Source organism: Pseudopipra pipra, chromosome 2, assembly GCF_036250125.1.
Source record: "Pseudopipra pipra isolate bDixPip1 chromosome 2, bDixPip1.hap1, whole genome shotgun sequence".
Lineage (NCBI taxonomy): Eukaryota > Metazoa > Chordata > Aves > Passeriformes > Pipridae > Pseudopipra > Pseudopipra pipra.
In genome coordinates, this window is record NC_087550.1 from 56,265,368 (window position 1) to 56,409,546 (window position 144,179).

The 144,179-nt window shown below is 37.1% G+C and overlaps 3 long non-coding RNA genes across 13 annotated transcripts; 2 read left to right on the plus strand and 1 right to left on the minus strand.

Annotated features, from left to right (window-relative positions):
- Window positions 1-863: 863 nt before the first annotated feature.
- On the minus strand, window positions 864-41,614 carry LOC135409694 (uncharacterized). Of its 3 annotated transcripts, XR_010428315.1 has the most exons (7): window positions 29,009-29,336; window positions 28,778-28,862; window positions 23,790-23,840; window positions 19,031-19,204; window positions 5,262-5,349; window positions 3,494-3,621; window positions 864-1,618 (listed from the first exon to the last, which is right to left on the minus strand). It is a non-coding gene; the product is annotated as an uncharacterized LOC135409694 (long non-coding RNA). The 3 variants fall into 3 exon arrangements; XR_010428316.1 differs by lacking the exon at window positions 5,262-5,349 and having other exon boundaries at window positions 29,009-29,201; XR_010428317.1 differs by lacking the exons at window positions 864-1,618; window positions 3,494-3,621; window positions 5,262-5,349; window positions 29,009-29,336 and adding an exon at window positions 41,497-41,614 and having other exon boundaries at window positions 19,081-19,204.
- LOC135409696 (uncharacterized) lies at window positions 24,056-59,036 on the plus strand. Of its 4 annotated transcripts, XR_010428326.1 has the most exons (6): window positions 26,813-27,128; window positions 32,622-32,697; window positions 42,539-42,694; window positions 52,562-52,677; window positions 56,163-56,225; window positions 57,287-59,036. It is a non-coding gene; the product is annotated as an uncharacterized LOC135409696 (long non-coding RNA). The 4 variants fall into 4 exon arrangements; XR_010428327.1 differs by lacking the exons at window positions 26,813-27,128; window positions 52,562-52,677; window positions 56,163-56,225; window positions 57,287-59,036 and adding exons at window positions 24,056-24,454; window positions 43,017-44,741; XR_010428325.1 differs by lacking the exons at window positions 56,163-56,225; window positions 57,287-59,036 and having other exon boundaries at window positions 52,562-53,959.
- A 4-nt stretch (window positions 59,037-59,040) lies between these two features.
- On the plus strand, window positions 59,041-81,331 carry LOC135409695 (uncharacterized). 6 transcript variants are annotated; one of them, XR_010428322.1, is made up of 6 exons: window positions 59,041-65,030; window positions 66,587-66,784; window positions 69,244-69,393; window positions 69,978-70,273; window positions 72,695-77,881; window positions 78,725-81,331. It is a non-coding gene; the product is annotated as an uncharacterized LOC135409695 (long non-coding RNA). The 6 variants fall into 6 exon arrangements; XR_010428320.1 differs by having other exon boundaries at window positions 59,041-64,155; window positions 64,768-65,030; window positions 69,978-77,881; XR_010428319.1 differs by having other exon boundaries at window positions 59,041-63,909; window positions 64,768-65,030; window positions 69,978-77,881.
- Window positions 81,332-144,179: the final 62,848 nt, after the last annotated feature.

Genomic DNA, 144,179 nt, shown 5'->3' on the forward strand with positions numbered 1-144,179 from the left:
ATCACCATGACAGTCTTTTTGTATGGTGTCTTACCTCCAGTGAATATTGGATGGATTAATTTTAAATGGGTACAATTTCTGCAGAGAGATATTAGTATATGATGTTATTGGCTTAAAAATACTTTTTACTGACTTCCCACTGGGAATTTCTCCCTTTTTTTTTTCATTAATGAGGTGCTTCCCTATAATTTTATTTTATTTGAGAGCTGTTCTGTAGAACTGTAGAAAACTGAATCTTATAAGACTGCAGCCTTCATAGATCTTTGCTTTCAGGCTTCAAAACTAATATTCAGCATTTTAAGAGGTAAGTAGCACTGACTGGCATACACATGGATGCCGTTGCTTCTGATGGGAGAATATCATTGCCAGTTGTATGAGGTTGATTTGCAAAAGCTGTCATTAGTAACAGCATCTTATTTTTCTGTCCAAAATTAGCTGACAAACATCCTGCTTATGGAATTTAAGACATGAATAGTGCTGGCTTCTGAGGGAAGGAGCTGGCATTTGCTATACACACATAGACACTTTCCTACTTGTCTCTGCCAGTACACCATAATCTTGATTAGTGATACAGCCTGATATTCCAATCCTTCATGTCTCCTGAGCCCAGATTTCCAGCCATGCAAAACTGTGCCATATTTGGAGGTTCAGTGGTGTGTGACAAACAACTCATTTGAGACTAAAAGCAGTATTTGAATTTGGATCTTCTGAGGTAAAAGGCTAGTTCCCTTAGAATTTATGTTATCTAGCTCATTCATGACAAAGATTTTCTGCACCAGAAACACCTTGACAGGTGTTAGTACAAGACACCATAGTCACAATTAACAGAACAGCTTTATTAAATTTGACATTGATATGTATATTAATAATCCTTGGACTGGCATAAGAAAATCAGTCAGCTATATTTAATGGCTTACTTATATACATGCATATTTGTGTTTGGTGTCTCGCACCTACAGTCAATTTTCCTTGTCTAATGCCTTCTGTCACATTGGTATTGTAAAGCAGATGTTTATTATAAATTATACTTCTTTAATATATGAGTAGATAAAGATGCAAAGTGAGTTTATGACTTTCCAAGATTGTGTCTAACAAATTAAACTACATATTAGCATCAATGTTACAGATTCATTTACACATAAGATTACCTGAAGTGCAATATTGCATGACTGAATACTAAAACTCTTAGAGAAAAAAAAAGTATTTAGAAACAGTTGAAGTACTGAAATATATCAAGTCTAAAGGAGACGAAAGACTCTACAAACTTCCCTGTCATATTCAGTTCTTCTTCCCACTAATACTCTTGCTATCAACCTCTGCTGCTGTTACAAAACTTTACAAACTTAAAAAATAGTGCTCAAAAACTGTGATCTTTTAAGCAGTAATCTTTTACAAAATACTACATACTTCTTGTTATTTGCAAAATAAGAAAAAGTGTAACATGAATAAATCTGAAAAAGACAAGTTTTCATATGTGCCTTTTTCCGTAATTGCATGAAAAAAGTAGTCTTCGCTACTGACAGAGTGAAAATTTTCTGCATTATTTCTTTTCTTAATATTCTTTTTTTCTTTATTCGGCATTATTTTGCACTCTCCATTGTTTGATTTCCTTTCTATTCTGAAAAAAAGAAAATGTTTCAAATTGTTGAGTTTGTATGATATGGTAATTTGAAAATTAAAAAATCCCCTATAGTAATTGTAATTCATTGTCATGATATGATTTAATCTATAAATCTGTTAATTGCACTTTAACCCCCTTGCTGAATTGATGGCTTTGAGTCCAGCTATAGCAGTATTGTAATTAAGTTTAACCCCTTTTCTTTCCTCCAGAATTAATGCTTGCAAGTAACTTAATATGTGTGAAAACAAATAGAATTATTTAGAAGGTGTTAGAAGGAAATGGAACCAAAACAGGAAAAAGAATATTCACAGTAATTTCAGAAATAAAGAATAATATGAAGATGTTTTTAGAAAATGGTTTCACTTTTTTTCATTAGGAAAAGAGTAACATTCCTTGAGTTCATATATTTTGAAACCTATGAGGACACTAACAGATGTATCACAGATGGGGTGTTGAGCTGGGTGACCTTTCAGTCTCAAATTAAGGGGAAAAGACTACGTGCTTCTTCTGACCCATTTAATGAAGATGAACTTAAATATTTGAGTTCTTTTTGAGTCGCTGCTTGACTTTATAACTTTTTTAACTTTAAATTTGTTATTTCTTGGCTTTTAAATTCTAGGCTACATTACATATTGGGGATTCTGGTATTACTGCATATCCTTAGTCTTTCTAGCTCTTTTTCTTCCTTGGTCTTGTTTTCTTTTCGGCTGGGATTTATATAACAAAATACGTAAGATATAAGATATCTACAGTGAAGGTGTACAATGTAGATGTCCATGTCTGAACTCCTATGACTCACCCTAGAGAAAGTAGGACACTACTGGAGCACAGTTTATCTCATCCTAATGTAAACATTTAAAACTGGTCAGAAAAACACTTAAAAAATGCCTATTCCTCTCTATTGACTGTAAAAAGTGAAAAGGATGAATAATAAAAAGGTATATGCCTAATAGCAGAAGTCTAAAAGTAGTATAGGCATCTAAAAGGAAGTGACATGAAACCCATTTTGTTATCTACTGTCTTATGTAGTATTATTTCCACGAATGGTGCTGATGCAAGCTCAATGTCTACCATAGGGAAGGCTGCTCTTGCCAAGTATCACTTGGCTTTCTAGGAGTTGGATTTTTTAAAGGAGCTGCTGCATTTCCTTTTTGTGTAGGTGCAGGGAGGGATATCAGTATTGTCTAGTGATGAAGGAAGAGAACAAATACAGCTCAGTACATAACTTTTACTCAGGTTTTGAGAGAACAAATGCATTTGAACTGACCAAATTTTGGTGAGAATTTTTTCTTTTTTGCTTTGGCTCTCCACTTGGAAAGAAATAACCATTTTTGTACTAAAACTCAAGTGAGATGGGAACAATTAGGGACAGTAAAGTTGAGCTAGGATTTGTTTTTATTTTTAAGTCTGTTGTCCTTGTTCTCCTTGCAATCCTTTTTTTTTTTTATCAGAGAAGAAGGGTTATAAGTCAACATTTTAAACAGATTTTCTTACCTTCTTAAGCCAATGCTACAGCGAGAAGGTTGGAGGTCTAAGCAATGTTATTTCTGACAGTACCTTTCCATATCTTCATATGCCAGGTTTCTTTTCCAGTCCTAGCAAAAGTGACCTTCTGATCTATTATTTAAGATGCTGTTTCTAAACAGCCCTCTTCTTGTAGCTTAGCTTGGGGCTGTGTTATTTTCATCAGGATTCTTAATGCACAGCAATTGTTCATGATATGTTCAATGTTGGTTATGCCTTCTATTTCCATTAGGGAATGTAAACAGCGTTGTTTCATTTGGGCATAAAGGTGGGAACCTGTGAAATGCCCCAGTGGAACCAGAGAACTGAAACAATAGCAGTCACCAGCAGGACATTTGAAATACTTACCACTGTGGAAGGATTTTCTTGGGTTTTATGTTCCTAGGGATCTGAAACCTTGTGACAGAGAAGCAAAAGCTCAGAGAAAAGAGGAAAGAAACATGCCAGCAAGTAAAGAACACACATGTTTTCAGTATCTGGTAACACAAAGTAGAGAAAAAGCTGGAACAGTTATTTTTGAAGCTAAATGTTACCTACCAAGAGCTTGAAGCAGTTAGCAAGGAAACTGCCTTGTCTGATTCTTGTTGAGCTCAAGGAAACTATGCTGTATGCATTTCATTGTTGTCATAGGCTTACTTGTTCTAAAAATCCAAGTAGAAATTTTCCTTTCCCCTGTCCCGCTGTAAGAGAAGGATGTTGAACGAGGAGGGGAAAGGGGTGATTGACTGTACAAAAGAACTAGCTGGCAGACCTACATTCCCAGCTAATAGCCTTTCTAAAAAACTGCAGGGAGGCGGAGGAGTTTTTTCTCCTCTTCTCCTTGCAAATGGGGGCCACTTCACTTTTTGCCTTAACAGGGGCAAGATGTGTGTTGAAAAAAGCTCTGAGGCCATTTTTGCTCTCAACCTCGTCATCTGTCTGTTCTCCGGCCACGGCTTGCCTGTGGTCTGCTCTGCCAACAGCCGGACCTGCTTGGTTTTCATCGGAGAGTTTGTGCTCGTCAAGGAAAGGGGGGAGTCCTGACTGTAGCCAGCCACAGACAGCGTGAGTTTCGTGGGAAAGAAACCGCCTTTCTTTCCCCTTCTCCCCTTCCCCTCCTCAGTGGGGGGGAGATCTCCATTTTGGCTTCTCCCGCAATCTGGGGGCCCCACATGGCGACTGCCAGAGCCCAACAGCGCCCCCTGCTGACCAACACCGAGCACTGCAGGCTCTGCTCCTCCAGTGATCCAACAGCGCTCCTGCCAACCGCGATTAGAATTGCACTAGAGGACAGAGAAGTATCAAACTGTTTCCTTTTTGAAGGGGACTTTTGGGTACAGGACTATTGGTTAGTTGGTTTTGTGTTCTTTTGCTGGTTTTTTTTTTTTTTTTTTTTTTTTTTTTGTGTTTTTTTTCCAATATACATATATCCTTTAATAAGGGGTTGTTATTTTCTTTTTTTTCCATATTTCCTTGATTGGAGTCTCTTAATTTCGGATTTACAATTGCTGAGAGAGAGGAGTTTGGTCTACCTCACCCTCCTTAGCAAAACATTTTCAGTCTTATTAAACTGAGACAGTTGTAGATAGAGAAAATTGAATCAAACATATCTGAGCAATCAATATGTTCCTATAACTGATCTTCCCTTCCCCAAAACCAGTGTAAAATTATATTAATTGTTCAAGTCAAATAATCTAATAGTACACGGGGGAGTAGAATAGTTGGCATTGCCCTAAGTGAACAGATTAAAACAGTAGTTAACAGCAAATACTGAGTTTTTGCCTCTTTATTCTCTCATTTTACCTCTTGAGAGGCCTGTGGGCTCTGCTGTCATTCCAATGTCTAACCACTCTCTAGCTGCGCTGGTGGCAATACATTATGTGTCGGTCAAAGGGACCCTCCACATATATTTTGGTGCACTAAACATGAGGGATTACATTTCATCATATTTTTTTTCCCTAGCTTTTGTTGACTTTGTTGGATTACCCCGTATTTCTTATCAGCACAAAACTTTGGGATTCTTCTTCATGGTATACCCTGCTGAGGGCAATAGATGCAAACATTTTGAATGTCAAACTCTTCATTATTGAAACACTTGAAAAGCCTCACTAGTAAGAAAGAAAACAGAAACACCTACATCCATTTTACTTATCTGTGTCATCAGTGACAGTGAAGAAAGACAAATATGTTTCCCCTCTATTACTGGCATCATTCAAGTCATAAAGCTTGAAGGAAAGCAAATACAAATAAATATGTGAAACTTATTGAAATATTTAACTATGGCTTTAACCTAAGATGCCAGCTGAATATGAGCCAGCAGTACTCCCAGGAGGCCAAGAATGCCAAAGGCATCCTGGCTTGTATCAGAAATAGTGTGGCCAACAGGACAGCAATTGTCTCTCTGTACTTGGCACTGGTGAGACCACATCTTGAATACTGATGCCTAAAAGACCAAGAAAAAAAACCTCCAGGCCCAATTAGGTAGGAGATAAGATAAGAAAGCAGAAAGCTTTAATGAGCCACCAGGCTCCAGGAATATAATTGTTTCGTGCGTGCTTTCGACTCAGGTGTTACAATTTTATAATGATGTTCATCCAATCTCCATTCGTCCACCCCCCGGTTCTGCCCCGTTCTGCCCCTCGGCACACCCCTTTGGGAATTGAGATGGGGGGAGTTTGGGACCTCTCTTTCATCATCTTCCTCTTCATCAGCACTGTGCAGCCCTTGGAGGCCTTCCAAAGTTCTGGGCCTGAAGGTCTTTGTGCCCATGTTTACATTCTTTGGGGCAGGTGTTAAGGTGCTTTCTGCAAATCTACATTGAAAAGAAGACTAAACAACTAACGGAATTACTGGAATTTTGAGGGAGTGATAGGGAATGGGGAACAGTGTTGGGTAAATGTGTAAACTACTGTGCTAAAGGTTGAGGGATATAATACAGCTACTTTAAAATCTATAAAAATTAAAAAATCAAAAACTCTAAGGCAAAAATGCTATGTCCAGTTTTGAGCCCTTTATTACAAGAAAGACATTGAGGTGCTGGAGTGAGTCCAGAGAAGGGCAATGGATCTAGTGAAGAGTCTAGAGAGTAAGTCCTATGATGAACAGCTGAGGGAGTTGGGGCTGTTTAGCCTGGAGAAAAGGAGACTGAGGGGACACTATCACTCTCTACAACTACCTGAAAGGAGGTGGTAGCCAGACTCTTCTCACAGGTAATAAGTGATAGGATAAGAGGAAATGGCCTCAAGTTAATGCAGGCGAGATTTAGATTGGACATTAGGAAACATTTCTTCACTGAAAGGGATATCAACTGGAACAGGCTGCCCAGGGAATTGCTGCATCATGATCCCTGGAGGTATTTAAAAGATGTGTACATGTGTCACTTAGGGACATGGTTTAGTGGTGGACTTGGCAGCATTAAGTTTATAGTTGAACTTGGTGATCTTCCAACCTAAACAATTATATGATTCTATGTATTGCAATATGATTCAATATTAAACAATGACAGGAAATACTTTGAAACATTCTATTTTTTATGACATCCAGTGTTCCTTGAAGTCTGAAGTAGAATATCTGTGTTATTCCATAGGAGCTAAGATAAATAACCTTTAAAGAATAATAATCTTTAAAAAATATTTCAAAAAGAAAAGTAAGGATTTAATTACTTCCTTTTTTGATCTAAATCCAGAAAATAATTTGACTAAAACTGAGTCACTGAGGAGTACATGTGTGAAAACCCTCATAGATCATCTTCTGTGTAGCATGTGCACAAAACCTGCTTCTATGTTATTAAATTCTTTAATTACTTTGGTTTTTTAGTTTTGGGGGTTTTTTAAATTTTTTATTTATTTATTAGCAGAGCACTGTCTACGAACTATTGGGCAAACTGTTGTCTGCAACATGAAAAAATACAGCTGGTTAATATATCAACTGCACAAATATATGTATTACGAGAAGAAAGAAAGTACTATGAGTGCAGAATTGTTACCACACTTCCCACAGTCTCATTCTCACTTGTTTCTCTGGTATACATGTGTGGTTGGCTGGCAAGTCGTTTGATTACGTTGTGGGAAGTGTCTAAGTTCAAAGTTAGACTTGCCTATCTGTTTTCCCTTTGGAGATTTTTTTCTTCCTTATCAGTCTTTTTCTTGTCTCTACTTTTTATTTTTTTGAAAAAAAAAGTTATAGCTCGCTTTTTCAAACAAATTTTTCATTTCACATTCTGCTTTACATTTCCCCCCAGAGGATTAGAAGATGGCTGAAATAGCTTGAAAATAAAGCCAAATATTAAGCTGAATTTTTGTTGTAGGTTTCTCAACTGAATAAAAACCCCCACCATCCACAGTTCACACAATTCTACTTGAAAGGCTTTTGTAGTGAGTGTAGAGATGCATATGAATAAGCATATAGCACATAACTCATGCAGTAAACATTTAACTTCCTAGATGAAATGCCTATAGCATTTGAGCTAATGTGGCTCATCAAGGTCTTCTGAGATCTTGTGTCATGCTTTTCATTTGCTCCAACTGGGCTCATGAGTTACTTTCCAGTTATTCTGTCATTTCCATCACTTTTTTCTGCATAGCTGCTAGCCAGTGAAACCACTTGTCCCATGGGGATACACATTTATTCTTTTCTTGAAATGTGTCCCATTTTATGTTTCAGCTCTTGAAATCAGCTCTTGAAATTCAGTTTATTTTTACATAAATGTTTTAGGTTGCATTTTTTTTTACTTATTTTGTTGCCTCTTGAGTTCTACACACTAATAGCAAATCAGTTTCTTTTATTTACATGTTTATTCAGGGTTTTCTATTGCAATAGAGGAGTTAGAGGATGCTTAATTTTTTTTACACTGCATAGTTTAAGTACAAACTCTTCAAAGAGAATGTTTCTACTACAGTAGCAAAGCCTGGATTTGTGAGACATGTTTGGAAAAGTGATTCTTGTACCAGCGTGTATTATAGGTAACTGCAGTCTGATGTCTCAGCTGAGCTAATGGGAGCAGGAATAGTTGGTCTATAGCTGAAGAAGGTACAAGACAAAACAGCTTGGAAAATGCAGCATTTTGTTATTGTGAGTCTCACTGTACTGACAGCCAGGGAGATGTGTATTCTGTCTGTCTGTAAAGCCAAACAAGTAAGATGAAAATGCATAATTTTTGTACAGGAATATCACAACAACAACAACAACAACACAACAACAACAACAACAACAACAACAATAATGCAATTAAACTCTTTGCTGGGTAAAATACAGTAAATAAATCACAAATTTAAACTGACTACATTTATTTATGGTATTTTAGCTTTCATAATCTCATCTACTTTTAGTATCATAAAACCTCAATTCTTTTCATAGGATGTTTTAATAGAATTTATTATTGATAATACTTTTAGATAGGAAATGCAACTCCCTTCTAGCTATCAAAACTACCCTCATGAAATCAAGCAACAAATAGGAATAAACCTTTGACTAAAAGTATAACAAAAAAAAAATCTGTTTATTTAATATTTTTATTTTTACTTTTAATATTCTCTGCCTTTCTAACTTGATTTTAATCTACTTTCCAGGAGTGATCTCAGCAACATCACTGTGGTAGAACTTATGCAGATGACTAGGACAGAACTCTGATAACTGGTCCCTCTTCATGCTTAATGACTGGTACTCAGTCTTGATCCTTCTTCCACTGTGACAGCAGAGTCCACTGATTTCAGGAGGTAGTTAGGCTGAGCTGCTAGTGAGCTGTCATATCAGCCACTGATTTATTGTTAATGCTGTACTTTTTCTTTTCTCAGGTACAGCTTAGATTGGATCATCCTAATACGTCCTAGTCTGGATGTGCTAGCTAAAGCCCATTGCAGCACTCACAGAAGCCTTCTGGATGGGAAGGGACCTACAGGTATGTTTGCACTGTGGCTGGTTTGAATGTTTAATTTGTATAGTTGCTTGGATGGCTCATAGTGTGTCTGAGAATCCTTAACTATTTATCCTTACAGCATCTCTGAGAGCTAGGGAATTGCTTTTCTCACTGTTTTACAGCTAGGGAGCTGAAATGCAACCTCACTGGCTTGCCCAAGGTCACATAAGAAATCTGCAGTGCAGAAGAAAGCTGGCTAGAGCCCTAACCACCGTGTGATCCTCCTTCTACCAGATATGAAGCAAGAGTAAGCTAAAACCTGAACGTCAGAGGGAGTTTTTCAGGATGCTTTGACATCATGTTGTATTTCTAACTGTTCTATTAGTTAAAGTTTTTCCTTTACATTTAACCTAGATGTTCTCTGCTGCAGTATAAGCCCATTAGCTCTTGTTCTGTCCTCACTGACTAATGAGAATAATTTGTCCCTATCCTCTTTATAGCAACTCGATGTATTTGTAGCCATGTCATGCCTCACTTCAGTGTTCTTTTCTTTAGTCTGAACATGCCCAGTTCACTTAACCTTTTCCATAGATCTTATTTTCCAAACCTTTTATCCTTTATGTTGTTCTCCTCTGAACTCTTTCCAATTTGTCTGCCTTTTTGAAAAAGTTGTGCCCAAAACTGAATTCAGTAACCTGACTAAATCAGAGGCCTAATCACTGTCAAGAAAACTGCAATCCCCAGCAATCCCAGGAACAATAAATCAGGTAAGGAAGGCAAGAGACTGGCATGGCTTGATAGGGAACTGCAAGTCAAATTAAAGGCAAAGAAGCAAATGCACAGACAGTGAAAACAAGGACAGGTAACCTGGAAAGAGTATAGAGATGAAGTTTAGTTGTGTAGGAATAGGGTGAGGAAGGCCCAGGTGAAGCTGCAAGTGAACCCGGCAAGGGACACAAAGAATAAAAAGAAGGGTTTTTACAGGAATATCAGCCAGAAAAGGAAGGTCAAAGAATGGGTACTCCCCTGATAAACATTGCTGGTGAACTGGTAACAGTAGATGAGAAGACTGAGGTACTCAAAAACTTTTTTTGCCTCAATCTTCAATGGCAGTGTCTCTTCCCACACCTTTCCAGTGGATGGACAGCAGGATGGGGACTGGGAGAGCAAAGTCCTTCCCACTTCAAGTAAAGATCTTGTTCACGACCACCTGAAGAACCTGAACGTACATAAGTCTACATGACCTAATGAAATACATTCAAGAGTCCTGAGGGAATTTGCTGACGTAGTTGCCAAGCCACTCTCTATGACATATGAAAAGTCATGGCAGTCAGGTGAAGCCCCAGGTTGTGGGGGGCGTGTTGTAGGGATGCTAGACGAGGCACCCTGGGAAATGAAGTCTCGAATGTACTCCCACACACATAAGCACTGGGTTACCACATGGTGATTGGTTAAGAGGATCACGTGCTATTTTAAAATGCATATAAAAGGTGTTGTTTGCTTCCAATAAATGGATTTGGTGGTTGAACCCTCAACTAGCCGGGTCTACATGGGTTTATTTATTTATTATATTAATGAAGCCATACCAGGTGACTGGAAAAACAGAAACGTTGTCCCATGTTTAAAAAAAAATAGAAATAAGGACCCCAGGAACTAGTAACCTGTCAGCCTCACCTCTGTGCCTATGAAGATCGTGGAACAGATCCTCCTAGAAGATATGCTAAAGCACATCACACAGGGAGGTGATTCGAGACCTTCACAAAGGGCAGGTCCTGTGGCCTTCCACAATGGAGTGAGTACATCAGTGGACAAGGGAAGGGCTACTGACTTCATTTATTCTGGACTTCTGTAAAGCCTTTGACATGGTCCCTCAGAACATACTTCTCTAAACTGCAGAGAGAGGTGCACTCGATGGGTGTATCGTATGATGGATAAGAAAGTGGTTATCCAGAGTGGTTAACCAGAGTCCGTCATAGACTAGGGTCACATCCAGAGGATAGCAGTCAATGACTCAGAATCCCAATGGACATCAGTGAGAAGTGGTGTCCCTCAGGGATCCATACGGGGAACAGGGTTATGTAATGTCTTCATGAATGTCATAGACAAAGAGCCTGAGTGCAGATTTGCAGATGACATCAAGCTGAGTGATGGGGTTGACACACCTGAAGGATGGGATGCCATCCAGAGGGACCTGGACAAGCTCCAGAAGTGGTCCTTTGGGAATCTCATGAGGTTCAAAAAGGCCAAATGCAAGGTGCTGCACCTGGGTTGGGGTAACCCCCAGCACCAATACAGGCTGGGGGATGAACAGATTGAGAGCAGCTCTGATGAGAAGGACTTGAGGGTGCTAGTAGATGAGAGGCTGGACATAACCCATCAATGTGCACTTGCAGCCGGAAAAACCAATCATCTCCTGAGCTGCATCCAAAGGAGTGTGACCAACAGGTTGAGAGAGGTGATTCTGCCCCTCTACCCCACTGTCATGAGACCCCACCTGGAGTACCGCATCCAGCTCTGGGGTCCCCAGCACAGCAAAGACCTTGACCTGTTGTAGTGAGTCCTGAGTGGGGCCACCAAGGGCCACCAAGCTGGGATTGTTCAGTGTGGAAAAGAGAAGGCTTTGCGGTGACCTAATTGTAGACTTCCAGCACATGAAGGGAGCCTACAAGAGAGATGGAGAGGGACTTCTTACAAGAATGTGTAGTGACAGGAAAAGGGAGAATGTCTTCAAACTGAGAGTAGGTTTTGATTAGATATTAGGAATAAATTCTTTATTGTGAGGGTGGTGAGACACTGGAACAGGTTGTCCAGAGAAGTTGTGGATGCCCCATCCCTAGGAGTGTTCAAGGCCAGGTTGGATGGGGCCATGAGCAACGTGGTCTAGTGGAAGGTGTCCCTGCACTTGGCTGGGGAACTGGAATTAGATGATCTTTGAGGTCCCTTCCAAACCAAGCCATTCTATATTTCTGTAATTCTATGAAAAATAATTACCTTGCTTGTTTTATATGTATGTTTATTATCACAATTCAATACAATATTTGTCTTTGTGACAGTGTGCTGTTGTGAAATTGCATTTAGTTTTTCATTTACAACAAAGTCAATATTTTTCATATAATATTATTCTTGCTAACATGCTATTATTTTCTGTACTGACTGACACTGTAAGTACATTTCCCTTATTCTTCCTATTACTGTTAGTGTTTGCTGTCTCTGACTAATCTGAACTGGAGTAAGTCTTGTCAACTACTGGTGGGTAGGATTCATTGAGATTCGGATGGACTAGAGAGCAAATGTGAGAGGATGGAAGAGAGAAGTTTGGTGGAATTCGTCAAACTACTACTGTTTCAGTAGCATATTACTCAATTGAGATCTCTGCTTTCAAATCCATTGTTATGTTCTCATTTCAAATGTCCTTGCTATAGAGATAACAATTCCTTGGCTTTTTTTTTTTAACATAACCAATTACTCTGAGAAGCTTTGACAAAAATGTTTCTGGGGAATGTTCCCTCTTTTTTTTTTTTTTTTTCCCTGCATGACCAGTAGCAGAACCTTCTGCCAAGACAGTTAGGAATAATGCCAAAGGAACATCAAAATACTGTTGTTTCAGACTGGGGAATTTTTGGTGGAAATCTATAATGAGTCACTGATGGGTTCATTTGTTTATGCCATTCTACAGTGGACTTGTCTTTATTGAATCACATTTTATTTCAACAAAAGTAATCTTTAAAATATGTCAGGGTCATGTACTGTAAATGTTTTTTTTCATACAAAATCTATAAAATATTTCAGAAGATACTCTTTGCCTGTTTTTAATTGCTGTGTTAGTTCAAGTTGTGTTACATGTCTCTATGCTTTTAACCTTTGATTAGTCATTACACAGCTGCCAGTTCTCTGTTTTCTAAACATTTGTGTACTTCTATGGTGTGCCAGTCCTTATCACTCCAACCTTGAAAGTTGCTACATGAATTAATGGTTCCCCCTGGTGACAGTTCATATACAGTGATTTACATTTTTCAGCTTGTAGTCAGATTTTCATTTATTTATTCAAAATATGGAAGATTAGTATTTCAGTTATTAACCTAAATATGAAAGGACAACCTGCCCAATGCTGAATGTAAAAATCTTGAGTCCTGTATCAGCTATTATGAAAAAAATTACTTACTAGATATTAGAAAACTGAGCTCCAAGAGAGCTGCTGAGTCAATGTAAACCAAACCTCTTTGAGTGACTGTTTTTGCTTCCATTGCTCACAAAAGCCCACAGTCTTAGACAGTTTCTAGTCACACTGCAGTTCAGCACAAGGCCCGGTAAGTCAGAGTAGAGGGAGAAATAAGAACTATGAACCAAAACAATCCATATTGCACTTCAGCTGAATTAGCATTCTTTTGTTTGAGGCTGCTGGTTGATGTGAATCTAGGTCAGTACTCATCAAAAGAGAGTAGGTAACTTTATTAATTATATTCTGGTTACTGCATACTGACCTTTAACACTGTAGAAAAAATAGAGAAGCAATGTTTCCTTTGTCTTCAGTTAAAGTTTGCATTGCTATCTCACTCTCTCCAGTAATTACCTTGTGTTTTAGTATTTTGCAAACTGAGCAGTCATTGTGGTTTATTTGTAAAGTTGCATCTGGTGTTAAGGAATAACAGCTAGAGAATTTGCAGAGATCAAGATGATAAGGACACATAAGGCTGATTTAGATAGCATTTTAAGTAATTTATGATGTAAGAAAAGGAAGACCCATAATAGGGCATTGGCTCGGGGCCCCTCACTGGCATTTCACCAGCTTTGCTCTTAGTCCAGTTTATTCCTTTTTATCTTTGTCATTGGCTTAAGGAAAAGTGTGGTAACTTTCAGTTGTCTGGACTAACCAAGGCTGTGGAAAGTAATGTATCACTGTTTAAAGTCTAGCCAAACAACAGTGTATAGTGTCAGAGTCTCTGGATGCTGCAACACAGCCAGTCCAGGGTTTTAACAGGAGGAAACTCAAGGCAAGACACTGTGCCTGTTTCTTCTGTGTGTAATTTACTGTGCAACTTAAACTCTGGACCTGTTTAATGGTCCTAACAGCAGAGTTTCTAGGCCAACAACTAAATCAGCTGCAGTGCTCTGCATTTGCAGACGGCCTTATGATTTACAAAATTTAATAAGCTGCCCCCTTACAATATTTTTTTCAAAGACATAGCTTTTATAACAGTTGCCAAGAAGGCTGTCAAAGGTACAAATACCATTGGTATAATGAAACCTTTATTTTTATTTATTTTTTTTGTGAAAAGCCATATAAACATTTCCAAGTATTATTAATTCATTAACAATGAAAAAATTCTAGAGAGCTCTGCTGGCTGGCCATGGTAATACATTAGTGATTTTTCCAGCGCTGCTTTGTGGCAGTGATATTTCTTGGGTAGCAGTGCGGTAAGCTGCTGGCAGCTGGAGGGCAAGCACAGGGAGGAAGGATTTACACTGTCTCATTTGTAGCCTACTTCTTTTTAAAAGAGTATTGCATGAAGAATAGTTCCCTGTTTCACCCAGATGTGCCTTTCAATGCTAAGTTCCCATTACATTTTTAAGCAAATTATCTTTTTATCCTAGTATTGTGATTTCTATTCAAATCAGCATATGTCCTTTAATTTAAAAGATGGATATAGATCAAACACCCAAGGTGACTTTTAAAGTTGACAGATTTTCTTTATATAGGCTAGTTACCTATCCTTATCTATTGAATATTGCTGTTACAAGGAAGGAAAATAAATGTAAACTGTAATTTCTCACTGGATTTTTGACTTTGGGAAGATAATCACAGAAAATTCCTTAATAACTGCAACATTTTATGCCATCAGATGTAAACTTTACCTGTCATATTTACAGACTCAGTGTCCAACTTCAGAGATCTTTGCCTACTCATTCCTCTTCCATTTATGCTTCTTCCTCTCATTTCTTACCTAACATTTAGGGCATAATTTCCCAAAATTTTCTAGTCAGTACTTTCATTCAGGAACAGACAGTCTGTTAAACAGTATAACTTCTCAGCGTGATACTTACTGAACTCCATATCAAATATTTGCTGCAAGATATATGGAGTAAAAATACTTTGATGCAATTATTCTGCCCTGTTTGGTTGTAATGGAATTAGATTATTTAAGGAGCCTTTGGACAGAATTACTTTCCAGACTGTTTAAATTCAAGAAGTAATTCTCTTCAAATAAGGATGTGACTATTGGCAACGTAATGAAGCAATTTGTTCTTTGAAATTTACATTTAAAAAAAAAAAAGGAAAAAGGAAAATATTTTCCACTGGAAATTATTTGTATTTTGACAAACTCCACATATTCTGTAGTCCTACTTTTCCTGAGCTTACTACTGTTTTTTTTGTTTGTGTTACTCAGTGTAGTTATTGTCCAAGCCTGTGTTGCCTGTATACTACGTATCAGAGAAATGTGAAAAAACTGACGTCTCTGTGATTTTCTCCTAAAATGTAGAAAAATCTGATTGTCCACTTAAACTTGAGAAATTAAACAAAAATACTGTTTGCTTCTCCAACAACTCCAAGACATGAAACTCCCTATGGATGTAACCCAGAGGCACTTGTCTTTTATTGCAGGGTGCTCTTCCTGTTGAGGCTACTTGTATTTTTGTGTCTGCCATTGTTTAAAACTTAATCACTCTTCCTCTTTAAGAAAGTTTTCCTAGTGCAAAAATAATCAGTCATTACATGCCTTTAGATCAGTTTGTTTCCTGTGTTATGTTTCACGTATTCCTTTGTTCCATCCCTTCTCTTCCCCACACCCGCCTCCTTCAGCTTTCCCCATTACATGAATCACTTTCATGTAAATTATTACTACTGTTTTTCACTCAGCCTAACCCTGAGAGAATATTACCCCTATTAGAAATGTACACATTTTACACCGCTATTTGGGAAGAATGGATTAAATGTGGTGATAAATATGAGAAAATAGATATGTTTTTACCACAACCTGCCTGCAGAATCCTCTTTCCATTGCAGATGTATGGCAAAACAAGTTGGAATCAATGGCTTTTTTTCCCACTCTAGTTATGCATTTCAAATGATAAGTAGTATTATTATGATTGTAATTTTTATTGTCATTGTTATTAATATTATTAGGACAAACAACTTTTAATATTTTTTGATGTAATCTGAGCAACAAAGCAAGAGTGTTTTGTTTCTATCACAAAAGAACTCCCTTTTTTGTTGCACTGTTTTACTGTTTAGCATTATAAATCTACAATATACAGCTTTTAAGGTCAAGCAGAAAGGAAGATTTTCTTTTCCAAACATCTGTCAGCAACCACATGGAAGAGAAAACAGTACTAGCATAATTTATCATGCTTTCACTTGGTGAAAAATGTTCCTTGGATGCTAAGTCATGACATGTACTTTAAGTAACGCTTTTCTTGAGTGCTTTATCTTACACTTTGCTTCTCTTACACTAATATTTTTCAGTTTCCTTATTGTTTGAGGCTATGAATATGTCAGACAAGGATCATAAGCATTATTTATTCTTCTGGCATCCAGGCCTCGTGATAAGAGTGAGCAGTTGCTACCCCAATGCAGATGGCAAGAGAACCAGTTCCAGGTTTTGGTGTACCTGGATGTCATTGCTTACTGTGCTGGAACACAACTAACCAGCTATGAAGCAGGAGGTTTGGCAGGCAGAGCGTAGGGTTGACATGTGTCCTTTCCCAGCAGGGGCTGCTGTAGAGCAGCAATAATCACACATCCCCAGGGGATTGGAAAATTGTTTTCAATTCCCTCCTCCTGTCCCCCCCATTTGCATTTAAAGTAAACATATGATGAAGCTGTTGGTTCCTTTGAGTCAGAAAAAGAAAAAAGTCACTGAAGAATATTAAATCTGGGCTGATCCAGTATAAATGCTCTTGGATCCTTCAGTAAAATATGCCTAAGCTGTATTGGAATCATCTCCTTGAGCAGGAAAGACATGCAAATATAAGATATAAAATCATAAAATACTCTTCATTGCAAAACAACCTGTCTGAAAGGAAGCAAAAGTGCTGCAAAGAAAGAAGGCTTTAAGCTTAGTATGAAGACTCTGACACTAACCATAACCTGCATAGTGTACAGGGTTCAAAGCCCTAACCGTGACACCTGGCCAACACAGAGAGGAATCCAGAGATCCAGGGGAAACTGAAAGTGTTATGAAGCTGAATAAAGGTCTGTAAAAGCACAACGTCTATAAGGAGAGACCTCTTTTCAGGCCAGTTTATGGAGCAAAAAAACATGTAGGTCCACTTCCAGGCACAAAGTCCATTTACAGGGTTAGACATCTGCTTTTTCTAACTTTACTGGAAGATATATGTGACTTCTCCCAACTAGCATTGATTAAGAACCCTTTCTTCTCTGATAAGGATTTCATGATTAGGTTACAATATCTGCATTACCCTCTGTAAATTGCATTTGTAAAAGTAAACAACTCCAAAGGGGAATTTACCTTATCCTAAAGGAGGCATTTAGGGCAGATGGGAGGAATTACTTCTGGAGGCCTTTTTTCACCTTTAGCTTTAAAGAAGGAAGGCTAAAGACTTAAATGTTTACATTCTGTATGTTACAATGACATGAATCCCTATCCTCCTGTCTCTTACATGCTGAAACCACCACATCTGCAACATTCTTGCTTATAATGTTATTGTAAATAAGGCATCTGAAAGGATTTTATGGGATCTACAAAAGCCGCTTCTGCTGTCCACTTACACAGCAGGTTTCACATGTAGTAGTTTGGTTACATTGCCAATATTTTGTTTATTGAAAAAAAAAAGATTATATTGCTTCATATTACTACTTGTCTTCTGAAAGAAAATAGTGGATTGTGGTGCCAAAGGGACCCGCCTACTGATATAGAAAGTTGTGAGATATCACCACCATACAAATGGTAGTACAAATGGTACAAGCACAAACTCAAATTAATAAATAAAAAATGGCTCGTGAGGTAAAGAAGGCTTGTATTTTTCTGCTGAGACGTGTTGGTATACTATCTCTGTAAGAAATAGGACTTTCCTTGAACTGATCATAACAAATACATTTATCCTTGAATAAAAAAAAAAGAAGTGGCAAGAAAACTACATTTTCAGAGCTGAGTGAGAACTCTGTACAGAGTGATAAGGTTTGAGCCTCCACTTCTCCAGGCTAAACAAGCCTAGCTCCCTCAGCCAGTCCTTATAGGACTTACCCTCTAGACCCTTTACCAGCTTTGTTGCCCTTCTCTGGACATGCTCCAGCACCTCAATGTCCTTCCTCAATTGAAGTGCCCAAAACTGAACACAGTACTCAAGGTGCAGGCTCACCAGTGCCGAATACAGTGGAACACTTTCATAGTACTGCTTACCATACTATTTGTGATACAGTCCAGGATGCCATTGGCCTTCTTGGCCACCTGGGTACACTGCTGGCTTATGTTCAGCCAGCTGTTGATCAGCACCCCAAGGTCCATTTCTGCTTTATATCCATTCTGTGTATTCTGTGATTTTTTTTTTTCAAGTCCCAGTTCCTTTCTAAAGCACAGCAAAAAGTAACTAGTTGAACATCAGCATTTTTCATAATAACATATTTTAGACTTGTCAATTGTTTATGTTGAGTTCTGTACTCTAATTTAGTTTCCTAGCCATCTACACAAGATTGGAAGCAATGAAAAGCACAAGTTGTATTACTTTTTTTTTTATTATGGTATGTAAGAAGAGCATTTTAAAGAGAGTTCATCTTTTATTTATTTCACCCAAAAAATAGCCAGATTTCTGAAGTATTCAGCAGAATATGCTGAGCTTTGGGGAAAAAGTATGTACATCATGCAGCTCTGGACAAGAAGTTATAATGAGAGTCACCCACTCACTTCAAAATACGGCTTGTAATATCTTACAGTAGACTGAACGAAGTCTGAACTGGTCAGAATAAGTCTGAACGAAGTCTGAACTGGTTAGATCAATGTTTGTTTTGATATGTTAGTTTTGCCACTGAATTCATCTGGTTGAGGATTGTACTTTGATAGGTACTGTTTTGTTATTCTTGAATGAAAAACTTTTACCTTTAATGCTTGATGACACAGAAATATTCAGTCGATTGAATATAGAGATCTTTCTTTCAGTACGCTGCTTACAGATCTTTAGTAGAGGTGGTGGATAAACGTCCCACAGTCTTTCATGCATTAGGCACACATGCTCTTAACTTGTTCTGATGTCATCTTCCTTATAGGAGGATCCTGAAAAAACATTGATGCAAAAGATATATTAAAAAAATCAATGACAAAATGTCACTGAGAATCGAACTCATGTAAAGATCCTTAGAGTGGCAGAATATAAAGTGAAAGAGATCCTGTCACTGTGCTTTTATCTCTTTGATCCCGTGTTCCAGACTAGTATAGGCCTGCAGCAGTGCTTAAACTATAACACTGTTACAAGAGAGCTATTTACTTCAGCACTATAGAGAACCTAATACCATTTACTGAAGTTAGGTTTTGCTGATTTTGAACATTGACAAGATTTCTGTAAAGGTGGATCTAGGAAAGGTTTAATTTGTACTTCTCAGGAACTTCCCCTAATTCTCAAAATGCCAACAACAACAAAAATCCAAACAAACACCTCCACCTCAAATTAAAATAAAAACTTCACCCACAATTGTGTGAAGAGTATAAATAGGAGTTCATAACAGACATGACAGAAAAAGGAAAACATATTCACATTGTCTAATTTATTTTTATAACATGACTGGAAATAGGACAGATGAATAATGCTAGTTCACCTTCTGAGGTATGGCGATATTATTAATATCACACTGCCTGAAAAGGTGTATTTTTAAAGAAAATATAATTTTTTAAAAATTTATGGATTTCATTTTTTGCAAAACTCATTAAAAAGAAAAGAGATTGATTACTAAATGGATAGACTGGTCATTCCAAAGAGCTACTTTGGTGTCTGTTCCATAGTTATAAATAATGTCTACAGTCTGGTTTCTAGGTCAGCTTCAAGTCAGTGGTAATACTTGAGTGTTAACATGATTCCATATCTTAAATTCAGGAGACACAAGCTGTCAACTTTTCAGTTGCAGGTTACATCCCTTAAGTGAAATTAACTCAAAGTAAACATCCTTGTGAAGTGGTCTTGCCAAGGCATAATGAAGCATCAGAATAACACGTGCTGAAGCCAAGTTTTGCCTCATACAAAGGAGGCAATTGGACTGGATTTCCAAGCCATGTGGGGAACACAGACAAATTTCAGACTCCTTTTCCTAACCTTGCCCTAGTTTGAATCAAAATTTCCAACTATGCATTTGTGAGCTGAAAGAAGAAAAGAAACATGAGGTATTTCCTGTCACATTTTTCTGTGAATTGTCTGTAATCAGCTTCCAATTTTATGCACCTCAAGTAACACTGCATAAGCAGCAGCAAGAAAAAGTCTCTTCCCATTCAGAGGTATAGCTTTCCAAATTGTAGTTATACCTCTGCTTGGAGTGCAATGGAGGGGGAAGTTGGTGACCTGTTTTTTTATGTGTAAGAATTACCACATACAAACTAGATGACAAATAGTGTGGTAGCTATGAGACATGAATGATTGACTAAAAAAATGTCTGACTAATTTTCTGTACCATTCCTATTTATTTTCAATTCTTCATATCCGTAGATTATAAAATGCGGTTGATAAGGATAAAGGATAGAATAGCAGCAGCTTTACTGAAGCAATGAAAACTTTGGAATTTTTGTCTTATATCTTAAGTATTTCCTTTTTTGATTAAATGTAGCATGGAAAAACACATATTCCAAGGATAGTGCACTTTTTAAAGTATATATTTCTCTATATAGCAGAAAAAGCAAAAGTAGCATGAGCTGTAGTCTACATAGACACATAGGCACAGAGATGTGTGCATATTCCACTCTGTAGTTTATATGAGTGTACTGTAGGAAGCACAACTGAAAATCACCAGTCACTTAAAATGTCATAGTCTAGAGTACGCCTGAGTTGTGCTGTCAGTATGGGAAATGAATTCAAATAATAGGTGCCATTACTGTAGCATGAAACTATTAGTTAAAGTTCACAGTGCTTGACTAGATCACTTAAACCTTTATTAGAAAAAAAATGAAATTCTGAATGTTCTTCTTTTCTTCCTTAATCTGAGCAGGGGCTCAAAGTTTAACCAAAAGCATCTGGAAATAAGTTCCAGTGCTGTGCTCCTGGTTCAAGTTCGAAAGAACAGAAGGCAAAGCTCCCTGTGCATGGTGCTAACTAGTATCATGGGAGTGTCAAACTTGATTTGAGGTAGATTGACATGTCATTATTCCTCCCATTCTTGCTTCCCTTTTAATGATCTGCACCTGAGCTCTGGTGTGTATTTTGTGACACTTATTAGCAATCTACATGTCTGAGAGAACTGTTGTTTAGCCATCTCTCACCTGTTAAAATGTTAACAAGACGAGACGCACCACAGTGTCTGGTGCCAACTGAAGGTCATGGATGGAGTGAAGAAGCCCCAGACATCTGTCTCTCACAGTGAGCTTTGTACCATGCTTCACTGAAAACAGCAGGCTGAACGATTTCTCACCATTAATATCAATGGGACCTGAACGCATGCTACCTGCACGCATTCCTCGGCTCCAGGAGTGGAAGTGTGGAGCTATTAACACACCTCATTCACATCTGAATTAAGAATGTTGAAACAGTTCTACATGGTAGATATACCAAAGAAGTCGTTAGGTTTATTGTTGTCCATATACACTCCAGTGCCTGATGACAACTGCCCCTGCTATTTTAAATAAAGACTGAGAGACTCAAGGCTACTGATTTCCTGAGTATCAAGCAACCTGGATTCATTTTTTCTTGTTTTTATTTTTCTTCTGTGAGAGGCTGCTTCAGAACAATTGAGTCTCACTGGCTAAAACAATGACTTTGATCTCCACCCTGCAATATTTTCAAAAGTCTAGTATTAATGGCATTTGCATTTTGAAAAATTGTCATACCTTTTCAGTTAGAAGTTTTTTAGGGTGGAATGGATGCCTCACAGTTTTAAATCATAGAATAATAGAAAGGCTTGGGTTGGAATGAGCTGTAAAGATCATCTAGTTACAAACCCCCTGCCATGGGCAGCAATGCTGCTCATTAGATCAGGCTGCTCAGGGTCCCATCCAACCTGGCCTTGAATGTTTCCAGGGATGGGGCATCCACAAATTCTCTGGGCAACCTGTTGTAGTGCATCACCACCCTCTGAGTAAAGAATTTCTTCCTAACATCTGTTCTAAACCTGCTCTCTTTCAGTTAAAAACCATTTACCCTTGTCCTGTCAATATCTGTCTATATAAAAAGTCCTTCTCCCTACTTTTTATAAGCCCCCAGAAGGTGGCTGGAAAGCTGTGGTAAGGTCTCTGAAGCCTGCTCTTTCCTGAGCTGAACAACTCCAGCTCACTTAGCCTGTGTTCATAGGAGAGGTGCCCCATCCCTCAGATCATCTTTTTGGCCCAGTAATAACCTTTCCTCTCTCTCTTTGAGTCCATAAGTTAATGGCTGTGAGTGAAAATATACAGTTATTTGTGAATATTCCTGTGCGTGTGAATTACCTGTGGAAAGATAAACCAAAACAGCTATTCAAATATCATATATGTATACACTAGTGAATAGAAATTGGTTTCTTACTGACATACAAATAAAAGAGATTTGCAGAGGTATGTACAAAAGCGATATCTCCTTTCCTTTTCTGTCTCTCTCTCACCCTGTCTCTTCCTCTCTTTCATCATCTCCTTCCTCTTCTCCTCCCCTGCATTCTCTTGTCTCTTCCCCTGCTCACCCCCCTTCTTTAGCCCCTTCCCTCTCCCCTCCTCCACTGCCCCTCTAAATTTCAGTCTCCCTTCCCTCTTCCTGTGGACCTCTCTACTCTCCTTCTCTCTACTTTTCTTCCCTATTTCCCCCCCTTCTTTTTTTTTTATTTCCTGCTAGTAGCATTTTCTTTCTTTTGCAAATCATTCAGACACTTTAGCCAGTGCTTAGCTGTCACAGACCTTAATAACTTGTTGAAACCCCCTTCCATTTCTTGTGCAGCACATGAAATGATGCTGTTCAGCAGACAGACAGCAGAAACAAGGTGTTCAGTCCTTTCAATTTTTATTTATGGCAATGGGGAGTATATTGCTGGAGGTACTAAGAACAGGTTTACTTTCCGAAGGAGTCAAATTTGTCTCAATTGCCTTGGGATGGAAAATGATCTATCCCAATAGCCAGTGGAAACAGCTTTCCTGATCTCCTGCTACTTTTTATTATGAATTATAAGTATCTTATGTGAATGGTTAAACAACTTCACTCTTAATCTTATTAGTATAAGGCTCTCACACCAGACCCACTGAAAATGGCAGAAAGACATTCCCAAATTTGAGCAGACTTCAGTTCTGACTCTAACAAATATCCCACTGGCTTAACCTTTCAAAAGGCAGACAAATGAAAAATAACATTAAGCAGTTCTATCAGAAATAAATGCCAGTTGTTTTTGGAGGTCTTTTTCTCAACCGTTCCCATTGATGTAGGCTGTAGCAGGCTTTGGAATATGGCATACTTTAATCGGCTTGTTTCTTTTGAAGAAAGCACCAAATCATTGTTTTGTTTTGTTTTTGGGGCTCAAGGGTATTTAAAATGAACTCCCAATGAATTGCAAGTTACAGTTGTACTCCTAAGTACAATAGTGGGCAATAAATAAGAAAGATTAAGTATTCTGTAGTCAGGTTAGAGTGGAACAACAACAAGAGACTGATGCATTCTTTCTAAACAAACAAAAAAGCATAATTGGAAAAATTCATTTTTATATTCTCTTACATTAGATGGGGCCACTGAGTGAAACATTCACTGATGAATTTCTTCTCTAATCTGTGGAGGAAAAACAGCTACTGGTGAATTAAAGAGTCCTGGAACGGAGCCATGAGAACTAAATGGCTAAAAATGAAAACAGGCAAACATTTGAAGAGTATTCTACAGAACACAGATCTTTCAACACCTCCCCCTTTTCCATGGCTAATTCATTGTCATGGAAACTGAATTTATCAAAATGTTCTTGTTCACTCTTAGTGACCCAGTGAGTCGACTTACGGAGCTGGTGAAAGGTAACTCAGGCTGAAGCAATTTTTACAAATGATATGCAGCAGTTCATAAATTGGTAAATTTTGAATGGCACCATTGTGCTTCTCAAGTAGTTTTCCCTAGTCTCAAAAGACTATTTCTGTCTGCAACCTAGAGGTGTCTGAAACGCTCACTAATAAGTTAGCATGAGAGGCATGTATGAGTATGGCTCTTTTCTTCCCTCTCAGCTCTCCTTTAATTTGTTTTTCTTCTTACCCTGTGAATTTATGCTAAAATCTTGTTATTTGTGTCATTCTTTACTTCATGCATTCTCCACAGCATTTTCCTTTGCTGATCTGTAGCCCAAGGATGCAAAAATCCTTCATCACCTCATCACAAACATCTCTTCTAATCTGTTACTGAAGGTAGGTGTTGACTATCAAGTGTTATGCACAATGAGTACTGTATGCAGCCAGCTTTGCCAAATCCAAAATAACCCTGGAACTCTGAGTGCTTCCACCATGTCTCAGAAGGTGGGGTTGCTTGTGTTTCTTCATCATACATGAAAATTGTCGTATAATTGTTTTGAAGGTTTTTCAGCTTCCATGTCACTGCCAAATTCTGTCAAGGTTGATTTTTACTTTATTTTCTGTTAGCAATTAGTGACTTGTTGTCATGGAAACTGCACTTCACATGATTCTTGAACTTAAATGGCTGAATGTGATCATACAGCAGCCCTTCATTCTTTAAACTCAGTAGTTAAAGACTTGTTTTTGTGTGTGATCTTGATTACAGAATCACATAAAATATCTATAAACACAAAAAATAATAGCAGAAGGCTACATCAATTAAAATGAAGTAGTCAATAATTCATTCTTTAATTAAAGCTCTTCCTTTCCCTATTGCTGTAACCTTTCAAGTGTCAAAGCAGATACGAGCTAATCATTTGTATGAAATATTTTTTTCTAATTAGCAGTTTGTGAAACAAAAATGAAGGAAAACAAAAAATGGGGATTTAAAATACTTTTGCTTTTGTGTTTAGTGCAATGAATGAAAACAAAAGTACTTTAGAGAAAATATTTTCTAGAGTATGAGTCTGAGTTTGTGGACAGCATTTAGGTACACAGAGAGGGATGCATTCACTTCTGCTTTTTTTTGGTAGATGAAATGACTGGAAAAGGTAAATGATATGTCCCAATATAATTTCAATAACAGACACATTTGAATTTGTTCATCTGCTAAATATTTTGTATTTTCAAATCAAAGTCTTAAAACTTCAATTCAGAGGCTATATTTTTCAACAGTAATCACACTGAAGGAATAACACATTGCATTTTTTTTCTTCTGACATCTCCACCATTTAGAAATATTCCGGAAATATTGCTGCATCATAAAGATCTCTTTTCACTGAAGATTTTTTAGATATATTGCTCTGATAGCAGTGGCCGAGTAAGCTGAATCAGACCAATATAAAGGCTTATATCAAGTCTCTTATTCCGAGGATGATCCTAATCCGGTTCTAAACTACCTGGAGATTTCTAGTTGTATGTGCCTGTACACATGTGTATATACACGCTTTATTCAGAAAAATTCTAAATGCAGAAGTTTTCCAGATATGACTAAAATATTTCAAATTCACAGTTTGCACTGCTTTAGTGTCATTGTCTAGACAAATAGTTCGTCTGATTTCATGTTCATGTCTCTGTTTGATTCTTGAAAAATGCTGAATGGCTTGTAATCAATAAGAGTTCAAGGTACTTGAACGTCATAGGAAATTATAAGAATCAGGCCTGGGCATGTGAAATTGTAAATGTCACTCTAATGAATGCTAACCAGTAGACACTGTGATTTTTGAAGATTTTTCTCGTGCTTGATATGCTAGAAGACTCGATCTTGAAAGGACACTGCAGTCTTATTAAACTTTTCAAATGTCTTTTTGTAAAACTAGAACTAAACTAAAGTGTTGGGTAATGTAGCTATCAGAGAGAAATGTAGTTTAAAGGCACTATAAGACAATTTCTTCCCTGTGGTAACTCAGTTGAATTCAGTGTTATTTTCTGCTGTCTCTCCTCCCATGTATTAGAGACTCATTACTTGGATTCATTAACTTTACTATAAAGATAGCTGTTTGCTTTCAGTGATACAAAAGCAATACAGCATGATTTTAGCATGCACTTGCTGTGTTCGGCTATTTCTTATAAAGAAGCAATTTTGAAGTATTTTAGTAGAAAAGTATTCACTTATTTATACAGTGTGCTAGATTCCCATCAAGCATTTAACTGGATAATATTTTTTTTTTGTAAAAAAAGGGGAAAGAAAAATGTAGGTAAAACTTCAATTTCTTATACTTATGATAATATATATGTCTGGCAAAAGGTAACATAGATATGAAATTGAATATATGCACTGAATGGTTTTATTAACCTTCAAGAGAACAGGTATGTACTTCACCATGTGCTGTGTGTTTCTGTGCTCACTGAAGTCCTAGGAAATCAAAGCAATTATTCTGAAAACCATGCTGAAACCAGTGTGAGGCCAGAATTTGTCTCATATTTAGAATTTCATGTTATCACACTAAGTATGGCATTTCCTAGTGAATTGTGAATTTGGGCTTTAAGCTTTTTTTTAGCCGTTCCCCTTTGTTAATGTGTCAGGTTACTTTTGGTTCCTATTTCTTTAGAATTACTCCAAATATGTCTTTGCATTGCTAACTTCTCCCAAAATTTCTTAAAAGTACAGTCTATACTTATAGATTCTTTCTTGAACACTTCCAGTACACATTGTTGTTCTTTCTATGGTTCTAAAGATTTGTGTTTAATTAACACTTATTACTAATTGTACCATGTAGTTGTTTTCACAAAAATGTGAAATTTTATCTTTTGTTTCATTAAAAATGCAGGGAATAAAACCCATCAAATGACTTATTCAAGTTTATAATGGAGTGAAATATTTGACACTACCCTTGTACAAGGTCAAATTGTTCTCCAGAACTATTGCTATTATTACAGAAATTTTAAAGAAAGAGTTATGAAAATAAAAATCCAGAAGAGTGTTCTTCAATATGCACAATCAGGAAAAAATTACTCCTTCGAATCAGATGTAAGTATAATTTCAAAATAAGAAGCTATAAACCAGCTGATTTTCTTCATTGTCTGGGATTCCTTTGGGGTATTATTTCAGTCTCGTAATCTGTTTAACTTTTTTGTACTTGGAAAGACAATAGAATATGACAGGTTCTTTGACAGTTTGCTAACACAAATTAACCTCATTTATGGGAAAACTGACTGTGTGTGAACACCTATTTTTGCAGTGCTTTATAAGACAATCTCTAAATTGCTGACATGTTGGGAGGTCTGCTTCCTAAATTTTAGGCATTCTGCTGAATAATAACATGGATAATCTACCAAGTATCTTATGATAGGCTTGCATATTGATGACCCTATAATATTTGTACGGGAAAAGAAAGAAAAAAAGGCATGTTTGCTATGTTCTTTCAAACTAATGAAAATTCTCTTCATTGCACCTGTAAAGCACTGCTGCTATGCACAGGATTTTACTGCGGTAACAGAGGTATATTTGATCACTGTTTATTCTTTAAAGAACCATGCATACCAAGTTAAGAGCAAATATTTTGTGGTGAGAATTTATCACATAGAAATAATATTAGCCTAAGGGAAATGCATAGGATTATATTTGTTTCTATCTGGTCTGACAAATGAATAAATGATTGTCCCATAGGAATAAGGAGATGAATACAGGAGAATCTGATGTCAATGTAATCCCCTTATGAAAGGTTGGAATCAAATTAACTATTAGACTTTTCTTATTTGGCTAAATTTCAATGTTTGTGGCTTGGAATTATTTTATAACTAGGTGAGAGGTATTAAATAAGTTAGGTGAGGATGATGAAGACTATTTATCAAATAAAATCAAACACTAGTGGCCTTTAAAAATAAATTTATACATGAGTATAAATTCAAGAGTCTTGCCTATCCACCTTCTAAAAGCATGTATATTTCTCCTTACAGTTTAAGATATACTGTTGAATAAATACATAACTAAACAGCAGAAGAAACAATAAAAAAATTATGTGAATTTCCATGTTTCCTCATCAATCTTTTTTTTTTGCGTGTGTGTGTGAGTGTCTGTAACCTCTGGTGCTGAAGGAAGGACCAAGAAAGATTGATGAAGGGTGATAGCAAATGCCATTTTATAGTCTCTTCTTTGCTATGAAAAAAAGCTGCAACTTTAAAGACAAATATTGGCTCTGTGGACTTAACTAACTAACTGCATAAATAAAAAGGCTGACTTCTTTAGAACTCTGAGCCTGGACCAAAATTTTTCACTTTAGACTACCTTTTCACAAAGTCTTTGCTGTCAGTTGTGTTTGTTCTGAATGACCTATATTTACGGTGGGAAAACCTTTAATGTATAATCACATCATATTTTCTGTACATGCCACATAGGTGTATTTCAAAACATTAAAGTATGTTTATGGATTATCTCTTGTAGTGTTAATATAAAGTTAGATTCCCTGTTTACTGTAGGTCCAATTGTATGAAAGTTTCAGAGGGAGTCTTTGAAATCTCTAAATATAGCTCAAAAGAGTTTCTCTATATCTAAAATGTCATGACATTAACATCCAGTACCTTGGGATACTCCACAGTTAGAAACTGGGAAACTGATTCTTTCCAGTAGCATAGAGCTCTAATTTCTAGCCTTACAAGTATTCAAAGAAATGGACTTACCTTCTGACATTTTAGATATAAAAAAGGTTTTCTGAGTCCAGCTTATTCTGTATATTAGGAAGTCATATTTTCTAAAGAAAGATTCCTGGTTTAAAAAGAGTAAAAATTAATGACTCCCTGTTGCAATTTAAAATAGTGACAAGAAGTCCCTACTGGTTCTTTACAGGTATTCTATAGTTATGATTTTCATAAGAGGCGGTCTAGGTCATAAAAGCTATACTAATTACTCACAAAGATATATAAATTATTAACAGAACTGATTGCTAGCGACTCCTTGCTCACAGGTTCTCAGAGAAAGTTTCAGTGGCGTGACCCCCCTTCACTAGGAGAAAAGAGCCACGAAGTTCCTTCTCTGGATTCCAGTGGCTAAAAGTGGTTTATTTGAAACTCCTGTGGGCTTTTAAGGTCTCCGGGGGAGGGCTTAAAAAGAGGAATGCGACTGGGCAAAAGTCTGGGGGAAAGGGAGTGGCTTGAGGGCTCTGCTGACCAATGGGGGATACAGGAGGACCAAAGTCCAGTAACAAACCAGGATTGGGGAGAAGAGGATGAGACAACCAATAATGCTTGTGCAGGGGCGGGGACTGGTTCAGGGAGGGGAGACAACAAGGCACTGCGCAGGGGGATCGCATGGCTAAGGGGAATTACATAATTCAGGGGAAAACTGTAAAATAAAAATGCAAGTAGTCGGTGTTTTTCCACTCCACTCGATCCTGGAGAGCTGCTGCTGTGAAGGACCCGCTTCTAGAGTCGTTCTTTCAAGGATTCATAGTCTTTGCATTCTCCCCCAAATTATCTTACAATCATATTTATAAAAAGTAGACCTACTTATGTAGTTCTGAGTCTAACTAGAGTTTGAAGATGCAGACATATATGCTTTTTATGAGCAGAGAAAGGAGATTTTATTTGTTGCTATTAAGAAGGAAGTTCAATTAAAGAGAATAATACAAATGTAGAGTGTGCTCAGCTTTTCTTTGACCCAGTGCTCATCAGTAGTGATTGTCTATTATGGTTTTTTTCGTAGTGAGACTGAATCTGTAATTAGTTGAGGATATGAATATGAAAAGAAAGTTACTTCCTCAGTTCTCTCCAGTAAAGCATTTCATTGAGCTGGATGATGAATCAGTGTCTGAAGTTGTGTGTCACAGCCAGACTACTTTTCCATTTAGGGCCTGTTTCACACTGACTGAAAAATGGTAAAGTGGTTCAGCTCCATTTGCTGAATAACCTGGAGGTCCTTAGGGGAAAGGAGGAAAAATCTACTGTGTTTAAGAGAGTGTTGGTTTCAACCTGAATTCTTGGCATGCAAGTAGCCTATTTCTCTTTCTTGCAATACCTTGTCTTAAACCTGGCTTTGACTAGTGTGACGGGAATATCAAACATCCCCCCAGAGTAACATTTTGCAGTACAGCAGAAAAAAAAATGCAGTTATCTGTAAGATTGCACAGAAAATTATATATACATTTCTGAACTGGATCAATAATGCTCCTTGATATTGTACATGCCAGATTATAGAAGAGAACTCAAATTCAAGAATTTCAGAGTTGCCAAATGTATCACTATTTTTCTGCCTGGGTACCTTTGAAAGACCTTGTTTTTAAAATGTGAATTTTCACAGCATTATGAAAATCATATCTTGGATGGTACAGAAAAAAATGGAGAGAACAAAATTCTTTGTGTTAGTGCAGTTCAAGATAACTTCAGGAACTTATCTACCAAACTGCACTTTAGTTAAAACCAATTTTAATATTTCCCATGTAATGTCTACAAGAAATACATAGTATCTATAGTATATAGGTATGTTAACAAATTGCACAGAAAAGTTGTAGAAATAGACACATATTTTGATTCCTTTAATGTACAACAGTTTTAAGAATTTCTATGTCATAGGTATAATTGATTATGTAGGAAAATAGGCCTAAATATGTGGTTTACATGATAGCTGACTTACTGATGGTCTAGTCAAATGATCAGCACTAGCAGTGATGACTCAGGAAAGACCAACATAATCACTGCAGAAAAACTGGAATATTTAGAGCCTGAAAACTCAAGTAACATTTGACTTTAAGTAAGTAGCAAGTGCAAGATAGTGAAGGCACGCCTGGTTCAATATAACTCAGATTTCAGTTGAACTGTTATTTGCCTTTTACATTTTCTCTTCCTTCCTCTATTTTCTTATTTCATATTGTCTACTTTATAAATATGAGGTTTTAAACCAGTTATTCTTAGTCATCTAGCTGTCCAAGAAAACTCTTAGGGAGATAAGTAAGGATAAAACTGAATAGTGTTTTTCCTCCAGCTTTTTCTTCTCGCTGACAGATGCTGACCATGATCTGAAGTGAATTTTATCCCTAAAGTAGCTTTATAGGGAAATTCTGAAATAACCTTCATATATGAAGTTCGCTGTTAACAATTATAGACTGTACTTTCACATTATCTGTCATGGCTTATACACAAAGAATCCCTGTTATTATCTCTAGTCAGTTCAGAAACTGCGACAGTGCTGTAGCAGTGGTGATGTGTGTTTGCACGTAACTGGGGCATGGAAGCATCCTTCACTAATATTTTCTGTTCCTAGAAGGCTTTGCATAGAGAGAGTATTGATCAAATGGTCTCCTACAGGGGTGCCATTGCTGCAGGCTGGTCATTTAGGGTGGCCAACCAAAAACAAAACTGAGGCAAATGAAATCAAAAAGAACAAAGAAGTAGCTAGAGGCAGAAAAAAATCTGTCAGTCCATTCTTTTGTTATAGCTGTGCTTCAAGCATCAGTGTCTGCAAGAAGCTCCGAAGTAGCCCTAGGATGAAGCTCTGTAATTGGAGGCAAGCAAGGCACAGATGCTAGCTTTTATTAAATATCAACAGAATTTAACAGTGCCAACAGCCCAATGATGAAGGAGAAGGAAGGATGGGAAGGAAGTTCCTTCTTTGGGCTAATTTCATGCTTACTGTCCTTCAAATCTACTCATCAGATCTGTCATTATGCTCTGTGTCTCTGACAGAGTCAGGCTATCTATAAATACCTTGATAGCTCTATGCACTTGAGTCACATATGAATAACCTCTTGCTCGTGAGATGATGTAGGCTATGCTGCCTGGCTCCCAGCTGTGGTTACTGAAGGGTACAAGTCCCTTTTAAGTCCTGTGTGGTATCTGTCAGCCTTACATATACATATTTACTTCCCTGGGGTATCTCAAAAATCATTAGACACTAATATTTAGACAACTGTATCCTTCCCAAAATGGATTCCTTAAGTGGAAAGAGACATATATCAGGGATGCTTATAACTGTGGAGCCAAGTGTTCCTTTCTCATGCCTCCTCACATTGAAATGAAGACGGCTTATAGAAAGACGCAAAAACATGGAGTCAGACTTCTCACTAATGCCTTGTAAGTTTGCTTTTTATGAAAAGCAAGCAGTTATTTTATTTTAAAGAGGGACATTATTGGGTTCTGGTGGTTTGCTTTGACATGGCTTCCTCCAGCTGCAGAATGGACTTGTTAAGGTTCTTATCCATTGGGCAGATTTACTGATGCTCTTGGACTTCTCTATATTCTACTCAATGGGTACAAGCGAGGTTTAAGAATATCTTTAATCTGAGATCCAAACCTCCTGCTCCTTCACTGCATTCACTGGAACAAACCAACATAATTTAGAAATATCAGTTAGGTTATCTCTCTCTTCAGATTATTTGAATAGCATTGTATGACCTTTGTCTGAGGTCATACAGAAAGGAATTTTATATAAAGTTGTTTTACTTTGTCTAATACAAAAATTTGCAATATTGAATTGTAAAACCTTGATGGTTTTGACTTGTGAATGCACTCACACAGTTTTTTGTTTCTTCAGACTGACCACTCACAAATTGCCTTTATGTTGAAGGATCCACCCGCCCAAAATGGCTACTCAAGAGTCATTACTGAAGGTAATTGTGAAGCTGAAAGGTGTTCAGTGCTAACAGCACACTCCATCCCTCCTTTGCCTGCTCTCCAATCTCCCAAGCTACCTACAGGAAATGCTAGCAATAGAGAATGTCCCAGGAGTTGCTTTGCTTTGCAGTGTTCATACCAAAAGACAGCACTATTTTTGCCTGAAGTTCTCTTTTATGACATGTACAGATCAGCATAAAGTACTCTGCAAAATTAATTGAATTTTCCAATAATTGTTCTAAAGCCAAATACCATATAGAGCCCTAAGATATATATGCATTTTCAAATGTCTTTGTAGCCTGATTTGGGCCATTTACCTCATGAAATTTCAGCTAAAGGCTGAGTGCATTAATGAAACTGTGAGTCGATGTACATTTTTTTCTTTTCTGCTTTTCTTTTTTTGATGTGGATGCTTTTGTTTTCTGCTACACTGAACATGTTTCTTAGGCTTACTTGATTTGCCCACCTGTTGGTGACAATATGAGCAAGGATGGGCAAATAACATTGAATAGATAGGAAGAGAAAGAGAATTGTGTCAAAGAAGATTAGGGAGAAGTATACAGACACCGCAAATTCAGCCTGATGGTTGTAGAAGATTTAATAGAGCAAGGAAATAAAAGTTTAGATTTCTAAAGCTGTCTAAACTGGGGACAATATTCCTCTGCAGTGTACTGCACTGGATCCTGCTACCCAGGTTCTCTTATTCCCCCACATAGAAGGGATCTGCTGTCAAGGATGTTGTGTCAAAATTAAGGAATTAATTCACTGCACTACCAGGTAGTATAAAAATTGGATATATCTCCTAGAACACACTGAAGGGTGAGACTGATCAAAACTAACTTGGATCAGTGAAGATACATTGAGGTAAACATTATTGACATATAACATTGGCATTCAGAGGATTGCAAGGTGTTTAGTGCCTGTTGCCACGAAAAATCAAGAGACGCATTCTTTCAGAGATAAATTCTAAAGTGGATCTGAGATGTTAAACAACTGATTTGGGGGAGCTAGGGGGGAGGGTAATTTGTGGATAGAAAGAATTTTAGTGTGGAGCAGTCCTTGTTATAGTTATATAAAACTCATTAAGGGCAGGAATTTGAATGTAAAGTACCAGAAGTTGTGGACTAAATTTACATTAATAAGTAATGCAATCCAATGGGGAAGGATCACTAGATCAAAGCAGGTCATGCTGGCATTTGTGTCTGCCATACATGAAGTCTGGAGTTTTAGCTTTGCACTGGGTTTAGCATGATTTCCTTGACTGAACATCTTTGCTCTGTGTGTGGCTCAAAGTAGTCAAAAGGACAAGTCCGTGTATCATATCCTTTTGTCTGTCATGACATGTAGAGATATTTGATGCATACATGAAGTCACACTTTGTGTTTAGATACCTGTTAAAGATATCAGCTTTGAGATGACTGAAACTACACTGAGCTGAATCACATATTTTGCTCGAGAACAAAGCACTAGATAAAATCATTGTTTAATATTTAATAAATTCATAAAAATTAATAAATCTGTTGTTGATAGCAATAGAGCAGATTCTTCATATATCACAAGGTGTGTGTAATATTATAACTCCAACTTCAATGAATTTATTCCTAATTATACTTGAACAAATGAAAAGGCAGTCAAGTTCCATTTGAAGAGATTGTTCACCAGGGCTAAGACTTACACTATATATTCAAATTTCCCTTATGTACCTATTCTACCCAAAACAAAGCAGGTATTACATAAATGCAAACATTTATAGAATTATAGAATGGTTTGGATTAGAAGGGACTTTAAAGATCATCTAGTTCCAACTACACTGCTGCAGGCAGGGATACCACACTGATACAAAAGTATTTTATAAATGTAAACTTTAATTTGGGTTATGTCAACTTTTTTTAATTTACCTATCTTAATCTATTTTTATATATGCATTTACACTTTCAAGACATTCTTTTAAATTAGTAATTAATTAAATTATTCGTTTGAAACAAGGACTGTGCTGTTGTTAGTACTGGTCATAGATGTAACTGAAGAGTAAGTGGTAAGATTATAGGTTCATGCTTTTTATTTATTAATTTAGGAATTTTATTTTTCAATGTAGTATGTTTCTCACATATTTTGCATTCCAGATCTTCTTTTATTATGCCATTTCCCCCTTCTTTTCAAAGCACCACTAATTCACCCCAGTGCAGCAATAATCAGTAACTGGGAAGGAGTTTAGAAGGAGAGGGAAAAAGAGAGCTATTGAAGTAAATGAAGCATTACCCATGACTGCTGCATACACCAGTGTCTGTTCCTCCATTACCATCATGTCCCCTCTTCTGATGATGATAACTCATTTCCCAGAGCATTCCATGCTCAAGGGCAATAGCTATCTTCACCACATAGAGAATTAGCACTGGCTGGCATAATTTTGGAAATACATAGCAATTACTTGTAGCAGAAACTCAGATCTCAGAATCCCTTAATGAAGAATGACAGAGTTGAGCTCAGAGACGGTGGCCCAGAGCTGCTAGGTTGCTGTTCTACACTGTTAGTTCACAGAATCCCCATACTGATCATCTTCCCCTTTCTTTTTCTGTCTTTCTTCCTCCTTTCCACCTGTCTTTGTGATCTCATCAACTTAGCATCTCGGTTGTATTACCCTTCTTATTCTTTGCATTACTTTTCCTTATGATTGCATTTGTCTCATTTTTTGCCCTAATTGTATCTAAAAAAAAGAAGATGTTCGAATGAACTACATTTTACAGTTGCCTTGCATAAGCATGCACTCTGCTTTTCTTGGGAGTTACTAGGGAGTTGCCTTTGGTTTATTTCATAGAATCGTAATCATAGAATGGTCTGGGTTGGAAGGCACCTTAAAGATCATGTAGTTCCAACCTCCTTGCAGTGGACAGAATCACCTTTCACTAGACCAGCTCACTCAGAGGTTCATATTTGACCCTCTATATTTCAAAATTAAAATTTATTTTACTTTGCATGTCTTAAGAATGTATGAAAGCTATGTGTAGGTGTAAACTCCTATAACTAACCATGTATTTATGCTACTGGGGGTAGCATAATACATAGACCTCCTTTGGGATTATGCCATTTGTGATAAACCAAATAAAAAAGATAAGGTTAAAGCTCAGTTCTAAATATATGAACTCTCTAATGGCATTTATTTTCAGACTGAATCACAGAAAATCTTAAGACTAAGCCTGATGCCTGTCTCTTTGTGTAAGTTTCATTTTTACATGCTATTATGAAGATACTTTTAACTGAAAAAAAATACTTGAAGGAATGTCTGAGAAATACCATACATAAATAGCTACACTATTTTGAATGGATGTTTGCTTGGCACTAGTGCTTTTCTTTCTAAAGGGATCTTGGAGACACTTGTGTTTGAAACACTTGTGATTAGAAATTATTTTATCATAAACATACCAGTGTCTCAGGCATAGAAATTTCATTCAGCTAGGGACACACTGCAGAATGGCTTGCACCTGGACTTCATGGCACTGGTCAGATCCCTCTGAATCTAGTGGTTCAGCTAGTTTTCAGTCCACACTACTTTGCACTGATCAATACTTCCTCAGTTTGTCTATGAAGATATTACGTGAGACAGTCTTGAGAGCCTTACCAAAGTAGATATAAGCAACAGCCACTTCTCTCACTCCCACCCAGCTGAACTAGTCCTTTTGTTGTGAAGGCTATAAGGTTGATCAGACATGACTTCCCCTTTGTAAATCCATGCTGGCCAGTCCAGTCACTTTCTTTACTTTAACATGTTTCGAAAAGGTTTCCAGGGCTATTTGCTCCATTGCATTCTCCAAGGCTTAGGTGCAGCTGACCGAATTGTAGTTCTCTGGACCTTACTTGCCTTTCTTGAAGGCAGGGGCGACCTTTGCCTTCTTCAAGCCCCTGAGGAACCTCCTCTGATCATCATGACCTTTCGAAAGTAATTGAGATTGTCATCATGATGACATCAGACAGTTTCCTCAGAATTTGTGGTAGGTGCATCCTGCAAAGACCTCAGTGACTGGAAAAAAGGAAATATCACACCTGTTTTTAAAAAGGGTTAAAAGGAGGACACTGGGAATTACTGGCCTCTCAACTTCACCTCAATATCTACTAAGATAATGGAAGACAATCTCCTGGAAGTTATAACTTCCAAAACATGGAAGTTATGTCAAAATAAGGAAGTCAAAAAGGTCATTAGAAACAGCCAGTTTGGCTTCATCATGGGCAAATTGCGCCTGACAAATATAATGGCCTTCTACGATGGAGTAACTGCATCTGTAGACCAGGGAAGTCATCTATAGATGTCATTTATCTAGACTTTTGTAAGGCCTCTGATATGGTCTCCCACAATATTCTTGCCACTAAACTGAAGATAAGGATTTAATGGAATATGCGTAAGGAATTGCATGGACGCTCATATGCAAAGAATTAAAATCATGGGTTCAATGTCCAGGTGGAAACCAAAAATTAATGGAGTCCCTCAAGGGTTTGTACTGGGACAAATGAAGTATAATATCTTCATCAGTGCAGTTACACACTGTAGTTGAGTGCACCCTCAGCAAGTTTACAGATGACACTCAGCTGAGTGGTGCAGTTGATACATAAAGAATGCCGTCCAGAGGTACCTTGACATTATTGAGGACTGGGTCCATGTGAACCTTGTGAGCTCAACAAGGCCAAGTGAATGGTCCTGCATCTGGGTCAGGGCAATCCCTAGTACCAGCATGAACTGAGGATGAATCGATTGAGAGAAGTCCTGAGGACAAGGATCGGCGAAAAAAAAATTGGTTGTGAGCTGACAATGTTTGTTCGCATCCCAGAAAGCTAACCGTATCCTGGGCTGCATCAAAAGAAATGTGGCCAGTAGGTTGAGGGAGGTGATTTTCCTCCTCTGTTCTGCTCTTGTGAGACCCCACCTGGAGTACTGCATCCAGGTCTGGAGTCCTCAGCAGAGGAAAAACACTCTTAGAGTAGGTCCAGAGGGAGGAGGCTAGATTTATATTAGCCAGAGGGAAGAAAATTTTATGAACATCATGTCCCAAGTTCTGCAGAGTTGCATCCATCCTCAGGTGTTCCAACCAGGTTGAGGTCTCCATTGAGCTGCTCCACATTTGCTTGCTCCCATTTGTGCAAAATGCTGTCCCTTTGAGATCTATTCTAGATTCAGTACTTATGCTGAATGGTGTGTGAACCTCCCTAGTTGGGAGTCAGCTGGAGCAAGAGCTCGATACCCTTTGATCAAGTTGCTGAAAAAGCTCCAAGCTGCCTTCTAAGGATGGGTGTGAAATTACTAAAACTGACTTGAATAAGAAGAAAAGTGGCGTGCTTTTTGCTTCAACATTGATTCAAACACAGCTTGGTGTAAGACCACTCATGTTGTCTACCTAAACAGACTAATTGAAAAATGAAGAAGAGGAAAAGACAGGGCTGATCCATAGGAATTGTAGCTGCTTTAGAAGGGGTGATAGCATTACTTTAGCACTGCTAATCAAAAGTAGTTACGTTGTGATGCAAAAGCACTGCTATCTACAATTTTTGTTAGTTTAGTATGAATTTTGAAAACTTCTTGTCCTTTTATTTTGTATTATTAGTTGTCTTACATGATAGTAACTTTCAATAAATCATTTAGAACAATTAGGCTGATTTTGAATGCTGTTAAATAATGCTTATTTGGTGTTCTCTCTTTACACTTCTGCTCTGCCAGCATTTTAATGTTTATGGAGCAAATGAAGAATTTCAAAACAGTGCCAGAGGGGCACTGTGCTAATTCTTTGAGAGAGAAAATGCTTACAATTTTAGTATGCCTTAAGCACCACTGGTTTATGATAAGGTCTTTGCAGAAGTGTAATAAAGATGATGGCTTAGTTAAACTACTATCAATATACTTGGTTAGAAAATGAAAACCCCAGTCTTTCATGCATTGTATTTAAACGAGTGAATCTTCATCTTCCTTTAAGTAATTACAATGTATACATGAGTGCTCTGTTATGATGGTTTTATTTTTGGTGTAATTGTGTTTAAATATAAAAAATAGGTTTGTTATTAAGAGCCATCTCTCTCTGAAAGAGTTCTGTTCTTAAAAGAGAGTGAATACACATTGGAATGAACAAATACCATTGCAGATATCTTTTTTTAATTCAAGTGTAATTACAAATGCCTATGAACTAAAATGAGTAAAAGCATGTTCTACTAAATAGCTTCATTCTTTTTGAATGGAGTTAATAGTACTCTAAGATGAATATACTATTGGAAAAATAGTCAGGATAAGTAATTTATAAGTTGTTGCAGGTTTTGTGTTCCATTGGATGTTCTTTGCCTATAGGTTTCAGAAAAGGGTGCTAATGGTGTGTGGCACTAATATGGAGAAGGGACTATGTAATTTACTTTCCAGTGAGCACTTTAGCTGCAATAGACCATTTGAAATGTATGCAAGTAGTAACTGAAAAGAGGATACAAGGATTTATTTGACTGTCCAGGAAAGAGGAGTTTGATTATCTTCTTGTGGATCTCTCATCACGTGTGTAAAATATGGATGTAAAGTAATTTGATCAAAGCTGAGCAACGACATGCCAGCAGCACTGTGACAGGGGCTTTAGATATAGCAGTATGTTATGTATCATCATTTTTTCTTTCTGTTAAAACCTAATGGGATGGTATAGCTTTGGATCCCTGCTGATAAGCCCCTGTACGCATCCTGTGTGACAATGTGTATTTTGAGTATGCTGTCCTCCTGTACTATATAAATAAATATTTTCTAGGCAGACATGAGTGTCCTAATTTTTAAAGTTTCCCTTTCCAACAAGAACATTTTTTCAGGATGTAGGATCCACAGTTTCCAATAGAGATGATATGGTGAATGGTGACATTTTTCTCAACTCTGGTAATTTCAATATAGTAAAATGTAGCTATATTGATTTGAATGCTTTAAAAAAACCCCACTCTTGATATAACTAAGATATTCCTGTAGATTGTTATAGATTCTGTCATGGCTCCCTACAATATTTTTAAAGTCACTTACATAGCCAGTTATGAGTTGTCTGTATTCTGATGTTTTCCACAAATGATGTTGGCTCACAGTAATCCATTTATAAGTGTACTGAGCCTTCAGTTCAATGTTATGTTGCTAACAGTTGCACTGGCTCCTCCAAATGTTATCATCTTCCTGACTTTTCTGGTGCCATACCTTTGACCTCCTATTGATTGGGAACGATTCTGCTCTCATGAGGCAACAGCTACTGCTGTTCTCTGGATATTTTCAGGTAGAGTGTTTTTCCACATGACAGTGGACAATATTTTCCTGTAGCAAGATAATTTTTTTCCTCCTCTTATTCAAGGGCTTTGTAAGCCAGAATGACAAAATTAACATCTGAAGAGCTGGGGTTCTTTTTTCAGTGTCTCATTAATCTTGTGAGATAAATGATTGGCAGATTCTGAAGACAGAGTATGTTAAAACAGGGACAGTTATAATGTGACATTAATATAAAATGTAGTAAGAATTTATTTTTTTTAAACATATATATCAAGTGCCATACTGAAGAAGGCAAGTACCATTAGGTTCATTTTACATGCAGAGAAACAGATCAGACAAGTAGTGGGACTGCCCAATTTTGTGCATGAGATGGTAAGGAGTCAAATTCACTTTCCTAATTTTTCATGAGAAAGATAACTCGATGCTTAGCCAGCTCTGCCACAGAATCACAGAATTTCTGAGGTGGGAAGGGACCTCTGGAGTTCAGATAGTCCATCCCTGTGCTCAAACTGGGTCAGCTGCAGCAGTTTGCCCAGGAAGTTTAAACTCACTAGCCATTCTTTGAGACTAGTGTGATCTTCCTGCCTGGAATTCAGTACTTCAAAAGATTAGACTCCACTGTTAGCAATAATTTATACTACGCCACCTCTTCCTATTGCAAACAGATATGGCTAGTTTTAATATTTCTTCCGTGTTTGTCATCTAGGAAAACTCAATGAGCACAGAGTAACAATCAATTAGAAGTAAATAGGTATCTCTGACAGTTTAAAGGAGTCCCAAAGAGGATGACAAGAGATTGGTACAAGACAATAAATAATTTATAGCTGGAGAAAATTAATCAAGAACCCCCAATTCCCTCTGTCCCCACACGCAGGTGCTCAATTACAGTACCTCTAAGAAGAGGCAGGAGACCAATAACCAAGCATCTGTGACATAAATGAATTTAACTATTAGGGAAGAAAGACTTGAAGCATATAAACGCAGTGCAGTAACCAAACCAAATTATAACAGGATGTACATTTGCTTTGTATAATGCCTTTCATTATACTATTTCCCAGAACTATTCTCATAATTAAATAATATAAATGTTATAGAGTATAAGTGAAATACAGTAGCAATAGAGAGATTTTCTAATGGAGGCAGAGAACGCAATCATAAGCTATTTCAAAAAGTGAAAAAAATTAGAAATTCAGAGAAAGATGACCATGAGACTCAGTTTGAGAAACCTGGTCTACTGGGGACTGATGGGCTCCATTTGTCAGAGAAGAGGATCTTCAGTCATAAACTTGGCAAGAGGGTGAAGAGGGCTTTAAATTAAAGTTGCCATGGGATGGGAACATCAGACTATTCCACTTATACCAGTTTGGTGCCAGGGCCGGCAAAAGATGCCCAGAGCCTGGAGAGGGATCACAGGTCAGCAGAACAGCAAAAAGGAATTCCAGCCATTCCAGCCAGCAAGTCAGCTTCATCAGAACCCAATTTAAAAGCCTCTAAGCAAACACATGCAGCACAGGGAATAAACAAGAGAAGTCAGGGAACATGTACACACCTGCAGGGCATGGTGGGATGGCTCCTATAACCTGAATTTTGGAATGGAAGGATACAGGTTCTTTAGGAAGAGCAGGCAGGGGAAACAAGGTGGGGGTGTTGCTGTCTATGTCAATGACGAGCTGGAGTGCACGGAGCTCTGCCTGGGGATCGATGAGGAGCTGACTGAGAGCCTCTGGGTCAGGATTAAAAGGAAGGCAGAGACAGGTGACATCACAGTGGGGGTCTGCTACAGACTGCCCTATAAGGAAGACTGAGTGGATGAGGGCCTTTACAGACAGGCATGAGCAGGCGCATGTTCACAAGTCCTGGTCCTCATGGAGGTCTTCAACCATGTCTGTTGAAGGGACAGCATGAGGGGGCATATGTAATCCAGGAGGTTCCTGGAATGCATTGATGAAAACTTCTACTCCAAAAATGATAACTTCCTTCTCCAAGTGACAGAGGATCCATTAAGGAGAGGTGCTGTGCTGGACCTTATTCTAACCAACAAGGAGGTGCTGGTGGGGAATGTGAAGCTCAAGGGCAACCTGGGCTGCCGTGACCATGAAGTGGTGGAGTTGGAGATCCTTTAAGACCCCCTCCAAACCAAACCATTCTAAGATTCTGTAAAGAGTTAGTACATTGCACCTTTGTATTGGACCATTAAAATGGACGGAAATCATTGCATTGTCCTCAATGGAAGCAATATAACTCCAAAGGAGTTTGTCAAAGATAGTAGAAGCATGGATGGAGAAGAGTAAAACCAAAAACAATGACAGTGATTGTTCAGTAGAGGGAACAGGAAGAGGAGTAAATAGATATATGAGATCCCCAAAGAATTTTGGAAATAGTTGCCTGTCTCAATACAGGTTTTCTTCATTTTGATGCCTGCATAATGCAGATGAAATAAGTGAGTTGAATTAACAGACCTATCCCAGTTTAAAGCACAGAAGGGACTCAACAGTACAGTTCAAAATGGTTCCTAAAATGACTGTTGATTCTTATACATGTAGGAATAGTCCTTTCTATTCCATTTTTACCTCTTCTGTTTTATAAAGCAGTAGTGCATGAATCCACCTGGAACATTGCTTGTGAGTTTTGAGACTCCCAGGGCTAATTCAGTGGGTTGCTCATCTGATTCCTTCAATATTAAACACACAGTTTGGTTGCTGCTACTGCTATAGAAGACCATTTCTGTTTGACTCCTGACAAATGAGGTAGGTAATAGAGTATGTAACATAGTTGTATTTACTCACCTATTTTGATTTCTTTTTTACAATTGACTAAGGAATAAGCTAGTCATAACTATTTTTTTTAATGTATCACTTTTATATAGACATACATTTATGTAATGAAACTCAAAGCTTATTTTCTAATTTCTTTAAATGATGCTACTTATGATTCTATTTCAATATTATTTAAAAATATTTCAATATTCTTTAAAAACATTCCATAAGATTTAGTGATCTGTCATTTTACTTTGCATTGGTATTTCTCTGTCCAAAATAGTTTTTCCTACTCTTCCCTTTTTTAACTTAGTAATCACATGGAGGTGGACAATTCTCTTGTCTGGTAAGATATAATTCTTTTTCATTTCTTTCTAAGGATCCTAGAATGAATCATCCCTCTCTCTTCTCATTACACTTATAAAACTATTATTTTCTTTTTACACAAAATGGGGCCTTAGTTGTCATCAAAACCTTACTATTGTACTGATGTATTTAAGAAATTTATTTCTACACTATTCAGTTCCTGAGTCCAACTAACAGATTAATTTGAATGAAAAAGGGTTATGATCTGTAGCTGATGAAGTTACAAGACCCAATACTTTATTGTTTGACACAAATGATAGTCAAATAAAAAACATACAGAAAAGGGATAAACTATTATCAGAACAGATTTTTTTTGGGGAATGCAAGTGAGCACATGGGATGAGATTCAGCAGTCATAGGTCTCCTACGGTAGTAGATTTCATGTCCGCAAGCAGATTCTAGATGACTAACAGTATTTTATTAAATGCACTTTCACTGAACTTGTGATTATTTTGTAAAGGTATTTTTAAATATATTTTATGTGTAATAGGAACTTCAGAATGTTACTTAACAGTGTCCACACCTCCTTTACTCTTACTTTTCCAGGATAATTATTTTTTACCTGGTTTTGTAATGTCAATAATATTTCTTTTTCTGAATGATACATAACTGTCATAATTCAGAATGTGAATCTACTTATATTGCATTTGTTTCATTTAAATTATATTTTTAATTTTTTTAATCCTTTCTGTTGCTCTGTGTAAATTTGCTATACATTGAAAAATATGTAATTTCACAGAGAAACCATTTTTATCCAGTTAACTGTAGATCAATTTTGCTGATTTCAGTTAAATGAAAATAATATTTTAATTTTATCTGGCTTTTTCAAGCAATGTTTCAATGCCACTCGAATATGAAATTAAGAACTGCTTATATGTAGATTCTAAATGGCTGTTTAGCTACAGATTTTTTTGCCCGTGAGAACCTTTCAAAATGAGTCTTTAAAGGTCAGTTTCAAGGGTACTAGGGACCCTAAACAAGACTCAGGAAGTTTCAAAAAAATATGTGTATGGTTTTAAGTGTGGGTCCAGGCCCTTTGCCAAATACATATGGTTCCATTTTTTGAGTGATTCTGAAAAGCAGTAGAAGTGTTCTTGACATTTCATTCCTCTTCTTGCAGCAGTCCTGGGCCTGGGGATGATGTGGCCCTGAATTTGTCAGTTTCAAGTCTGTTTTACATGCATTTTCCAAAAGGTTCTTGGGGTGATGCCTTATGGTGAATATGGGGCAGATAAGTCTGTTTGGGCTATTTTGTACAGCTGAATACCATATGCTTCAGGTGGCTTTGATGCGTATGGAACTGATCAATAGGGACTTTAGGACTCATTTTAAGTCATATAGAGTGTAATGGATTTAAACTGTATGGGCTGCTTGCCAAGGAACATGCATTATCCTCCCTGTGAACCTGCTCTCTGCTGAGCAGTGCAAATGTACACTACAGCCAGGATTACTATGTAAAGAAATCTTTGCTTAGTATCTGACTATATGTAAAAATGTTTAAAATTCAGTGTTCATGTCCAGCCTGAAATGTCCTTATTATTATAATTTCTTCTTTTTGTGCATACCCAGAACTGCTTAGGCTAAGATTATCCACCTACACCTTATTGGGATCTAGAATGTAGGAACTCAGTGAAGTTGAATTAAGCATATAATAAAATGCTGCTGAATCTGCTTTCTTTTTAAAATCTAACTGGAATAATTTTTTCCTTCCCACCTCACTTTTCTCTCTGGTAGGTAGGGCAATCACTGAAAAAATAGAGGATCACAGTCTTTCTGATCTTTCTAACATAAAGGAGATGAAACCCAGTATTGCCACTTGCTGGGCGTGTCACTTAAAAACTCAATTTACAGAGTGTGCAACAAAGTGTGAGTCAGGTGGAGATATACGGAGATATAGACCCATGATCCTGTTGATGCAGTCCTGTTGACTGCAGAACTGTAGGAGATGTACAGGATCAGGAAAAGCACTCTAAGGAAGAATAGCTCCACAGTACAGTTGTTGAACCAGGGGATCATAAGTGATTATTTTCTGCCAGCTTTTGTTTATGTGTGGATGTTGTGGTTTAAGCCCAGCTGGCAACTAAGCCCCACGTGGCCACTCGCTCACTCCCCTGCCAGTAGGATCAAGGAGAGAATTGGAAGGGTAAAATCTAGAAAACTTGTAGGTTGATATAAAGACAGTTTAATTGGGAAAGCAAAAGCCATGCATGCAAGCAAAGCAAAACAAGGAATTAATTTACTTCTTTCCATGGGCAGGCAGGTGTTCAGCCATTTCCAGGACAGCAGGGCCCATCATGCACAACACCGACTTGGGAAGACAAGCGCCATCAATCTAAACATCCCATCCATCCTCCTTCTTCCCTCAGCCTTAAATACTGAGCATGATATCATATGGTGTAGAATATCCCTTCGGTCATCTGAGGCCAGCTGTCTCTTCCCAGCTTCCCATGCACCTCCAACTTCCTTGCCAGCATGGCAGTGCAAAAAGCGGAAAAGGCCTTGGCTCTGTGTAAGCACTGCTCAGAGATAATAAAAACATCTCTATTATCCTTACTGTGTTCAGCACAAATCCGAAACAGAGCCCCATATTAACCACTGTAAAAAAAATTAACTCTACCTCAGCCAAAACCAGCACAGTGGAATAGTCATCAGGCAAACCCACAAACAATTCTGAATGAAGAAAAGAGAATTCATTGGGGTGGGAGAGCTTAACCATATGTTTTTCTCATGAAAAGCACAATTTATTCTTCCAAAATGTAAATGTACCTTAAACCCTATCCAGGATATCTCATTCTTTGAAAAAGCAATTATTGCAGTCTAGATCCAGGAATGAATTTCAGACATGAATCTAAAATGAAGAATGATGCCTAGGTTTTTGGGATCAAGTTCCAGACACAGCATTGAATTCCAGGCAAGTTTAATGATCAACACTTCCTCAGGTCTTATTTTTGGCTTCCTTTTCATCATATGGGTTTATTTTTATTACCCTTCTGAGATGATCTACATGCCTTGTACATAGGTTGTATATGCTTAGCTCTGAGATTTTTATTTCATTCTGGGAACCATGCATAAAATTAAATGTTACAGTGTATCTACATTAGATAGGGACTTAAGTCTGTTATTGCATCAGGTTGTAATAACATGGGTTATGACACAAAAGAAGAGTTATAGAAGAGACTGTCCACACTATTATGTGGAGGTAGACAATGTCCCTTTTTTTGTGAGGGTGATTCATAATATCTAGGTTGGTGTTTTAAAGCTATTGAATTACAGTTTGACTCATTTGCTTGATAGAATATATGTTTCTGATCTGATTACGACACAGGTTCTATTCTGAGAGCTATTCTGTCACCTCTTCAACATTTCTCATCAGCTAATAAATTTTATTTCTTGATTAAATTATATGATTCAACAACACATATCCATAATTTTCCTATAGAAATTCTAGAATTAGTACTAGGTGTAGTTTTTTCCATTTACTTGGTATCTTTGAGTTGTCCCATGTTATCAATTTTTGTCTTATACCACCACAAAATAGTACAATTTTTCTTTCTCTGGTGGATAATTTCTATATTTTTCTTTTTTCTTAGTCTACAATCAGATCGTGGATATTATGCCAGAGTTTCTTTTGCACTTGCTTTAGTATCTGGAAAAAGAGCTTACAAAAGTGATAGGACCCTAGGCAGCCAGGGCCATGGGGTAGAACTGGTCCATTCTTTCTATAGAGGAAACTGAAACAAAGCATAGTCAATCTTTTTATCTTTCAGTCTTTAAAGTTGTGTTTTGTAAGAAATATAACAAACAAAAAATGCCAAAATGAAATCACACTAGAAAACGAGGTCTTGCTTTTCAGCCAGCAACACAAATTGAGCAATTTCTATAACATCTGGATCCTACTTGTTCGCCTCCACTTTAAGTTTGTTCCTTATTTTTCTTTTAAGTCTCTTGGCTTTATTCATATTTAAAATCCTAAATTTTCTGTGCCTTTCTCTGCCTGAGTCACTGTTGTATTGGGTGTTGTACAAAACCTGTATATGGCCAGGTTTTGGTAGCTGGGGGGCTACAGGGGTGGCTTCTGTGAGAAGCTACCAGAAGGTTCCCCCACGGCTGGTAGAGCCAATGCCAGCCAACTCCAGGATGGACCCACTGCTGACCAAGGCCAAGCCAGTCAGGAATGATGGTAACACTTCTGTGATAACATATTTAAGAAGGGAAAAACCCCATTATTGTGCAAAAGTAATTGCAAGCAGAGAAGAGCAGAGTGAGAATGCGCGAAAGGAACAACTATGCATATACCAAGGCCAGTGGAGAAGGAAGGGTAGGAGATGCTTCACGTGCTGGAGCTGAGGTTCCCCTGCAGCCTGTGGTGCAGACCATGGTGAGCCAACTGTGGCCCTGCAGTTCATGAAGGTCTACAGGAGTGCAGAGATCCATCTGCAGCCGTGGAGGAGACCCATGCTGGACCCGGTGGATGCCCAGAAGGAGGCTGTGAACATATGGGAAGCCAGTGCTGGAGCAGGCTCCTGGCAGGGACCTGCTGAGCCATGGAGCGAGAAGCTCATGCTGGAACAGGTTTCTGTAAGACCCCAGTCCTGAAGCCCAACTGTTTAACTGGGAGTATTACTTTTAAAAGATATTCAAGACTCCAAAACTTCATCCACTGAAACTGTGCAGAGCTTTTGGTTCTTTAATACCTAGAGATAGCATAAAGAGAGAATGCTGCACACATTTTCCCGGGAGATACTTTTACAGTTAACTTTAGGGAGAAAATAAGAGATCTTGGCAGAAGTTTAAAAGGGGTAACATACAATCAAGGTAGAGCATTCCATGAAGCACTGACACAGGACTCGCCAATGCACACAACTTAGTGAAATCCAACCCCCTGGTTTTAAGTTAGCCAAAATATTAAGTAAGAAAAGAGATTAAAAGAATAAATAAAGAAAAGAGATTAAGAGAAGAAAAAGGACTAAAGAAAGAGAAGAAGAGAGATTGATAAGACAGGAGAATAAGAGAAAAATAGATTATTAAATAGCTACCACCAAGTAGTTTAGCTTCACATGGTGGAGGCTGGTCTCAGGAGAGCAAAAACAAATAAAGCCCCTGTGTTCCTGTATTTATGTGCTTTGGCCACCTGTGGCCACCCTTCCCAGGTGGGATTTCTGGCTCACTGACCATGCAGTGCCTCCGGGCCAGAGTGAGGCATGGTGTAGCCAAGCAGAGGCTGAGTTGGGTGTTCCAGGGGGCATGGTGTGGGAGGGATCCCTTGACAGACAGCTGCTACTGCAGAGCCTGCCGTGTGGGCTCGGGGCTGCCATATGGGATACGGCCTGGCCCTTCCACACTCACACACACTTGGGCTGGTTCTGATGCAATAATTAAATACTGTTCCAGTATCTCACAATTTCCTGGTAGGACTTGTGGACTGGTAGGACTAGCTGCTCCACGCTGGAGCAGCCTGTGCCTGAAGGACTGCATGCCGTGGAAAAGCAACCCACCTCGGAGCAGTTCATGGAGAACTGTTGCCCATGGGATGGACTCACATTGTAGAAGTTCATGGAGGACTGTTTCTTGTGGAAGGGACCTCATGCTGGAGTAGGGGAAGGACTTCTCTCCCTGAGCAGTATCAGGAACAACCTGTAATGAACTGACTGTAACTCCCATTCCCCATCTCCCTGCACTACTGTGGGTAGGGTATGATGACTTGGGAAGGAGGGAGAGGTGGGGGGAGGATATTTTTGAGATTTATTTTACTTCTCAATATCCTGCTCTGATTTTTTTGATAATAAATTCAATTTCCAGTTTGAATCTGTTTTCCCTGTGACAATATTTGGTGAGTGATCTCTCTCTGCCCTTAAATCAGGAACCTTTGTTATATTTTCTCTCCCCAGTCTAGCTGAGAAGGGGAGTGATAGAGCAGCTTTGGTAGGTGTCTGGCATCCAACCAGGATCAACCCATTACAACTGTGTATTTCATATTTTTCTTCCAGTGGAGCTTGCTCAGTTGTTCTTGAGAAAAGGCCAAGTCTTCTGGGGCAGGAGTCGATCTAGTCCAGAGTAAAACAGGCATTATAAGGCACAAAGGAAAATTTCTTTCCTTAGCTCCAGTACTTCAAGTTTTAAAAAGTATCATAATGCCTACACAGCAATTTATAGCAAATTACTAACATAAATATTCTTTTTGTTACAACTCACACACATCTACAAATCTAGTACATGCTCATTTGCTTGAATTCTGATAATTTGTGGAAAATAACTTAGATATTAAATTAGTCCTATGGTATGCACAATTTTATTTTTTTTTTTTTTTGCCAGAAAATTATCTAGAAATTGTCTTACATTTTCATTTGTGAAAGAAGACTGAAAAGATATGGTCTACAAAGAAGGAATTTTTCCAAATTAAGATAAAAATACTAAAAAAGGAATTTCTATAGGGAGAAAGAATTCTGCTCTCAAAAATATTTGGTTTTTATTTGTTTTGCCTTTTTTTTTTTTTAATCTGGATAAACAGCGTTATCTGTATGTAGGAACATTTCTTTTTGTTTGACAAAACTTTGTAATTGTATACTCAGGTCTGTTGTCACAATAGCAAGTGTATGTTGTAGCTATTCTATATATAGTATCAGTATTCAGTAGTGTGGTCCAGTATTTTCAAAATGAGTAACTATTTGGATATCACAGACCCTCTGCTTTCCTACTTAAGAAAATGAAAACTGAATTTTTAAAATGACTTGACTCCAGTGTTCTCAAAAATGGTATTTCCTTAAATTATGTCATCTAAAGAGCAATGTCCCTTAGCAGAAATAGAAACTTTTGAAAGTCTTAGACATGTTGACCAAACCATGGAGTAAGGGATAAATTTAAAAATTTAATTTTTTTTGCCGCAACTGGTTACAGAAGCAATTTTCTGCCATTTTTTTTTTTTTTTTTTTCTGTGTCCTTATGTTTATGAATGTATCTTGTACTAGTGCAAGTGTAACACCAAGAGGGTATTCTGGATACAATCTGGCCACAGAAACCTAGCCATTGCACAATGTTGATACAAAGCTAATAGGCATGATCACCTATATTGAAGAAAAATGGCTAGACATAGATTTGTAGTGGAAAAGACTGAATAATGTGCTCTGCTCTGTGATCTTTCTGGGGAAAGCAGGATACCTGTTAATCGGAGCACCGTAATCCAGTTTCTGTTGTATACTTACTTACAGATTCCTCCAGCATCAGCAAGAATAGCTGAATAGCATTTATGGGTTTCTCACCCTGTTACTTCTCCCAGCACTCATTTCTTCTTATCACCAACTTCTATGTGTCCTGGCCTCTCTATAATGCAGATAAATAAATTATCCTTACCTATGGCATACTGTAGCTGTTCAAGGAGATACATTTTCTGCCATCAAGACAGCATCATCCTTAGATGTAACATACACACAGTAATCTTGCAGCATAAAGCTACAGATGTTTTACAGAAACTATGGAGCTGGATTAATTTTTCCCCCTTCTAAATCAGATAACACCTCACCAGGGAAGTCATTATAATTGAGGGACTGCTCTAAACCCAAGTTTTATTACCTCACCTTGCTGATTCACTCCATCTCTGCCATCAGTATGGTGGATCAGTGATGTTTTGTCCAGTTTTTTGATTCCTGATGGTATGATTGAAACTCAAAGGTTGTTTTGAGAAGGAGAAAAGCAAAGGAAATTTTACTGAGTTTTGGGAAAGGCTAGATTCCAAAATGTTGGAGTTTTATGAAAGTTTTTTTTTCTTGAAGTATGGATAGGCAAGATGTCAAAATATGCTCCAGAGCATCCTACATTTGTGCAAATAAAAATATGAGGATCTTGACATGAATTACAAAGTAGGGATTTTAGAATTCAAACACACATCCAGCTTTGCAGACGGACTCCAAAGTATGATGGGACTAGCTCAAATCCCCAGGATATATTGTATGAACTTTGCAAGGGGAACTACGCCCAGATCTGGATTTGAGTTTAGCAGGTGGAGAGCATTTGTATTTTGAAATCACATTACCATGAGTGTACAGGGTGCGTGTGAGAGTGGAATGCTTGATGAGTGTTGCCATCACCCTGAAACAAAATATATTTTATAAACCTGTGTGCTCAAAGGAAAACTTGGCAGGTGGCACCCTAATGGGAGTTTGAACCCGCACAAATTTGCCACCTCTAACTTCCACACTGTTTGCAAAAACAAACTGACAGACATGACTGTCTTTTCTTGACATAGTTTTAAAGCAGGGCATTGTTTCAGAGTGCATTAGCATACACATGCAATGGCAAGACAAGCTTGATTTAAAGTTTTTTTTTGTTTCTAGGTTTTTGGGTTTTGTTTGTGTGATATTTTTTCTACTTTTCTTTTTGTCACTGATGGAGCAGAACCTGCTCCTGCTCATCATTCTTTTTTAATCTAGCCCAGGGATGAAACACACAACTGGGGCAAGCTTGGCAGTTGAAGGATCCAGATGCTAAACTCCAGGATTAATTTCTCTAGCAGAGGCAACTGGGAGTCAGATCCTCTCCCTTTCCTAGCAGCTTGGTTTAACCCCCAGCAATCCAAAAGGCTCATTTTTGTGTTAGACAAGGAGTTTAGTTCTCCTGGAAGGTATAGGACTGCCAGATTAACTTTGTCAAATGAAGGAATTTGTATCAGTGCCTTGATTTTTCCAGCGATGGGAGCTCAGCCATTGAAGATTTCTGTATGTGCTAATGATGCTTTTGTTTGGTACCTTCCTCGGAACGTGACAAAAGAAGGAAGCTGACATTAGCAAGTGAGGACAACGAAGGTGAAGGGTAAAAATCAGTAGTGATATAGTGGCACTAAAACAGGGAATGCAATTGTGATACATGAAGAGAGAAAAATCAAAGTAGCTTAATTCATGTGGAAATGTAAAATCAGTTAAAAATACATCAGATTAGCATCACTTAACCTTAAACTGTTACCTTTTTGTTTGTGTGGTTGGGTGGTTGCTTGGATTTTGGTTTCTGTGTTTTTGGGTTTTTTTTGTTTGTTTTGATTTTTATTTTGTTTGCTTGTTTTGTTTAAAAGTGACTTTCTTTTATACTTGATGTCAGGGAAACAGAACAGCAGAACAAAGAAATCTTGTATTCTTCCAGTAAACCTTTTCCCTTGTAGCAGAAGTACTTGATGAAAAATAAGTCCTGAATACGAAGGTACACTACACCCTAAGTGACAAGCAGGTCATTCCACAAAAATATTAGGGAAAAAATTCAGATGAAAGAGAAATAAAGTGTAAGTAGCACAGAAAAATACAATACAGTGAATGCTCAACCTCACATTTGAAAACAGTTCTTTTTTTATGACTGTATGTAAACTAATAGCATGCATTTTTATATCACATCAACTACTGGTTAAAAAAAAAAAAGCCCCAAATACAGTATGCATCTCAAGACCAGATAAGTTTATGTTTAAATATTTTTCCTCTTCCTGCTAATGGGTCTGTCAAATCCATTTTGCAATAGATACTGATGACTTTAAAAGAAGAAATTTATCAAGCTCTGTGGAACACTGGGAAAAACTGGAAGTGAAAAATGAAAATTAAACTCCACAATCAACATTTTCAGCACGCAGACAGAAGGTGATCTTAAAGGTTACATTTATTTTAAAGATTTATTCTGTTGCTTCTAATAGCACTCTTGACCAAACGAGCATCAGAAGTGCTCTGTGGGAGAGGAGTTAGAATGCAGCTCTGGCAGAGTTGCTACCTTTTGGGATTTCTCCTTTGCTTTCCTAGATGAGCACATTCTATCCAGAGCACAGAAGTAAATCCATTATCCTGAAGGCAATAAATGAGCTTATGCTCATTGTTTCCACATTTGTGCTGTATGCACACAGCCAAGGTCAGATGGATTTTATTTAACACATGATAATTAAGTGTATGCAGTGTAAGTAGTGTCTCTGCTTATGTGTTGATCTGAAAAGTGATCGTAGAGTTTTTTGACTGCAGTCAAGCTCTAATATGACCTATGGTTCATTGGTGGGAGCACAGGTCTTAGAGTTGTTCGTGAGCAAATCAATTACATGCCCCTGATTAGAGAATTTTGGAGTATGGCTTTGGTCAAGGCCTTGTCAAGTGACATAGACCCAAGAAATGATGGATCAGCAGAGGGATTAAACTCTAGTCTAAAGAAATACATTGATGTCTCTAGGGATATTCAAACCTTTATTCCAATAAAGGAAAAGTCAGCAGTATTATATATATGAAAAAACCATGAATAGTCTCTATAACCTGTGTTCATGTCACCTTGTAAAATTAGAATTTTCTTGCCTGGAAGCAAATAGGCTGTAAAGTGCTATTAAGTCACCTGACAGCATTTCTCATGCCTCCCCCACCACCACTGTTCATTATGTGTGAGATCCTGGTTCCATTGAAAACAAAGATAAAATTCCCACTGAGTCTCTTGGGGCCGTGGTTACAGGGTTTTGCCTTACAAACAAATTTGATTTGATTTGGAGTAGATGTGAGTCTTTGCAGATTCGGTTGAATAGGAAAAGCTCCAACTCTTTTCATTGAAAGGAGTTTAACAGTTAAATACAGAATTACAGAATGGATAAGTTTGGAAGGGATCACAGTGGGTCATAAGGTCCAACCTCCCTGCTCAAGTAGGGTCATCCTAGTGCACATTGCACAGGATTTTGTTCATGTGGTTCTTGATATCTCCAAGGAAGGAAACTCCCCAACCTCTCTGGGCAATCTGTTCTAGTGTGCCGTTACCCAAACAGTAAGAAGTTCTTTACTGAAGGTGAAAATTCCTGTGCATCAGTTTCTGCCCATTGCCCCTTATCCTATTGCTTGGCACCATGAAGAAGACCCTGGCTCCATCCTCTTGACACCCCTCCTTCAGATACTTACTTACTTTCCTGAGAGTGGAAAGGATCTTTCCTTTTCCCTTCTGGACTTTTATTGGAGGGAGAAGAGATTGATCCATTGTAAAAACTGCTTTATCATAGGAGAGATAGTTAAGATTATGTATATACTGTATTATAATATTTATTTGTGTAGTCATTGTAATATAATTCCCTTCCCCCCATATTGAGTCTTGTGTTGTGTCTGGAAAACCCATCTCACACTGGGGTGAGATGTGGGAGGGGGGCTTGGACTCAGGAATTGGATTTTGGTGGTCTCAAGCTACGAAAAAACTATTGATACTCACATCAGTTTTCACTTTAATGCATCCTATTAATAGTGTCAGAGAAATTGGAGAGAATATAACATCTCAGAAAGAATATTATTCTTAAGGAGCTGACTTCTGCCAAATAAAACAAAAAAAATCCATGTCACTTTTAAAGTACCAGTTTTGGAGTTTGGAACAGGAGGCATGAATTTATTGTGAATGGTTCAGCATGTCAGAATAGTGCATTATTCCACATATTTGAATTACTGAAGTAAGTATTTAGCAGTGTGGTTCATAGAAAAAGGACATAGTTGGAGATATCACAAGAGAATTATTTAATTTAGTCATATATTTTTTAATATAAGAATTTGGAGGTATGTTCATTTATCATGTCATTAAAGCATATAATCTCATTGTTCAATTTAGCATTAGAGATAGCATGTTGTCTCTAAACAATGCTGATATTATGCTTTTATTCATTTATATGGGTACTACTGATATCCTTGTTTGTCACATTAGTACTGTGAAAGACTCTGTAGATCAATTTAATTTTCAGTAATACCTTGCTAAAAAAAACCTCCTAAAATATGATTAATCCATGGGATCCTATAAAAGCTGTAGGAACTCTTCTTGAAAAACATAAATTACTTCTTTAATCCAAATGCAAAATCAAATTGTTTTGAATAAAGGAACATACAGAGCAGCAGAAAACATACCAGTCATTTTTCATTAAAATACTGTAAAATTCTATACCAAACTAACAGATATTTATCTTATCATATTCATGTCTGTTCCTAAAATATTTGAGGATCTCAACAAGATTTTGAATTAGATGGTTGCAGATATGAGGCTATGTCTTGCTGTTTGGAAAACAGTTCATCTGACAAAGCAGTTATCCTAGGCTATATTGAAGAATTGGAAGGTATGGTGACAAAACAGATTTGGAAGGTATGGCAGCAAAACATGAATAAGTAAGTCTTATTTTTCTCACAGGAAACCTTACACAACATTTATGTGGTTGTTCAGTTGGTTTTTCTAAGATTTTGTAATATTCTGTACAGAACACCAAATAATCTTTCCTTTTAAGAGTTTTACCAAAATGTGAAATTGTTTCTAGCCAATAAAATTATATATTCAAGTGTGGCATCTAGAAACTCGAGGCAGCAGCCTAAGAGATGAAAAAAATTTGGAAGATTTATCACTTTTTTTTTTTTCAGTTTTATATTCCAGAAATTGAAAGTGCCTTTGGGTATAAGTTTTAACAGAACTCTTCTTACTGACTTGCACCTGAGAGAAATTGTCAGTGAAAAATGTTAACTTATGAATTATTTCTGAGCAAATAATTACAGTGCAGCTCCCTCTGAAAAAAATGGGTTTTATTTGGATTTTGGTAGACCGTGTCTCCCTTTTGGTTAGTCAAGTGCTGTTAAACCCTGTTTTGAATTCTGTATGCTCTAAAAATTAATTTCTTCTTTAATTCTCTTGAAATATGGAATCAGATGTGGAATGTGAAAGTAAAAGTATGTAAGATATGTGTGATATGTTTTACTTAATAAAGAAACATAAGGCCAACCAATGTGACAGCAGTCAAGGTGTTTTCTTTGCCTGTTGAGTCTTGACACCATCTCTCTGCACAACATACTTCAGTAAAATTTTTAATTCAATCTTGAGTTGAAAATTTTGCAGCAGAGATTGTGTCCTCATAGATGGGGTTTGTTTTTCCAGAAATCTAAAGTGATGAAGTAAATAAAATTATTATTTATAAGGATGTTGCTATGTTTTATTCTCTATACAAATAATAATCTATAGGAAACAATGAATAAGATCTAGTCAGAAGAAAAACTGACATCAAACCCAGGCTGATATATGTTCAACCATTGCCAAAATATTATTTTGATTTCTGTGCACATGTTTGTGTCACTATGTTCTTTTTTTGTGTCACTATTAGGGTATTTGTATTCCAGTAGTGCCATTTCTGAGGAGCAAATAAGTGCCTGAAAAATCAGGAATGGTTAGTATTCTTATTTTTAACAAACTCCATATATTATTCCACATAAGGTTGTTTAGCAAAATTATATATAATTTTATTAAGTGTCAAGTTAAACTAGTAGATGTTAAGTGTATGTGGCAAAAAAATCCAAAGGTAAACCTTTTCACTGACAGAGGCAGCTTTGTCCTAATGACAACTCTCATATATGGCTCTGTTAAAAAAAACAGGTTTTGGTCTGCCTTCCCCTCACTCCTGCATTTCCGATTGCCATGCCTGTTTCACAACCACTTCACGTCCATAGCCAATAGTTATCCTACTGTCAAATGAATTACGTTCTTTCCCTATTGTCCTTCCAAAATGATAGAATCCTAGTTGATAGTAAAAGTATTGTTATTAATCCCAAATTGCAAGACTTTCTGCTCTATACAATTATTATTTTTTAGTATGTTTATGGTATCAAATTCTTTATTTAAGTCTCCATTGGTCATTTCTCCCTCATTTAATTTACCTACTATTCACTTAAGAAAAAAAAATCATCTTAAAAAAACATCAAGGCAGCCTGTTAGCCTGGCCATCACAATTTTTATGAACTCACAGGGTTTTTTACGTTATTATCTGTTTACTTTTGTCTTAACTCATTCTTTCCTTCAAATTACTTGTAAATCATTGCATGACAATAAGTGTCCAAATACTACTTTTATTTTCATAACTGCGGTGGTACTATATGGACTAAAACTAGCAATTACACTCAGCTGAAACACTTGGAATTACCTGAGATATCATATAATTTTTCTGAAAATGGATCATAGTGTCCTCCAGCTTGAGTACACTGAATATCTACTGAGATTTTTTTGCACCTTATTTATGGTAATTTACACTTGTAGACCCTGATTTCTATAAGGCAGCTTACCTCTTCGAATATGCTTAATGCCATCAAATTTACTAAAAACTATTTGTTTTAATATCCTTTGAAAGATCTAATTTATCTTGACTTTTGCAGTTCTCACTCCTTCTCTAAACATAGTTATCTGGAACACAGAACTTTCACTACTGATTAACCCCTTTTTTTCCTTTTTTTGCAGCTTTACTCTTTTTCTCACTTTTCAAGACACTATTTTCATCCACTTACATTTGAGGCCCTTTCCTCCAAGTTTTCTCTACTTTGTAATGAAAATTGAAGAAAATTCCTGTGCTTCTGATTTAGATTCTAAGTCTCTGCCACATTCAATTCAACTTTTGCAAGTTTTCTCTTTTGAATTTAAAACCTTAATTATAGAGTTTCTTTTATTTGGTTCACCTTCATTCAGCTGAGTCACTCACAACCACTTCATCCAACATCATGTCACTAACAACAACTTGATAAAGAGTTTTTAATAGTAGTGCCCCATAGAAGTCTCTATTATCATAAATTCCTATTACAAAAACACAATTAATACAAATTCACATAAATTTATCAGAAATTGACAGCCAGTCCTTTTATATATAATAATAGCTGACCAGCTACATTTCTACCTATAATGCAAAACTGATCTATTTCCTGTTTGTAGGAATGACCTGGGAAAAAAAACAAATTCCAACCAAGAAAACCCCAAAACAAACCCAAACAAGCCCTCACTGTAAATAACCACTGGTGAGGTCTGGGGAGGATACAGTAACTGAAGGAAAGCAGACACCTAATAGTGAAGAGAATGGATTTCTACCTCTACACTACCTCAACTGTCTAGGCAGACTGGCATAAAAAATAATATGTCTTTTATCTTTGTGCAATTTAATATTTAGAAGAAAATAATATAGTCAAAAAAACAAAGAAAAAAATCCATGAAAGAAGAGACTGAATTACTTATGATCTGGGACCAGATCTTAGCTTGAGTCCTCTATCTCAAAACTGACAGAAATGAAGGATCATTCTGAGTGTTGCTATAATCCAATGTCAATTATTCCATAAAAAATTGTAACTGCTTCAACATAAAAGAGAAATCCAAAATATACATAGGAGATGGATTTACAGGATGTAAGTTTCATATATAATGAAAGCTCAAAAAATTGACCTGTTATTAAGATTGTAGAGATATTTCCTTCTCCACTGGCTGAATTTTCAAAGGTAAGATGGGCTTGGAAATGTAACAGCAGGAGACAGGTATTCAGGCTGCTGAATACCCTGTTTAGATGTGCAATTTGGACTGAGAAAGTTTGCTGCTTTCAAATAGAAGTGAGACGGGCAGTCCAGTGGTAGCCTGGTTTCAGATGTAAAATATAGAACTCATAGCCCACCATCTTTCCATCTTAATGTGCTGGTTTTAAAAAATCATCAGAGAAAAGTTAAGACTGCTTGAGCTGCTCCCTTATGATAGTGGAGGGGGAAAACAAAGAAAACAAGACTGTGAGAGGTTAAAAATGTTCATCCCAATTTTACTGAGGTAAAACTTGCAAATAACAAAACAATACAGAGGAAAATGGTTTAACCATAAAAACCAAAAAAGGCAAAATGTTACCTGGCCCCTGACCCCTAGGGTAAAACAAAAATGGCTCCTGTTCCTGTGCTGCACACCACAAGGCCTGGAAGAACAAAGAAAGTACTGTGGCAAACAAGTTTTTTGCAATTTAATGCCCTCCCTGGGCACGGGGAAAGACAATGGGGAACAGGGGCAAAGCAAAAAAGACCCTCAAAGACTATTTTATCTGAAAGGATTTATGCTGCTGAGATGCTGGTGTGGGTCTCAGCATAGTGGTGGTGTGGATGCAGGAGGTTCTTTGTTCCCTGCCGCACAGCTTCCTCCAGCACTGGCACTACTCTGCTCATCTCTACTGGGGTTTTGGGCTCTGTGAGGCTTGGCTGGACCTGATGATCTTAGAAGGCTTTTCCAACCTAAACAATTCTATGATTCTACTTAATGAAATACGTAAATAGGAAGTCAAGCAAAAAAATCTCCTACTGGGCTCCTATTATGTGATAGCAGATGCATGTGAGACTCTTGTCCCCATCTGCCTGTTTCATCTTAGATAAGAAAACATTATATTAATTGTGACTATCATATTAATTACATCTGATTGTTTAGGACATGAGTTACTGAATGCATCTCTCTCAGTGCAGGTGCCACAATTTTCAATGTGATGAACTATAGCAATCATGGAAAACTAGATAATTTATTTATAATTTACACTGAAAGAGTGAAATTTAGTTTTTAGGGAAAATATGTAGATCTTTCAGTCATTAAGGAAATTACAGTCACTCTTGTTGTAGTAATTTCTCTTTTATAAAAATGTTGCTTAAGGAAGAAAAACTACTTGACTCTAATTGATTTTGACTATATTTTATTCTTTTACACCTGTCGTCTTATCTACATGTCTCTCAGATTTAAGACTACAGAAATGACTGTAGCTGAAGGTGATATTTGTGATGAGCTAGAGATTATATTGAAACTTTTGAACTCATTTAGGCTATGACATTCTATGGCAGATTAATTAAAATAATTCACAGCTACTTCAGCCTGGGACAGAGAAAGGGAAACAAGCCTCAGATGTGAAATGCACTCATCAGGTTCACTATCTGCTTGATTACTCTTGCATCCATCACATTTGTTCTGCGGTGAGTCATCAATATTTTGGCCATGCAAAAAATGGCAGATGAACACTCCTGTGGTGAAAAGGCAAGTCTTTTCCCACTGGTGACACCAATAAGCTTTATGCGTGCCTCCAGAAGTGAAGTGAACAATGGAAAATACTTCCCTTTTTCAAATACTTTATCAAAAGTTCTGTGTGATTCACCTCCATGATCTTTCTGAGCCTCTGCTCAGTGAGGAAGCCAAAAGCTTGGCTCTCTGTCTTCATTCCACACTCTCATGGCACACTGCTTCAGCCTGTCTACAAGGTTGACCATAAACTACTTGAGGTGATGACAGGCTTTTATTTCTCTGGATGTTTAAAATTCACCACAGAAGGTAAGAAGTCATTTAGCTATCGTTCTTTGCTTTATTTTTTCCTTCGTAAATGCCCAAATTAAAGAGCTTTCCTCACCAACAATTAGCAATCTTTTTAGCTTAGCCTGCCAACAGCTCCAGGGGTGTTTGTTTGCTTTTTTGTTTTTTTTAGGGAGGGGCATTCTTTTGTGAACAATGAAAAATTAAAAACTCATCTAATAAAGTTGATTTCAACTGTCTTATGTTAGGAAATAAATGTTTTCTCTGGTGTCATATGGCTCTGCTGAGATTTCAATTGATCTTTGTGCTCGTTTTCTCATTTTCCAGCTGAAATTCATCTAGGGCTTAGACATGGTGTTACTGTGTTTACCTTCAATGCCTCCCGTTGTTCTTCCAGGGATCTGTGATGACATGTCTTCATCTTTTCATTCCTAGTTTACTTTGTCATACTGCCAGAATTAAAATGTGTGTTATGTGCATTTCAGATCCTTGAATGTGATAACAACCTTCAGGTCTAAGAAGGGTACTGAGATGTCAAAACTGAGATGTGATGCCTTACATCTGCAGTCTTTGATTCATGGGAATATACAGGAAAGTTTCTCAAAAAGAAAAAAAAGATTGTTTTACAAACACAAATAAGTTGTCTGAGGATACCAGGCTTCTCAGCCTAGGATACATTTAATTGAATTCAGCAGAGAGAGATCCATAGTGTGGGATATGTATTTGCCCTGTGTGGTAATTTGTGCAATTTCCATGAAGTAGTAAGCTCAAGAGCTGAATTCAGTTCTGAGGCTACAGTGAACTTCATAGCTCCTTGAAACAGCATTTTCTCTACTTTACATTCTGATTCTATTTCTTTTAGTAAGTCTAATTCATGTTTTACATATCCATAGTACTGTTAAAATGTGAATCATTCTAAGAAACTCTTTATGACAGCCTGGCTATAGAGTCTGAAAAGGGGGTGGGAGGGAAGAGACTGTACTAAAAAAGATCATAGAAGAACACTGTGCTAGAAACTGCAGTACAATTCAGCTGTTCCCAGATGCTTGCTGAAGATGTTAGCCCACATTTATGTTTTGAGAAAAGGAAACTAATAGGGTTTTTGTATTCTAGCTCAGAGTACTCCAAAGTCCTTAAAAAGCCTTATGGCCTTTTCTGATTTTTTTCACTGGTATTTTAATTCTCCATTTTAAAATTAAGGTGAAATAGGGGAAAAATTGTTTTTTACTGTGACAGCACCTAAAGTCTGTAGTCAAAATCATGTCTCTATTGGCTAAATGCAGAACAAATACATAACCACAAATCCTCTGTGTCACTAAAAGGTGGTGATTTCACTTAATATGCCAGACTCTAAGTAAGTATAGCAGATATAGGAACACATACTGGTCATACTAATTAGGTGTTCATGCCTCTTGGCACTAATATGTTAGTGCATGATTCCAACATGTTGTGGAAAAAACCATGTTTGGGATGATATGGGTTCTTCCATTAGGAGGAGAAGTTCCTGGTAGGTATTTATTTTTTGCCTTGCTTATTTACAGAAAAAGTCTTTTTTCAATGAGCATAGTCAGGCAACAACAACAGGCGATTTATTTGCAGAATCACTTCCAAATCTTTGCGTGCTCCGTGCTCTCCTTCCATGCCACACTTACCTCAGAATTGCTGAGACACTTGGTTCCTTCTCCAGGTATGTGTAAAAGAAACATGGCATGATGAGGACTTCTGCCTTTGGTCTCTGTCAGCTGTGGTGTTTTGTAAGAACTATTGTTCAGCCATTTAAATCCAGAATGGACTTACTTGCTCCTTACCTCTATCCTCAGTGACACGAAGCTATTTATTCAAGCTGTGTAATTAGCTAAGCTGTGTTACTAGGTGAACATATTAGTGAAGGAATATATTGCTTACCCTAGGTGTGGAAATATTTTAAAGTTTCAACTCTTAAATATTTTTAAGCTTCAAAATGACCTTTTTCTTCTTAATCACATTATGGATATTTTACACACTGTGATATTTTTCTCCCAGAGTGTGACTGGATTGCTCTTTTAGCCCTGATTCAGCAAAGCACTGAGGTATTTCCTGCTTTAAAAATCAGCAAAACACTAATATATTTCCTGCTTTAAAAAAAGATTAAAGGTCTTAGAATAATCCTTGGAAATTCTGCCCCAGTTTATTGAGAATTTTATTTAAAAATTCAAAGACAGACTGTTATTCTTCAGACTGTATCATATCCTAAACAATTCTAATGAAAGAATATAAAATTTTTCTTCTAGCTTATTTTCTTTTGTTTCCTATGGGAAGGCTCATAAGGCTGTGATGGCTTATTTATTTGAATTATATTGTTTATTTGTGAAAGACAGTAAGACTCTTACATCACAAGACATTCTCCCCTAAGTTTAATACACAAAACCATGTGAGTGATATTGAAGAAATGCTTGTCCCTGTTAATTATTTTATTTCTCTGAATGACAAAATGTTGGAAATCCAAATCTCAAAAAGGAAGTTAATTGTCTCATGATTTTGCTGACACTGCTTTTGAGCTTTTGAGAAACATGTTTTTCCATTATGTTAGTCACTGGAGAAGTTATATTCCGTAAAACAGGTTCCTTATAGAATTGATGCCACCCTTGATCACAGTGCTCCCTGTTGAAAAGTGCATCACAGTATTTCATAAAGAAAATTATTGTATCATAGGTTTTAACATTGGCACTTTAATTGGCAACCACTGATTGGTTTCTAGATCAGCTGTATGATTCCCTGTAGAAAAGATTCCACTTTAGGGTAACATTTAATTGATGAGCATCTGGCAAATAAGTTCAAGAAATGCATGTGTACAGAAGTAAGCTTGAAGGGATTGTCATTTGCTGTTCCCAGATTGCCCTTTCTATTAGAGGACTACTGTACGTCAGATTTGAATAGGAAAACTCCCTTTAGGAGCTTGTCCTTGCAACCTTGATAGAAAAGTATCATGATCAGGCACTGGAACGGCATCACAAATGTTACAGCAGCATGACGGGGATCAAGAGCTATATAATAAGGAGGTTTCACACAGCTTAAGAAGCACAGGTGATAGAGAAATACAACTAGATAAAGTGTTCTTCATTCAGCCAAAACTCCTACACTTCAGTAGAATTAGTTCATATTTGACTCTGTTTTAAATGAGAATCCTTCAGTTCTGTTTAACAAATGAATGTATAAAATGATTCTATAATTCTTTTATTTTGGATTACATGCTCCTGGCATAACAGCAAAGTGAGCAGACTTGAAACTTCTGAAGACAAAATAAACACTGAAACAATATTGTCATGATCCTTTCCTTCACAAAGCCACAAATGAGACATTTGGGAACGGAAAACTGTTTTGAGGGAACATTAAATTGGCCAAGAACAAATTGCTACAGAAAATGACATCCTCTTCTGAACATCCATTAGTTTCTGATAATCAGGAATGCTCGGATGCTTGAACATTCCATTAGTACGAAGCAGCGAGTTAATTGTAATAATTATCAGCAGTTTTAATTGTTTTGTTATAATGTATTTTGCAGTTTGTTTGACAGCGTGAAATCAATATGCACCTCTAGGAAAAATATCTAGTATAATAAAATTATGCTCCATTATGCCTTCCAACCTCAGAATTAAACTTTGTACATAAATGTGTATTTCTGTTTGTGTATGCAGAAGAATTATACTGAATGAGTAGAGATGCGTAAATAAATTGGAATCTGTTGTTAAAGTGGAAGATGGAGTCTCCTCTTAAAAATTGTTTCTGTCTTTCAAACCTTTAATTTTCAGGTAAGACATCAGAAAACCATTGCTACCTCTCTTCGACTTTTTGTATTATACTTTTATATTAAAAAATACTTTACAGAGATTTTGGTAGTAATTTCTAGAATGCCTGTACTGATGTCATGTTAACAAAAATGTGGTGATGTACGTGAATGTTAATTGTAATGATGATTTCCAGATGGAGATCCCAAAGCACAAAACTTGGAGTGGAGCAGAAAAAAGCCACAAAAATGATTTAAGGACTGTGGAGAGGTATACTTCAATGAGATATTCTAACAATTTTATATGGCAAAAGGAAGACATACAGACAGTTTGATTACAGTGCTTAAATATTGTTTTGTGAGAACACCCTGCATACTCAAGGGCTTTTTACTCTTATGGAAAAAAAAAATAAAAGAACTGTAGTCATCACAAGAACCAATAGCAAGATGCTGCAGTCAGAAAAAAAACCAGCCTGGAAATAAAATTTTAGGTTTAGTAGTGATTTTAATGGATGATCAACTGGTAGATTAAACTACCAAAAGAAGTGAGAGATTCTACATTTCTGTGTTTCTCCAGATACCTTTAGAAAAATATTTATTTTAGTCAAATATAAGTTATTGAGTTTTGTAAGTTATAAATAGGATGAAGTGTAGTGGTCTAAGTTATAATGTTTTGTGATATATGAGGTGTCAGACAAAATAATACAATGGTTCCTCCTGGTCTTATGCTGTGATCCAATTAAAAGAGGTTATTACTTACTCATTTTGTGTGCAGCTTTCACATTGAAGTCTCTTGACAAGAGATGTAAGTACCTGTAACTGTCTTGGGAGTGTTAAAAACTTCATTATTGTTTGTTCTTTTTTTATTTGCCTGTGGAAAAAGACAGAAGATGCTGTGAGTCCTGGAGAGACTTGAGAGGATCAGAAGCTGAGCTGGATCCCAGACAAAGACAGGCAGTCATCATTCATCCCTCTATGAAGACAAAAGTTGGGGAAGAGAAGAAATTAGTGAGGAAAAAGATGACAGACGGGATGGAGGTGGGGAGCAGCGAGACCAACCTGAAAAGATTTGTGATTACTACACTAGGAAACACATAAAATTTTGGAGCTAATTTCCTACAGTCTCATTTACATATGAAACCTGAGGTAAGGGTCAGTGCACACTCTAGCAAGGAACAATATGAAATGTTTTCTGATTACCTGCACTCTCTATAAAAACCACCTTCAGAATACATTTGTTATATAGTTACCTTATTATAATCAAAGACATGTTTTCTGCTGAGGTTCAGGTGAGGGTTTTTTTGTTTGGTTGGTTGGGTTTTGTGTGTGTTGTTTTTGTTTATTTGGTTTTTGTTTTGTTTGTTTCATTTTTGCCTCCTGGAGGTAAGTCTGTTCCTATTTTTTCAGAGATTCAGGATTGCTTCTGAGCTGGAGGGAACGATACCTCTCTCTGCCCTCCATGGAGCAGAGCAGCTGAGAATGTGTTCAGCACACCTTTGCAGAGTCACCACAACAGCTGAGTAATAACAACATCCTTGGCTAAATGCCTGTTTCGCAGTTCAACTTTTAGGGGCACAGTTTCAAGAAATGAATGTGAATAGTGAGTACTGCCTCTTACTGCTGCTCTGCTTTTGTGATCTATAAATAAAAAGAACTTTAACCTTTTGTAAGCTCAGTGATAAGTTATTTGTTGGAGCAGCAATGTGTCAGACCCTAGCTGATTCAAAAATGACAACTAAGGAGCAAGCAGACTACGCTTCATGTAAAATCCAATTGTAGTGCTACCATTATAAGGGAGACTTGAGAGCTCTGCTGTCTTTTCAGTAGCTGTCACTGTCTCTGTCAAGAGCTTCATCTGAATTCAGCACATATCCCTTTATTTCCTTATAATGACTAATGATGATTCACAGTTTTTGCTTACTGCTGTCTTAGATTCCAACAACACGTGTTTTTATACCTGCTGTCTTAAATCCCTCTATTCACCGTTCAGGGAAACTTCCAAAGCAAGCACACTCAGCCTTCCAAAGGGTATTCAATAGCTCCTGAGGATTCTTCCTTTTTTAATACTGCTCCATGCTGTTTCAGCTATTCTGCCATCTTCAAGATTATAATTACTATTGTCATTTCTGGAGCTAGACATCTACTTGGGGAGTGCTCCAGAGAGAAGTGAGCTGCACCTCCTCCCTCCCCTGAGTCCAGAAGGGCAGATCCTTCTCATCTCTGCTGGTCCCAAAGGCAGGAGGCTTCTGGCTCTACTTTAACCCTGACCTCTTGCTTTGCAGTAGATAAAGCTGAAGCCAAATCACTGAGCTGACAGTTTATAAAATGTCTTACCTTCTATTACAAAATTTTAAAAGCCTGAAACAACTTTTGAATTTTAACACAGATGTTAGGTTTTGTTGTAACTTGGTGCCTTTTTTTTTTTTTTAAACTGTAGCTACTGAGGGTTATTTCAAGTGACTTAACACATTTATTTTTATAAAGACAACTAGTACTATCTGCTTTCTCTGTCTGTCTCTTCCAGACAAATGAGTTAGTGCCTCCTATTAACTGTACTGACTTTTGCTGAAATTATTTAAGACCCTCTCTCCTTTTAATTTTTTTTTTAAACTAGTGGGAAGATACATCTAATATGTCCTCTCTTTACATTTCTGAAAATAATTTTTTTTATTCTAAAGCTGTGGCTTTGATTTTATTTCAAGGTGTTGCTGCTTTCCTCTGATAGGGAAAAACCACACTGAGATGCCACATTGTTTGGAGAAAATGGCAAAAATGCCTTCAGAAGGATGCTTGGGAGGACGAAAGCTATGCAAATGACACATCAGCAGTTGTATTTGGAGACTGGCTAAGCCTCACGCATGCAAGATGCACACTAACAGATATGAAAGGAAAAAAGGAAGGTATGCTTTGGTGTTTTTCACTGAATGATTTTTGTTCCACTGATCTGTAGGGATGAATTGATTATATATTCCTTCACAACCTAGGTCTTTGTAGGAATATCCTGTGCTGGTGCCATGCGATGGCAGAACTGCAGTAGACTAGAAAGGATCTTCAATGTGTTTTATTTCATGGTTAACAAGAACAGACAAGTTTTTTTCCCATTCCTAAGAAATAGACTACTACTTCAAAACCTTTCTCTACAACTACACGAGAGCAGAGCGCAACTTCTTCGGTGTAGACCCAATGAACCAGTGTAGCTCACTGAGCAGCAAGAACGAGCACCACAGGAGTATAACAGTCTCACCAGGTTGCAGTATATCCATTTATTTTTAGACTTCTGTGGCACAGCTGGAGCTGACAACTCCAGGAATAGTAGTTCTGTCCAAGAAACCTAGTGAGAGTTGTGTTCAAACCCATGCCCTGAAAGACATTAATAATAAAAAATAGAGCAATGTATGAAAGATATTATTTAAAGGATACTTTCAAGATGGCCTGTGTTCTGTCAGACTGGATGTAGAGGAAAATGTCTGAGACAAATTTCACTAACAAGGCATAGGGTATTCAGAATGTCATGCGGATAATATCCAAACCACTATTTCCAAGGGCGGCTTAAGTGAGAGAAAAACAAAATGCAGATGTGTCTTTCCAATTTCTTTTTGCTGTATTAAGTGTCCCTGTGGTATTTCTAAGTGCATTTTCTGCATATTTTTGCATTAAAAATATTAGGTTATCACATCCTTGTGTATGCTTAAAGATGAACAATTTAGGAGGCTTCACAGGAGATTGAAGTCTTTGTGTAAACTCTTAATAAATCGTCTGGGAGGGAAAAAGAAACCTTTCCAAGTGAAAGAAAAAGATCTTTATTCTTTCATAAAAGGGAGAGGTAGTTCTCAGTCTTCTTACCTAGGAGATCTTAAATAAAACTGAAGCTGCTATATCTCAAAGCTAAAAAGATCACTCCAATCACTTCATCTAATTTAGAAAGCTACAGCTTTTTGCTGAACCTTCACAACCAGGCACAAATTTCCTTTCCCCAATTTTACCTCTCTTGCAATTCTCCTTTTTTAACTTTTTCCCTTACACCACTAATAAGAATTCTACCAATACGCTATAGAACAGAATTTGAAAGCTGCAATAAACCTTACTTACTTGTGAATAAACTATAACAGAGATGTTCTAATTCAAAACACAGGCTAATTCTCCTTAGCATGACATTAAATCCTGCTCTGTGAAATCTGCTTCAGGAATGTTGTTAGAAAATAAAAAGGCTTTTCTGCAGGTTATGCCTGTTGGATGTGGTTCTCTCATACACAGTAGTTAAGAGGTGACCACTGTGATAATGCACTAAAAAAATTGTCAGAATTGTAGCTTTCAAAGGACTTATTTGTGGAATAAAAGAAATGTGTGAAATTAGAAGATTGAGGCTACTGATTTTATAATTTCTGACCAGTTTAGTTTCCTGAGGCATCCAAAAACAGCGAAATATTATTCACTGCACATGTGAAATCGATATTTTCTCTTTCTATTCCCTGGTAAGAAGCTGAAGGTATAAGATGAAATATAAGATGAAAACTTTAAGTTTTATTTGTTTATTTATTTATTTATCAAGGAATATACATACTAAAGACAGTTTAGAAATTAACTTAACTTACTTTCCAGATTATATTTTTCAAAATAATTTTGACTGAAACACCTGAAATTCCCTTTCCTTTCAAACCATGTAGACATCTTTAAATACTTCAAACTTCTTAAACTACTAAGTTTTCTCACGATATAATTATATTGTAAAAACAGTGTATTTCTAAAGGAACATTTAGTGCCTAAATGCTGTCTAATTTGTGTTTTGGTGCTTCTCCTCTTCTTGTTTCGACACCAAGAAAGGAGGATTATGGGTGAATAAATGAGAAGTGGAAATATATGAGAGAAGATTTCATTATGGTGAATTAATCTCAAGAATTATATTTTTCAGATACACTAATTATATATGAAGTTCTTGCTAAAAGGTTAAGAATAAGCTATTATTTCATGTTTGTAATGAGCTGCAACTGTTTTCTGACTGCAGCCTGTGCATTCTGTACACACATAAAATGAAAATAAGAGAATTGTAATGTATTTTAATGTACTTTACTTGTCTCTAATTGTTTTTCTTTTATAGAGATTTTTCTAGTTCATTGCTGTTACTGTGATGTTTTATCATCTCTCAAGATTAAAAAAAAGTCTACTGCAGCATTTACTATCAGTATAGTTTCTTCTCCCAGCTCGCCAGGAAAGAATATGATAAATATTACTCATTATGTGTCTGTTTTCCACAACAGAAATGCTGAATTTCTGTTATTAAAATCAAAATAAAAAAATAAAAGTGGAGTTTGCCTCTGAACTTCACATCTGTAGAATCTCTGACTATTCTTGTCTTTTCTAGAAATTAATTCCAAAGGCAATATTATCTTGCTGAGTAAGCACAGCAGTCACCCTTGAGGTAGATTGGCTTCTACATCCACAGGAAGCAAGCAAGGAAAAATAAGATTCTCAAGAAAACCAGTCAGACGATCAAAAGAAAACGACTTATATGGTGAGCTTAAACAAGGCCTAACAAATCAAGTTTCAGCATCAGTATAAAGTAATAAAACCAACACACTGATAGCACAATAGTATTTTAATCAAGGTGTGCATGGAAGCACGTATTTCAGCCCAAGAAAAAGCCCCAAGGTTCTTTTGATCCGTAGGATAAAAAAAGCAAATTAGGAGAGAAAGAGGGAGGAGGAAAGGGGAGAGAGAGAATGAGATCCCTGCTCTTAGAAGGTTGCTGTTTGCTTCCAGATCAGCCATGTGATGTGTGATGCTGGTCTAAACATGCAAATATTATCATTGTTGTAAAATGAGTGAATTCTCAGAATTGAATCTTTCGCCGTTTGGTGGAAACTCTGGGGAATTGTAGCTACCTTGGACAAACCATTTTGAAGCTGAGAGAGAACAGACCTAGCCTAAATTTGTTTCAATAGAGGCAAATTGGAGGACCTTGAGTAACAGGACAATTGAAGGACCAAGAGCAATAAGTAAATGGAGTCAGGGAGAGGTTTTTTAATTTTCTTTGAACTTGTGTTTACTGAGTACTACCTAAAGTGCAGACTGACCTGTATGGTTTTACTACTGCAGGTATGATGATCTTGGAGAAAAAGGATGCTTAAGCTATATGAGTATCCACAGAAAGTCACCATTGGCTGGGGTTGAAGAGAGATGGGACAAAAGAAGAGACAGTGTATCCAGGACCTTATCTCTCACTTTGGTGAAGAAGAATGCAGAGAGAGATATGTTGAGGAAGTGTGAGAGAAAATCTGAAAAAAAAAAAAAAAAAGACAGGAAAAAAGAGAGCCTAAAAGGTTTTGAATTCATACAACAGAATCCAAAGGTGACAGCAGCCTGGTGAAAATTCAGCCTGGGGCTATTAACTGGTGTGTGTAACGGATGCGTGTATTAATAATCAATGGTGGGAGATTCAAATGAAATTATCTAATAAGGTATTAGTAATATGAAATATCCCTATGAAATGAAAGTAAGTTCTTAACTAAATGAACATAAGAAATCATTCCTTCCTACAAGATTCAGGAATAATTTTTTATCCAACTCTAGGCATTGCTATTTAAAGAGGGGTTGGGTGGAAAACTGATTCTAAATTTACAAAGAATATAGAACTAAGTCTGTGAAAAGAGGGCTTTTTTTCTGTTTTGCAGTATGCTCTCCTAATCTTTGTTACAGCTAGTGGTAATAGAGAAAGTTGGCACTGGTTTTTGGAGCAGATAAAGAAAAAAGTGCACCACCTCGTTCCAATAATTTCATTACCATTTAAAGGGTGTTATTTTGCATATGCCGGAACTTTCAGAATAGACATAAGTGTGATTTGTTGAAGCCAGTGACACCTACTTTTCTGAATAGGATACTTAACTGGAACATTTGTCTCGGAAAAGATTACACTACTTTTTTCCCCCTCAAAAAAATCAGTCAGATCAATTTCTCTTTATTTCCATTTGGTACATAAAGTAGCTGTTGTCCAGAATTAGTAAAAATTATAATTTCAGAGATCAAGTCTATTAATGTATGTAGAAGTAAAGAACCCAGACTGGATTGAACCGAGTGATGTATAAAAAATTCCCGTGATCTCTTCAGCTTTTGAGATTGTACCAATACTGCAGATGTTTCAACAGCAAACACATTGCTGAGATTTCTTTTCTTTTGTTCTTCTGACCTCAGCATATTGTCAGTCAGAGCTTCCATGTCAGTCACCTTGGGAAGGAAGCAGCAGCAGCAGATCCATTAAAAAACATTTCTTCCCTGTTAAGAAAACTTCATTTCTATTAGTATTGCCAGTCTTAAGTTTTCTCTCTGTCTCTGAGACTAGAGAGAATGCTTGAGACCAACAGCAACTTTCAAAATGTAGCTGCTGGAGAAAAGCATCAACTGCTGGCTCTTCAGAGTCAGCAAAGTTAGAAGAAAAAGAGTACACAGTTGTGTTTCTGGCAACACTTCAGAAAGCATAGCCAGTAATGTTGAAATAAATAAATAAACATAAAAAAAACATAGTGGAAGAGAGACACAAGTAGAGTTTTAAAACTGTAATTAGAAGGCACCAAATATATCTAACAAAATAAGAGTTTCTGTTAGCAACTACTGTTGGAGACAGGATACTAGGGATAGATGGATCACCCAGCATAACACTTCCTCTGTTCCTCTTTTTAAATGCTATTTTTAAAACTAAGATAAACTGTGTTTAAATACAGGAAGTAGACCATTGAGAAACAGTCTGTTCTAAGAGATTAACAAATTTCCTCAAGCTTTTTGATGAATCTGCCATTTCCTGCTCGAAGAGAGTCTTTTTTGGTAACGGGAATGCATTTAACCCCTTCTAATTTGAATCTTGACTACGCTCTAGTAAGCTTGAAAACCTGTAATTTATCATAATGTGGTGATGTCATCAGGACATTTTGCATAGCAAAGAAGTATTTTTTTCAAATTAAATAAGAGATATGTTTTCCCTCAAGGTGTAGGATTTTGCCTATACTTCTGATTACCTTAAATAGAATCTGTCTGTAGGTTGTGTTTCCTGTTTCAGTCTAAAGGTATGTTCAGCATGACCATGGATGCACAGGTCTGTGAACAGGTCTAGCAATCAGATTTCTTTTGGCTCCTCTGCAGGTAATGTCAGAGGAAAAACTATAGGCACTGGGGGTGCTACAATTTGTTTGCATTTTGACTGTGTTGAGACATTGATAATTGAATCATGGGTGACATTGACTATTATGCATCAGGATTTAGGATTAGGGTATTGGTCAAATTACTATTCTTTGAAAGGGGAGCTTTGTAATGAAGTTAATTAAAATCCAGCTTCTTTTGTAAGTCAGTGGGAATTAGGTACCCAAATGTCTTCTGTGCCTTTGAAAATCTCTGCATAAGTTTATAAATTTGATCACAACAGTCCCTTCTGGCCCTCTAATCTATGAATCTCTTAAATTTCCTACCATGGGAATTAAACTAATTTTCGGCTCACAGATTGGTTACACTGAGATCCACTTCATTTACTTACTGATGGGATTTATTTTTCCCTGTTTTATGGTGAAGAAAATATAAACCCCTCTTTAATTCATGATAGCAGTTGTTGATTTTGTTTGTTTGCTGGGAATTTATTTTGGGAAGTGGATGACCATTTCTGTAGAGGTTTTTTAAGGCAAACAGCAGGGTTTAAATCAAATAGTTTAAGTTTTTATTATGCATTTTTAATATTATTTCAACAGTAAAGAGAGCATGTAATCAGCAAAAAGAGAAAGCAAGCACACTGCAGGGCTGGAAGGGAAAGCTTACTTTGATTTTTCCTTCCTCAGTGATGCATGGATGAGAGGACATTATAGATTCATATCCCAAATCTTCGTTCGCGAAGCCTAGCCATGATAGATTCATACATGATTGCTGAATCCCAGGAGGACTGCAAAGTGACTTTTTTCTTTCTCTATAAGGCTTTGTCATGAAACAACAATATGAGACAAAGAACAGATAATTCAAAATTTTTGTGTACATCTCCTTTGTCCTTTAAAAGTACCCTGAAAAATATTAGGATTTTCCCTAGGAGCTTAGGGTTCCCATGAAGAATAAGTGCTACTTATTGTAACACAGAAAACTGTTTTCCAACACTATAGATTGGACTAAGAAGACTAATCCCTCAAAACCCTGCACTGCACGTGTGTTCAGCTCACCACCATTGTTGTAATACTGGAAAAGATTTGGATGTATCTGAAATATAAGTATAAATACAAGTATAAGCAGTTGCTTATTTGTTTTTAATTACTCACTCTGCTTCTTTCTAACTCCTTTTAATTTGAACTTTTGTGCATTATGAAAATAATACATTCTGATATGCTTTTGAGTTCACTCATTTAGTAAGATTACCATGCTCTTATTGATAAGCGCCACTTGCTCCAAGTGAATCTTTGTAAATGTAAGAATCTTTACAATTCACCGGAATATATTTTTTCAGATGAAAGAAAAACTCTATTGTGTTTTGAAAATCTGCTTCTCTGTAAATAGAAACCTCACTAAATCCACTAGCAGGCATTTCATTATTTTTAGAATTTCACTGTAAACTCCTGTGAATATTGATTGTCAATTTTATACTTTTATAAGATATTGGGAGAGAACTGGGTTGACACAAGATAGATAGTTTTCTTTAGGATCTATAGTAATAATCATGGAACTAAAATCTAGTCTAGCCTGTATTCTTCTCCGCCTATAAAGATCTGGTAATATTCTTAGTCCAATAGGTTCAATTTAGTTGCCTAAACCCAGCCATCTAGGGCAAGCTGAGACACCTTATAGTGTGCTCTAGATGACCTTCAGCAGGTGCAGACTTTGAGCATTATGTTGGCTGCCTTTTTATGAATGTCTCAGATATTCTGGTTGTTCCAGTGGTACCAAATACCTATGTGTTGGCAGCTGAAACAAGGATTCTGTTCCAGGCTGTGGTTAAGAGTGCTCTGCCTGCCTATTAGCTGTGTGTTTATCTCCTATTATGGAAATTGATCAGTACAATCGGTGGAGACCAAGTCTTCTCACGCTAAAGTAGTCACCTACATTTGGTCAATTTACTAATTCTCTGGACTCCACTTACTGGGCTAAAGTCTAAAAGAAGGCAGAAAAACAGAGTACGATATTTAGTGGCAGGTAAAAACAAATTTAAATATTTTTTGAGTAATTAAAGTTAGGAAAAATATTATACATTAATTTGCATAGAAAATAAAATTTGGACCTGATAGCATCTCCTTCTTCAGATATTCTATTTCCTCTTTTTTTACCTGAGGGGTTGCTACTTAAAAGAAGGCTTGGTTGAATGACAAGTTCATAGAACCACAGAATACTTAAATCATCTAAAAAAAGAAACAATATATATAAAAATTGAATTGTTTTTCATCTTCCCCACCACTTATATATCACTCCCAAGTTAAGAAATGCTTGGGGTAAAATTCAGTGGCCTAAACACAGGCATTTAGTGCTATTTCAGGTTTTCTGTATCTCATACATTCATGTGGGGCTGACAGATCTGACAGAGTGGGGTTCAGTACCCTTCTTATGGAGTGACAGATGATCTGGTACAATATGAAAGCATGCCAAAAGTGATATTGTTTAACTCTAGTTGGGCAACTGAATCACACCTTTTTAAGATGGAGATAATGTGTGAAGTCAGGAGCAAAAATTTCACTGATTTATACCCCATGGTTATGATAGCTGAAAAAAGTTAATCACAACATCTTGTCAGATGTCTGCAAGAGTCTCACTGCCAGGGAGGTCTTCCTTCCCCAAACATTAGCAATACAAGATATTTTGTTGACTTTTACAGGAGTTGAATAAGGACATACGTGTCAGTCTTAAGAATATATGCTACCTGTGAAAGACATAACTGAGATTTATTAAGATCCTTGTGTATTCCCAAGAGATGTGCTGTAAATCCTGTTTACATGACTAAAGCAATCAAGTTTACCTGCAGAAAAATATAGTGGTGTCTGCATTTGTTCAAGTTTGATTAGTTGTCTTAGGAAGTTTTCTATTTCAGTAATTTTCATGCTAGTAAAACAATTGCCAATAAAATCATATCATTACTTAAGCAGAACTATCTTTTTGATCATTTAAACACTCATTAAGGTCACTACTTGCATTATTTATAAAACTTGCTTAATAAATTACATACTTGAGAATTACTGCTTGTGAACATAATTGTTTTTGTGAATTGTGCAACTTTTTTAGCCTGATAACTTGGCAAAAGAAAATCATTCCACCACGTGACTATTTATTTTGCTTTGCTGTGATAGGAATTTCAGCATGATCTTTGCTGATATGAAGTGACATCTGATTCAGTCTGTCCTAGCACAGTCCAGTAGCACCCTAGTTGAAAGGTAATATATGATACACCTTCAAAGTGGATCGCTAGATCCTAGAAAATATTTTGTAGTATTAGAACTTATCCTGATAAAAAAGGTAGGAAATGTGGCACAATATGAACAATATTGAAGTAGATTATTTACTTCCTTAAAATGTAAAGACAGAGGCATGGCATAGTTGCCTGCCAACCACCTACAGATTTCTTTTAAGGTGTAACTCTGCTAATAAAATGGCAATCTGTGCTGAAAATTAATTTTAACATAGGCATTAGGAAGTCCTTAAAACCTTCTAAAGTTCCTTAGAAAACATCACTGAGACAAGTACCAAAGAAGTATACTGCAGTGGTTAGGATTGCATCAAATAAAAGAGAAGGGTGAAAAGAGGAAACACATGAACTTTCAGCACAGAATTATGATGCTGAGAACAAAATTAATCAAGACACCAAAGGATGAAGACAGATGAAATTCTTTAATCTTTAATTGCCTATACACCAATGATAGGAGCTTGGGTAATAAACAAGTATAATTGGAATTGCTTATTTATGAGCATAAACATAGCCTCGTTGGTATATCACAAACCTGAGGAGATGATTCACATGACTGGAATGTTAAAATCAACATTTATGCATCTTAGGAAATTTCATTTAGGCAAAATAATAAGGGCAGGAGCACTTTTCCTTAAAAAACACAAAAGAAAAGTTCTATCTTTTCTTGTGTCAGAGACAACTTTGGGAAAAATGTATGATACCCAGTGTTCATGTTAGTAAACTTGGGAAAGAATAATATCTACAAATATATGCTGCTCAGCAGTAATGCAAAGAGAGCAAATTTACAAATACCAGATCATCAAATCACATTGTAAATTGGATGGCTGACTCCTTAACTACTTATAAAATTCAGGAACAATTAAAAATCTGAAGTGGTCTTCTGTAATCTAGGATACTTCATTCTTCATGGTATAAAGCAAAAGCCTTGGACTACCATTGGTAAAATATCTCTGTAATTTCATATTATTATATCAGTCAATTCTCAGATGTCCTCTCAAAAAAGCCATGAAGATAAATGAGAGGGGATTCAGAGAAGTACCACAGGAATAATTAAACACAGTTGAAGGCCACTGCAAAGTGAAAAACTCTTGATATTAAGGTTATTTATCTTACCAAATGGAAGACTAAAACTGACTCTATGATGGTTTATTAAAAACAAGACAAAACAACAACAAAAAAGGCATTAAAAGATAGTTAATCAACATATAAGGATAGTTTATGTTCCAGCATTCAACATTTCCTTTAGGTACCTAAAATATTTTTTATCCATAGTGTGCATAAGTAGTTCCTGGAAGACCACAGCACAGATCCCTCTGCTACTAGATAAGTAATTGTGAATCCAGATTTTTTTCAATGGAAGAAAAATTGTGATCTGAGAAGTGAAGCACCTTGGAAACTACTGGGTTACCTTTTCATGCAGTTTTAGCTTACTTTGCCACCTTGCCATGACAACACAGGTCATCGCTCTGTCTTTGATTTGTAAATTTTGTCCATCTTTGTTAGAAATGTTTCTCTTAGCAAAGCAAATCACACAAAATGCTGCTGAGTAGTGGCTGTAAAATGAATATAATCTCTGGATAATTTCAGCTATGGTACAAAGCAATGGGTATACAGTATAAGGAAGATAGAAAAATCCTCATCCAATTGTTTGAATATCACTTTATTACAACACTTTCTATTAACATCATTATGTACATTATATAGATTTCATGCTTTCTGTATATGAGGCAACTTCTTTGTCACCTGCTGTAAATTTCATTATGATGGAGAGGTAATGAGACAAAGTGTCAAATTATTTGAAAATGAAATTGCTGTACCTTGTGTAAAGAGCCTGTAAACTGCTACTGCTCAATGATTTACATTAATTTAAACCAATTGTGTCCTTCAGAGGCTTGTAGTATTTAAATACCAGAGGCTCTATTGAGGGTGAGTAAGCACATCTGGACTGTACATCCATTAGCACAAAAAATTTTCTTCTAAGGTTGTGAAAAAAGTTTCTGCAGTCTTTCTTTAAGAAGACAATTGTTGAGATATTTCTCATGATTTAAATTTTTTTTTCTTCTCCTGTGGTTATAAAAGGCCACTAAGTATATAAAATGGTAATGCTAGTGTAATAAAAGTGATTATAACTCCTGAGAGCTGTTCATATATATTAGAAATAATATGTACTGTAATAAAGAATAATTAGCAACTAGACGAGAACGTTCTGTCTGGTTGATCTGACAACCTAGTTACAGTCACAAGGAAATGTGACTCAGTATCTGAATACATAAGGGAGGCAGGAAACTTTCTAAACTTAATAAAGGTGAATTCTAAATTATTTTTAAATTTCAGTACAGAGCATAAAAATATAAAATCTTAACCATGTATCTTATTTAACAAAACATGCATTCTAGATCCTGAAGTACTCATGTGACTCTCTTAAAATTCACTGGTATAAAATTCCTTACTACCCAAATTCTTTCATTGTGTCTAACTGACGTTCCTTTACAGGTGTGATGTCAGACTACTGGGTAGCTGGTATATCAGGCAATCAGTACAATATTTTGGATTTCAAGCGACCTGTGCTGCATAGATGCAAAGAAAGTTAAATCATGTAAGTGAGGATTGCTCCCGTTACCCTTGTAACTGGGAAGTTAACCATGTAAAAACCATTTTAGTTGCTTAAAATAAACTGCCTCTCACCTTTAACTCACATCTTTGTTTAATTTGTAAGAAAATGGACTGTTTTCCTAATTTTTACATGTAAAGCACTAAAAGGCACAGAATGATGTTCACAAAGTTTGATCACTAGTCCTAGAACAAATGAAAACACACTGCAGCCTTTGTCACACAAAATGAATGTAGGCTGACTATAGCTGTATATCAAAAGGACAAAAAAATATGGTGACTTGTTCTCTTTGGAATAGTGTCTCTAAGTATCTGTTGTGTGCTCTACATCTGTTACATGACAGGTTCTTAATGCTGTGTGTTCATTAAAGGTAAAGTGCCTCCTGTGTGTTGTAGTCCTTAAATCTGTCTCTAAAATCCTTACTTGAGCACCCATGATACATTTTACCAGATTAAGTCCTCTGGGAGATCCAACAAATGACTAGTAGTTGTACTGTTCTTAATCAATTTTTTTATCAATGGTACCACGGTTCATTTATTTTAAGTCACATAAAAATATTCATTGTAGAGTTATTTAAGCAAAAGACATGCAAAAAACAGTCCTATGTTATTAAACATTATCACATACAGTCTCATGGATTTCTCTCATCTGCTTTGCTTTAATAGGCCTTAGGCATATTCATAATGTAAAAGTGTATTCTTTATTTTATTTCACATTATATTACTCTATATGTCTACAGATGGAATTGCATTATCCAGGGAAATTAGTTGCGTGCAAAACATGAATAATCTAGCATTCTCCTTCAACCTTTTTCTTCGTCTTTTCCAGATGAATTTCATCTTCATCCATTTCATTGACTGAAGTGACTGATGGCCTACTCTTTAGCTCAAACAAAGAAGTTTTCAAAAATTTTATTCTTCTTCCTTTGGATCTTGATGATTTTTATCATCTATGCTTTCACACTTTTCTGTTCTCAAGAGCTGTTTCCTCGAATGGTTCTCATTTTTGTCTCTAAGGTGTCCAGTCCTACTGTAATGAAACTACTGCCTTACTCTGAAGTCACTGTTTCTTTATTTGAAACTTCTGCTAAAAAAGTGGAATGTCAAAATCAAAAAGCTTACTTAAGTCTAGAGTAAAGACATCTTTGAAATACAAAGGATGTACTTGCTAGAAAAGAAAGTATTTTGCACAAAATTACACAAAACATAACCAGCTATGATGCAATAGGATTTTAATAAAGCATCAGAATCAAAATTTAATGAAATCTTACTTAACAAACTCAGATTGATAGAAATGATTTGCTGTAAGCTGAGGAACAAGCAAGAGATACTAAGGATGAACAGTTCAAGGGTTTCCATTCTTTCAGTCTCAGTTACAAGTGCAGAAACAATGAGGGCATTGGAAAAACAGAAGAGATGTTTATAAGAAAGGAAGTTCTAAGTCCTCCCTTTGTATGGGAAAGTGAAAAGACCTGAACAAGTTTGTTTTGACTAAGGAAATCCAAATGCTACAGATAAAAATGGTACCAAAGTTTTTGGCATGTGTGTTAGTGGTATTAAGATCTGATACCAAGGAGAAGGAATTCTTTTATAGTCTTGTAAGGCATGTGGTTGTACTAAGAGCAGGTCCCCAGGCACTGGGAGTGGAGGCTGTGGGGTGGTCTTTGTGGGGAGTGGCCAAGGCTGCATTGTACTAGACCCAGCCAATTCCAGATGTCTCCAACTGACCCACAACAGGGCGTGGCTGGGCCCCGCAGCCAGAGTAGTAGTATCTCAGGGAAAGTATATTTAAGAAGGGTAAAATGCTGCAAAGGCAGTGAGAAGTGAGAAGTGCCGTGTAGATCATTCCCAAGGTAAAAGAAGGCGGCAGGGGTGGTGTTGCAGGTGCTGGAGCACAGATTCCCCTGCAACCCATGGTGAAGACCATGGTAAGGCAGGGTATCCCCCTGCAGACCATAGAGGTCCATGGGGGAGCAGATATACACCTGCAGTGCATGGAGGACTCCACAGCAAAGCAAGTGGATGTACCCTGATGGAACTGCAGCCCATGAAGGACCCACGGAAGAGGGAAAACTGTGAGGAGGAAAGGACATTCCCCATTCCTCATGTTCCTCTGCTGCTCAGGACGAGAGATGCTAGAGGAGTGGGGGGTGAAGGAGTAAAGTGGAGTCTGGAAGAAAGGGGGTGGAGGGAAGGTCTTCTAAAATTTGTCTTTGTTTTTCTCCATCTCACTCCTATTTTTATTACCAACAAGCAACCGTTCACTCTCTGTACCCCTGCCTTCCCCAGCAGCGTGGGAGAGAGTATCAGATGACTAAAAGTGTGAAAACTCATGGGTTGAGATAAAGACAATTCAATGGGACAGCAGAAAATGAAGAAAGTAATGATTATAATAATTATTAAAAAATTAGAATATACAAAACAAGTGATGCACAATACAATTGCTCACCACTTTCTGACCGATGCCCAGGAAGTTCCCAAGCAGCAACCCACAGCCATCTTTCCTCTCAGTTTATATGCTGAGCCTTGTCACCATACGGTATGGAATATCACTTTGGCCAGTTTGGGTCAGCTGTCCTGGCTGTGTCCCCTCCCAACTTCTTTTGTCCCTCCTGGTAGGGTATGAGAAGCTGAAAAGTCCTTGATACACTCCTTAGGAACAACTAAACCACCAGTGTGTTATCAACATGACTGTCATCCTAAATCCGACATACAGCACTATAACAGCTACTAGGCAGAAAATTGACTGCAACCCAGCCAAAACCAGGACACTATGTCTTTACCTAGACCCATGGGCTTTTCCATCTTACTTTCTCCTCTGTCTTGTTGAGACAGAGAGAGCAGCTGGGTAGGCATCAATCAGCTGGCCAAAGTCAACCCATCACAGCAGTTGAATTAAAAGAAAATGTGGGTTAAATATAAATGAATGCTTCATATCTAGCTGTGGATAACCTCAAGGAGCAATTGTGGTTGCCCCATTGTTTGAGACATTAGCTCTTAAAAATGTACTCTATGGAACAAGTCTGGATCAATTCTACGGAACAAATCTGGCTAGAGAATTTCTTTATCTTTTTCACATCTAACTTCAGTGATTCATAAGGACTGCTATATTGGCTGTATTTTGCTTTGTTGTTGGCAGAGAACAGTGGGAATGGAATTGTGACAGAATATTCATGGTATTACCTGCTATATGTACCCCAAACTGATTATTAAGTTATCTGCTGAAGTGAAAGAAAATGGAATTATCACCTTGTAAGAAAATAAATTCCAACACTAGGGTCTCTTTCATGGAGGTTTCTGAGGCGTAGTTGTTACTGCTGCAGTGCTAGAGCATGAAATAAAAAAAAGTGGAAATTATCTAAAAGCAGAACCACTTGCATTTTTTCCTTTTATTGAACCTACCCACTAAATCCTGCTTTGATGTAGCCAAAATTTTTCTCTAGATTTAAATCTTTAAGTCTTTCCTTTGACTAAGGAAAAGTCATGAAAAATTATTCGCAGCACAAGAAAAATTTTTGTTAAAAAGGTTTTTTTCTCCCAAAATTCAAAATTTACATATGTGTACCTATACAATGTTACTATAAAACTACATTTTGATATATTAATATTATGTATTGTTTATCACTGCTGGCTGAGGTCCAAACAAAAGCAATACTTAATATTTCAAGTTATACATTTTTTAGTGCAAAAATAACTCAAGACATTTGCTACAGATACCAATATTTGAGTTTACACTTTAGATCACCTTGTATCTGAGTTACAGTGGAACTGTCTGACCTTTTAGTTGTAAACATGAAGACTACTCATTGTCTTGGGTAGCTAATCTCCCTAGGTTCGACATGTTCAATAGGAACAGATAGATTCTTCTGCAGGAAAGGCAGAATCTATAATTAGATCCAGTCTTCCTCTTCTAAGGATTATAAAATCTTCTGAATTGCCTGTAGAGATGCTGTTGTCTCTCCATTAGCTGTAGCAGGAGATCCGGGAGATTACTCTCCCTGAGCTAAAGTTCCTTTTGTGAAGCACTTCTCTTCTCTGATTTGTTCAAGGCATCTCAACAGAAACTGCAAGAATTCTGTTTATTTCTATGGACTTTGGATACATACATTTCTCATCATGAAAAGAGGGCATTTATCTAGATATTGGGATGTTTCCATTTATTCTAGGACAAATTTGTCCTAATATCTTAGAACTGAAAAACAGAATACAAAAGATATCACATGCCATAGTACACAATATTGCACCTCTTGGCATAAATCCAAATAATGTTCCAATGAAAAATAATTGAAAGTGAACACAAATAAAGGAAATAAAATGCAATTTTTCCCTAAATGAATTTTTCCAAATCCATTTATAAATTCATATTTGTATTTCATAAGAAAAGCCAAATATTTTATTAATTTTTTGAGAATTAAATGTTAAAAATGGATTTTCAAATATTTTACAATAGAAATCTCCCTTGAAACTAAACTAATCGCGCTCAACTCTTAATAAGAAAAAAAAAAATTAGGCTGCTCAGCTGTAGTTGTCTAAATATATAAAAGATCCCTGCTGGATCTCTAAAATTTTATAAACGGTTTCTACACTGCTAAATATGTGGTGACCAGGGACTTAAATTTAGCTCTGGGGCTAGATATGAATAGACACAATCCATGCTAATGTGAGTAACTCTGTTAGAGTATAGAGGCATCCACCCTACACAGCACCTGGCTATCGATCTCTTTTCTGTGTATATGATTACCCTCTACAACTTTTATTCAATAAAATGATATTTAGAGGATGTGTAGTGTGCCAAATTTCCACTGTGTCCACAACTGGCAAGTTTTCTGAGAGAAAACTTATATAGGAAAAGGTTACGGAATAATGTTTATAAAAACCTGGAGACATGCATAATAGGGGACAGGTGAAATTGTGGTTGGTATAAGGAACCTAAGCTGTGTGAAGCTTTGGTGTGCCATGACCTCAGCCCTACTTCTGCAGCATTCATGAAATTGTAAAGCTGGGTTTTATTATGACACAAACTAGTATGGGGTAGCTAATAGCAAAAGTCAGATCTGTTAGAGATGAGAAATTAAAATATAAATTGCAAACAAATCTCCTCCCTGACCTTGGTGCTTGCAGGGTACATTCTTTCCTTAAGAATTATTATCAATCCAGTTTCTGGTTTACAGTAAAGTGTGCAGAATGCCTAATATTACTTTGTTTCTGTCACCCCTAAATTTGGCTGCATTTCCACTCCCAGGTCATTCTGTTCCTTAATCCTACTGGTGGCCCGCAAGATCTCCTGCTGATCCTCCATCTCCTCTGGGACAGGGCACTGTTCCCTTCTCAGAGTGGTCCTGTCAATGCAGAATATGGAAGTCCAGAAAAGATAAACTGGCAGACTCATCTCAACTGCTTTCAAAGAATACGAATTACAGCAAATGTTGAGCAGGCAAAATAAGTATTTATATAAACTGTCACCCAGGGATACGTAAAATTTTGTGTGCGCAAAAGCTTTGAAATCTTGTTTGAATGCTACCTCATGGGATGGAAAATTGTGTTGTATCTCACAGAAAGCAGTAAGTTCAGACAGGGTGTGATGAGTTGGAGTAGTCAGGGTCATCACCAGAGCTAGGGAGACAGCATGTCACCTCACTAAAGGATGTTTGCATGAGTGAGGCAATTAGCAGGTGCGGTAATAACTTAAGGTTATAAATCTTGATGAAAGGAATGCAGAAGAGTGGTGAGGACTGTAAATTCACATTTGAAAGGAATACTAGGAGGATGCCAAAGAATAGACTGAGTATAAAAACTTTTCCCAAACTTGTGTTTTCTTCCATGAATTCAATCTCTAGACATGATGATTACACAAGCTTTTGTTCACACAATTATATACATTTCTGAATGTTTTTCAGGGCCTATTAAAACTGCCACAAAACTGTAGAGATTGGAACTTCTGAGTTCTGATTGATGTGGTCTGCTAAGAAAAATGGGCTACTTTCATAATCTGATGAACTAGGACTATCTAGGAAATCTCCCTGATATTTAGCAAAATACAGTGAAGAGTAATTGAATCCATAGCACATGTTTAAGTACTATTTTTCATACTTAAAACAGGCATTATAAAATTTATTTGTTTTAAAAGAGCTAAGATCCTGGAAGAACATTGCTTATAAAAATACGATAATTTTGTTTAATTGTTGTTCTTGAATAACTTGTAGAGGAAATTTGAAAAAGCATTTTCAGTTACTTTAGTCCTGGACAACATGTCATTGGGAACTAACATATGTCAATTGTTTCATTATAGCATTATCAGACATAGTGGGCTCTGCTTTTCCTGTAGTCCTGGAGTTAATGTTAATTTTGTAGACCTGTGTTCAGTGAGTCTAGCTATAGGCAATAGGAAAAAAGAGTTACTTTCAAATTACTTACATCCCCTTCTGGAAAAGTAATTCTGAAACATCCCTTTCAACACAAAACCCAAATCACTCTTTAGAAAGAACAGAAAAAGAAAAAAAATCTGTGAGAAAAAGTTGGATCTTTTTCTTTGCTGAAATCATATAATACTAGCTTGTGAATAACTATTATTTCATACAGGTTTTTTGTCAGATTGTTAAAAAAAGGGAAGTGGTATTATTACAAGCAAACCCTGTGATAAATAATTGAATCTTACTGAGATATTCATTTTAATAACGTTTGTTCTGACTGCCCATGAAAAGCATAATGACTTACAATCAGCTAAGTCCTTTAAAACTTTCTTCAAGACCTGGAGTATAATTCAAAAAGAATAAGTCTAGAATACTCTTTGATACTTAAAATTGATAATTTTATCAGAAGTCTGCTTGAAGTCAAAATTAAATTAGCTCTAAGATGGTTTAGAGAACAGAAGTGGATAATGCCTGTGCTTTTTCAAATTTGGTTATTAAACCCAAACATTCCCTGCATATTTTAAAAATAATATGAGATTGGGAGCAGACAACATACATCTGGTCATATTAGGAAATAGTGTAGTTGGTATTAAAAATATGTGCTAAAATCTCAACTCAACTAGTACATGATAATGCTAAAAGGGAACACTGTTTTCCTTTTATGTAAGGAAAATTATAATTTCAAATTTTTTGAAAAAAAGGGAGACATTCACATAATCAGTACAGTATGAATACAGAATTGTTCACTTTCCTAGTTATTATTCATTGTAAATGAATCAAATAATATGAAATTATATAAAAAAACATGGCAACTAGTATTATAGTATCACCAGGAATTATCACCTATTGCATTCATTTTATTAAGACATGCTTAAAAACAGAGTAGCAATTTAGAAACAGGTTTTTAATCTTGCCAGAAAGCCTAAAAAAATAATGCTAGGATCCAAATATATAGAACTATGCAAACATAAATTGTTTCATTTATCTCTGCTATGAACAAGAGATATAATGCCAGACCACTTACCAAACAGTGTCTAAATAATTAACTAACTAATATGAATATTCATCACTGAAAGGACTGTATCTGAGGGAAGTCACTGGTTAGTGTTACATTGGTTTATACTTATGTGTTGGATTAACTGTAGATAGTCACTCTTGATGAGTCTTGAAGAAAAGGTATTAACAAGAAGTAATACTTGAACATTTGATATACTGAAGAAACAATACTGATAAAACAAGTTTGATGTTTCAATAGCTACTTTGATGAATGTCTTTCTACTCTGGTAAACAAATCACATATCAGCCTTATTTTCCCTGCTGTAGCATTCTAGTTTAATTAATTTTTTCTGTTGGTTCTCTTCAAGAAGGTTATTACATTTCTCTGTCAACTGTTACTTTTTGAAAATACAATTAGACCTAAACCTTTCTGAGATCATTTTATCAAATTTGATAGCTTAAATGAGAGACATTGTCCTTTGCAAATTCATATGTTTTCATTAGATTAAAAGGCCTCCCATTAGAACTTTTCATTTAAATTTATATGAGATTTCTGATGTGTAATTCCATGCTCCACAATATTTGATTTCTGCTGCAATATTATCTGAACACTGTTGCTTTTTTATTGCATTTAGTGTTACGTTTTCCTCCTTTGGTGCTCTTATGCTGAAGGAGGTGATAACTAAACTTTGGTTGTTTTGTTTTTTTTCACAGAAAAAGATATTTTTATGGGCAGCAGAAAAATAATCACTAATATCTTCTCTAAACCTTTAAATGTAGTTCTAATGACATAAAGTTGCTTACTGAATTAGATGCTTGTTAGTAGGACGAAATTTTTTGATTTTCTTTAACCTATCCTAGTCAGGGTACAGAACAATACTATTAAGCCTAATGAAACTAACAGTAGCAACTGTTTGGTTTTTTTTCGTGCTTGAGTTTTTCAGATTTTTTTTATTTTGATCAAAGACAAGAAAACATTCAGATTTTAATTTGAATTTGAATTTATTAAGAGAAGAAGTGCTGTTTGGTAATCATAGTGCTGTTCTCTGTTGACGATAGTTGTGAGAGAGAAGCATGCTAAGGGCTCATTACCCAGAGAAATCCACCCTTGGGCCAGACAATGTAAATCTTGAAACATTGTGCTTGTCTCTGTTACATGGAGATTTAAACACCTGCATTGTACACCTAACTGGATATCCTTTTAAGCTTATCCTTGTGTTAGAAATGTCACAGCATTTCTACCTGCTTGTTCTTTACACTTAGAGAGAGGGAGTTGGCCAAGGTCTCCCTGCTGTGCTCCTAGGAGAGACCGGTCTCTCTTCTGCAACAGATCACTGAGTTCTGCCAAGTGCTAGCGTACAAGTCACTGATACACTGAAATAGGGCTTTGTGCTTTGAGGGTAAAATTGTTAGTCAGAAGTAATGAAATGGAAGCTCTTTAGAATCTTTGAATTTATTTCTGAAAATAAATGTTTACAATAGTGTAGTGGGTTGACTCTGGCCAGGTACCCTCTAAAGCCACTCTCTCGCTCACCTCTGCAACTGGACAGAGGAGAGAAAAAAATTATAGCTAAGGGTTCATGAGTTGAGATAACAGCTGGGAGAGGTCACTTACTGATTACCTTCATGGGCAAAACAGACTCAAAGTGGGCATATTACTTAAAGTTGTTACCAGAGCAAAATTTGGACCAGAGCAAAAGAGTGAGAAATAAAACAGCCTTAAAAACATCTCCCCCCCACCCCTCCTTCTTTCCATGTTCTCCCTCCTTTCCCCCAGCAGTTCAGGGGGACAGGTAATGGGGGTTACGGTCAGTTGTTTTTTGTGCAACTGCTCAAGGAGAGGAGTCCTTCCCTGCTCCTCTGGGGTCCCTCCCACGGGACACAGTCCTTGATGGACCTCTGCAGCATGTGTCCCTCCCACAGATGATAGTTCTTCACGAAACTGCTGTCCCGTGGTTCACTCCTCCATGGAGTGCAGTCCTTCAAGGATGAGCTGTACCAGCATGGGTCCCTCCCAGGGGCCACAAGTCCTACCCAGGAAAAACCTGCTCCAGCATGGACTTTCTTCTCCATAGGCTGCAAGTCCCCAGCAGGACCCTTCTCCATCTTGGGCCTCCCACGAGATCACAGCCTCCTTTGGATATCCACCTGCTCCAGTATGGGCTCCTCCATGGGCTGCAGGTGGGTCTTTGCACCCCGATGGCCCTCCGTGGGCTGCAGGGGCACAGCTGCAACACCATTGTCTTCACCTCAGGCTGCAGGGGTCACAGCTCTGGTGTCTGGAGCACCTCCTGCCCCTCTTTCTGCACTGACCTGGGTGTTTTCATTGTTGTTCCCATGTTCTCACTCCACTCTTCCCTGGCCGGAATTTTTCCTGCGCAACAATCTTCTGTTCTTAAATATGTTATCACAGAGGCATTATTATTGCTCCTGATTAGCTTGGCCTTGGCCAGCGGCAGGAAGCCCATCTTGGATCTGCCAGGCATTGGCTCCACCAAACAGAGGAAGCTTCTAGCAGCTTCTAGTAGAAGCCACCCCTGTAGCTCCCCCCTGCTACCAAAACATAGCCACAGAAAACCACTACATTCCACCCCTTGCCTCTGTGAATTAGAATCCTAAATTCCACATTCAAAATAAACCTTAAATATTTAAGAATCTTAAATTCCACATTCATCACACAACCTTCACTTACATAAACAAAGACAACAACCAACGAAAACAGAATATAAAAAAATTTCCCCCACCAAAACTCAAAATAACGTCACCATAACACCAAATGAAAGTGGACAATTTACACAAAAGCCACCCTTTTTACCTTCACCACAATTAAAACAAAACTTTCCCACAATCATTTCATTCTCTAACATTGTTTGGTACTTGTTTTGCCCGCTACGTCTCCCAGTTACCATCCTTATCTCAAAATCCTCATGACTGCCTGCATTCTCCACCAAAAGGACTGTGGTGGGTTGACCTTGGTTGGACACCAGGTGCCCACCCAGCCACTCTATCACTCCCCTTCCCAGCCAGAAAGGGGAGAAAGTAAGATGGAAAACAACTCATGGGTTGGGATAAGGCAGTTTATTTAAAGCAAAAGCAAAGCAAAAGCTTGAGTGTGCAAAAGTAAAGCGAAAGATAACAAGGTATACGACATATACCTTCTCTACTTCCCATCAGCAGTAATGGTCGGCCACTGTTGAGAAGCAGGGCTTCAGCACGCATAATGCTTCCTCATCAGGCAGCCACTGCAGACGATGAATGCCTGCCTTCCTGCTCCTTACAGGATCCATCTCCCTTCAGGATTCACTGAAGGTAGCTAATATGCTCAGTGACACTGAGATGATTGTAGTTGGCTGATATCTTGTCCATATAGATAGTGACAGTGAAAAAAAATATATGTCTTGTCAGGAACTCAGTTTCTAGAGAAGTAAATGATGGTATAAGTTGCAAGGTTTTATAGAGAAGTAGACTGTGTCTACAAAACAAAGCACTAAAGTGGCAGGATGTAGTGAAGAGTAGTAGGTGCTCAGTGGGACAATCTGAGGACCTGAAATGATGAAATAGTTCTAATAGTGGCTAACACAGTCATTTCAGTTCTATACAGTAAAATCACTGTTAATACAGGCTGTTCAGCTGCAGGTAAAGTTGAAATCTTCTGTGTTTGTCATCTCCTCTCTGGTCGAAGAGAAATGTTGATAATAATACTATTTCCTCTTCAGCAGAAGGAAAATCTTGTCTCAAAGGTCTTTTATTTATCTCACTATTGTATTACTCCAGGATTCTCTCCAGAACATTTCTTTCTTCCCCTAAACAAATTTTTATGTTGTGCTTGCAGAGCAGAATCAGCTGCCAGGAAGTGAGCTCTTTTATTGTCACACTCATGAACAGCAACAGCATAGAACTGGAGCTCTCCTGTATCTTTTTGGCCACTGCTGCATGAGTGGAGGCAAAGAGGAACAATAGGACATGACACAAATTCTGTCTGCACTAACTAGGACCAACGTCTTGTATGCTAACATGACATCTTAGGTGAATATCTGTTCCCCATAAAGTTGCAGTGCTCTCTTGTGCATATGTAGCAGGTAGTTCTGGTCTGCCTTAAAATGTATCTACAAAGTGGTTTATTGTTTTGCTTTTTTCAATTTTTACCCAGGCCTCCCTCTTAAGGAAATGGCTATCAATTACTACCTGTTATTATCAAAACACATTTTCTATTTATATTTTAGTTTATCAATTTAACCTTTGTTGTATTCATTATTTCCAGTTAACTGAACTGATTTACACTACTATGTTATAATTGGCCTTGTAGAATTTTGTCACTGGTGAATTTGAGGCACGTTTTCTAATTTGCATTAAGTTTTTCAAGTTAAAAACTATTTAAAAATCAATGGAATTTTTCCTTTACATTATAATTTTCTAGTTTCTCCATTTTCCTTTCTCGTTTCTTTTCACTGTCCCTCCAGGATTTCTGGATTTTTTTTTTCCCCCCTTATGTTTATTGTATTTTTTGCAACACTTTTTCTTCAGCATTATTTTATGGTCTCCATGTCTCTTACCTCATATTCATCACATTGCAGCATTGAGGCATATGTGGTATTTTAGTGTTCAATCCATAAAAACACTTAGTTGTTTTCTTGAATCTGCTTTGGTTTTTGGACCTCACAGGACTAGCAGGTAAGAGTCAGCCATTCACAAAGTGCTCATAAAATGCTAAAGAAATCAAAGTAATTTCAACATTTGAAACTGTAGACAGTCAGATGGCTTTTTCTGTAGAATATAATATTTCTTGAAATATGGAGCACTGCATACTTACTGAAACCCAATATCCAGTATTTCAAGCTCTGGACAGTATTCCTTTAAATAGGAAGCAACAAATATTTTTATGAACATTGCAAAACCTGTGTCTCATAAGAAGAAGTGATTTTTTACTATCAGATTCCCTGGAACTTCCTGATGCCAGCATGGACTAGAACAAGAAAAGGTATGGAGACTGATAAACATTCTTATTATTGAGACTGAACAGAGACGGAAATTATTTTGCTGGAAAACTGTTCTGTGTATTGTCAAAACTAAATAGGCAGAAATCAAGAGAAAACAGTTTATAATGTCACATGCTCTTGGGCAAGCGAATAAAGCAGTTTTGCTGAGATGACCAGATGATTGGAAGCATAGTATGGTAGCAGTTGGAGAACAGCACCCATAAAAGCTAGAAAATATCCAGAAAATGCAGTTTCAAAAGTCAAAACTGTTTCTGACAAATACAGGGAAGAGTCTGGCATGACAAATTATTACTCTGCTTGTCAAATAACCAAAGTGTTACCAAAGGGATTGAGGTGGATTTAGAAGTAGGATTCAAAGAGAGTTAGGCATTTAAACTCTGAAAATCTAATCTCTTGTCCCCGCAAGCAAGCAAAATACTCTAAGTTGCCTGTTGATCCAAGCAATTCTGAATAGTAGGCTTGTGCATAAGGGCAAATCTCTTGCCACACTCCAAGAGACTTAAACTTGATTTTAACAGGTTGTCTGTATCTGGACAGGTATTTATCTGCAGCAAAATGTTTGCAGAATTAGGACTTGGCCCGGTAGGTGTACTGGGAATGACCTTTGGACTGCTCAGGTTACTCGGGAGCACAGGTAAGCTTTTAAGTCCCCTTGACAATTCTAAAAATTCCTGCATTGCAATGCATTTTCTGGGACTCGAGTGTATCAATTTAGTTTGTTCTTCGAAGGTATTAAAACCTGTTTTCCAGCTTGCCTTTGCCATGATTGCAACACAACCCTCTGTGGAGTAGACAGGCAATCTATTAGGGTTGGGGAAAGACACATGCTCACTGTGAGTGCTCATCTTTTGATCTCTTCCTTAAAACCCTACACCACTCATGAGAATGTGTTTATAGCTGAATAGCCCTGAAATGTTATGACGCTGATGCAGATTGACCTCCATAAATACCATGTCCTTTATACCAAGATCCATTTTCTCCACTCTCTACTGCTCCTTTGAGGTGATTTTTACTGTTGTTCCTAGCTCTGGAGATTTTTATTGAGAGCCTGTTTGCAGAACACATACGACATATACCTTTCAAGGCTCTCTGACTCTTATTACTGATATTACTTTTAAAAATGATTTAGTGAAAGCTACAGATGTGCTAAATGGTTTGGCAAAAAAGCATGGAATACCTCTGAAGAGGGGCACCCACCTGCTGACTCATGAGTCAATGCTTCTTTGGTTTTACAGTGCAGAATGTAAAATAAATAGATGATGATGAGAAATCTTGTACACTGCAATAAAACACAGAGAATGCACAGTTCATGACAGAAAAGTAAATCACTGCTGCACATTTTGTTACAAAATGCTCACTCTACTATTCTATTTCTCAAAAGGCTTCAAGTGAAAATGCAAAAAGCTCCCTTTGCAAAGCATTTTAATTTCAGATCACTCTTGCAATCCTCCAGTCTGTCTGTTTTCTCCCCCGGGAAGTAGTACCTTTTTTAAGTACTGAGTCACAAATGGCAAGTGCCTGACCTAAAGTATTTGACTGTTATTAAGTTTCTTCAAAAACAAGAGAGAGGGAGAGGGAGATTAAATATAAGTATCATAAGCTGCTGTTTAGAAGGAAAAGAGCTAAACAAAATGCATTTAGCATAGACACAGTTCAGTGCCACAAACTGCACTAATGTGATGAAGTAAAGAAGAAAAAATAAATGAGTGTTGTTTCATCCTCCTCTGTATTGTGGTTGTGCCCAGTAGTGGGTTTCTTAATTTTCCATTACATCCCCCTATTTTTAGAAGTTAATAGCTCGGCTATAACAATTTGCTTCAGGCTGAAGCTTGGCGTACAAGGTCTCAGTCAGGGAGCACATTTAGTAAAATAGAAGATTACCCATTTTAAAGCCATAATTTTTTTTCTGTCATAAAATCTAAAAATATTCTCTATTTCAGAAATTTCATTTGGCATCTGATTTATCTATAGTGTAATCTGATATATTTTCTCACTGCATTTGACCAATGAAAAGCCCCATCAGAAGGCAAAAAATATGTTTCTTTTTTGCTTGTTTTTGTGTATCAGTGTGAGCCTGGTGACCACTGTATTCACCTTTTTTTAGAGTTTAAAAAAATCTGTAGCTATTTGAAATTCGAGGAGATATAAGAGGAGTAGATTATATGATATTCGTCTTCTGTGTGAGTTTTTTCTTTGGTTCAAGCCATTGTAAGGAGAAAAGATATAGGACCAGTTGAACTGTGAGTCTAATCTAACATTGCAGTTCTTATTTTTTTATCTGTTTCACAGACCTTGATTGCTTAGGTACTTCAGCAATACCAACCTGAAAAGATACTTGGTTGAAAGACAAGGTGATTTGTCTGAACAGAACATGAAATATGAAGAGCAGGATAGCTGTTAGTCTTCTGTAAATTTATTTTTCTGTATTTGGAATTATACTAAGTATAACAGAATAGACGAATGAAAGGGGAGTTTTGGAGAAGAGGCAAACGTTCTTAATGTTTTAGAGAAATTAATATAGTGTTGTAGAAGTGATGCACTAGTAGTTACAAAAGCAGCATATACACATTTTAATGACCTAAAATACTGTAAATAACATCAGATATTTGTGCTATTTCTACTTTTTGGAGGTGCATTTGGTTTTGTTTTTATTGTGGCTAAGTGAAACTTAATTTCCCAAGTTATATTGTTACCTTGATGTATAATACTTCTGGGACTTTTATGGACTGAAAAGCTGTAGTAAAACTCCCTTTCCCCACATCTCAGATAATTTTACTCACATAAAGTTGAAATCCTTTAATTTTTTTTTGTTGAAACAGAGATGTAACAGTGAAATACATGAAATTTCCATGGAAATAGTGAAAGAGAAAAGATATCCTGTCCCTCAGTCTTTCAGTGGTGTCTCTGCAGTTCTGGTCACTGACCTGCTCTGAAGTGAGGCTATGACTCTGCTGAGCAGTCTGTCCATTTGATACATCGTCATGATAATGTGCCTTTTCACTGTAGCATCTGCACCAACTCTTGATATAACTTCTGTAAAAAGGATAGGATCAGGCAGTTGTTACAGACCACAAAAGCACTCAATACTTTAAAAATGATTTTACTTTACACTTTTTCCATAGACTGGAATGCAGTTTGTTGTCATGGGCTTCTGTATCACTTCATTCCCCCTTGCGAGAGATTTTATTTCAGCATCTATTTCCTTCTTCCTATTATTTTCCATTTTAGATGTGAATGACTCAGGAATAGGAACAGTGTTTGTAGAAAGCTGAGTCACCTGCAGGGCATACTTTATTTGACAGGTACAGCAGTGTATTACAGGATAATTAGAAATTAACCAATTTGTAGTAATCCTTGGTTGGGTAACTTCTTTCATACTTTCTCTCTCTCTGAACCCAGCAGGGAATCCTGTATGATCTTCTCCTGTTCTCAGTCTCTTCCCAAACAAGGAGAGCCTGCTGCTCAGTTCCTCAAAGCAGATCCACTAAGTTACTGGCATGTAACCATGTCACAAATGAAGTATGCTGTACAGATGTTAGATGTTCCTGACAGCCCTCCAGAGAGCTATAATTATTGGTCATTGTTAGTGAGGACTGGGAAGTGTCTATGCTTTCCCCACGCATTATCACTTCTAGAATAAGCACAATATTTTTGGTAGTTATTTTGAGTAACAAATATCTTCAGTTTCATCAGGCAATGGCAAATTTGTGTTTGAACTACAGATGTCTTCTGTGAAGTATTGGGGAAAGGTAGGTAAGAGGCCTCAGGCAGTCTTTGGAATGGGAACATTTATTGAACAGCTTTTAACAGGCATTTAATTTTTTTCCAAATAATGCATGTATCTGACCAGTAAGTTTGGTTGAATTTTCTTTTTCATTCTTCTGTCATCTACAGTATAACTAGTGTAGAATCAGTCTTGATAGAAAGCCTGACATTGATTTTTAATTCTGTGTTCCCAAACTTTGTGAATGTCTGTGTTATGCAAACTAGATTTGCTGAAGAATTGTAGACCTCAGATATCCTTCCTTTCTTCCTTCCTTCCTTCCTTCCTGGTCTTGAGCTCTGCCAGGGGATGTTTAGTTTAGATATTAGGAAGAAATTCTTTACAGAGAGGGTAATCAGACATTGGAATGGGCTGCCCAGGGAAGTGGTGAATTCTCCATCCCTGGAGGTTTTCAAAATGAGACTAGATGTGGCACTTAGTGCCATGGTCTAGTAACCACGGCGGTAGTGGATCAAGGGTTGGACTTGATGATCTCAGAGATTCTTTCCAACCCGGCTGATTCTATGATTCCTTCCTTCCTGCCTTCCTGCCTTTCTGCCTTCCTCTCTTCCTTCCTGCCTTTCTGTCTTCCTGCCTTCCTTCCTGTCTTCCTGCCTGTCTTCCTTCCTTTCTGCCTTCCTGCTGTTCTGCCTTCCTGCCAGCCTTCTTGCCTGCCTGGCTGCTTGCCTTCCTTCCTGCCTTCCCGCCTGTCTTCCGTCAACTGCTTTCCTACCTTCCTTCTGTTACTGCCTTCCTTTTCTTTCCTTCTGCTTCTCTAAACATCCAAATTTATCCTTTGAACTTGTAAGTTATTACACATCATACCCAGTTTAAAGTAACCTTCACTTTAAATTCTGTGGGTTTTGTTGGCTAAGTCAGTATTTCAACAGCATTATTACAGTTTTCTTTGTGCGAATATTGTCAGTCAGACACTTAGCTCAGGTAAGTATATTGCAGTTCTACTTGGGGCTTAGTGGTGAATGTCACCTATTAGGCCTTTGCAAAATCCTCACAACTGCTCAGACATTCCACTGTATGGAAAAAATGTCTATTGTTAAGCAGAGCTTTAATTAAAGCCATACTTTGTTTTCAATCCAATTTAAGAACAAATACAAAAAAGAAAGATGTAAATTTTACAATGCCTGGCAATGTATCCAATTCTAAGCTGAACAAAGAAGCTTATATGCTGAAAATCTTGTAGGAATAAAGGAAGTAAGATAAATAAAAAGCTTCCAGTGCTTAATTCCAATCATCTCCACAACAACTGGAGCTGCTGATAAGACACCTACTCAGAGTAATGATGCATAATGTGAAGAAGCAATAACCCAGACTGCGTAAATATGAAGGAATGACATTCTTTTAGAGAAAAGTGTGGCAAATGTGAAACTCTGTTAATGTTCTGAGCCATTTTCAAAGGATTTTTTTGGGAACATGGCAAATTGCTAAGGTTTAGTTTTTTTCCAAGTGTGATAGAGAGAACAAGAAACGTAACTAATATGAGGGTATCAAGCATTTGTCCATGTACTATCATGTAAATATTTATGTTCTGTTGGTTCATTATTAGTGGAGGTTCTAATAGGAATATAAATATTATAAAGTGTGTTTACAACAGATAAATCATAGGGGTACTGAATTAATTTGCAACAGTAAAGCTCATTTTGGATAATTACAGAGCCCCAGAAGATTGTATTTATGTATTACAAAGGAAGGGGATGTTCAGAAGAAAACTGTTCTGGGCTGCTGACATTCTGAGGAGGCTGGAGGCTGATCCTGCCTGGGACTATCTTAGGAACATATGCAAATACTAATGAAGGATTTTGTGAATAGAAGAAGGGTAAGAATCGGCGCAGTTTCAGTTGCAAAGCTAGCCTTATTCAGTTAAATTTCATGCAGATGAATTACTGTAACTATAGAAGTAATGTAAGAAAAGATTAGTTAAGATAATACTGGCAGTAAAGATACTAATGTTTTATTACGTGCAGAGTTCTGTTTTGCATTTTATGTGGGGGTAAATTAGATAGCAATGTTGTTTATCCTTGTTTAATGAAGGTTATTTTCATATCCATATTAAAGCTTATTATTGCTTTTGCCTTCACTCCCCTCCTGATCCCCATACCCATTTTATCTAGACAAACTAAATACGTAGTGCATCTTATTCAACATGCCTTAAATACAGATAAGAACAAAACTAAGCAACCATTTCTCCTCCATCTCAAAAAAGACTAAGCAACAGAGACTTTGTGAAGTTGTATTATAATGAGATTAAAATTTAGCTCTCTGAGTTTAGCACCAAATAAATGTGGTTCAGCTCTTTTCCATGAATGTATTATTGATAAGATTAATTTAAATTGAAACATATATTCTTCCATTCTATGACAAGGTAGTCAATGTCTATGTGGTAGATGATTGCTCAAATAAAATAGTATGAGAGGGAACAAAATTATTTTCTGAACTACAATAAAAGAGCTTAAAATTAGAATGAAACCCATCTATCTCACACTTTTAACTTCATGGTATTAAAAGCCATCAAAATCTTTGTTGCTGGTAGACTTCTTTTTTTTTGCTAGACCAGTTATTGGACCATGTCCACCTTTGGAGGACAATGTTACACCTAGAGAACTGGATATCATATCTTTTGGTCCTTCCCCCTCTTCCCCTGCCCCCAAACCACGGTAAGAACTGCTTTTTAAATTTTATTTGTCTAAATAAATAAATAAATAAATAAAGTATACTAAATACAATAATAGGCAGATAATTGGTTCTGTCAAGGCAAGGAATCAGAGTCACAGCTCTCTGAAGTAGGTTACATAGCTTATGGATTTCTCCACTCTGAGTAGTCTTTTAGGCAGAGACCACTCCTTCATAGCAGCATCTGGCTTAAAGTCCAATACATTAGACGAAGGCAAGATAGCTCTCTCCACACAATTAAAACTCACTGTCCTGCCTAATCTAGCTCTCTCAGCTCCTCTCTACAAACCAGCCAGGGTCCCTCTTAATATGACTGAGAATTTCACAGAATCACAGAATATGCTGAGTTGGAAGGGATGCACAAGGATCACTGAGTCCAACTTCTGGCCCTGCGCAGACCATCACCAAGAGTCACACCATGTGCCTGAGAGTCATCTGCATCTTACTCACTGAGTTAAAGAACAAAGTTGCAAAACAAAACTGAAAGTTATTGCTGAGCAGCCTGAGAAGCCCACTGTTTGCTAGGCTGCCTTCAGTGATCTTTCATTTGCCCTTTCTCCAAATACAGCATACTTTTCTTCATGTGCTCCTTTTTGACTTGCCAATGCCAATGTTCATCGTTTCCCTCATAGCAGTATGATGTGCTAAATATCTTGCTAAGGGATAGGCCTGGAGAGACAACTTCAAATGCTGAGAAACTCAATAGGAGATGACTTGTTAGCTAGATTCAAGAATATTATAAGTATTTTCTTTTACTGTACCTCCTGTGTGATTCAAAGAATTAATTTAGATAGCATTTAACCAGATGGAAGTTAAAATTTGTTTTTCAGAATAGAGAGGGTTTAATAGATTTTTCCATTGTTATTTTTGTATAACCTTATTGTCAGTCTCTTTAATTTCAGCTGTCATCTCCTTTCCTGTGTTCTGTCTTCACCTTCAGATTTTCAGTGGACTTTGCCATCATCCCAGTCTCAAAATTTAACCCCTTAATTCTTACCATTGTCTAGCCAATGTGATATTTTTTATACTAACCTTTTGCCTACTAATCCTTATATTATGTAAATATCCTTATACAGATATTTATGTATGCTTAACTAATGAACATTAATTAAAATACAATTAAAGTGAATGCACTGAAAATCTGTTGCAAAAAAAAAAAAAATGAGAAAGAGAGAAGGAAATTCAGCTTTTTCCCTTATACCACTTCCATTGTACTGAAAGCTGTTATACACATAATCTTCTTGACTAGTAGTTCTATGCTTTTAAGAGGATTATAGTATTAATAGTTTAATTAATCATTATGCAGTATTCTTCTAAATGTTAAAAAGGTTTTTGCCACTTGTTTTTTAAAAATATAATTTTACATTTTATTATTTTTAATTGTCATGACTCACTCTCGTTTTGCCTGTACTTTAATGAAAGTTGCTTCAAGAAGGACACAAGGAGATGCCTGTAGCAGAAGCAGATAGATCCCCTGCCAGTGTACTGATTCAAGCCACTGGGAGACTAGAACAAACTAGCTGTACTCCAGAGTCTATGGTTTGATTACTGTCACTACCAGTCAGATCATTAATCACAACAGTGGTAGTGACAGCAAGTTTCTTGACCTCATCATGAAAGGCAGGGAGGACATCCACTGGAGCAATTCATCCTCCAGGCATAAGAAAACTGTAGAGAGGATGTCTTTTATTATCTAGTGCTTTTTCTTTTATCTGTTAATTCTGTCGATAATCTTGGCAAAAATATGAGAGCTACAGAGAGGCAAGATCTTGCATTTCATCTGCTCTTAAGGAAACATCTTTGGTTTCTGATGACATGAAGTACATGTTCATTTTCTCACCCTTCTGCATCCCTGACTATGTAGTAGCTTGGCATTGGAAGCTGGAAATGTGTCTGCAGCTGTATATAACAACAGTGCATGGGACTGTCTTTAGTTATAAGGAGGTTGGCTGCATGGAAAATTACTATGGGTCCCCTTCTGAACAGCAAATCATATATTCCATACAAAATAGTTATTGTCTAGCGGCTGAGGAATATTTACAATCTGTTGCTGCCAAAGTATTTAACCCTGAAAACCCAGAGAAACTTCTAAAAACTGAAGATTACAGGGCACGAAATATCCAGGGTTTCTATGCATTTTTCTGATTGAACTGACAGCATTGTGATGCACTTTACAGTTCCTGAAACACGTGGTATGTTTTCTTAGTCTTCAATATCTATGACATTCTGCTGACAGCATCTGCTATTTGTTGTGATTTTTCATTTCCTTGGTAAACTTCCCTCATTTTTCAAGTTATTTGAATACAACCAGTCTTCAAAGAAATGGTCTCAAGCAACTCCTGACAATTAAAGCCAATTTGATTTTCATTTTCCTATAAGATTATTTGAAAAAACTATTACTTTTTCAACAGAAAATCATAAAAGTGTGTTTTTAGACTTTTTTTCAACATAAGCAAAGTGAAGTTGCAAGGAAATCCTATTCTAACACTGGGAAAATGATTAGTAATGATAATATCTTTAATGAAAAGCTTCAAAGGCATGATCAAATATAGTAACGTAGTGCTTGCAAGTCATATGAAGAATTTTAATGTACCTATGCAAATAAATACTGTCCTGGGAGAATAATTACCATGGGTGTGTCAACATGGCTTAATTTCTTCTCTTCTTCACCTGCCACACTAAGTAGGCAATGCGATATTCATTGGATGCTTAACTAGAAACATACATTTTCCAAGACTTCATTGGACTGACTGTTTTCTGCAATTAGCTGATTTATATACTGTGCTGAGAGATAATAGATACTTAAATGGGTTTAAAAGCAGGTTTTGAAATGAAATTTTATAAGAAATATCCAAATAAACTAAAGTCATGAAGCCTCTCTTTGCACACAGAAGTATGCCTCATTTGGATGGCAATATATGAAGTGAAGAGCAATTCTGATTCATACACACATAACTGAGGAGCAAGCATTGGTCATGACTGCTTGTAGAAAAAGATACTATTTTAGTTCTTGTCTCATCTATATAATCCATACTTATATCTCCAATTGTTCAAATTTCCCCTGGAGATAATTACTTCATGTTAGATTCATTTAGACTCTTGCTTAAAGCCTAAATCCTATCCTTTTGTTTTACTGCTGAGTCCTAGACATAAGCACCGGGTTACCTTGACCAGCAAGGGTTCTCAGTTCTCCAGTTCTGCAGAATTCTAGTTTGCATCTCTATATTTCAAAAAATTAAAATTTTCTCCTTTGGTTAGTCCTTGTAGGTCACAGTTAAATCTCAGATAGTGTGAAGTGTTAGAACTGTGCAAACTTGCCATATAATTCACTAAAACACCTTAGTCTTAACCTCTGTCTCATCTACTTAAGTGATGTGGACTTTATATTACAGAGTTTGTAAAGTGTACAGAAATGATGACCAATTATCAGTTTGCTCTTTCTTTTAATATACAGAGAGGCCAATGAGACAGACTTTGAAATGAAGCCCAGTGAAAGAATTCCAACAATAATAATAATTTGAAAGAGAAACATTACTCTGTTTATCAACCAGGAGGAGACATAGATGAATTCACATTTTAGTGTGAATATCACCTATACCTTGGGAGTTTTGTCAGCAGTTTGACTTATTATTTTGGACTAATTTAAAAATAAAAAAATCTGGCCACAAACCCTCCTAAACTTTATGCGTAAAAGTAAAAGCAATTAAAAACAAATCTAGTGAATATAAATCCCTGAGATTTTCACAAACCTAATATCTCTTCCAATAAAATTTACTGGTGAATTAATTTCATACACTAATTAAAAATTATTGAAAAGGTTAATATTTGGCAGGTTGGGAATACTACATCAGCTTTCTTGTTTCTAGTTTCCAGTTTCCTTTGCAGTACCTTTTGAGGTGTATGTAGAAATATAAGGGATAATGGAGAAGGCATAATGTTGTAGAATGATAAAGAGAGAAGAAAAGGGGGCACTAAATGTAACTGGAGAAAAAAAAAGAAAATAAAACTGTGACACTTACTTTCTAGGGCAGAAATCTTGCTCTTATGCATTCAACAGTTTTGTGATAATCGTGTAGGTTTTCTGCTACATGCTAAGTGTAAGTAATATTATGTTCCGTAATATATTGTTTTGTTTTCTATGTAAAATCCTCCAGCACAACCTGCTTTAGACATGTAACTTTCCTAGCAATTATCCTCCAACAATTTAGGAATAGGTAACTAGATTGACATTTTTTTTTAATTATCCCTATTAAAAAGCAAGCTTGTGGTATATTATTGTAATGAATTTTAGCAATAAATGAAATAATGTGCTAGTGTTCCCACAAAGAAACACCTTTTCTTTGGTGACAATTTACATCATAAACATTAAAAGCCTACATCATTTGAGCCTGTAATAATAATAATGGTGATATAAATTATATGATTATCATCCTTTTATTAAATATTGTACTTGCTCATACCTGAAAAGGGTATGAATTAGAATAGCCTAAAGTGTTACTTGTATCCTGTTTTCCATTGAGCACTATCTTAGAATACCAAGTTAAAGCTTTGTCATTTTTCAAGTTAAATGACTCATAAGTTCCAGAAACATTCTGTTCTATGTGTCTCTTCTATGCAGCCTTGAAATACCCTAGTGGGCTTCTATCTGATCTGAAGTGTACCAATACGGCTTGTGTTTTGTAACGTGATCATAGGGGCCTTTTCCAAACACCTTAGAAGCTTGAAAAGATTCATCATCTGTTATATTTAATTTTACTATCTCAGTTCAGTATTGCCTGGCTTTGTGTGTGTTTTTTAATAGGTAAACAACTGCAGGATATAATCTAGAAGCAGCATCATTTGTGAAAGTGTTTTTAGAAATGAATCCCATGAAACTGAAATTATTTCTGAGGACTTTCTTCCTGAAATTATTTTTTACAAAAGGCTGTGTCTAAAATTATTAATATCTCATGGACATAACTTCTTTACTTTGACCTGAAGTGGCTTTGTTCTGGAAGAATGCACCTGGGCTTTGTCTTTAAATAGTGCTGTACACTATTTTTAAATAGTGCTGTACACAATGATTGCCCCACAGTTATCCAAGAAACTCTTAATGCAGCTGAATCAAGTTCTGGCCCTTCCCTGACAAGGAGATTCTGAAGATATCTCTTTTGCCTACTCTTATCACTGAATTCGTGAGGGTTTTTTTGGTAAGGTTCTTCTGATGTCCTGCTTTTAAAGTTGTTCCACTTTGCATAGAGTAATTAAGGATTCACAGGGCTAGAGTAAGCAAGAGGAAGCAACTGTCTGGTACTACAGGTAGGATTAATGTGTTTAGAGAGGTGAAGCTCTAGTTTCTTCTCCAAATAAGAAAGTTCATTATATGGTTAGGTCTTTTGGAGATTTCTGATCTTCAGGTTCCATAACAAAATGACGTACTTCTTAAAGCTTTAATCTTTGTGTAATATCTATTGCTCTAGATTAAAAGAAAAAAAAGGCATTTAAGGCTGGATTTAACTCTTCAACATTAGGTAAGTAGACGTACAAACTGACTGACTTAAGGTTTCTTATGGATGTTTTTACTTATATTGCAGAAAATGTATAAGTTTAGCAAAAATATTACCTTGCCTGCTTTTTAGTGAATAACTTTTCCTACCAGTCATCAGTGTTTGTTGGATGGGGTCATACCTTTCAGACTGAAAATCTTGATATCATGCACTTTTAGTAAACCAGAGAAATCTTCATTCTCTACACATTTTTTTTAACTTACATTGATTTAAAACTACAATATACCCCCTCCCCACCACAGACGCACAAAGTCTCATGGTCTATTTCCTTCTACCTGCCAGGCAGATTATGCAACTTTTATATTCTTTTCAAGTAACTTCTCTTCTTACCTTATCCCATCCTGTCCCATCTCATCCCATAAATTTTTTTCAGAGAAGCACAAAATCTTCGCTCACTTTTAGTCAATTTTCAAAATACATTCCATGTGCAATAACTAGTATTTTCTACAGTCCACAATTTGGATGAATGCATACTGGAAGCCTTTTCAGCAAACATGAATATACCAGGTATTTCATGATACAGTCTAAACTGGAAAATCCACCATGGGCAAATTCCCAAAGTTTTTCATTTCCCTCAGTCTTAGTTCCAGTACAGGCTGTTGTAAATCCTACTTTTGCTAGGTCAGATGAGTGATGCTTTTAGGATCAAAAACTCTTAATGAGTAAATAAGCAAATATTTAAAAAAAAAATCTGTTTTGTTTTACCTGCTAATTAGCAGGCACATTTTAAAATTTAAAAGAATGTCCTGTCACAGATACAGGAGGTGGACATACCTATTTAAATAAATGTTTAAGTTTTGGTATACTCTGCATGAAAACTGCAGTAGAATAATAAGTTTTTCTTACAACATAATTTTTTTGCTTGAGTCTACTTTTTTGTATTCTTTATTTTGAGGGATCAGCAAAATTAAAGTATATCTAAAACAAATGAGCACACTTCTCCAACTTTATTTCTATATCTTTTTAACTTTAAAGATGAGGCCTAGGGAGGTTGGTAGTGTCACTATGCAATCTACTTTGCAAAATTTGTGTGGTGATATATGACAGGCGAGGAAGTAGGCAGCCAAAGATACAGAAAAAGATTGGGAAATTACTTTCTATATTGAACTGCACTATGCAGTGAACACTGATTTTCTGTTATATCCTGCAGCTATCTTGTCATAATAGGGTTTTTTTTGTAAGTCCTTTCCTTTTGTTTCTAAGTTTTCCAAGACTTAGCAGCCGGCTTGAAAGAAATAAACGGTAAGCCTGAAAATTCTTTGGTACAGTATGAATACCGATTAATTTTCTGATGTATTTTTAGTCATGTTCCATTAAATATGTAAAATGATGAGTCGCTAGTATTGGTGAAAGTGGGAAGTGGAATATAATTAATAGATGAAAGGATGCCCCTTCAGAATGTAGCTGCTGTAAGTACACTTGGCTGATCATGAAATTTCTAATTCCAGCCCTCATATCTATATTTTAGATTGACTATACCCTGAGGTCTTAGAAGTGAGCTCCAATCACTGAAAAGTCATAGGAAGTCATGTTTATTGTCTCAACAGGTTGCACTTTAAGAGTAATACTGAGAAACAAGAGAAAACAGAGGCCAGTTTGTGTTATTCAATGCATGCTGAAGCTTCCCGACTGATGTGCGTGGCAGAAAAGAAAAAAGAAACAAAGAAGTAAAAGAAAAGAGAAAGAATAATAGCACATACATCAAATTCTATCAAGCTTTAAATATTTCTGCTTTAAATGCATCAACCTCAGTTCTTCAGTGTTCACAGATACACGAGAACAGTGTAAGCAATTTCTTCTCTGGAAGGAAATATGACCAATCTAACTCACAAGATACTCTGCCTGTGAGCTTTTGTGTAGGCTGTAAGCATTTCAGTTATATCATTCAGACTCATATCAGTTCTTTAACCATAGAAATGGAAGGATTTATGTATTAAAATTGATTACAGTAATGAAATGTTTGTTTATTCAGTTTCAGACAGAATACTCATCTCTCTGAGGTTGCAGAGCAAAACATTATACTAACATATTTCATATATGCAGGCAGTAGTGAGGCAACCCTAGTCAGTCTTCTCTCCTTTTGTCACATAATGTTCTTAATACCTAATAACATTGTGATAAAGGGGCTGTATTGTATCTGTGTAGCCATGTTTATTGCCATATGGTAGTTCCCAAATTACATCACACTCTGATGTGTAGAGATTGGCCAAAATGGTCTGGCTGGCTCCCAGCACTGAACAATTGCTGACAGGGCTGGTGCACACTAACGGTGCATTACAGTTGGTAATCCTGCATTTTCTTCGAGTTGCCTTTACTGCCACCTACTATTTTCTACAGTTACAAAAGGACATTTCTTGTTTATCTTTGTTATTAATTATTACATATCCCTAAGACACATCGCCCATGCTTCTGCTAATAATACCTTCCCTGGGGTAAAATATTAGATAATTAATCCATTAACTAATTAATCCAAATCCTTGACAAAGTTCATTTGAGGTGTCCTATTAAGAGTGTCAGTCATATTAGCTACTCTAACCCTTTGACTTCCAGGCTTGTTCTAGTATTTCTGGAAGAAGTAGCATATTTAATTTTTTGAACATGAGCCTCATAATATTTGGTGTGTTGAGCCAGAAAAACCTGTTAAACTTGCATCAGCACTCCAAATGATATTTGTGTTTATTATAATTCTTAACATCTTGACCTCAAATAAACAATGAGCCCCACCACAGTTTTTCTGATAATTTAATAGACTTTATTTAATCTTTTGTGACATGGTTGCTATTAAATTCCTGTATCTCTATCTAAATAAATATAAGCCAACTTAAACATGATTTAATAATTTTTTCAGCCCAGCCAAACAGTCCTAGTATGTCGATATGTTTACAATGTGGATTTTAGTGTAATGTAAAGGCACCTAATCAAGCTCTAATAAATTATCTCATACAACAGAAGTAGTCTTCTCATGAAGTTGAAAGTTGTTTCTTAGGCTAACATGATTTCTTGGAAAATGAATGAGTTTACATTAATACTTTGATATGTAAACAGTTAAAGTATAGTGTTATCAGCGATATTGATGTATACCCTATGCTATGGCACATTTCTGTGCTCATAATAGACACTAAAACTATGTGAGTAAGGAATGTCTAAGTCTGTAAAATGAAGCACTTGTATCTTGGAATTATTGTATTGTACACAGAAAACCACAATTGCATCTCTTCATATTCTATTATATCCTGTTATCCTACAGTGGATTAGCACTAACATAATTCACCAAGTATTTTCAGAACTGAAACACACTAGAAAAGTCAGAAAGCTTATATTAGGTCTTGAATTCATGAGGGAATCTTAGTCTGCTGTTATACCTAGCACTTCATAAGCTTTTGTTTCTTAAGACTGGAACTGCAAATAATTTTGTGAAACAGAGATCTTAAGATTTTATAGATATTGATACTTACTTTAAATAGTGTTCATGAAATATATTTATGTCTTTACTGGATCAGTACAAATAACTGATTTTTAGCTGAACATAAAATTCTGGATAAAAGCATGAGACAATCCTATCTGCTCTTTGTAGTGTTAAAAATCTGAAAAAAAAAAAAAAAGGAAACAAAATTTCCAAACAGGAAATTTCTGTTGCCTTAGGTTAATTTTATTTTTCTCTAGAATTTTCTGTTTATTTTAAAAAATATATATTTATAAAGATTTCTAGATGAATAATTATAAAAAAAATAGGAACAAAATTGGTTTTATTGGAATTTATTGGGTTTTTTCTTTGCAAAAAGTTTTTCTTACATTTTCAGGGGTAAAACTATCAGCCAAACACTATTTAAATTCAGAAAAGATTTCTAAGTTCTTCTAGGAATATATCTTCATTCACACAAAACATTCCTACAAATATGTGTTATAAAATACTTATGATTACAACCAAATCTACTTATTTATTAAGTCCTCTGCATGAAATTAAGCCCTTGGCTTCAGACAGGTTTTCACTAGATGAAATGATAAACTTCTTTTCAGTAAAATCAATTAAAACCATGAAAATTCCTGTTTTGTCTCCAGTGTTTGCTTTTTTTTTTCAACAGTATTCTGTCATTAACATTACTGTCCAAATCCTATGCTTTATTTTTGTATCCTGTAGCTTTATGCATGCTCTTCACACTCTCTTTGACACAAATACCTGTTTCCATCCCTAGGATGCCTTATAACCTTCCTTTGGTTCTAATCCATTAGATGCGTTAGAGATAATGTGTATCTCTCTAAAAGGTATTTGAAAGGAAGGCTCCTAGCCAGTTGTGATATGGTGCATCTGTGACCCTGAGTCAGACTTGGGAAAAGAGCTGAATCCTGGCTTCTCTTTGCTCGAGAGCTGTGTTTAAACCTCAGTCCTTGCCTGAGTTGTTGGGCCTGCTATTCATATCACTGTTCCTGACTTGATGATTTGAATTCCTGCTCTCGCCTTGAATTTGTCTCATCACCATGGACTTGCCTGGCTGCTAGATGTTGGCTAAACTGGCTTGCTGTCATATATTTGCTCTGCTCACCTCAGGGTCCACAGCCCCTGTCAGTCAGGTCTGCCCTGCCTGCCTTACCACAGGTCATGGCTCCCAGCCCCTCCTCCATGACAGAGCATCCCACTCCTGTCCCTCCCTGACAGTGGGAATCACTATACAAGCCCCTCCTTCTGTACTGCTGCTCTGTTCCTTAACATAGGTGTATCAAAAGACATAGTACTTTCCAGAAATAAGTAGCAATATAGAAAATTGCAAAGAAATTTCTGCTTATAAGTGAAGTAGCAAAGAGAGCTCTGCATTTCTACTTTGGTACATTCAAATGGCTAACCCTCCCATGGTCAAGGCGCCCTTCGCAGAAGTGAGAGATGGTTGCTGTAAAGAGCCTATGGGTTTCAACTGTCACAGATACATGTTGCTAAGGAGAATTGAAATACTGGCAGAAAATTACTTGGCATAATGAAAACATCACTTGATTATCATTCATTCAGTAATATTATTTTCATTAAGTAAATGGAGATTTCAAGAGCTTTCATGCCTCAGTCTCTCAGAAAAGAACACTGAAAAGCTGACCCTCAGCATGAGTGTGAGCTAATAAAAGCTTTCCCAAATTGGAGGTAGGCAGTGGTGCCTACCAAGGTGATGTTTGTCACTGTTTGAATCGACCTTTCTGTGAAGCTTGAAAACCAATTCAGATGTAATTGCAAAAGCTGCCTTTTGGTAATATCCTACTTTATTGACAAAAGGGGATGAGGTCAACTCATTTTCATAACAATCTACTTCAAGAAATCCTTAAGCACTCTATCATTTACAGTTATTTTGCAATATAGCCTATGAAAGTATTACTGGGCTTAGAAAAGGCAATAAGAAGGGGAAAAGCGACAAGTTTTATGTTAGTTTTTGTTTGGTTTATTTTTAACGCCTGTTTTAAGAAGCAGTCTAAAAGCCTACGATTAATGAGCAAAAAAAAAAGATAAGCAACTTATTTTTTTCTCTGTTCATTAATCTATTCTAGCCTTGAAATATTGCTTCCTTTAAAATCAAATAGTTCTTCTTGAATCCTCTCACAAATGAAACAAATGGAAAAAGAAAAAATATACAATACAAAGCAAAGAAGTGGTTTTCAAAAGCAGACACATTTGAAAGGTTCCTTTTTTGAAGCAGTGGCTGCAAACGTCAGCAATGGCTAGTGACAATGGGTGATAAGTGGTTATCAGGAGACTTGGTTCTAGTTCACTACTTACAATTATGGTTTCAGTGACTTTATTCTTTTATCTGATTTTGGATTATCCTAGTTCGAGTCATAGTCTTCACTGATTATTCATAATTGGTGAATGAATCATTTTCTTGGACAAATTGCTGCTTATCAATTGTTCCTAAACAGTTCACTACAAGTTATTTGTAATTTTCTCCCTGAGTTGCATGGGTGGTTGCCTATGTCAGATAACAATGTTTTTGGTCCTTGCTTTCTGAAGTAATGTGCCTGAAGAAAAAAACCTGCAGTTTTGATTGTTGTTATTAAGAGTGGTTAGAGCAGATTGTTCTTTGAGCAGAGGGAATGACAGATAAAGGTAATACACAGATATAGGATACTCTAGGATATTTGAAATATTTTGGTGACTTTCCTTAGCCCAACAGAGGACTTCTTTTTCCACAGATGCCACATTTAGCAACTATCTGATGAAATTCTAAAGAGATTTATCAGCTGCTTTAGAATAATTAATTCAATTTTCTTTTGTCATATTCAAATTCATAGGAAGAATATTTCTAACGAGGAAGTCGAAGCTAGATGTGTGTTTTCTTCACTTGTTTTATTCTGTAGCTGGACTGAAACACCACAGGAAGCTGTTTAGGAAGCTGCTGTGTTATTTCTCACTCTTACAAAGAGTAGATACCTTTTATATATGTGCTGAAGAAGGGCATGGATTGAATACTCTGCTCTTTACTTAGCGCCACGCTGTCACCAGTTATTCTCTATTCTTAGCAGCATAAATGTGTACAGTGACCTTTGTCTCATATTGAATGTGTTAGTGCCAGGTCTCTTCTTTAGGCTTTTAGAGAACATCTCACTGTACTGTTAGGTATTCCAAGATAAATAAAACCAAAATGTTATCTATTCTGTCAGTGCTTAGTTGTGTTCAGGCAATCAGCAGAATTACCAGATGTATCCTTGGTCCTTAGGGTCTTCCAGGATATGGGGCCCTCTTGAAATTTTATGGTGGTATCACTTCATTCCATGACTTGTGTCTTCCACTACTGCTGCTCATTGTTTACTTTAGCCTCCTTTGCTTAGACAGGAAGCTTTCTCTTTCCTTTCCCCTTCCTCAGTTTTTGAAAGCAGAGTACCTATTTTGATATGCTCTCTTACGCATTTGTGCTTGCACAAATCTTGTCCACATTTTTAGGTTTGAATTTTGAATAAGATCTTACTCTCTTCAATGCTTGCAAGTACAAGCCCAGCAACTACAAGCCAAATCAACTGTCAAAGTGCTGTTATTTGCAAACATGTTTTGCAAGTTTTCTTTTGCTCTATGACTCTGGTCCAGTGTAAATCCCTCAATAAACAGGTCATGAGGACTCCAGGGACTACATTGCAGGAAAGGAAACTGGCTCTGTTCCAGAGTTTAGAAGTGCTTTATTCCTGCTGAGGATCTAGACATCTATTTTTAAATACCAGTTTTGTAATAACTCCTTCAATAATGCTACTTCTAAAGAGAATTATTTCATTAACACAGTAATAGCCAATTCAGCTATTTAAAAAACCAAAAACACCCTAAAATGTTTGTTTTAATTAATTATAAAGGGCAAAACTGAGAAAACAAGTAAATATTAATAAAAGATGGCAGTCTTGAAAAGGGCAAAAGGGAGATTAGTACATATATGTACTACTGTATAGGGAAAAGCACTTTAAATAGAACAGTGTGCAGAGTCAGACAGAACAGAATATCCATTCTTGCAAATTGTTCTCAGTAAATCTATCTAATCTATTTATTTATCCTCAGATCATGCACATTTAGATCAGAGTTCTGCCAGCTGAGTTAATAATTCTTATCTGAAAGTAATTATGTTGGTCCATAAGTTTTCACCACTATGTTGTTCCACATCATATCAAACTGTGTGATATCTCATCACATTAGCATAAAATGCATTGTGGTGGTACACAGCATGGTGCAGTGGCAGACTAGAAATGATGCAGCATTCCTAGCGGTGGTGAATGAGGAAGTGTCACTGGTATTTAGAAACTCGTGCATACCGCACTTAGATTACTCAGTAGAGGATTTGGTTCTTTCTCCTTCCCATTGTATTTAGAAGGCTTGATCTGGATGTTAACTTTTATGACCCAGATTTGGTGCTCTAGAGAAGCACTGTTAGACCCCAAAAGACTTCAAACCCACCTTTTAGTTACAAAAATGTGTCAGATCTGAATTTATTGACCATCTGTCAGACTTAACTTACTATGAGATAGCTGTCATTGTTTGTTATTTGATGCACTTCTATAATGACTCACTGCAGGGAGCTACCAGTATCTCCGTCACAGTAATTAATGAGGTCACTGTTTATCTGCAAGCATCTCAGCCTATAATTATTTTTAGTTGCTGTTAGCTAGTCTGCTAGATCAGATGAAAGTAATGTGTTTATATATAATATTTGGCCCTATTAATAATATTTACCTGTTGTGAAAATATTTGTCTGATTTCTTTCTATTAGTATTTTTCATTAATTGTACTTGAGCTGTCTCTTAAACCAGCCCTATTCAAAATCATATTCTCATGAGCAGTAAAAACAAGGGTCACAACTGAGCTCCAGTGCTCTCTTCTATTTCTCTGTCTCAAAATGTCTACTGTATTCCATAAGCATATTTGGTATGAATATTTCTTTTATGCTTATGGTATTTTTGTAGATAAATATAGTTTTTAAATTCTTTCATTATTACTACTATTACTCTTGTAGTTTTAAGATAGTGGTCCTAGCCACAATTCAGAATGGGGATACAGCAAGACAGCACAGGGTGGTAGGTTTTCCTGTCATGAAAAAACTTATAAAATTCCCCTAATACTGTTTTTAGGAACCCCATGAATACTTCAACTCCATTGTGCAGTGGATTTACTAACGTACAGGAAGATATAATTCCCATCCTGAGGAGTTTAAAATCAAAAGAGATTAACTTTATTGTGTTGGGGGCCAAAAAAGAAGGATAAAATATTTCAGCAGAATTAAAGAGCAAGGATTTTCTTGTCATTCAAGTATCATCAGGAACATCAGGGTTTATCTCCAGCAAATTTTTTAGGGCTGTGCAAAATGTCTCTTCTGGACTGATAGATTTATTTTGGGTCCTTTTTGTGGAAGCTAAGACAAAAATGGTCTAGATTCTGAAAGGAGAAACAACAGTATGAGTTTCTGTTCTTTTTCCTGCCTGGTGGACTTTTCCTGTGGTGACACAGCAAAGGAGGAACTTATCCAACATACAGGAACTATCAGGTTCAAATCTTTTCTATTCCAAAGTGATTTAACACAATTCTCCAAGAGGAGAATGACAAAAGAATTTGTAAGATATGTCAAACCTTCTTTTTGTCACTATAGATTTGTGTAAATTATTGGAAAAGTTTGAGTAGAACTGCAAATAATTGTACCTGCCTTAAATTCCACACTTGGTGAACTCACACAAGATTTGCCAACTTACATTCTTAATTGGACTATCAAGCTTATATTCAGTATTCAGAAAATAATTTCTGAGGTTGAATGTATCAACATTGTGACACAGTAAAATACTACAATGGTGTAGATGAGGTACATAAAAGGAGGCAATGATAATCTTGTAGATGACATGCAGTGATGTTTTAATACTTTGTGTCAAACTGGCAATTTTTTCATGAGTATTCTGATCACTCATTAGTCAGTGGAAAGTGTTACCAAATGGAAGTAAATATATGCCAAATATATGTTTTACCAGATTTTTTTTAAGGTCTTACCAATGAAATTCCTCTTTAACTCTTGCTTTTTATGATGATCATTTTCTTCTGCTCTGATTTATTCTTTTTATCAGAACACCTCGCCACAACTATTATTCATTATTACACTAATTGGCTTTTCTATTAAGATATGATAATCAAATTATTTCTTTTCTAAAGCCCAGTCACAGGTCCACACTAAAACCAAGGTCATTTTAATTTATATTTTCTTTTCTCACCACCAGTTCTGCCAATTTGCCCTTTCTGCAGTGAAAAAACCTTCACTGCACTGAATAAATTGTTTACCCAAGGAGCCCAGTGAGGCCTGGAGAGAAATCCCTGGTAAGATACAGGATACAGCAAGATTTCTGGGCAGAACTGAAAATAGGAGCAGAAGTGTTTGCCTACAGACAATTCAGAGATGAAGATGGAGAAAACTGGGCAAACAGCACACTTCCCATGATATGTGATAGGAGCTCAGGGATAAGAAAAGGGTTAGGGTTAGGATAGCAGCAGAAACCTTTTTCAGGACTGAATCAGAGGAAAAGAAGGAGTGAAAGCTAAGACAATAATCTGTAATGGTTTGAGAGCCCCAAAATCCAATTCTCAAGTCCAAGCCCCTCTCCCACATCTTAGCCCAGTGTGAGATGGGTTTTCCAGTCACCACACAAGACTCAAAATGGGGGGAAGGGAATATATTACAATGACTGTACAAATAAATATTATAACACATCATATACAATCTTAACTATCTCTACCATGATAAAGCAGTATTTACAATGGATCAAATCTCTTCTTCCTCCAAATAAAAGTCCAGGAGGGAAGAAGGAAGAGATCCTTTCCACTCTCAGAGCAGCAGTGTCTCTAGGGTAGCAGGCTCTCTTCTTCCATGCAGCAGCTGTAGCTGGATCTCTACCAGTACACACGAGGGGGGTCTCCAAGCCCCTCTTGGCCCTTCGACTCCAAGAGAGGGTCTTTCTCTTCCATTGACTGCGTAGCAGGGACAAGACTCGCCTCATCACGTCATATCATGGGATGTAAGACATCCCATGAAGGTCCCTTCCTCAGGGGATTCACCCCTGAGTCAGAACATCTTGGGCAGCTTTCAGTTGAAGGCCTTTGCCTCAAGAGTTCTATCAGAGCTCCTGTGCTCTGTCTCAGAGCAGCGGGGGGGCAAAGCCCTCCTCCACATTCTTCTGGCCGTCCCGGTCCAGCTCCAGGAAGCCTTGAGCTTCTCAGCTCTTCTCTTTTCGGTGCTGTAGCACTCCAAGACTCTTCTCAAGTAAGAGTCCATCATCCTCCTCCTCTCTAGGAGGTCTCAGAGGGGTTTGGGGAGTTTGTTTCAGTTCTTACCCAAACTCTCTCTCTCTCTGTAGAGCTTAGTCCTGCTCTGTTTCTATCAGTGATCTCTGTGTCTTCCTTGGCTGCATGCTGTTTCTGCTGCTTCTCTCTTATCTCTTGGCTCTCTGCCCTCCATATGCTGCTGCTTCTGCCACTGCTCCTGCTGTTGCTCACGGTGGAGGAATAAACTCCCAGACTCTCAGCTACAGATACTTAGCCCAGTCTAACACTGTTCCAAGTCCCTGTAGCCCCCCAGCCGGGAACTGGGGGGGAGGCCCAGCCCCCAGTGGGGCTCCAGACCCCTTCACCTTGTGGCCTCAGAACATGGCCACCTCTCCAACAACAACAACTACAACTCTTCTTTTCTGGTCTGGGTTATATGTTTATATTTTGCAGAAGCGCTCATTGGCTCAAACCCAAGGGTAACCACCCCCTGGGGGGTTACCATTTTTTAACTTCAGGGGGAAAACTGTTTTTTCCCCCACCATATCTTATGTGCTGATTACTCAGCACTTAATAGCCAAAGGTGGAGACCCCAAAAGATATGACTAGGTTGTTCAAGTGACAAGAAACTGAGAGGGTACTGACAGCTAGCAAGCATGATGTGGGGAGGAGATGATGCCTGCGAAAAGCCTCTGTGGAAGTCCTGCTCAAAAGACTCCAGAGAAAGGCCTAACAAGTCAGTTTAGTTAATCAAAGATTAGCTATATTGTCTGTGTAATGTTGTACCTGGGACTTCTTAAAACTGATTGCTCATTTGACAGTTTTTATGGTGATGCTTTGAAGGGTATTTTTTTGTACTGGCTCTAAAATTGCAAAGAACAGTTTATTGGCAGTACTCACTGTTTTTAGGCAGGTACAGTACTTCTTGGTTGCTTCCACACCTTGATGGGAAGAATAGTCAAGATTTTCCTTTCTTCCTCAGCTTTTTTTGAGAGGTAACTTTGAGAAATGGAAGAGAGACATAAACTGCCAATCTCAAAAAGTAAAAAAAAAAAGAGAACAGAGAGAACCCGATGGAGATGTGTTCTTTCTCTGAAATCCTAGTTTGGGAGTAATTGTAAGATCCATGGTCCAGAGCTATGGGCTCATCCAGGAGTTTTACTTTAAAGATATACAAGCCTCCAAAGATTCACGCACCGAATATTTTGAAGAGCCCTTGGTTCTTTAATAGCTTGAGGTAGCGTAAAGGGAAGACAATGCACACATTTTCTCAGGAGATACTTCTACTGATAATTTAGAAAACAAGGGAGAAAACAAGAGATCTTGGCAAAAGTTTAAAGGGGTAACATAAAACTAAAACAAAGCATTTCACAAAGCTATGACTTAGCACATGCTAACCCACACAACTTAGCAAAATCCAACCCAATGGTTTTAAGTTACACAAAATATTAAGAAAAGAGATTAAGAAAAGAAAAAAGAGTAAAGAAATAGATTGAAGAGTGAAAGATAAGATCATAGCTACCATTAGAGAGTCCTTTGCAAGTCCAGCTTCCATAAGACAAGTGGCAGGTCTCCAGGAAAAGATGGAGGCCCATGTCTGCTTGTTTTATGTGCTCTGGCCCCCTGTGGCCACCCCTCACAGGCAGGACTCCTGGCCCACTGGACATTCTGGGGCTCCAGGGCAGGGTGAGGGGCAGTGCTCCCAGTGTGCCAGTCAATCTAAGGCTGAGTTAGGTGTTCCAGGGCTCGTGATTCCAGCTCTCAGCTACCTTTGCTCCAGGGTCATCCCAGCAGGCTCACAGGGGCTGCCATGTGGGATACGGCATTAACTCACCTCCATGAAATTTGACTTATCTCTTCCCCCGCACACGCACACACACACACTTGAGTTGGTTCTGCCAATAATATAATAATCCAGTGTCCTATACAGATGCATGTATAACTTCCAGAGGAAAAGTTAAAAAAGAAAGGAGAGAAACAAGGAGAAAGTGAAGGTACGTATTTCATTGCTCGGGTGGGGAAGAGATGAAAATTTGAATAGATATTGATGACACAGGATTATAATTAATATGGAGAGGCTGGGCCAGACACAGCCTCGTCATTCCTTTTGATGGCTTGGGGGATGCTTTACAGTAGGACACAATTAATCAGACCTTATTCAGTGAATGTTTAACTCTCTTTAACATATAAATTTGGGAGAATGAGCAAAACTGGCTTCCATATGGTTTGAAGTGGCCAAGGGTTATTTTGAAAAAGCTAGTCAGGGAAAAGTGTACTTAAGAAAATCTTTAAGAAAAATGTGTCAGCTGGGAGGGTGGCAGCACATTTCACTCCACCTTTTTGTACTTAGAAAATTTCTAAAAGGCACTAGAAGATTATATATTCTCAATTAAAATAATTTTAGAAGGTAGCATGTATAATGTTGAATCAGTCAAATACAAAGGCAAATTCCAATCTCAAGAGCTTTTTTTATTCTTTTTATTTCACAGTCTATTTGTTAGTTAAACACCATTTGTTTAGGTTCATAATACCACAGCATTGGCATTTTTCTTGTAAAGAATAAAGTTCTTGTTCCATCAAAAGCTTTACTGTGCAGAGCAGTAAGAAATTTGTACAACCTCTTTCTTCACATTAGCTATTTTTATTTTCCTTTCAGTTTGGTATTGTTTTCACTATACAGCTTTGTCTCCTGCAGATTGTCAAATTTGTCAGGATTCTTTATTTGTTGGAAACTTCTCAAGCATAGGGGTTGTTTTTTTACTAGCTGTTCTCAAAATATATCCTCCAAAGATATGATTTGTATGATGATAACCCAGGCTGGAAGAAGGGACACAGCTGAAAAACAGAATAGTAAAGAAATAACACTAACTTTTCTTTCATCTGCACAAATCAACTGGGAGTTCTCCTTTACATGAGTTGTTGAATTCAAGTGGATCCCGTTATTTATTATGACAGGTTGTAATTAATCAGCATGCTGCTCATGTTTGTTTAAGATTCTTCTGCTTGCTGGAGTTATGAAAATGTTTGAACAGAAGAAAGCCATAGGATCTTTGACTGACCTGTCTGTCTGGAGATATTAGTTGATTCAGTGTTTACGTGAGAAACTGGTTTCAGGAAAAATGCTGTAAAACACGGCTTTACTCTGAGTGCTATTCTTTTAATTGCTTTACTGTTGTAATTTGTTGAAGTCTAATTTTATGTTATAAGATTATTTGTGGTAGGACCTTTTTTTTATTTTTAATTATTGTGTAGTCTGAAATTCCTAGCACAAGGGGAGCCTGAAATGGAGACTTGTATCTCTACTACTACACAAATAATAACACTTAGCAGCCTTTTGTCTCTGAGGCACTAAGACTGCAAATTGAGCTACATTAATGACTAATTAGTATTTTCAGCATCTTCTCAGTGCACTAGTCAAGAAAAAGATAATTTTCTTGACTTTTTAATATTTATCCTCCCTAAATATGAACATTTTATTAAATTGAATATCTTTTTATTTTTAATGAAAAAATGCAAAATTTTATTTTAAAATTTGAGAACAGATCACATTTAACTTGAGAAATTTCCAGGTATGGGAAGTTATGCTTTTTTTGTCTGTATTGTGGAAAATCTGTTGTTATGATGATTGATGTTAATGTAAAGACTATAATGAAGTAATGAGGGATAAACATTGTATATGACTTTGTCCGTAGATGGAAACAGAGGAAGACATTCCATTACCTGTGGGCATTGTGTCATTATGGGGTTCATGTTATTTTAAACACATAGTTTAAATAAACAAACTACAGGGTGCTCTTAATAGCATTTTTAATTAAAAAAAAAAGGTTCTTATGAAGTGAAAGAAACCATTTTCTTCCTTAGATGCATTGCAAGTTTTTCCCTCTCTCCTTCCCACTCTGGAAATTTGTTCTCAAAGTTGTATTGCTCATCTTAACAACTGTGGCTCACACAGAGTCACCTAGATTCTTTAAAGATCAAATTTAGATTAAAGTTTTCTCGAAAACAAAGAAGAGGCATTTAGAAGAAGTATGGAGTTTATTTAAGCAGAAGATAGTTCTTGCTGACAAATCAGAAAAGTTCTGAAGGACAAAAATATTTAGATGAGGTTTCCAGAAAAAGAATATACTGCTTTTGCTTTCCTGTGTTGCAGATAAACTTAAGTCATTCATGTACTGCAAACAAATGGCTAACAAAATATTTTTACGTTTAAGTACTAATTTCTTCCTGATTCTTGAACTCCTGGCAGGAGAAAACTGAACTCTTTCCAGGTTGAGAGATTTCCCCACTTATTTCCTACATGTTTTTTTAAATCGTGCATAAAGTAATGTCTGCATTTTCCTATCTTCCTGAGGGCTTGTTATCACTGTTCCTCAAATAAATAGATATGATAGTTTAAATGAATTTTAAAAGCACGCAGTGCTCCATCAAATATCAGTGGTCAAAATCTCCTCAATTTCAGTGGGTAGACATTCAAACAAACTTCATTATAAATATGAACCTCTGCTTTTTATTTTTTAATTATATGATTTTTCATGTTTCCCGAGTTCCACAGGTTCTTCTGTTCTTGCTCTGGGGAGATCATCAATTATTAGAGTTAAATTCATAGCGTAATTCTGATGTGTCCATTCATAATGTGGCTTATGGAAGCCTATGAGATGATACATCTAGTATAGCTCTCATCCTGTTAATCAAGATACTTTGTAGAGATCCTGGGAACATCAACTACCTAATGCTGAGCAGAATGATGAACCTGAATTTTCCACCTACTGCAGTGTTCCATCTACTAGTCTATAACAGTATATGTAGATAAAACTTGACCTTACTCTCCAAATAACACTGTCAACATTCCATGAGCTGTCTGTTTCTCCAAATATTTGTGTGGTATGGGAATACATTTTGGGTTTGCTCTCTATTAGGAATGAAGCCTTTGTAATGGGACTCAGGGGCAGAAAGGGGCAGTTCTGAGATGAGCAGAAGCAAAACTGAGAGTCCAGGTATCTTTTCATTCAAACTGAAGAACATTTATTTAATATTCTGCAATAGCAGGATAGGGGGGGTTGGACTGAAGTCTTATCTTTACCATAGTCTTGCTTATGTTCATACTTGCCATATTCTCTCTCCTCTTTTTCTCTGCTTCCAAATCCATTGAGATAATAGTGATTTACTGCTGCTCTGGCCCATAAAGATGCACTAAGAATCTGATCCAGGAAGTCAGTATGATTTTTACCAAATGAATCAGTATAACCCACATTGCATAAAATAAGCAGATAAAATGTTCACTTCAGGGATATGATATGGCCTTGTACTGTCTTCTGTGATGCTGCACGGAATTCCTCTGAAGAAAGTAGAGTCTTGTTTTTACATTGTGGGGCAGAAACATTTCACCTAAAAGTGTAATTTCTTCTATTTCTGTTGATGATTCTCCATGACTATTGGTCTCTGTGAGGTCAATATAAGCCACATCCTTGCCAGAGTTATTCTTTTTGAAACCATACCAACTAAGCCTGTGAATCTGTCTGTCTTTGAGAACTACTAATTCTTACTCAGCTTGCAGATTTTTAAGTTGCTCATTTCTCAAGTGTGTCATACTTTATAAACTATACCCCAAAAGACATATGGAAAGAAAGAAGGAAGAGACAATGCAATACAATGTCAGGGCAGATAAGCAGTCAGAACTCACAAAATCGGGAGCAGATGTAGTCCAATTAAACTCAACGGTTTCACAGGTGTTCACAGGAATGACTTTAACATAAACCACAGTTTTCTTCAATGCTCCTTCATTTTTTTTCCTAGAGCTTCTTAAATTTTGTGTACATCACCAACTAAACTAGAAAATGTATACAGAAAAGGTGTTTGGAGGTTAGTTGGATACAATTAGCTTAAAATTCAGCATGGTGTTTGATTTTGGAATCATGGTGAATCATACTTACTGAGAGGATGAGGGTTAAGTGATATCACACAATCATTTGATTTTGAACTACTGGCAAAAGGCATCCACTATTAAGTTGATATACACAAGATCTGCAGGTTGCAAGAAAATACTGGAACTCTAGTCTTAATTGGCTTCAACATGTATAATTCTTTGTCCAGTAGTATGTGTTGGAATTTGTCGTTGTCTCACTACCTGGACATTGTGCTATCAGCTAGAAACACAGCACATATGTCATTCATTCTTTTCGAGCTGGTGCTTTCATGACTGCTGGTTTAGGAGTTTATTGAGGGGAGTGGGCAGAGTGATAATGCACACATTTTTCATGCATATCTGTTGTTACAGTATTAGCATTAATCCTTTGACTTCCTATCAAACTGCAGAAAGGAAAGGTTTCCTTCTGCTCAGGTGCTGTAACATCTAGAAGACAGAACCCACTTAGTTTTCATATTTCATATAATAGTTGAAGGATTTTTTTCCCCTGGAAATTATATAACCCAGATTTTTCATTAGCATAGCTCGTAAAATGATGTGCACTTTCTTTTCTTGGTAAGCTAGACCTTCCTAAAGTCCTTCATTCATGGGGATCTGCACCTCCAAGTTCAAAGAATAGGCCAGAAAGTATACATGACATTGCCATCTTGAAATACCTTTACAGGACAAACATTATTTGGCTTTATTTAACCTGCTCATCAGTGCCATTTTTTTTCTTACGCCAGTGCACACTTTGCTTCTTAACCAAATGAGATCTACCTGTCTCAATTTATTGAAATCCTTAGGATTATACCTGATAACCTTTAGCTTTTGGCTTTCCAGGTTTAGTAGAAACAGACTAAAGCTTTTGCTGTGTTGAGAATGAATATAGCTATAATTCTTACCTTATATTGAATCTCAGTATTGACTTCTCTGCATCGTTTTCCACTTTAATCTGACTAGCAAAGACATGCAAGCCACTTTGGCATTCCTTTGTTATCATTTGCATTTCCTCTCTTTTAATTTCATCTGTATGAGTATAATGTTCAGTGATTTATCCTGTATGAGTCAGACCAGTGGTCTGACAGTGAGTCACAGGAGATGGCTTGAGCAGATTGAAATAACTGTGTCATTCACTGTCACTATTCAGTGATTCAGGAACTTCCCCAGGAGTTTGGTGGCTTGACCTTGGCCAGCAGCCAGACACCGAACGAGTTGCCTTCTTAATCAGCCTCTTTAACAAGACAGGGAAGAAGATAAGATGAAACAGCTCGTGGGTCTGGTGTGGGCTCCTCCATGGGCTGCAGGTGTATATCTGCTTCCCCATGGACCTCCAGGGCCTGCAAGGGGTCAGCTGCCTCATCATGGTCCGCACCACGGGCTGCAGGGGATTCTCTGCTCTGGTGCCCGGAGCATCTCCTCCCACTTCTTCACTGGCTTGGATGTCTGCAGGGCTGATGCTCTCACATTGTCTCACTGCACAATCACAGAATCAATTAGGTTGGAAAAGACATCTGAGATCATAGAGTTCAACCTATACAGAGTTGGACTGAATACAGTTAGGAGTACCACTCTCTTCTTTTCCAAGGTAAGAATATCACTTGACATCTCCATGTTAGTTTTTATTATCTGCAGTAAAATAAACTGTAATGTAAATATTAGGATAGCATATAAAATAAAATTTGATACTTGAACAATGATTAAAATTTGAGGTTTATGGAGTAATATGTATTTTTATATATGTTATTACTCCCTGCTTTGAGGAGTTCATGACAGCTGAGTGACTTTAACATTTAAACATTTCTGAACCAGAGGTGGTTTTTTTAATAGGTAAAAGCTCTTTCCCAGCATGAAACAGTGAGTTTCTTATACTTTTTGAAATGTAAAGTAAAACAATTACTCAGTTAGGGAATTAAATTATTTAAATAGCAAGTGGAATTTGTTACTCTTTCAAGTAATTTTTTAAAATTAATAAAACATTACTTAAGTAAATTTAGTGCTTATATCTCAAATACAATGTAATAAATTTCACATAAATGAATAAGTCATTATTTAATTTCAGTATTGACACTAGATCTTTTGCAAACCAGATAATTTTTGCCCGCTGAGCCTGTGGCTCCTCGTGCAGTAGACATTGAGTATAGGATGAAACCAGCTTTATTAGTTGGCTTCCTGAACTAGGCTGGGGTGCCAAGAGAGGAGAGGCTGGTACCATTAATACCTGCAGGACTCAGTGAAAAAGGAAGAGTTGACGAAACTGATGGATTTCATCAGTCTGCTTCATCGTGCTTCCTAATTTAGGCACAGCACCGCCTTTGATGGAGTTACACATCTTGCCTAATTTTCTATGGGCTATATTGTTTCAAATAAGTTCCATTAGAACAGTGGTTACACTGCAAAGAATAGAAACATGCTGCAGATCACTTCAGGAAACCATTATGCTTTTTGACAGGCCCCTGTAATCCATCCACATCCTAGCTGAAAATTTGGCAGACCCCAGAAACCTGCTCTTGGGCCAACCTGGGAAGAAGTAACTGAGATTCCAGAAATATAAAGGGACTTGCTTCCCAGATTAGGAGCCTCCCTGGTGTGAGCTGCCTCGTGCAAGTCCGGAGAGCTCTGCAAGCCAAAAGAGCATTGAGATACATAGTGAACTCCAAGGCAGAATTTTGACTAACTCCTTTTTAAAAATTCCCTTTTATGCATCTTTTGATACACTGACTTCCATTCCCAAGTAGATGATTTTCCAAATTTCTTCCTCTACCCCACTGTCTCTCTGTGTTCTTCTCCCCCAAAAAGGACTGGCTTGGTGCATGGTTAGAACAGCTGGGTCCAGTTCATCACTGTATGGGTGGAACCCAAAACTGTGTATTCTATAGCCTTCTGTGCCATTTCCCAGAAACTGTTATCAATAGACTATTTACACCCTCTGCCCAGAGCAGCCTGACTCCTCAGGCTATAAACTAGGTGTTAAGAGGCCTGTGAGATAGGAGGGTGCCCCCTGTCCTCATACCCATTGTGGAACTCCCCGCCCTGAGGGAAGTACTGGGCATTCCTGTCTGAACTGGAGAATATATAATCTTGGAGTCTTGGAACCTTTTTAACCGCTTCTGGGATCCAGAGGAAGACTGCAGACCACCACTCTCGACTGGACTGCAACCACCACTTTTCAACCAGACTGCAACCACCACTCTTGACCAGACTGCAACAGCACTCTCACCAACAGGTTTTCCCCTCTCCTTTTACTTTGGACTCAGGGGGCCCAATGAACACTACTCTATTCATGCCCCAGGGTGCTGGGTTATACATTTGGGTTTTGTGGGTTAAAACCAATTGTTTGTCTGTATAATCGTACTTATTGTATTATTTTATTAAATTGTTATTCTGACTTATAATCTCTCTTTTGAGTTAGGTTCATTTCCCCTGCCGGTTTATCTTTAAACCAGCACACATGGTTACAGATGTTTTGTGCTTTCCGCTTAGTCAGTAATCCTAGACGTTCTTTCAGGAAGCCCCAGCCTGAGCTGCCAATCTTGGCTCTTCAGCTATTTCAGAGCAGGCAAGAAGTCTGATCATTGGATTTTTTTTAAATTCAAAGGTTTCTGTGCATGGAAATTGAAGAACAGCCACCTTAAGACTAAATACTCTTAATCAAAACACTCTAATTAATGTAAAAATCTTTTTTTTTTTATTTCCTAGTGCCCAGTGTGTAGTCAGTGAATAGCTGAGTTTTAAAAGAAATGTTTAAGTTATATGTAGTCAAGTAGGTTTTTAAATTTCATTAATAAATACTATTTAGTAGGATATATGTGCTAATATTTTCTAAAAGCAATTGAGAACTTCTAAATTTGGTAATTAAACATGATTTAAATTTATTCTGCTGCTGACATACACTGCCTGTCACAAACCATAGGCACCTCCACACTGGTTTTGTGTTCCTGTCTATATTTAATTACATAAATGATTGCATTTTATTTCACCTTTCAAAACTCTTACTCTTATGTAACAAAGGTACTGTGTATTATGCATGACAAGTGATACAGGGTATTTTCATCAAATCCAACAATACTAGTTCATAATTACTTTTTAATCGTGTAAATGACTTAATAGCATTAGATGACAGTAACTTTATGTCTTCTTGCTGAAAAATACATTAGGGGAAAGAAACTATTCAAGTGACTTAGAACTTACGGAGCTCTTGACTCCTACTTCTGCTAGGGTTGAGACTTTTGAAATTCTGGTAAGGGAGTAGTGTCAAAGCTCATCAGTTCCTTGGTGACAGAGAGCCAGAAGGAAATTAAATTATTAATCTGTGGCTACACTAGGTCTGACAAAAGCCTTCAGCTGTGCTGCTTTCTCATTTCCATCTAGCTCCAAATGAGCCAAGTCATGACTGATTCCCACTTTCAGATGTTTAGTTGGCAGTGTTCAGTGGGCCAACCAGCAGTCTTTCCTTTATATGGATTTTTTTATTAGAACTGAGCAGTCCACCAAATCTGGAATATTTACTAAAACTCTTTTATTTATATATAAACTTGCACCAGCAAAAGTAGTCACATTTCCATTGCAAACTTTAACCTCGGGGCTGCTGGAGCCTTCAGGCCATAAATGATCTCTTGCTGTAGGGCAATGTTGCTGTGCAGTATATCCTACAGTATATAAGCTGGAGAACTTGGAGAGTTGCAGCTTGACATATCTTTTTGTGCTGTTATTTTCAGGTACCTTCGATAGGGAACTTTCTTGACTTTTATGTCCTCCTAGGTCTATAAGGAGGCCTTCCTCCAAACCTCAGGAAGAGTTAAAGGCACAGTTTCAGAGGTGCTGTTTTTTTGACAAAAACCAGTTCCCCCCCCCTTCTTTCCACTGCCTTGACAGCACATTACTTTCCATGTAGCATAACTCAATGAGTCTTCTGTTATTTCTTGTTTATAGAATTCTCTTTATTAGACATCATTTGTCTGACTGTGTTATGGTGCGTCCCCTCAACAGTGAATTGTGGTAGTGCTAAGAATGTACAAACTTCTGAGTTGGGAGAAGTAATAGGGATAAGGGCAACATCTGGCTTTGCTTCTGAAAACATTGTGCAGTAAAACGGTACCCTGAGAACAGCTACTTAATTTTCAGGCAGATAAAGCTTTGGGAAAAAGTCCTACCTAGCAGAGGCAAAACCATATTTTCTATTCTGCCTTACTGGGTATTGTAATAAATACTCATTATCCCATGGGGAAAAAAAGAAACATTAAGCAGTAGGGTGTATAAATGTAATTGATAAAACTGAGTTTGGATGGACAACAGCTAGAAGAAATTGGAAGAACATATGAACTAAAAATCAGGAGGAAAGAACAGAAAGGACAAAGGTGAAGTGGAAGTAATCTTTACTTACAATGAGTTGTCTGGAATAATTGTACTTCTTACTGCTTCTTCATTCACAGAATCATACAATAGCTTGGGTTGGAAGGGACCTTGAAGACCATATATTTCTGGCCCCCCCAACTTGAAAGCAAGATCTAGGGCCAGAATAAATGTCTACATTTTGCTCATCAGCAGCTAATCAGGACAACATGGGCCATTATACTCCCTCTCATTGTCTTAGTGTTTGCTCAGGAGATGAAGGCAGCAGGTTAGTACCAAACATATAAAGGGGTATTTGGAGACTGGAACTCTTTCATGGTTTAAAGATACATCTAAATAAAATCCTAAAGAAACTTTTTTTCCTGGATTGAAACTTTTTCCTGATTGAAACTTTTTTAACATGGATTGTAATCCATGTTAAATCTGTGCTATCAGAAAGCCAGTGCCATATGGACAGCGTTATTAACCTTTGTAGAACAAGCTAGAAGAGCTACTAAGAATGGAGGTATAATGATTACTTTTACAGTGTCTTACCAAATCAAGGTTGACACAGTCAAGTCACAGATTCCATGATTTTACTTTTGTTGAGTGCTAATATTTGTCCCTGTGAAAAGTTATTATAGACACAGTTATCATGACTTTTTTGTCCACATCTCCTCCAGACAACGTTAAGATTTTCTGTACTGCTCTTTACCATGATGAGAAACTCTAAAAGCTTAGCTGTATTGGACACACTGAGTCACTGAGTCATCTTCTTTTTTTTTTTTTGTGCCACTTAGTAAGATCCTTTCCTGAATGAGTGGAATCTCTTTCTGGCTTTATTTTAATTACTTTTTTTTCTTGGGTATAGGAATGCTGTACTGACTCACAAACACTCACACTCTGCTACTAGATGGTTTGGGTCTGATGCCCAAGACACAGAAGTTGCCTATTTCCAAAGTTTGGAGGATACATGAGATTAGCACATTTGGCAATGCATGTTGTTTAGGAATCACCTGTATTTCACTACCACTTCATATTTCCAGTTTGTTCCTAGCACACTGATTTTGCAGCTACCAGTTTCTTCTGTGGATAGACAAGATATTATGTAAAGAATAGTGGCCAAATATTATCTTCTTCTATTCTGTAGTAGGGGGATAAATTTTTGACACCATTTCTGACTGAAATTTTGAAGGACATTTACTCTCTCCTGAATTGGCCATGGCTAGTGGGATCACAGAAGATTAGCCAGTTCTCCCCTGCTGATTTCTCTCCAAGCAGCTTTACACAGTATGACACTGTCAAAAGAATAGAAAATATTTGTGAGAAGAAATGTATTACAAAAGGGTTTTGCCTGCCTTGCTGAAGATCTGAATGCATTGGCAAGTTTCAGAAGACCTTAGGAAGAGAAAGGCATATTTTTTTCCTTACTACTGAATAATCATTTAAGTTTGATGAAAACTCAAATTTCTGAGCTATTATATTTTTTGTCCTGCATCTAGGTTTCAATATCAAGTGAAACTATGTTCAAGAAGAAAATGCATGTTCAAAACATGGGATGATACTACAGGAGACCAAGAAAGAGCATGCTGTACATACTAGTGAGACCTATTTTACACTCTTGTGCTTCTCCAGATGTGTCATGGAATATAGATGTTGCTACATCATCATCTAGTAATGTCAAGATATTTCGTTAAGTATTCTGTGATGTGGAAAAAGCCATTGTATAACTTGCCTTTAGTCATATTACATGCATGTCATAAAAGTAAAATGTGCACTCACAATAGGTAGGACAATAGTCTAGCATAAATCTTTCTGGACTGCAGTTTGATTTGGAAGTCTTATTTTATATTTTTGGTTTAGAAATATTAACTACTATGATGTGCCCTTAAAACTGCTCTAAAAGCAGGATTCACGAAATTAATGTTACATTTTTGAAGATCTGTAGTCTGACAGAAAACGTGAAATGAAAATCAGCTCAACTATTTGGCTCAATTTGGTTTTTTTTGTTTCAACTGTAAAGCTGAAATCCTGTTCTCATTTATGCATACATTTTTTCCTTTTGATTCCTCCTTTTATAGAAATTAATTGAATCATTATACTGCACTCTACATAAATTTAATTAAATATTGGTCACTGGTCTTACAAAAAATGCTCACATTTTCACTGTAAAGATCCTTTGATTTAATAAATACCAACAGAACTATAATTGTTAACTAAAAATGAACTTCTTGCATAAATGTACCAGTTTATATTCTAAGACAAGCAATGTCAACATGATAAAATCAGACAGATGTTAGTTTTATTGTGTAAATCCCCTTTAAAATATATGTTCCTTAATTTGAAATGTAAGGTATTTTAAAAGTATTGTGAATTTGGAAAAATAATGCATCAGCTAAAGTCTGAAGGCTTAAGATTTGTTCTTCTTTACCCCACTGAGCTTTATGTAATAAGTAATAGAAAATACCTTTTCCTTTGTGCAGTTGATAAAGTTAAAACTTCTTGATTAATATTCCTTTGCAGAAATAAGGTAGTGCTACAGATTTATGCTACGGATATGTCTTGGTGCTTGTAATTTCTTTTGTAGTAAAGATACAGCTGATAAGGATTTTATTTAATAAGGATAATGGTAATTGAAGGGTTTGGGTATTTAATATTCCTTAGGTATCTCTACTGACAAATCTAAAAATGTGAGAATCTCTGATACTTGACGATGACCTTCATTGATATTACAAGGATTTATGCAAGTCTTAGTCAGGTAAATGGTGCAAGGAATATGGTTATTCATTGTTCTTCCATTGATACAACAGATAAGGCCTGTAGGGTACAGTGGGCAACTCTAAATTTTGTTTTTGACTGTGCTAATGATTAACACAGTTTTAAAATGGCACCCTTTAAAATCCATATAAAACTTACTTCAAAGAATTCTAGAAGCATTTCAATGTTCTGGTTGTATCTCAAGTCATTTGGGGGTAGTCAGTTGACTGTCTTACCAGTTAAAATTAATGTAAATTGTAACAGTAATAAGCACTGCACATGCATCAACTGCAGGATGTATTGACCATGTCAATATAGGTTGAACGTGCCTGGGAACTTTCACAGAATTACAGAATATGCTGAGCTGGAAGGAACCCACAAGGATCATTGAGTCCAACTCTTAGCCCTGCACAGGACCATCCCCAAGAGTCACACCATGTGCTTGAGAGTATCATTCAAATGCCTCTTGAACTCAGTCAGTCTTGGTGCTGTGACCACTTCTCTGGGGAGCCTCTTCCAGTGCCCAGCCACCCTCTGGGTGAAGAATCTTTTTCTAATATCCTACCTAAACCTCCCCTGACATAATTTCAGGCCATTGTCTTGGGTCCTGTCACTGATCACCAAAGAGATCAGTGCCTGCCCCTCCTCTTCCACTTATGAGGAAGTTGTAACTGCAATGAGGTCTCCCCTCAGTCTCCTCTTCTCCAGGCTGAACAGACCAAGTGACCTCAGCTACTCATCATACAGCTTCCCCTCAAGGCCCTTCACCATCTTCGTTGCCCTCCTTTAGACTCTCTCTAATGGCTTAATATCTTTCCTATATTGTAGTGCTCAAAACTGCAAATAATATTCAAGATGAGGCCACACCAGTGCAGAGCAGAGAAGGACAATCCCCTCCCTTGACTGGCTGGCGATGCTTTTCCTGATGCCCTCCAGGACATGGTTGGCCCTCCTGGCTGTCAGGGCACTGCTGACTCAGATTCAACTTGCCATCGACCAGGACCCCCAGGTTCCTTTTGGTGGCACTGCTTTCCAGCATCTCGTTACCCAGTCTGTATGAACATCTGGGGTTGTCCCATTCCAGGTGCAGCATCCGGCACTTTCCCTTGTTGAACTTCATATAGTGGGTGATTGCCCAGTCCTCTACTTTGTCGAGGTGTCTCTGCAGGACCTCCCTGCCTTCAAGGAAGTCAACAGCTCCTCCTAGTTTTGTGTCATCTGCTAACTTGCTTAGTATCCCTTCCAGTCCTGTGGCCAAGTCATTTATGAAGTTGTTGAAGAGCATAGGGCCTAAGATGGAGCCCTCTGGAGCCCCACTAGTGATGGGTCACCAGTCTGATGTTACCCCATTCACTATGTAATAGTGCTCGACCCGCAAGCCAATTGCTCACCCACCACGTGATGTGTTTATCCAGCTGTGTGCTGGACATTTTGTGTGCTTTACTGAAATCCAAAAAGATTACATCAACTGGCTTCCCTGGATCAGCTAGGTGGGTTACTTTGTCATAAAAGGAAATCAGGTTTGATAAACAGGGTTTTCCTCTCATGAAGCTGTGCTGGCTGTGATTGATCACTGCATTGTCTTTCAGGTGTTTTTCAATTCATCCGATAATAATCTTATCCAAAACTTTACCAGACACTGAAGTGAGACTGACAGGCCTGTAGTTTCTGGGGTCCTTCTTCTGGACCTTCTTGAAAAACCAGTTTAAACTCCAGCTAAGCTTTGGCTGCACAAATTTTCTCATTACAGTGGCAAGCAGCATCTCTGAATTCTTCACATGTCACTTGACCTTGCTTCCATGGGGTATACACCTTCCTGTTTTGCCTTATTTCTGAGAGAAGATTACTGTTCAGCCAAGCTTGACTTCCTGGTTGACTTCCAACATTTGGAAATTGCCTGCTCCTGTGCCCCTAGGAGGTGATGTTTAAAAAGTGACCAGCACTGTGATGGACCACAGTACCTGCAAAAACATTTTTCCAGGAGACCTTACTTATTAATTCCTTGAGCAGCCTCAAGTCTGCTCTTCTCACGTCAGAGTTGAGGTTTTGTTGACACTTTTCCTCCTGCCAAAACAGATTTTAAACTCAATCACTTTGTGTTCACTAGGGCCAAGAGGGCCACCAGTCTCCACTGATAAGATCCACTCTGTTGACAAGCAGCAGATCGAGAGCACTTTTCTTAGTCAGCTCTCTTAGGACCAGTTCCATAAAGTTGGCATACAGATTTTTTAGGAATCTTCTGGCCTAGATTGTACCAGCTGTGTGATGCTCCCAGGTAATTTCTGCAAGTTGAAGTCCCCCACGAGGACAAGAGCAGTTGACTTGGAAGTGTCCCTTAGATCTTCAAAGACTAATTTGCCAGCACCATTGTCCTGGCTGGGAGGTCTATAAGACTCCCATGATGATATCCACAGTATTTGTTTGCTCCTTGTTTCTTACCCAGAGGCTCTCAACTGTGCCACTCTCATCTGTGAGCTCCATACATTCTAACCCTTCTATTAAATACAGTGCCACCCCTCTGCCTTTTCTGCCCTGCCTATCTCTCCTGAAGAGCTTGTAACCATCCAACAGGGCACTCCAATCACAGCTCTCATCCCACCAGGTTTCACTTATGCAAATGATGTCAAATCTCTGGGACTGGGCTGAAGTTCCGAGCTCCTCTTGTTTGTTCCTCGTGCTGCACACACCAGTGTAGAAACATTTCAAGTGTGGTGCATTGTAGCCAACACCTGGTGAGGCACATTGAGAGATCCCATTAGTGCTCATTTCTTCAAGTTTTGGCACACTATCCCATTCCTTATCACTGGCAATTCTTGTGCATGAACCATCAGCATCAAAGTTAATGGCAAATACAGATTTTCTCTGAAAATTTTACTTTGCTGTTTTCTCAAACAGACTTCAAAGATACACTGGGGATGATTGCCCAGCTACTGTACTACCCTGAAAGACCATTGAAATCAATGGAGACTTAAAGTCTAAAGAATTTGCTGAAGATCTTTATGCTGCTATCTCTTTCCACCAATATTTTGTTGCAAGTGTAAGACATTCACAGCACTTTGAAGGTTGGCACTTAGCAGCTATACATAATTATTATTTTAGAATGTTTGTTCACCCTTCCACACATATCCCCTCCCCGTAGTCTTTCTCATGGATATTTGAACTCTTTAGGTACTGTTTTGTATTCAAGAACTTTAATTCTCTTTTAATTCCACAGTGATCATATCCTCACCTGATATTACATTTGGCTTTTTTCTCTCCAGGTGTCATTTCATCAGTGAGTAAAATTTGGTTAATGCTAGCAGTGAGATGCATTAGCTCATTCAGGGACATATTTCTATTTTTCTAGCTATTTTATTTTTTCTAAAAGTAAACAAATTTTTGTACTATTTAAAATGGTATAATCCATTGTGGGCTGATCAGAACTTTGATCCTGGTCTCATCCCTGATTACTTTGGCATTGATTTAACATTATTTGTGCCTTACCAGGTTGGTTCATCTTGGTTAAAAGATGAATGAATTAGACAAGTTTTAAAAGCATTTTAAAGAGCAAGGTGCTGGAACTGCATTCTTAATCTGCATTCTTTCCTGCTGTCTTATGGGATATACTGAAAATGTGCTTTGTAGAGGTCAGATCAATTTTCTCCAGGTTTGTAAAAGGGATGAAAACCATAAATTAAATGGCCTATGGGATAAGTTCAAGAGCTAGTCCATTCCAGTTACAAACACCTTATTCCCTTGAAAATTATGACTCATCAAAAACAAGAATTATATCTCATTTCTAGAACTCCAGCTAGTTAAACTTATCTATCTGTGGATTGGACTTTGACATTTATAACAAGATTCAAAACAAAACAAAACAAAACAACAACAAAAACAAACACCCCCACAAAACAAAAAAAAACCCCACAACCCTTTTTCCTCCATTATCTCAAGATGGAGAAGTACAACCTGCTGCAGTAGAAAATGTTTAGAGCTTAATTGTAAGCTGTCTACAGGGCCTTTGTGATATACCTTCATTTTTTTATTCTACTCTAAATTAGCAGTCAACTGATAGATGTGAGACATTTTCTAATTAGCCATCCAGTGTCATCTTTAAGTGAGAAAAAAAGAGGAAAGTAATGAATTCCTTGGAAGCACTGTGAAAAATACACAGTAACAGAGAAGAATACTCAGCATGGTCAAGCAAGCTAGTCCAGCATGATGAAAAAAGAAGTGCTCATTGAAATACTAGGTCTGAAAACTGTCTGGCTTTGCTGGGGAAACTACATCTTTTCTGGTATTCTTGTTCTCAAGTGAAGAAAAGAGATCCAAGGATATGTGCTTCATACTCAAACTTCTTTATAAGTGCCAGTCTGTTTACATTTTTTAAAATGTATGACAAATGATCCTGAGCTTTTATTGTTAAAATAAGCAGACAGGTTAGGTTTAAAATTACTTCTTTGTGGACATTAAGTAACGTTAGAGAAACAGTGAGATTATGCTAAGTAACATTGTCTTGAGCCTGTCACTACCTTTTTCTTCTGCTACACAAGCTGTTTTTTCAGCAGACAGGCTTGTACAATATATATAGAATGGGGATTTGAGTTACAGTGTAATGTAAGATTACATTTGGCACTTGGATTAGGGCCCTTACTTCCAATTCTCATCTGGTTTGCTGTAAAAAACTAATAAGTATGTGTCAGATCCTTTTCTCTTTTACAGAGGCTTGTGACAGGGATAAACCATATTCTCCTGTTATTCTTGTTAGCTGAAGGCTCAGTGATCAGGTGTTGCGCTGTTTCACTCATTCATTCAGCACTGTATTACCTTCAGTTGTGAGCTGATTGATTTGAAGTTACTTTAACATTTGTACTCCACAGAGAAGATTAGAACATTTCCATCTTTTGAAGACTTTCTTTTAGGATTTTGAGTATGGCAGGAAAGTCATGGCATTCTAGGTCTGGAAGAAAAGTCAGCAACTGACTCATTAAATGGGGCTTAGGCAGAAAATAGATACCAGAAACCAGGCCGTGGAAACTGATGGCCAGCTGTAGCCTGAAACTTGTTTGGATTCAATTAGTTCTAGTTATCTCTAGTGCAGAGTCAGCTTCTTAACTAATCATGACAGATTCTCTGGATGATCAGTAGAATAACGTAGGCATTTCTAGGGTGTGATTAGTCTCGTCCTAAACTAAACTGAATCAAAACAGAATTGATGAATCATGCCACAGAAGTGTCTCTTTCTCTTCTTTAATGTAGAGGGAATCTAAACAAATATCTCAGACGATCACCCCAAAAGATAGTTGAGTTGAAGCCCATGCCTCATATTTTCCCTTCTACTGGATTGCAAAGTGATATCCTCTGCTTTATTGCCTGTCTGAGTATTCTGTTGCTGGTAATGTTTTCTGCTTTTTCTGCCCTAATTCTGGGTTTGACTAAACTCAGCTATGGTGAGAGGTAGATGGATATCACAAACTGTTACTCATTCTTTGCAGCAATATTAATCTAGGTAGGACTGATCTTAGATATCTAAATCACAGACAACTACCTTTGAGCCTCTCACTACTTTTTGATGACACCAAGCTCTGTTGTGTGGTCTACACAGCCTGGAGTAGTGGGCCTGTGTAAACCTCATGAATTTTGATGCTGTGGAATGTTGATGCTAAAAAATAACTCAAGAGCAGTTAATTAGGGGTGAGATAAAGAAAGGGTTTAATTGTGACAAGGCAATAGATGTTACAAGACATGCACTCCTCTGTGCCCGAGATGTTACATTTTCTAATACCATCTGTCCAATCCCAAGTGTGTCCACCCTGTAGCCTTTGCTCTGATCTGCCCCGGGTCCACCCCCTTAGAATTGAGTCTGGGGGGCTTCTGGGACCACCTCTTCAGCATTTTCACCATCTTCAGAGCACAAAGGGTACATAGTCACCTAATTCTTGACTCCGTTTTGTTGTTCAGAACCTGATATGGGTGTTCTCTAACAGTATAGGCCTTGCCTTGACAAGAGACTAAACATTGCCACTGAATTCAGGGATAGATTTGATATGGGGAGCATAGAATGGGGTAAGAGGGTTAAGGAATGTGTAAACTACTTGTACTACAGGGAAAGGGAACGAGGGCTGCTGCTTTTAAAATCTACTTCTACTATTTATAAAACTTATAAAGCCTACAAATTAGAAAAATAAAAAACTAATAGGGGCTTAAGGCATCAATTTCAACAAGGTCAAGTGCGAGGTCCTGCACCAGAGTCAGGGCAATTCCAAGCACAAGTATAAGGTTATGTGGAGAATGGACTGAGAGCAGCCCTGAGGAGAAGGACTTGGGAGTGTTGGCTGAAGAGAAGCTAAACTCCAGCTGAGAGTGTGCACTCATAGCTCAGAAAGCCAACTGTATCCTGGGTTGTGTCAAAAAGAAGCATGATCAGCAGGCCATGCTATGACTCTATGGTTCTGAAACTTTCCAGAAATTTGACTCCAACTCTTCTCTACTGTAGAAGCATTCCATATTCAATGGCATTAAAATGATAGCATATTTGGTTATTCTTCTTTTTTGTCTGTCCTTTGGCTGTTACCCAGACTAGTGGGAGACAGTTTTTCCTGTGCACATTGAGGAGAACAAGAAGTACATAACACTGATTCATAACAAATATAGTGTTTGCTGATAGGAAAGGCTGAGTGAACGGAAGAGTTGTGTTGGTCTGGCTACACTGGGTTACTTTTGTATTATGGCATAAGCTACTGTTTCTACTACTCCCCATCATTCTTTTGCACAAGTTGATTTCTGAGCCCCTCACACTAAACCATCTGAGTCTCTCTTCAAGAAAAATTGAGATTTGCTGTCACAAATCTGTCAAAATTCATTACCACTGAACCTATAAAACTGTGATGTCTCAGATATTATTTCAACAAAATATTTAGAAAGAAGTTTGATAACAGTTGGCGATATCCAATCACAGATAAAATTCAGTTACGCTGCATATTTACGTAACGTAGAAACTCTCAGATAACACTCATTTGTGAGAGATGGAACTTCTATGAGCAATTATCGGTGACCCTTTCTTGAATATACCAATCAAATTAGCCTTTCTCGGGAAAAAAAGAGTACATTGTTTTAACGTTAAAAAGAAAAAGAAAGAGAAAAAGAAAAAGAAAAAGAAAAAGAAAAAGAAAAAGAAAAAGAAAGAGAAAGTAGTCTCAGAATAGAAAACCATAATGAATGTCAGTAGTTCTCTTAGTGGGAATTATTCATGATAAATTCTAATTCTGAGAGAAAGAGAATGAGAACCATAGAACTAGGAGCAGAAATTTTCCAATCCACTTCTTAAAAGTAAATCTATTGGTCTGACAACTGAGATAAGGTTTCAGGATTTGACCCAGGGGTGGTAGACAGCTCTTTCTAATGTCTAATTATAGCTGATGACATATCTGCCAGGACAAAACCCCCAAAGAGGTGGGTAAATCTTTAACATCCGATACTGAAAATTATGAACCCATCACCTATCTGAAATATATTGATTTTATTCTGCTTAAGAATTTAGTAGACTCTTATAGTTTTTATACTCTTTTCTTGTCTGTCTTCACCCAGTTAAATGGCACAATAAGGAGAACAGAACTTAATCCTCATTGGAGTTTCCCTGTAATTTAGAAGTCTCCTTATAATTTGGGATGTTTTTTAGAGATTTCATACTCTGCATGAATGCTACAAATCTGCTACTTTAAATACACATAGGTTAAAATACAGACCCAGTCCAGGGAGCAAGGATTAGAACCCATGACTCTCCTCTCACCTTAGTGCGCCAATAATAGGCTGAAATCTGTTAGTCCCTCTTTGTAGAATAGCTTCAATAATCAGATCGTAAAATTAATTTCCTCACTGCAAGCATTGTGTGAACTTGTGGAAAGGCAAAAGATACCAGTGCGCACTCTATTGAGTCAAAAAGTGAACATAACCAGTCTCACATTTTTTTAACTTGTTTTGTGTAGGAGTTACCTTGACTGCCTCTTTCATCTGCCTTTTGTTTGCCTTTTGCTTCCATCCATCTACGTGGTTTTAAATAGCATGACTAAAGGAAGTATTCCAAAATGCAAACTATGAGTAGGCAGAGCTCTTCTCCAAACCATCTCTTAGTCACTGAGACTCCAGAAAATGGATTGGATTTGAATATACACTTCTCATCTTGTTTAAAACCAGTAAGTTTTCTAAGTCTGTGTTATAGGTTTTCATAGAATCATAGAATGGTTTGGGTAGGAAGGGACTCTAAAGAACATCTAGTTCCAATTTCTCTATCATGGGCAGGGACACCTTCCACTAGACCAGGTTGCTCATAACCCTATCCAACCTAAACTTGAACACTTTCAGAGATGGGCATCCACAACTTCTCTGGGCAACCTGTTCCATTGTCTTAACACCCTCACAGTAAAGAATTTCTTCCTAACATCTATTCTAAGTCTCTTCTCTCTTAGTTTTAAGCTCTTCTACCATGCCTGATCACTTCATGCTCTAGTAAAATCTCCCTCTTTTCAATAAAGCTCCCTTTGAGCACTGAAAGATCTTTAAGATGTCTCCCTAGAGCCTTTCTCCAGGCTGAACAACCCAAGCTCTCTCAGCCTGTCTTCAGAGGAGTGGTCCTCTGATCATCTTTGTGGCCCTCTTCTGGGTCCAGCCTAATAGGTCCATATCTTTCTCGTGTTGAGGACTCAGACCTGGAAGCAGTACTGCAGGTGGTGTCTGAAGAGGGCAGAGTAGAGGGACAGAATCACCTCCGTCAACCTGCTGGCCATGCTTGTTTTGCAGCAGCCCAGGACACAGTTGGCTTTCCGGGCTGCAAATGCACACTGTTGGCTCATGTCCAGCTTTTCATCCAACAGAATCCCTAAGTCCTTCCCTGCAGGGCTGCTCTTAATGACTTCTTCTCCCAGTCTGTACTTGTGTGTAGGATTGTCCCAAACCAGGTGCAGCACCTTGCATTTGGACTTGTTGAACCTCATGAGAGTCCCATGGGTGCCCTTCTCATCTAGGTCCCTTGGGATGGCATCCCTTCTTTCTGTTGTGTCAGCTGCACCACTCAGCTTCCTGTCATCTGCAAACTTGCTGAGGGTGTACTCAATCCCACTGTCTGTGTTATTGATGAAGATATTGAAGAGCACCAGTCCCAAGATAGAGTCTTGAGGGACAGCACTCCTCACTGGTCTCCACCGGGACATAGAGCCATTGACCACAACTGTCTAGATGTGCCCCTCCAGCTAATTCCTTATTCACGAATAGCTTACCCTTGTTTGTGACTATGTCAAAGGCCTTAAAGAAGTCTAGGTAGATGTCATCAGTCGTTCTTTTCTTGTCACTCCATCATAGAAGGACACCAGCTTGGTCAGGCACAATTTTTCCTTGGTGCAGGCTTTCTGGGATCATCATCTTGCATATATGTGCCTTAAACTTGCTTCCTTAAGGATCTGCTCCATGATCTTCCCAGGCATAGAGGTGAGGCTCACTGGTCTGTAGTTCCCTGGATCTTCCTTTCTCCCCTTCTTTAAAATAGAGAGATGTTTCAATTTTTTAAGTCACTGGGGACTTCACCTGATCACCATGACTTTTCAAATATAATGTGGCTTGGCAAATAAATCAGCCTCAGGACCCTGGATGCATGTCATCAAGCCCTATAGAGCTGTGCCTGTTCAGTTTAATCAGGTGATCTCAAACCTGCTCTTTGCTTATGGTGGATGGGACTTTGGTCTTCCAGTCCCCACTGGGAGATTCAAGGACTTGAGAGACATGGGAAGTCTGACTGCCAATGAAGATCAAGGTGAAGAACTCGGTAAGTACCTCAGCCTTCTCCACATCTGTTATTACTAGTTCTCCCTTCTTGTTTTTCAGAGGTTTACACTCTCCTTGGCCTTTCTTTTCTGACCTATATATTTGTAGAATACCTCTTGTTACTGTTTCGGGTAACCCAGTATAAGGCACCAAATTCTCCTCTTGAGTTTTGTTAGAAGGCAATGTGTGATGACTAGTGTTCATTATCATGTTGTCTGCCTCTTGCTTTGAGTCACTATGAACCATTTTCATTCATTTTTAGAGTACTGATGTTTGAGTAAGATTCTATGTTTTGTTTTAACACGAAAGATACAGTCTTGATTTTGATTCTATTTATTTAATTTCACATAAATTTAATTTGTCATTGACTAAAAGGGTAAGAAGGTTGAGGTTTGTTACGTTAATCAGCATAATTCTGATCCTTACTCTTTTAGCAAAGATTGAATGTTACGAGTTATAATCCCTCCTTTCAGCTATTTCTGTAAACAAAGGGGAGCTTGTACTTAGAAGGGAACCAGTGTAACAGTTCTGAGCTTTGTCTCAGTATGGAGTCACCACTGAGATGGTGAAGATAATAAGATTACAGGATGTGATCACTGGTGTGACAGCAACTCATAGAGACCAGATCAGCCTTTTTTGCAGCCTAGCTCTCACCCATGCTGCCAGTGGAATAACTGTGATAATGCAGAAGTCAGAAAAGGAATGCAGAGCACAGATGGTGCATCGGACCAGTGATTGTGTGTCCCTTGAACCGTTTGGCTCATTGTTAAACATTAATACTGAAGGTAGAAAGCGTAAACACAGATTAAATACATCTATGTAATATACAACCACATTTGTGCTTAAATTGTACACAGCTTATATTCAGAATATGATTATTTATCACAGTATGTTCAGTTCTTGGTCTTAACACACACCACTATAATATGACTGCCTAACTTGTCATTAGTTTTTCCAGGTTTATGGCAACATCAGCACCCTCAGCCTGGTCCCCAGTCTTACAGAAGTAAAGTAAAGTGATGTTGACTAGGATCGTTCAAGAAAAAAAAGGGAGAAAGGTGTATCCATCACCAACTTGAAGCACCAGGAAAACTGAATTTTGTGCTTTTTCTCACCTCTTTGCCTCTCTGGGTCTGCAATAGTATTTCACAGAGATAATGTGTGATATAGTTTGATAATGCCTTTAATGCTTAGTATAGTGCTCCTGAGAAGATAAAGGAAGAGTCATATGAACGGACAAGAGGGCTAGACTGGTGCCATAATTCTTAATGTGAAATTTGTCAAAGTGTCTAGATAAAACACCTAAATTTTTTTTAAAATGATTTTTATTATTTTTCCACATGTACTTTTTACTGTTTTATTAGTATCCCTAAATCTGTTTCTCAGTTTACAAATAGTTTAGCAAATTAAGTGTATTGTTTCTCTCCTTCTCCTCTTGCTCTTAACTGAAGTCTCAGCTTTTTTAATCTCGCTTTTCTGAAAGTGGGTAGGACTATTCACTTCTGTTTATGGATTCTGAAGGGACAGTTGAATGGGACTAAGGAGCTTGTTAGATGAATTTATTTAACACACTTGATATGCATTATTATGGTGTAAAAGCAAAGGTATTCCTTCTGTCAGCTTGATGGTATTTCTTTTTCTCTGTGCAGGCAGAACCCAATACCTTTGAATGATGTATCAATTAAAAAAAAACAACCTGACCAAAGGTTGCAGATATTCAGTTCCCCGTCAGTTTGAGTAAAGCCTTCTCCTTTGTTCTGCCCTGTTTCTCAGGAGCATTGAACAGATGGATATCTCCCAAGATAGAGACAGGAATAGAAAGCTCCTTTGTAAAGAAAATGATGGAAAGCACATTCTAAGAACTTAAAATTTCTGATAGTACTGAGAATGGACAATGAAGGGTAAAAAGCTAGGCAGAGAAGAAATTATGATCATAATATGGAAAGATAAAAAGATAGGGAATTTTAGATTACTGAAGAGGGTGAAAAAGAATGTCTAAGAAGGAATGAAAAGGAAAGCAAAAAATTGAGGGTCAGCAATCCTTCTTGAGTGAAAGAAGGATTGAGTGAAAAAAAAATTTGTCTGGAGATTCATAAAGTCTCTGAAAGGCAGAAATGACATAGGTGCTGCCCATTGAACAAATCATGTGAATGGAGTAGTGCAAAGCATTCTTGACTGCAGTGAGTTGGGGAAATGAACACGATAAGGCAAGTAAGTCTTGTTTATGTACTGTCATAGAGGTGGATGGGATTTCAGAGCCCTGAAGAAGACTGCTCAACAGTGGGAGTGGCTATAGCAGAGAGACCAAGGAGTCTTTAGGTTTATTCATTTTTTTGCTAGTTTAAGTATAATTAAGAGTGGGTTTATTTTTTGATTTAACTTCTGTACTAGGACAGTTTTTAGAAGACAAAACGTGGATGTAAAGAAGTGACTGGCCTATAAGATGAAGCTAAACAGTTTAAGTAGTATACAGCTCAGAATGTATCCATTTTAGCATTTCAGCTGAAGCACATTACTGATGTTGATTTAATCCTTCTCAGGCTTCCTTGCAATACAACATCTGATTCCCTTTCCCAATGTTATTTTTTCATCTCCAAGCTCCTCTATCAACTGAGGAAATGGATAGAGAGCTTTCAAGTCTCTGGATTCTCATGTTCATGTCTGAGTATCCAATCACATCTATATTATCCCCTAAAATATTTAGACTATATATATATATATATGTACAAACACATTTCATGGTCTTATAAGAGGCTGAATAAATACTTTTATATTATCTTGGATACTTTCATATTATCTTGGATAGCATGGTTAAACCACTATTTTCTCAAGTCTCTCACACACATGTTCTATAAATGCTATCCATAATTCTTTTTTCTTGAATTAAATCTTAAGCACACTTTCCTGGATTTGTGAGATAGAGAAGAATGAGAATTTTATTTTTTTTTTCGGTGCCTGTATTTCTTAATTGAATCTTGTGGGATCAAGCTCTTTACATGAGAGAGGAGGGAGGAATGAAGACACAGGACAAGAGGATAGTATCCATACTGTTCTAAAATCTTATGAGTCTCTTGGCCTGTTTTAAACAGATTTTAGAGAAAAGAAGGTAGTTTTTCACAAACAGAACTGAGGAAAGAGTCTCTACTTAGGCTGTCCCTGAGGGAAACTATACAAGATTGCAACTTCCCTCAATACATATTTTGCACAAAGGATAGAGGCACTGTAACTGTCCTAAGCTACGGGAAAATAGTTAATCAAAGACTATGCATTAATAAGCACCAGAAATTCTACACTTTGATCAAAGTTTCTATAGTGAAGAAGTCTGATAAGACTAACAAAGATCAGGTTTAGGCCCTATAGCCGTAGTAGAAGATAAAAACTCAAAATAAATTGAGACACAAATTCATTAATGGTCTGGCTTCATCAGTTCTTCTGGTTATGAAGGTACTTGTTGCCTCAATGAAGCAGCTGGATATTAGATTAGATTGCATAATCATATTCTGCTCTATATTAGGAAAGCTGTGAGAAGTTCAATTCTCAGAACACTGATAATGGCCATAACCTTTCTGAGAGTATTTTAAAAATACCTAATACTGATCCCACTCTCTGCTTACTGAAAAAATGTAATAAGAGTTTCATGAACTTGTTTATTCTCAGTGTTTATCACTTAGCAATTCATGGTAGGACCATGGTTTGAATTCGGACTAGTGGTGAATTAGACTAATTTCCAGCTAACGTAAAATTTTTAGCTTGCTTTGATAAACTAAGCTTTCTCTTCAGAAAAAGGGGGTACAAGTCCACCTGCTGCCATGGGATCCTTACCCATTGTGGCAGCAGAAAGTCCAAGAGGGACATAACCTACAACTACAATATTAAAACCATTAGCCTCAAGGAGTGATCCCTGATTCCTCTACCACATGATGCTCAGTGATATATCCACTCTGGTCACACCTCACCTTTTCTTGTACACCTTTTCTTTATGTGCTCTTTCCATGAAGCACTTAGTCCTTGAGTTCTTTGAACCTAAGATAAACATTTCTTGTGTATGTACATAAGCGCAGGTGAGCAGGAGGTCTAGTGGCTATGCTTCAACTTGCAGAGCACATTTAAGTCATGAAACTGATGCAAGTTATGCATACCTTATCATATGGCACATGAGAGATGAGATTATTTGAGGATATAAAACTTCTGGCATAGTGCTAGGAATTTTTTGGTAGGGATCGATTCAAAGCCTGTTCCACTGTACTTTCTGGAAATTGTTCCTGGAACAAACTAGCCTCTCAGAATTCAGCCCAATCCTGTTCCAAAGGGAACTAGATGATTTGGTAAGTGGTGACTGGATGAATTACTATTTGCGCAGTGAGGATGACAGAAGAGCAGGGGACCAGTATCTGCTTTTGACAGTGTAGGAACATTTATAACCTCTTAGAAATTAAAGCAGAGCCTGAACGATATGGCACTGATTATGCTACTTAGATCCATAAAGCAAAACAGAGATCCTATCCAGATCCACTATGAAAACCACTCCTGACATGTGCTGTTCCCTTTTCTTTGTCTCAACATTGACTGGGAGAGTCAGCACAGCCAGGAAGAGACTTATAGTTAAAGAATAAAACATTCTGAAGGCTACTATTCAAACTAATACACTGATATATTTTTTCTCACTAAGATGGATATAACCAAAAATACCATATTTTTTATAGCTACTTTTGCAGCTTTTCAAATAAGGGAGGTTTGTTTTCTTCTTTGTTTTTGTTTGTTTGTTTGTTTAATTAGCTGGTTTGGTTTGGTTTTTTCTGTGGTTTTTATTTTTGTTTGTTTGTTTTTAAGGAGTAAATATTTAGGAAACATATAATTTTAATCAAAATGAATAGGTGCATTCAAATCAATTACATGGGTATACTTACCTCTTCTCCTAATTGCTTTAAACTGTAGTTATTGAACATTTATATTTGGTAACCATTTCAAAATGTAAATAATTTCAATTTCCTTTTAAATACCTTTTCATTTAATTTTCCTCATTAAAAAGATTAGGTAATGTGTAGCTGTTAAGCAGACTACCCATACCAATTCATTCTTAGGGGTAAAAAGTATAAAAAGTATAAAAGGCCAAGAATAGGATACAAAGAACACATACAAGAGCATGGTTTAAAACCCCTTTAAATTTAGGTTAATTAAAAAAAAAAAAAGGATGCACAAAGAAAAATTACTCTTATTAGAAACAATTTCTGGATACATTCATATCTTCTTCTATTAAGAGAATAAAAGTCCCTTTTCTTGTGGTTATTTCCATCAGGTTTCTCTATATCCAAGTATTTAAGGAGTTAATCTTCTCTTTCAGCACTTCAGCTTGTGGCTTCCATGTCAAAATTCCCAGTCTCTGATGAGAGTCTGGGCTTAGTTGTCCTATGTGCTCTCTGAACACAGAGCAGTGTCTTTAGTCCCACTGGTGTAGGATACGGCAGGAATTATTGCTGCCTGGAATAAAACCTGGTAGCTTCATATGTCAAGACAGTTCTGAAAAAACCAAAAAGTATATCAGAAAAAGGATGTTATGGAACAATCCCAACTCTTATGTCAAATCATAGCCTCGTTCAAAATACACAACCAACATGTGTTCTCAGGTAAAATATCCAACATGTGTTCTCAGGTAAAATATCCAACTGAGTGGAATCTAATATATCTTTAGATTCAGTTTATTATTTTTCTCCCTGAAGTTACTGTTAGTACTTGAGAAAGAATAAAAAAAAAAAAAAAAGGAAGAAAAAATGCCTGCATTTTTCAGCCTTGTTGGTAGCCTACTGATTTTCCATACTCTGCTGTGCTCCCTTGCCTATCTTCCATTCCATTTCAGCAGTTTTAACAGATGTATGTGGATTACAGAATCACAGAATATTCTGATTTGGAAGCAACCCACAAAGATCATTGATTCCAGTTCTTAAGTGAATGACCCATACAGGGATCAAACTCACAACCTTGGTGGTTGTGTACCATGTAGCGCAATGCTCTAACCAACTGAGCTAATCTCAGGGTCCTCACTGGGTTGTTTGTTTTCTATGTGTTTTAGTCATGCTTAAAAAGGTGCTCTACTATCTACAACATTTTGTTTACTCCTAAAGAAATAAAATTGTATTTCCATTAAAAATCAACTTTGGCCTTAGAGAGATTCACCTAGAAAGCGACATCAAAAGAACTCTACTGGCTGGCCTTCAATTACCAAAGTATGGAAATTTGCAGTTAAAGGTAAAACCCATAAAACCTGAATTTATCAGTACTCTCTGTGGGTAGTCTTAAGGCAATGACAAAGCATAAATTGGTAGCAGGACTTTGATTTTTAGCTGTGCTGTCTAGTTTGTTTCAGTCAGCAAAGTAATATTCTTTTCATTAAATATTTAATTTGAATTTTCTATGTTCAACTGCAATTTTTTTCAACTTGATAAAAAATCTTGTCTGCTTGGGGCCGTTATGGTTGTACTATCATTTTGTGCTGAATCTGCCCATTCTCTCTTTTTCTCCTTCTTTCTCTGTCTTTTTCTCTCTCTCTCTCTTTTTCTTTCTTTTATGTCTTCCTTTCTTTGCTTTTATTTTCCTTTCCCTTCCTCCTTCTTTCTTACCTCTTTCTTTGACTTGGCATTTATCTCAGTTTCTCCTGTTTCTTCTTCTTCTCACTCTCTCATTCTCTCCCTCCTCCTTCATTTGCTGCCCACCCCTCTTAATAGGCCACTGTATGTCCAAACATTGTTTGAAATAAAGTATTTAAAAAGTGTGTGCTTTAGGAAGGTGCATTCACCTTTCTGTTCTATTTTATTTTTTTCTTTTCTTACCTCTAAGACCCCTGGCTTGTACCTTATTGATAAAGACTCTTTGAAGGGAAGAAAGGAGAACATACTGAAGGAAATAGTTGATGTCAAGTCTCTTGTTGCCAACAGTTCTTTGTTACATAAGAAAAATAGACAAGAAAAAGACTGTAGCCCAACAGGATATTAGGGTTAGCCTAATTGATTCATCAGAACTTGAATTTCTCTCCTCATAACCTGCTAATTTGTTCTGTCTCCGACAGCATCAGTAATTCACAGAAGAAAGCAGACACAAAGGTGATTTTTATTAGTCATTTGGTGAATCTGTGAATGACTGTGTCTGTCAAAGTCTCCTTTTCATTCATACAAGCAATAATTTCTTCTGCATTAAGTAGTCCATTTGTATAAGTGGAGGCCATTAAAGCTCCTGTGAGAGCCCCCTGGAATAGCTTTGGAAGGGTTCTACTTGGTATATTGCTATTCCCCATGTCTGATGTGTAATATTATTTCTGAAAAATGTTTACAACACTGAAGATAAGGGAAGAAGGATGGTATTGTCATACT